The sequence below is a fragment of the Limanda limanda genome, chromosome 9 (assembly GCF_963576545.1).
Source record: "Limanda limanda chromosome 9, fLimLim1.1, whole genome shotgun sequence".
Lineage (NCBI taxonomy): Eukaryota > Metazoa > Chordata > Actinopteri > Pleuronectiformes > Pleuronectidae > Limanda > Limanda limanda.
Window position 1 is genome coordinate 25,440,442 of NC_083644.1, and position 144,179 is coordinate 25,584,620.

Consider the following 144,179-nt stretch of genomic DNA (forward strand, 5'->3'; position numbering starts at 1 on the left):
GCATTTGCCTCTCAATTATGGATAGTGATTGTAATTACTTCAGATGGCTCCCAAACACTGAACTTCTGTTCAGTCCCATTACAGTTTGGGTAAATGAAAAATGCATTAGGTGTGCGTACGTATATACACTTTTCAAAGCTCTCGCTCATGTTTAAAACACTTATGCCACGAAATCCCACAGAGCCTCTTAAAGAGTTTCTTTGCTTCACAGTTTTTCCAAAATGATCAGTGGGTATTTCGGAAACAATTACAGATTTGAGTAAATATTCTCCAGTGGTTGTAGACTCCAAGGCATGATTATAATGCTGACAACCTAGGGAGGGTTGATTGCTTTCCTAAATCAGGATTGGGATTTGGGATTCTGAATTCAGTGAAAGACAATTGTTACTGAGGAGATCCTTAATGAAAATGTAGCTGACTGGGTCGGGGTCAGCACTTCACTCTCGCTACTCAACAGCGGGGCTCCAGGGTGGAAGAATCTCGATGTGTCTAACACGCCTGTAAGTGCTGTTTGTTGTCAAAAATCTACTACCCAATGTCCTGGATTAAAAATGCAGCATCTCCTGTTTCTTTTTTCTATTTCCCCTGTTTCATCTCCTGTAAATGAGCTCAGTCAGGTTGAATAAGAGATGCAGATCGACTGTAATAGGAATGTGGGGGTAAATAGACATGTGCTCAGCTCAGTGTAATCAAATCTGTGGCCTGTGCCAGACAAGTCTGCTGTCATATTGACTTGTGTTACAAGGAAAGCTGTTTGAGGGCATATGTAATGTGCCTTTCTTTTACATCAGTGAATGTATCACAGCAGATTATTCCAATGGAGTTTATTTTTGGTGCCTTTAGAGCTTAAAAAATGTAGCATATCAGAGGAGGGCATGTGGACAGTCGTACAAAGTCTCACGTCCAACATTACATGATGAAATTGATCATCAAACAAACATCTCTCAAAACCTAGCAGACCCCTGCATACTTATCCGTTCTGTGGTTATGAGATGTTTGTTTTAAAGGTGATTGAAATAAAACATTTAGCTGAAGTGACAGTTACACTGTAAAACTAAATGCCTATATAGTATGACAGAACCAAAAGTAAAGAAGAGCTGTAAATTATCAACTATTAGCTGTATTCTCGGCCAAGTGACATTATAGCAGTGTAATGAACTGAGCGAAGAAGTGTTCTAGTGCTAACTCATCATGTCATTTGTAAGAGGAGATATGTGCTATCTGACATTATTGTATTCATGAAACAAGTCAATATATATCATTGTTAATGGTTGAAGTTGCACAGTTTTCGGGTTGATTTCTGTATCCTATTTATTCTTATGATGTTGAGATGATTAACTCAATGAACTTCAGTTGTCCTCATTTGAAAAGTGTTTATTGCAACATAACGCTTTCGACAGAGAAGATTCCTGTTCAACGTGCACGCAAACAGTCAAACAAAAAGCAAAAACAATAGAAACATCTGAGTATAGCGGCTTTCAGACATGCACTGATCTCCAGATAATCTCCTGACATTATCCAGAGGGGATGTATGTGTGAACACAAATATCAGCGTGAGATGTTCTGGAGTTTCTCCTGCCAGTCCCCTGGTAAACCTCTGGGTAATGTTCAAGTAAGCCCATGTGAGAACACAGCAGGAGATCCTCTGGAGGATTCATTACGAGCTAGTGGTCGTGCTACTTAGGTTTCAAGTGACAGATGTAAAACAGAAAAAGAATACAAATATCTCGGGAATGAAAAAGTGGAGCCGGAGACAAAGATGTCAGGAGAGCATTTGGTGTTAAGGTCCAACACCGGTATTTATGTAATGTGAACAGAAATATGTGATAACTGCAGAAGAACCTCTACATTATGTTGTGCCTCTGTTTGCTTCACCGCCCGTCACTTGAATGCTCGGGAGATCTCTGTGTTGTTGTGAACGAGTCTGAGCCGAGAATGCTCGCTGCCTTGTTCTTGTGAGAAAGACAAACTCCGCAGAAAGTCCAGACCCAATTGTGCGGACATTCTCCAGAGTTCATGTCGGATATAAGCTTATGATACAAAATGGGAGGAAGCAGATAACAGTTCAGGTCACTAGAAGTAGTGTCATGTATTGTTATTATTTTCTGTATATAGAGACTGTCTCTAAGTACATCTTATCCGATGCCAGAGACAGGATGGCCACTCCGAGCACATAATATAAAACATGTAACAATATATAAACATGTATACAATCTATAGGATTCCTGCAGAGGCCATAGGTAGACCATGTTTGGGACATCATTTGAATTAGACATGATATTTCCAGCACGTTCACTCCGCTCTGCTTCGGCTAATCGGCTCGTTGCTCCTTCACTGCGAGCTAAACACTCATCAAAATCACGACTGTTTGCTGTCCTAGCTCCTAAATGGTGGAATGACCTCCCACTCGACATCCGGACATCTGAAAGTTTACACATCTTCCGCAGAAAACTGAAAACACACCTCTTCCGACTGTACCTTGAATAAAAAAAAATATATATAAATAAAAAAAAACTAACCACTTTTGAAACTAAAACTTTGGTAGCACTAAAATGGCACTTACCAATAGCACTTTGTAATTTGCTTTATTACGAAGACATTGTACTGTCTTGATTCTTGTTGTTCTGGGTTTGTTCCCTCTGGGTTGAATGCACTTATTGTAAGTCGCTTTGGATAAAAGCGTCAGCTAAATGAAATGTAATGTAATGTAATGTAATGTAATATTTGTCATACACAAAATAAAGGTATTAAAATATGTATTGGTTGCAAATTCCTGGACTACTGTATTATAAATCGTGATAATTATGATGATTCTGACTTGTTTCCTCATCATTAAACAGCAGAGCTCGTGACACAGTGCAACGTGTCCACCGGTTGCCGTTCCCTCGCTGCTGCCATCCACTAGAAAGAGCAGCAGTAAACTGTGTTATCTCATCTGGGCCTTCTGTGCCATGTATGCAGTGAACAGAGACTTGGTGGGGAGGCTCTGTAAACACAGCGTTACAGGGAGCACACATGTCTACCTTCTGAAACATCAGTCTCACACTGAGGCTGTCAAAGAGCCGAGACTCGCAGCACAGCGCACACAATGGGAACGGACCTGTGGCATCACTTTCAAATGCAATCAGAGCTCAGCGAAACCAAACAATGAAATGAAAAGGCTGAGCGCATTTTAGCTGAAAGTGTCACATCTGAAAAGACACAAACGGAAAAGTTTGTTTAAAGGATAAATAAAACCATGACCTGCGTTTAAGGCAGGTGAACAGAAGCAAGTCATCATCTGGAACCCCGCAAACCGAGCAGCAGCTGCTGTGAAGGGGATGTTGAGGAAATGTAATGAAAATAGTTACTTTGTTCACGCTGACATGAGAGGAAAATGCAAAGTGTTCGACTTCACACTGCTGAGAAGTAGTATAATCGCTCCTAAACTTAGTTTTTACCAAAACTAGCAGGTTTCCTGTCATTTTTTTTCAACGACACCCACTCAGAAGCCAAAAAAAGCACAGCAAGAGAGTGAAAACGGAGCCATTTATGGGATGTCTTAGACACTGAGCACACATTCTGCCATCAATCTGAATGCTTTGAGCCTTTAGATGCTATAAAAGCACTGGATAATGATTGCCGGAGACTCCACCACTTCCTGTTGTTCTCACACAGGGCTCTTAGTGTCAGCCGTCACTCTTTGCCTTTAATTGAAACCATTTCCTCTGCTATGACTTGACGCCTTGTCGCAGTCTCCAATGAGCTTGGCAGAGGTGCTCTGAGGCAACCACGGCACTAAAAGGATCAGACCTCTGGGGTGATCCGCAGCCAGAGAAGACAGCGTTTATGCAGCTCTTCTAAAGTGGCGGTTTTCCTGGCTGTGTGACTGGCTTTGGTCCAGGCTTCCTGTGACTGGGACAGTCAGGGAGCCAGTGCAATGCAGCCGCTGTGATGTCCTCATTTAAAAAGTTCTCACTCCGAGTTGTGTGCTGTACTCCCTCGCCACTTAGGGAGAAAACAGCCGCTTGAGAGCGCTTTGATATGTAGAAATATGAAGGCATCATATTTATCCTCTATCCCCTTCATGGAGGATGCTTGGATGAAAGTAGCAGTGGGAGCGGGCTGAAGGCAGAGGATTAACAATGACATAACATGAAGAGGGGTCTGTCAGCGTAGTGACACCTCGTTTCGCCTGCCATTGTCTGATTACCCCAGCAGCAGCCCACCAATGACAGGGATGATCACAGGAAGGCGGGAAGAACACAACTGTCAGGCTTAGGCTGCAAAGCCAATTCCCACCATTTCTGCTCCTTCAAACCAGATTTCAGACAAGAAGGAACGAGAGAGCAGAGGAGAGTGAGGGAGAAGGGGTGGAGGAGTGAGAGAAAGAGTGAGGGAAAAGGACACATGGACAGCTTACAGGGGATACAAACCAAAAGATTATGGTAATCTTCCCTCCTTTGTCCCCTGCGAAATGTTTTCGTACTACGCCTTTTATCTGTGTAAGAAGGGATGTGAACCTCTTCAGTTAGTGACAGTGGGCACTTTCTGTGTGGTTTCTGGGTAATTAGCACCAGTAGCAGGCCTTTTCTTTTTCTCTGCTCAAGCTTATGGTCTTCTTAGGGACGGCAACAGGGGATTTTCCCCCTCCAACCCTCTGTCTGCTCTGAAGGAGCGATTCCCAGCCCAGGCCGAGCCACAACAACCATCTGTTAGCGCTGGAAGGATCAAAACCTTCAGAGACTCTGAGCACCACTGACAATAAAATGGACAGCTTAAGTTCAGACAGGTGACTGAATTAATTATTCTATTCAGACTGCAACAGAGATGTTTCAATAGAGTGGTCAATGGACTGCTCAGATGCTCCATACTGTGGAAAACAATTTGTTTATCATTCTTTTTTTAATTTAAAATAAATCGTCAAAATCTGAATATTATGACTCCTTTAACCTCCTGTTGAACACCAGCTAAGTGAATCAATTAGAAGCACAAAACTTTCCAACATGTTTTCTGTGACTTTCACTTGGTGGTCATTTCACAGGGAGGGGGTCGCTTACAACTAATCTTTTTTCCCATGCAGAGTGACAGAAGCCAAAGGATAAATTGGCTGCTGGCACCGCAAACACGCCTTTTCAATTTGGGATAGAACCAATACGAGATCTAAAAGAACACCCAAAGCTTACGCTCATCATATCAACTGGGGCTTTTCAACCGGGGGTCAAAGGTGGCCCTCAGATAAAGTGCTATACAAGAGATCAGTGGGCCGGGCCTTCGACACCTAATAAATGCACACACAGTGTTAATAGAGATACATTTGTTGATCAGAAGTGCGGGCACTCCTGTGTGAATTTGTCTTCTTTTATTTTTTTTACGCTTTGATGTTTTCTTCAACAACACCTCTTCTCTCCACTCCAATGGATGAACCCTCTTTTTGTTGTGGCTCAAGCTGCATCTTATTGTCTCTGTCACGGGTGCTTTGTCTTACCAAGGCCCACTGCACCCTCAGAGAAGCAAGGGGGGGTTTCATCAAAGCTCGGGCGAGATGGACTCAACAACAGTGGATTAAGGTCTTCTGCATGATAAAGTCCCTACCTAGGGGTGGAATTAACTTAATATGTGAAAGAATGTTATTGAGAGGGAATAAAGTGCCAAAAAGCTCTGTCATTCTCTTCGTAATGTCCTAATCCAGCGCCTGACACAGGGACCTTGGGCTGGAGTTTGTTAATCACAGAGATGCCCATCTGTATTGCCTGTCCTTTAAGCTATTTAAACTTCGCCTAAACTCAATTATTGTCCCTGGGAGACCAAAATGGCATATTAAGTTACGTGAAAGGGTATTCGACCAGGGAGAAAGAGGAATCCCGGCCTTAAAGCAAAGAGATGTCAACGAAGCCAAATTCAAAGTACAGCTAAACAGATTAGAGGCAGAATCTATAGACCTGAAAAACAACGTGACAATGAGTTAAAGAGAGGAGGAATCTCTCTTTCAAAGCATCCTCTAAAGTGTTAAGCAACCTAATCATGGAGGATCTAGGAGACTGTGCCCCGGCATATATTTCTCTATTTACAGCTCACACATGGCTGAGATCACTGCAGACCTTAGATATCACACTAGAGAGCATTTATTCCCACACCACACACAGTTACATGTTCAACTCACATTTCCTCGATGAATGTAAAACAAATATATTGTCATTTTTATTTATTTTAAAGGCTATTAAATAAAAAAATATATATATTTTACCACTAGCTTCTCTTGACCAAGAAAGTGCTGACATTAACATAGTTTTAAGATTTGCTCATGATAATGAGGGAAAACTGGTTTAATGTATGTAATAATCTCCCATAAAAGGATCTATCTAGAAGCTAAAGATGGGTCAATAATAATTATCATAATAATCAGCAGTGTCTTTTCAGGGAAGCAATCCCCAGAAGTGGGGAATGAACTGTGATAGAATAAGTATTTAAACAGCTTGCGCTTGCTCTTGCAAAACTACTGAAACAAAATGTATATCATATCATAAAAATACTCAAAGTGACAAATAGCTGTCGCTGGTAAATAAATGTAGTGATGAAATAAAACTAATAGCAGTAAGAGGTATAATATGAAGAAGTGAATAAGCAATATTTCTCTGTGATGTAGTGGACTCCATAACCTATTTAAAAAATCTGATTATTTTAATATGCTGGAATGAAGTGATTCGAACTACATGTGTAAAAAGGACTTTGTAGCATACAGTATGATTTTAAACTCTTCAGTGCCAAACAACTGCAAATAAACTGGATGCATCTTTACATCCAGCAGAGCACGTGAACAACCATTCTATGTGACAGCAGCTACGTTCCATATGTGGTCTAAATGTCCCTTCATTTCAGGCGCATGGTCAAGCGAGAGCTCAGCGGTCGAGGCAAATGGACTCACTTTGTGGCACACAATCATGCCACGTTTGCTTAGGCGCACCGAGAGCCTTGCGTCCTTAAAGTCGGGCGAATACTTAAATGGGAGTATTTGTGCAGCGAGAAGTGCTGGCCTTTGTCAAACCATCCGTCCAAAATAGCCAAATGCACTGGAGTCTAACTGGAGCCGTTGCTCCCTCCAGTAAGCAGGGTTTGCGTACTCTGTCATGCAGGGAGTAAATGACACAGCACTGTACAGAGCTGTGGGGAGGGTCCACTGCTCCCCATGTGCCCTGGATAGTGTGATACCACTCATCAAACTGTAAACAGGCAGATTAACAAGGTTTTCCACACCATGATTCACACGTTTGCTGTGAAGATGAGAAATGTGACTCATCAAGGCGATGCTGATGTGAATTTATCAAGGCCTGCATAAAGACAGGGGCGACACAATTAGCTGACCATGGACAGTTGGCGAGTATACCAAATGGCTTCGAAATAACCGCACTGTCAAAATAGGCCTTTGCATTCCATTTCCCTTTTGTTCTTGTACACACAAGACAAACAACACCCATTTTCTCGCCAGCACGTAGACTCACATAGCTCTGATTATGGCGTCACGATTAGAAACGCGCACATGTCCTGTAGTCTTGTTGTGGCGGGATACCTGGGCAAACTGTTCCGAGCCGCAGCCGTCACACCACTGTGCACATGTGCTGAAGAGGATGCTTCTGCTGACATGCTGTATGGAGACATTAACCTGGCCAACCGTCGAGCCAACGGTGAAAGCTCCTGAATAAAAAGGAGGACACGATTGTCACAGCGTGTTTGCTCTCTTTGCTTCTCTTGTCTGAGCCATAAGGCCGTCGCAGGGTGGAAGGGGAAGCCCACAAAGAGCGGCTCTCTAATGGAACAAGGGGCGGCCGCGACACTGAACACACATTAACATCAGCAACAGACGGGGATTCTGCGGCATCATCTTTGATGGAGGTGCTAGGAACCCCTAAACATGTATTGGCCACTGACAAGAACTAGAGGTTGAAGTTTTTTAATGGAAAACAGACAAACGCAGTACCAACACAGCTGTGTGAAAGTTGGCTACTTCTCCCTCTGGATAAACCTTTGAGCGAAAAGACCACAGGCTATAAGAGATGTGTGAGCCGAGCAAGTTTAATTACTGTGAATAAAGTGGTTATGCCGTGTGGCCTTAAGGGAATGCCACTGTTTCCACTTTGAGCCTAAATGCTTCTTTATAATTACAACTTCTACTGCTTTTTAAAACATCAGGATTAATGAACATTTTAATATATCTAATATAATACAAGCGCAGACAGCTTTGTTTGATCAAGTTCCACGTTAACGTTTGGCTTTTACGTTCACTCCGGCTGTGGTTATTATGTTTCGTCTTCATGATGGTAACACAGTTGGAAAATAGTTGCTCTAATTTGTCTCAGTGGTCATCTCTCCCTGGACACGCTATTGCCTCCCATCACGGAGAAGCCTGGCCCTCGGCATTCAATTTGCAGCACTTTCCAAAGTATAGATCTCCTTCTTGCCCTCCAGTCGTAAGGACGGCGAACATCAGAAGCAGATATTGCTCTGGCGTACATCGGGCCGATGTCAAAAGATTATGCAAAACTGCAGGCACGATTCTCCTGTTTACACCCAATTCTGTAACTTATGTGTGTTCTCGTGAGGAGCGTCATTAAAGAGATAAGACAGGGTTTGAGGGCTGCATCGAATGGAAAAGTGGAGCTGAGAGAATGAAAGAAATGACCTCAGGATAGTCAAGACAGAAAAGAAAGCACACATCTCTAACTGACCACTCATGCTCCATCAGAATCATATTTTTTCCACTTCATGCTTGGTTTGCCAATGAATCTTTCCTCCCTTCTGTAAACAAAACACATATTTGCACAGAAAATTACATATACAAGGAGATGTGCGCTTTACACTCAATGCTTTGGACAACACGGCTTCTCCAAATGGAGCAAAACAAGGGCCTTTATATCTTGTTACGGACAAAGTGCACTTCAGCATGGCTAAGTGGTTTTAGAGGGCGTAGGGACGGAGGTGGAGTCAAGATCCGTCTTGACATTTCTTGCACCACAGTTCTGTAGGAAAGAGAATTCAAAGACAGATGTGAATACGTACAGAGACAAGCTTTAAAGAGCATTAAACAAATACACTTTGGAATTCAAACCAAAGGGTGTCACAAATGCATTTCCTGAAACAGCCGCAGTGGGAGACTCAGTACAAAATTTTGATGTTTATAGGTTATAATGTGGCCTCCTTGTTGAGCAGTCTGGGATGTCGCTGGAACACATGGCACAACAACTGGAATGGAATCCCATCTGACATGTATATATTCCAACTACATTTTATAAATATCTTAATAAATGTTGTGCTCTGCCGCACCACAATACTATTACTCTGGAAATAAATGAAAGGAGACATTAGCCCTCTGTCTCCTCGGCACACAGAGAAAAGAGAGTTGTTAGTGGGTAGGTACGCTTGCATCTAATATAGAATGTGAAAGATGAAAGAAACCTGAACACACAGATAGGAGAAAGTTTGCTCATTAAACTCAAATCCTTAAAAAGCTAAGTAAAGAATCTAGACGTGTACTCGCTAAAACGTGAAACACACTCACTTTTCAACATTTCCTCTCAGCTTAAGACAGCCGAGAAAGAGTCGGTGATGGGAAAAAGGTCAATTAGCTTATTAGTGCCTGTTCAGGTAAAGGTGATTTCATGCTGTTGACATGTAATGCTCCTTCCCCATCCTCGATCTGACTCTGTGCTTACATTCAGTAACACTTGCAATTTACACTAAAGGTAGAGTGTGGAAGCTGCACTTCTGCTGTGGAAGCTGCTGAAGCTGTGATGACAATGAGTTGAGCTGACAAAGAGATGACTAACTTTGATTTCAGTCGGAAATCACTGGATTTCAGGGGCTTTCACAGCTACCTTCTTTGATCCGGACCAAAGAGGTGGTCTCGGACCAGATAATTTCCAGTGTGAAAAATGTGATATTTTAGACTATACCAATTAAACAATAGAAGAAGAAAAAGAAGCAGAAGTGGTTTGCCAGGATTGATTGTAGTCTTCCCCTCTGACGATTTAATGTTTGAACGACAAGGACATTCATTTTGCTTGTGGTAAAACTAAATTGATATTACAGTGGTAATTAAATCCACCAAGTGAACTGCTTCATTCATTTTGTCCATTGAAAAAGAACAACTACTTTTTTCTATGCATTTTAATTAAAAACTTTAGTGAATACGATAGCTGAAATGACAACATGCTGATACCAGATGCATTCCCTTCTTACAAACCAATCACTGTCAGGTACAGGAAGTCAGAGCCCACGAAGGTGATGATCAAAAAAGGCTTTAGTGTGCTCTCTAAATTGCGATACAAAAACTATCCAGATCAAATGAAAAAACTTGGTTCGGATCAAGGTCCAAACTTGTGGGTGTGAAAACGCTCTTAGTTGTAGTAAACAACAGTGGTTATGAATTTTTGACAGTGAATAATAAATGTGTTTCTGTTTCATATAACACCAAAGCTCCTTTTCCTCTGGTCGAAAAACCCACTAACACCAGCTAACATCTGGCTCTTGTCTGCAATCAAAATGGATACAAGCAGCATTCACTGTCGTGTCTAGTCACTCTACAGTCGAGGCTCTGGCAAGACAGATGTCAGTGTGTATGTGACATAATGTTGGTGTGAAAGAAGTACATTTAAATTTGGTAGATAGATAGATAGATAGACAGACAGACAGACAGACAGACAGACAGACAGACAGACAGACAGACAGACAGACAGACAGACAGACAGACAGACAGACAGACAGACAGACAGACAGACAGACAGACAGACAGACAGACAGACAGACAGACAGACAGACAGACAGACAGACAGACAGACAGACAGACAGACAGACAGACAGACAGACAGACAGACAGACAGACAGACAGACAGACAGACAGACAGACAGACAGACAGACAGACAGACAGACAGACAGACAGACAGACAGACAGACAGACAGACAGACAGACAGACAGACAGACAGACAGACAGACAGACAGACAGATAGATAGATAGATAGATAGATAGATAGATAGATAGATAGATAGATAGATAGATAGATAGATAGATAGATAGATAGATAGATAGATAGATAGATAGATAGATAGATAGATAGATAGATAGATAGATAGATAGATAGATAGATAGATAGATAGATAGATAGATAGATAGATAGATAGATAGATAGATAGATAGATAGATAGATAGATAGATAGATAGATAGATAGATAGATAAAATACACAGATTGATGCAGTGAGAGACAGACACATTACAGTTGATAAAATGTGCCATATACTGTATATATGTCAGTCTGAATGTAAAAGCATTATTTAACTGCTCACCAGCCTCAGCAGTTTTAGGACAACCGCTGAAATCCACAGTTCATACATCAACAGCCTTTAACACACCGGGAATAAATTGTGGCAGGGTGAGGAAAAGAAGAAAGAAAAACAAAATCGGAAAAATACCTGCTGGCATGGGCTGCAGAGAGGTCAGCTCATTGATAGCGCTGCCCTGTCAATTGTGTTCTTTTTGAAACAAGTCCAGTCTCAGGGGTCACTGCAGGGTGGCACTGCCGGCCAACATTTGTGTTACTTTTCAATGCCAGCCCCCGACTTGAGACGATTTTTTAGCTTTCCCGCTGCCAACTGAATCATTCCTTTTGTTCCTCTTGGTATTATTGCCATTACTGATTACAACTCTTCACATGGACGTGTAATTTGAACTGAAAAACATGTGCATTCTACATCGCGTATTGTTCTTTTGTTTTTATAATACAATATCATTTATTGTTTATTGTTTCTGTGGCACCTCAGTGTCCCATCGTGGAATAAAATGAAGTTAATCTTCTTACTGTAGATGTCCTTCTTCAGATTAGAATTTTAGCTGGAATTATTCTGCTTTATTTCACCAGAGGTATTTTGATTTCATGTGTTAAGACACTGGATTCAGTAAAAGCTCTGGTTTTACATTGCTAACCACTTCCATTTCTAACCAGCTTCTACGTTACAACCTCCACTATCATGTTATGATAGCACTTCCAAAAATAACACATAAATTCCTGCATGTTTCTGTTGCTCCAGTGTTCTAAGGCGAAAACGTGGTTTTAAGGGAGATGTCATCTTAATATAGACGTTGCAACGCTCTTGCTACGGGACTTAATGCTAACGCAGGCAGCCAGGCCCGCTCCATCACAACGTCTTCGCCTAATGAACAGTGAAACGCTCCATTGACCAGGAGAGGGGAGGGCGCTGGTTTGAGATCACAGCAGATCTGTCTACAACGCTAATGATCATTGCGGTTAAATTCAACTAATTAGCCACATGCATGCCCACCGAATCTGCTGCTGGTTTCAGATGCGCGACAAGAAACACTGAGCTGGTGGTTTCAAACGCAGAGACGTCTTGAAGTGCAAAAAAAGATTTCCCCCCAAAGGCTCCTGTGGCCGTGTTCATGGCACCCAATGTAAGTTAAAGACATTCTCATGCTTATGAGAGAGAGCAGGCAGGGTAATTTAAATTCTGTTGACATTTACTGTCAAGGAGTATTAATTCACAGGCATCCTCTGCTGCATGGGCTTACTCAGCACCACCGGCCGCGGGCTCTGGAGAAAGACATGCTCCCTTTACTGTACTCTTAGCAGATTCCCCCTCAGACTGTTGCTGTGATCGGAGGCACACAACCCCCAACCCATGGGTCACAACGGCAAAACGCAGGGATATAGCCCGGTGGAATGTCATTTATACAGGTTGTGTCCTCTAAGCACAGAGACACCTTCAGACCACATTTCAGGGGATGTGCCTCCCACATCATCCCATGTCACAACAGACAAGATCCCACATTTCTTTCGTGCTCCACTTAGAAGAGAACATCCACCCAGTTTGTTTTCGTGTGAGATCTATTTCTGGTCAAACTATGACTGTTATCTGGTTAAGCATCACAGCAGTTTCCAGAGGGTAAAAGAAACACAGAAACACATCTATTAAGACCCAACTGTTCATATCTGCTCTTTTGACTATTCCTGCGATTCATGTAGGTTCATCATATTTGTTCAAAGGAGGAGGGTGGGAGGGGGGGCGTTCAGGGAGATTTGACCTGATTTGATTTCTCAAAACACACCACAAGCCGATCAATTCCTTCAGCTCGTCTCGCTCCCATTTACCATTCCATTTTATTTCATCACACTTCTCTTACACTCGTGTTCATGTGCGGCTACGATACTAGCTCACACAAAATTTGCTCATATGCTCTGCAAAGCGCAATTTACCATGTGCGCATGTACATTTAACCGTTGAGATAAAGTCTATCGGACAAGGCTCGCGCATGGTTTAGCTTCTAGCAATGACACAACCTTGAGTGAATAATGCAGTCCTCATCAGCAGATGATCCGGGGCTAAAAACCTGAGGGGGAAATCAGAAGCCTTTAAATGTAACAGAGAACAATTACGTGTTCGCACAGGGCTAATGTATAATTTACTATATTTAAGGATAATACACGTTGTATAGTGTCTTCGGAAAAAAATTACATTTTGGAAAGAATCAAAGAGCATTTAGAAAAATGGAGCAGCTATATTAATATGTGCTCTAACAAAACAAAGTGCAACGGAGGGAAGCTTCTGCTCTTCAGCCATTACGTGATTACACATGTAAATATTTTTGGATGCAGGAATTAGCAAGAAACAGGGCAAAAACTGACAAATGCTCTTTTTTATAAATATCAATGACAAGAGTGTTAATTTTAATACTTAAATGAGGAGACCTCTGTAAATAAGCCATGTTTTTTACCAGTGAATTGTGACCTAAATGGAGGATTAAACTGTGTAAAACAGAGCCTTTAACTGCCTGAGCTGGAGCTGTGACAGGTCCTTGGGAGATACACAGAGACTGCTTGCAACACATGTCATATATCATAGCTTCAATCTGTACCCCAACCACTACCTGCGAGCTACAAATGTGCACTTCTCCTGTCATTTCTGCACAGGCAGATGAGGGGGGCGGGGTGGGGTAAAAGTGGGTGGGGGTCGCTCGCTAAAAAACACCAAATGGCTTCGCATTGTTTTGTTTTCGTCGAGCCGACCTTGTTTGAATCCGGGAGGAAAGAAAGGGGGGAATGCTGTGATTTGAAAACACAAACCTTCCATTTATGTTTTCTACCAGAACGATGCCCCCGGACTACATTTCCATCATGAATGCTTGGAAGTATTATGCAAACACGGTTGTGAGGATCGGCACTTAACATCCACGTTGAAGGGCTCGGGTGGTGTTTGAAATTTAGAGAAGCTGCCGGCCCTGACCTCTGTGCAGCACAAATTAGTTCAGATATGACCCAGGGACACGAGCACATCTTAGAGAAACAAAGCCACGCATGCTACAGTCATACTGATTTTCATTCTGAGACTCGTATTCTTAAAGACCAATTTTCTAGTTCATTTGCAAACAGTATTAGCATCTGCATTCACAGGGAAATGTAAATGTGTCGGTAAAAAATCCACGGAAGATTTGACATTTTGGTCAAAGATTTCTTCAAATCTATTCTTTTCAGCCTGTTCATTAGCCAGCACATGAATAATTCTGTTATCATCCTTATGTTGCAAAAACAACAGCACCTCGTGAAGTATAAACTATTTTGAAATGAAATTTGTTTCATAAATATCTCCATTAAAGCTCTAAAGGCAACTGTTGCCAGCGCTCCCTCAGACGTGGAGCTTCTGCATCATCTTCTCTATGTGCTGTTTGGCTCAAGGGAAAAGGTATACTTTTTTTTCTGATGTATATTCTTGTGCTTCTGTCTTAACTAATGTGATGCATGATAAACAAACACAAATGCTCATCAAAATAACACTTTTTACGCTAGTCTTTCAAGACTGTTACAATAGAACATTGTGAATTTGTAGCATTATATTCCATAATACTCCCAGTAACTTATAAACTACTCAGTTGCTTTATGTATTGCGTCTGTTTATGTCGCAAGAATGTTTATTGGTTTCTACATTTGGATTTGTACCTAATAGGGCGGGCCTACCCCGGAAGTTGTTCAAATATAAACATTTTGAATCCTGCCTGTGTTAAAGGTAGCGTTAAACACTTTTTATCTTATTCTTTTAAATCCTCCTTACATCCCGATATTAAATAATCAATAACATGAAAGAAGTCCAATGTCGGTGATCCTCACAGGACTGTAATAAACAACAGTATTTAATTTGGACCGTCTGTCACTAACCTAGCTGCCTGCCTGCGTGAACCCTGCATGAGACATACACCACTGATGCAGAGAAGTTCGACGTAAGTTCGCGAGCATGTCACGGAAATGTCAGCTGCTAGCAGTTCTCAGGTCGGTGCACGTTCATGTGGTTTGGCGATGTAGGTTTGACACGAGGCCCAATGGGAGGGAGTGGGATGTATTGGTTGTGAGCGTAGCCTGCTCTTGCTAACTTCTCCAGGATTTCCAACCCTAGCTTTAGATTGAGAGATAACATTGAAGTGTCAATAAAAGCTGTGTCATGGTCTGAGTGAACATGAATTGTGAAGATTCAGAAATAATTTGGAACAGTGGATAAACAGACATGCATGATTTTCTATGGCATAAAAATGAGAACAAAGCTGTTTGTGAAAAAGGAGTCACATTTGCCAAGCAATATCAGTATATAAAATGAGATTGTACAGGCACATTGATCTTGATTGACCATGAATAAAATGAGAACTATATATCAACCTTCAGATCATGAGGTGAGTACAACAAAAAAGTACATTTTGGAAAAGTAGTAAATCCATTACAGAGTCTGATACAACACCCCAGCCGTAAATCCTACAGTCATACATTTTATATTGTTCAATTGAACTGTGAACATGAATGCAGGAGGTGGTGCATTTGAACTGGATTGTGTTGTGCCAACAGGTGTTTCTGATATTTTGTGTACCCCACCTATATCAATAAGGCTAGACGACAAAAGATATTAAAGTAAAACAAATATATTGTTCGTACGTTTGCTGTTTAGAGTTTGTACCTGTCAATGTGTTCTGGGTTTGTCACACTTATATATTTACACTTATCTTCCTGACAATTACCCAAAAAGGTCTCAGGTCAGTTTGTGATATTGTCCAACAGTGTAATTTACCACTGCAAGGGAGATTGGACACCAACTGTGCCTGAAAATTAAATCATTCACCAACCAATCATACCACTCGAGCTCTGAGTGCAATATGAGCCACGGTGAAAATCTAAATAATTTTTTGGTAGTCCAAACTCCTGCCTGTTGACTTAACACGGTAGATAAACAATTTTTTTCTACAGTTTCCAATCATCACACGACGCTGCAGCAAATCAGATGAGGAAGGAGAGCAAACACACCTTATTTCTGTGGAGGAGCCTTGGCCGGGATGAACAGGTGTTAGGGATGAATACCAATGTAGCACGGAAATGCAGACAGGATGTGCAGCACGGCTAAATCCCACATTGCAGTGACTAATTTCATTTCAAATAAGTATTTAAGATCACTAAACTAAATCAGAACAGAAAGATGCATTGGAGGAAAATGATAATTTGTGAGAATAAGCAGCCATTCAATGTTTCAAATCAGTTTTTGCTGCTCTCTTGAATTATACAGAAATGAAGGATCCAGGTGGTGAATTTCATGCAGGTATTTTCACTCGGCTTTACTGTTTAAATTTTTATGGAATGCTTTTTAATTGACGTTTCTGTCTATTCGTCTGCATAGTTTGTTGCACTGCTTGCTCAGAGCACCTCGTATGATGATTTCTCCACAGTAATTAGATGATGATGTGTTTCCTTTTTTTTATTTTGACTGTTTGTGTTCACTTAAGTCAGGTGGAATGAGATAAACTGATGCTTACCATTCAGGTATCAGCCAACAGCAGTTTCATTCGTACGGTAGTACAGCACAGGGCTGCTGCACATTAAAGATTTAAAAAGGATTCTGACAGCAAAGTGTATGATGTTTCTATATTTTATTATTACGTTATTTCAAATTATATACAAAAAACATAGATTCAAATTAACAGTAAGAAATCCACATTAATAGTCGTTTTATCTACATCTGCAAAAATGGCCTGAATTGAAGTCACATGTGGAAAGGGAAAAAAAGGTGCTAATATCTTTATGCAGATGATACCATTTTATGAACATATAACTTATTATTAGAAAAAGGCATTGCACAACCGAAATTTATTCTCGTTAAATTGTGTTTGTTTTAAATGTACAAATGTAAGGACAAATATCCGTGTGGATAGGCTAAAAACACGATGACACCATTTCAGGTTGAATTTGAATGCATGGGCTTACAACAATCGGATGACACCACAGGACCAGTATGGAGGCACGTTGTGTTTTTTTCTGTTGTTTTTTCTGTTTGAAGAATTGTTCACTAGTTACTTCAATTCTATTGGATTTGGATTTTGGCTCTAACACTGTTTACCCCTGAAACTCTTCACCCACCCCTCCATCGACATAGTGAAAAATACAACATGGAGGTTTTAGTTGATCAGAAATCAATTCACTTCCCACTGCCTAGAGATAGCAATGCACCAACAATGCACCTGACTACACCTTGTTTTAAGACACACATGCCCATGGGTACTCAGATTGTCATTTACATGTCCCACTTGAACGACATGTCCAGGAAAATGAAAACTGTGTCAGTCTAAAACCAACCAAAGTCCCTTGTGTCGCACTTGTGCCGCTTAGCGCCCAGTTTAGTATGCGGCCCCTAAATATATAGAGATAACTACATTCCAGGTTTATGGGTTTGCATCCTATATGTTTATCACCAACATAAAGGTCAGCATTTGGCCGCAAAAATTTTGGCACATGGCTCCAGCCTGGTTGTATCACACTTCAGAGGGTAAATTGACAAAAAGTGAAAAAATCCTCTCTGACTGTGACACTTAACATCATATTATATGAAAAGACAATATGTTGGCTTGAAACATCTGGACTTCCGGGACTTTGTCAACATCCTTCAGACAGACAGAAAACATCACGATCATTTGTTTCCAAAATGTTTACATTGTCTAGGTTTCTGTGATGCAGGTTGCTCATTGTGCTCGCTCTTAAAAGGCTTCAATTATAGGTGAGACTGATGATAGCAGATGGGCTATGGGATGTCAAGTTGCATTACATTTAATTTTATAACTCTTATGTGTCTGTTTTTGAATGTTTGAAAGTTGGCTGTCATGATTGGGACTCTCTAACACACAGGACGTAACAAGTCCAGTCTTAGTAACCCCATTTTTTTCAGAGCACGTGTTCATATTCTGGTTTCAAACTTTGGTAGAGAATCATTAATACTTATTATTAGAGCGCCACACAATCATACCACTCCTAACAATGTCTAAGAACATGGAGATTGGTAAATCAATGGTGTTTCCTTTTCTGCAGAAAATCACACAGGGCCTCTGCAGGATATACTATTCTTTATTTTAATTAAAGGTTTGAGTGACACCACAATCATCTCGTGCCAGGAAACTTTTATTTCTTGAATTCTAATCTGATCTCTGCCTCGGAGAACGAGCGGACTCATGCTGGCTTCTTAACTGCTGACACCGCCGGTCAACGAGATTATTTTTTTTCCCCTCTCCACGGGTGTTTCTCAACTTGAAGTGGTGAGCATTGGCAGGATTTAAATTGGTGGCATTTTGTGGTCTTTAAAGGAAGGGGACTCATTATACTGACCCAGACAAGCCTTCAAGTTTCCTCCATCATTAGCCAACATAACAGCAGAAAAGAGAAGTATAATTATAGATCTGGGGTAACTTGTGTTGTCAATTTAAAAGTGATGGAGCTGCATAATCCCGGACCTTGTAATATGACCCTCCACCCTGCAGCGTCATGCCGGTTTTTAATGAGTGTTAGCCTGAGCAGACGTATACTTCCAGAGATGGTCACTGCTTATAGTACATATAATATTACTCCTGTTGTAAATCACCCGCTATGTCTCGCAAGCTGTAAGTCATTTGTTTAATATGACTTACATTATACTGTAAACGCATTCGAATGAGACGTGGTAACTGTGACGGTCTAATGGGCTCTAAATGAAAGTTTGTGTCTTTCCATGTATTAAGAGTTAATGTAAAGCGTGCACTCCCTCCTTTGCACAGTACACAAAATATATAACAAGAAAAGAAAAGAAAAATTCAAATTATTACGCTACCGAGGTGGAAACATGTTTTTACATAATGTATTTGCTTGATTGACAGGTCACTACTCTGGTGTTTATACATTTTGCCCCATTTTGTTGTATTTTGTAATTCCAGTGACTACTGGAGGGCAGAATTCACAATCTCCTGGAGAGCAGCTCCTGAAAACAAAATTTCCTTTTTAATTTAGATATTTAGGTAGGATTTTTCTTGGATATTTTAATTTTATATTTGTAATTTGTTCACTCCATTGGCATAACATTGGCTGTCTGCTAGAAATGACATTTATATATATTAAACTATTTTGCCAAATGGTCTTTCATTGTTGTGTGTACTTCATTTCATGCAATAAGACGACGTAAAACCACCACTACATCCTATGAAGAGTGAATAAACATTGGATGAAAAATTTTTATTTCAAATTCAGTGTTACTGTCAATGTGACTTAAAGCTGAAGCCAAGACGGACATATTGTTATTCCACAACACAGTATGATCGTAATGGATGATTGTACTTTTTATGTTTGGTCATTTGGTAGGTTGGAGAGACTTTGTTCCATTACAGAGATTTTGAGGTGGAAACTGTTTTTTAAAAAAGATTTGCTTGATCATCAACAAAAGCAAATATTGTGGTTTGAGTTAAATGCGAATGAAGTAACACATCGACTTTCACGCCTCAAGAGACTTCCCGCTTTTTAATTGTTTTACCAAGAATATAATCTTTCCCTGAACTTAACTATCTGTGTATAGTATATAAATATAAATAACACATTCTTTTGCAGAGGGAAAGACAGAAAAGCATTGTCAAAAAGCATTTTGCTAATTTAGGGCAGAGGGACACATGAAACTTTCTGAAACTCAGCAGTTAAGTTTACTTAAAGTTAATTTATTAAGTTAATTTCCTAATTTACGTTGATGATAACAAGTAAATCAGATGGCATCATTGTAGGATCCAGGGCTGGAGAGGGAAGCTACAACAGTGAGTTACATTTTATTAACTTAAGTTCGGAGATTCGGTCTAAGATGGTGGACTCGCTGGGTTTATTCATGTAGTGATTATATTCATACATTAAGTACTGAGGCAGATATTTCTTATCCCTCTTATGAAACCACAAAAATAGTAAATATACCTTTAAAGTCAATGTTCCATTTTCAGGAAGTTATAGAAAATTTAGATACTACAAATAATAACAAATAAAATACTGATCAGGATTTGTTGATGAAAATGAAAATCATTGTGCAACAAAGATAGAAATAAAAAACTTAATCATTTGGCCAATGAGTTGACCTGTGGTGGGGATAGAGATGAAATCATAATCTCTGCATCAGAAGATCCTTTAATTACACTTAATCTAAGTTATTTCATCACATAATTTGGGAAACACTAAGCGTGATTAAACATTAGAGGATACGGCTCAAGTAGGCGTTTTACCATAAAATTGCAGTCACCCCCCTGAAAACAGATCAAAAAGAGAGGAAAAAAGGGAGCGACACAGTAGAGCCACACATGTGGTCAAGGGTTTAAAAAATTAGCAATGCTCAACTGGAACGGAAGTAGCTTGCCGTGACTGCCACAGCAGAGTTCCTCTAATCATATGTAACATCTACCTTTGGAACGTAGCAGAGGGAGTTTACAATGAGCTTAACCCCTACTTTTATATTGCACTCAGCAGGTTTCCCCCTCCATGTTGGGCACTTTGAACACTATTTTGTTATTCTGACTTCACTTGGTTTAATAATCCGCAGTTTTTTTCCTCCTAAAACTCTACCTCAACAGGTCTTTGATGTTTTGTGGAATACACACCAACCTCTTTAGTCGGACGAGGTTTGACGTGTTAACTCTGAACAACATCGCATCACAAAACATTTAATAAAGAGTTTTCCTTCACTTCTAACCATGGCTGAAATAGAAGTAGGACACAGGCGTGAAAACTACGTTTTTTTGTAAGGTCATGGAAGGTAAAGTGTTGATGGTGTGAGAGTAGGGGAATTAGGAAAGCTCCCTCCCACTGACCCATTTGATACCACACAACGGAGGCTGTTTGAGAATTTGGCAGCCGTCGTGATGCGGCGCATTTAGCGGAGGTCGGACTTTAAGAAGGCCCGTGGAAACGTGGGAAGAGGGAGCTGGAAAGTGGATGTGAATTAATTGAACTCTGTTCATAATTCTGCGTCAATGGCCTCCTCTGTCCCCGCACCGAGGGCTGGAGAAGAGACAGAGTTTGATTGCTCAATATTCATCTACATTTTTTCCCCTGGATAGGCACAATATGGCGGGCTTAATTAACTTCTCTCAAAGGTGAAGCAGTGCGCACCATCTGCTGTGAGACAATCACATTTGTATGCCTCTCTGAATAATCCTGTTACTCTATTAAAGCAGAGCAGTATGCAAGTAAAGAGGAGTCTGGGTAGAAGAGACAAACATTATTAATTATATATCACTTAGAAAACCTAAACAGTATTTGCATTTGCTGAATGTGCGTTTTTTTTTTTTTTAGCTCAAACATTTATCAAAGAAGGAAAAAGTTTGTCCGTGTAGTCGTGCGTCTCAGCCTAGTCCATATTTCCCTGATAACCCATACATGTTATGGCAGGACTATTTAAATTCTTTAATATATCTGAAGGACCACACATCGCAATCAAGGGCCTGCTGAACTTGCCCTAAAGCCGGGTCATTATTTGATCTTTGTGCATCTTAATCTGATTATCTCATTGTGGAGGTAAACTTCAGACTCAATCTTGTTAGCAGCTGGCCAAGATGGATTACGACGGCCAGTGAGGTGGAAAATGAACTGAGCAGCTCAGCTTTGGCCTTGCTTTCTTTCAAGATGCTCGCCACCACTACTTCAACTCCCTCTGCTTTTCTTTCTGCTGGCCCTTCAAACGAGATATTATCCTCAGGAGAAGCATTGGCACCCCCCCACTCCTCCTTCTCCACACACCCCCTTTCTTTACCTCTGATGCTTTAACTAAGTGAGGACAATGGCCCAAAAAAAAAAAATCTCCTGACCTCTCTTATGCATTCAGATTTTCAGACACACCGTGTTATGAGAAGATGGTGAAGTGGCTAAAACCTTAACTCCACAAAAAGACGAATCTCGCCGCTGAAAGGCTTGAATTCGAAGACTTTGTGTCTCAGCTGTTGTTAGGCCACTTTGACCAAAACACGCAGTAACCCGATAGGTCGAGAGAAGTATGTGTTGCCTCGATTCTCATCTTAAATGAAGAGGGTTGGTTTTTTGCCTTTTCTCTTTTTCTCCCCTCCTTAAATTATGCAAATGCCTTAGATGTGTGGTCCCGCTTAAGACACTCAGTTTTGCTTGTGGTCTTATTGCGGTATTGAGTGCCTTTACAGTGAATGCACACCACAGTCCGCAGCACAAAAAGTCCCCCTAAAGGCTGAAAGGAGTTCAAAGCATTCAAAAGACAAAAAGGACTAAGCTGGGATTTTTTTATGTACACTGAAAAGAAGAATAAAATATAAGTTCCCTTTTTGTGCCTGTTATGGCAGTGGCACCCATATTAAAGCATTATGTTACGACATAAAAGCTGCCTGAAAAATTGTCTTGCGCACGATATGCAAAAAAAAAAGAAAGAAACGCGAATAACTTAGAAAGGCACGAACAGGATCCGCTGAATGCTCTTTTTGACACACTATAGAGGGAACAAGGGATTCAAAAGGGGTTATATTCGATCAGGTTTTCTGCCTCAATAGGTTATAATCACTCCTAAAGTATTGAGCACTACACAGAGAAGAGAGCTTCTAAGGAGGCTAATCAGCAGGTTTTCTCCCTATTATCGTTTCCCATCTGAGGGTAACAGCGCCCAGAAGTACCCCCTTCTATTGATTATCTGGACCGGAATTTAAATATTAATACACTGCCTGGCCCTGCTTGGCACTCTCTCTAGAGCTGGGCTGCATGGCAAAGCACTCATTCCCCAGATTAAAAACCCCCTCGTTTTTTTTTTCCCCCCGTTTTTTTTTAAAAAGCACAATCCTGCTCCCTTTTCAGCTATAAGAAAAAAAACTTCAAGGGGGAAGTTGAGAGGAGAAAAGGGCCAGAGTCTCTGTGTCTCTGCAGCAAATTCAAAGACGACACTTTTCCTCCAGGCCTGGGTCTGCTGAAGATGCAGGAATCACACGGCAGCCGTTTATCCACCGCTGTCTGCCATAGAGAAATGGAGACTGAGGAGCAGTCCTCCGGTTGGCTGGCCGTGTAGAAAAAGTAGAGGATTCATTTGGCACGTGACTAGAAAATAAGGGGAAGCATATTCCAAATCACGGATTCAGAGCAGAAGCTGGCGATGCAAACACCATCAATACGAGACAACAATCGAAGAAGAGGCCGAGGCAAATGTAAAGCGATGCATGTTCTGTACGTTGCATCCATGAACCAAAAGAGCGTTGTCCACTCGACCTTGTGAATGAGCACATTTGCCTCCAGGGCTTGGTTTTGCACAGAGGGGACAAAGCGTGTTGACATCAGAATGGTGGGGCAACGCAAACACACAAGTTACGGCCCCACTTGACACAAGAATAGTGAGCCGCTACAGAGAGAATAATGTGCAACACAGACTCAACAGGAGCAGTAAGGTTTTGTTGTCACTAAGATAAAAGGGATCAACTGGGTACGGATGCAAAATGTCACGGGGTGTTTTGGAAATCTTCATCTCAGGCAACTTTAAACATCACACAAATAGATCATGTGAGTTTGTGACTTGTGAAAAGTTATTTAACGTTGCTCCACCTCCCCATTTAATTTTACTTATATGCCACTTCAATATACACCTCTGTGTTGTTTTCACCGCCCGCCTTATAAGTCAGAGGAATCGCCCAAATCCTGGAGTAATCTTCCAAGAGCCTTATAATGAAGAGCTCAGTCCAGAGCACAAGACAAACAATTTAGCATTACGTTAAGACCCCGTCTCATACAGTGACAGAGATTGTCATTAATACACCTACCTTGATTTGCATTCACTCTCGCTGAGGTTCACTGAAAGCTAAAACAAAGTTGAGACCCAAAGTCAATCAGCTCCTTTCACTCAGAAATTGAGTCTGAAGATACATAAAGCTTTGCCTCTCTGTATGCGACGTATTGAGGCTGTTCTAAAAACCGTTGCTGAATATAGAATCACACACTCCTCCTCCACTAAAGCAGTGACCCTGTCATTTCTGGAGCTTACTTCTTTTTGCACGACACACATTCTTCATAAAAACTGTTCTTCTTTCGCAGGAAGCTTTGAATAACAGTTTGTGCATGTCCCACCAACATTGAAAAAGCTAAATTAATAGTTTGAGTATTGCCTTCATTTCCAAGAGTGAGATGCATATTCACCTCATTTCTGACAGTTAAGAATGGTTGTGGACACGGTTAGCTGTGGCTAGAGGTGACAACTGTTCAGGTTATATTGTACTGTTGGGCTGTTTCCTCAAAAAGCTAGGACCTAAATTCCGGCTACATCTGCCAAACTATGACTAACAAGCAGGATGAAGTGATGCGACATCCATACTATTACATTTTCACTTAAAAAACACATTAATTCTGCAGCGGATGCACCTGTCGTCCACATTGCTCCAGAGTTTTAGAGTCACTAAAACAGAGTATGGTAACAATTCCTGTTTTAGTTTCATTCACTTAGTTTGAAAACTTCTAACTAATGTTTTGGTTAAGAAACTATTAATTTTAAAATCAAAAACGAGCCTTTATTTGAGAAATCTGCTACAATTCCTGAGTCCTGTGCATGCCTTCCTGTTTACACTGCCACTCACATGCCCAGTGTAAGTGAGTGGTCATGTGATAAACCTTTTTAGTTGTGTTAGTATGGACGGGCATTCAAATTGATACAGAGCCAAAACACTTGTATGGACACAGCAATGAGCACTTTGCTACTTGCACAATTATAGCAAACATGGCAACAAGTGACTGCACAACATGTAACTCAACATACAAAATGTTATTTGAGTAAACTTTTTACTCTTACATTAGGGTTAATCATCTGGGATAAAAAATGCATAGGCTGCTTTTTTCTGTTACTTCAGTCTGCTTAAGTCTTGATGCTAAGCTAGGCTTAACCATACCTCAGCACCAGCTCTGTACTTAGCCCACACACAAAATATTAAAATTTTGATCTAACGCAAGATGTCAAATTAACATATTCCCCAAAAACATAAGATAGAGAGTAAAGTCTGTCAATTCCACATAGGATACAGGATATCATAAAGATAGATAGCCTCTGTAAACAACATCTTCAACCCTTTGACTTGTAGCTGAATACCGAAGTTTCCAACGGCACCACCACCAAAGTTCCTCATCCCTGCACGTCCTAAACGTCAAAGCGAGTATTAGTCGAGCCTTTTCTGATTAAACTGTCTCCACGAGGTGAGGACCTCTTCATACACCTCTGCCACATGATAATGTGACAGCATCTACATTTTTTAAGGCCATTAATGCAAGAGCACAGAGGTCATTAGCATCGCTCCATGGTGTAGCATAAAGTAATCACCTCCTGAGATCTGTCTTCTGTGACTGCTCCACTGTCTGTCCTCCCCCTGTGGTTATTCTCTACACGTGTAAGGTCAGTTAATGATGGTGGACAGAGATATCTGACCAGGGGAGCCGCTCTGGCAGCTGATTATGCTCCGCTCCCCACGCTTATTAATCAGCCAAGAGATGACAAGGCCGACACTGTTAAGGATTTTAAACCTTCCCCGCTGCTCGTGGAAGATTTTGCAATGAGCGCAGGCTGACCATAAATTGGGATTGAGCGGGTAGGTGTGAAAATCTGGTTCTCTTGCAACAGTTTTGCCTTCCAGAGGGCCTAATGACGCATGTCTCGGCATACCAGAACTTAAAAGCAACACTTCTCGATTAATTTTATGTCAAATTGTAGCCGTTCATTTTACCCCAGTTTATTAATCTGATGCTGGCCCTTTTTAATGACTCCATTTTATAACAGGGGAGTAAATACATGGGAATAAAGCAATCACACAGTAGCCTGATAAATTACATCTGTGTTAGAAGATTCCACGCTTCATCATTTATGTCCAGCATTCAGTGCACGGGAAGTAGAGGGCCGGACATGTAGCAAGCTGGTGTAGGAATTAGTGGTAGAGTATGTAGAAAATGTGCGAGTCCAATTTTCATGCAGAACAAATTTCCTCACACACAGATATGGCACACCTCTGCATTAACACTGATCGTTCCCTCAGAGAAGAGCAAGTATTTCCATGTTCAACCTTTTGAAACGCTCAAGGAAACCCCACAACTATTCTAGTCAGGTGGTTGAAGTCGTAAGGAAACAATAGAAAACTAATTTACTCAACATCGTTCAGCATCATTACTGAGACCAAGGGTTGTGTATCGTTTTTTTTTTCTAATATCTACAGTGGTTTTACTTCTTGATATAAAACTGCCAGAATACACGGAGCAGACCAAAAACGAAACACAACTCTGTCGTAACTACGTTTCACTGTCTGATTGATAACAGAAAATCCCTGCACTCATGCAAACGTGTAGCCGGAATTACTAAAAATAAATTAAAATGACATTTCAGAATTTATAAGTGAAAAAACTGGATCCGGCTCATCCGTGTTAGCGCTTGAAATGTGACTTGTGCTGATACGGCATAAGTGGCTTGTTGTGCAGACGGAACGGGCAGCTTTGGTGTCTTGTCATTCATATTTTCGAGTGTGTGGTCTGAGCATCAAGGGGTGTGATTGGATCAAAGCAGACGAATTCGCCAGATCTAAAACCAAAGTTCCTTTAAGCACCTTCAAGACACCGAGAGTGGCGTGTTAACATTTCTGTTGCTGTGAGGAGACCAAACAAAAGGAGACAGCAGTGACAGTTTAAGCACGGATGACAAACAAAGATACAAAAGAGAACATCAGACCAGAGCAATATATCACTGGAGCTGATGTTTCTCCTTCATACAAATGGCATCCTAGTCATTTTTCTTTGAGACGTGTGAATGATGCTTGCCACCATCCATCATAGCAGGACATAATGGAGGTTGGGGAAGTCGGAGAGACTTGGACACTCCAGGGAGCTCATTACTGGACCTATTAATCTGTTATTTGACCCCTGCGAGAGCACTCCCCAATCTAAAAAAGGACCTGTGCTTCCTTAATCCAAAGATAAAAACAAAACCTCCACTGCGTCTCAGGGATCAACACTCCAATTCAGACAACAAAACAGAGAAATAATGCCGATGCCTCAGATTGGTTTGTTCTCGTTGTTAGATAAAAGCGAGTTGATAAACTTTTTCTTCATCTGACAGAGTGCTTTGAAAAATGATCTCCAAGCAAAAACTAAATTATTGATATTTGAAAGAAATCTTAAGGTTGGAGTCGAAGCTGAGTGCAAATATAACACGAAGCGCGAGAAACTGACTGAAAATCAGCTTCCAGTGGACCTTTGTTACGACTGAGGAGCGAACCACAGGAGTATCAGACAGCGAGCGCTTACCACTTAGAAGAGTCCTCCTGCCATTCTCTGTATGCATCCTCCCTTCAGGGGTGATTGTCTCCTTGTTAGTGGTCTGCTGTTGAGCTCAGCACTTTGCCAAGTCAAAAACAATGTCATGCCTTCGAGGCCTGTGTGTCTCTCTCTGTCCTTTTGTAAGGCTTCTGCACTACTCAATTATATTTCCGACACACAGCAGACAATAGAAGCAGGTATTACCAGACGATTTCTAATCTCTCTCATCGTTTTTCCTCCAAAGAGACAGTTTTACATGGACCTTTGATCCCACTTTAATCGCATTATCTGTATATTAAGGTTTTCTCTTTGCCTGTTAACATGCAGGATTCAATCAAAGGTCAGCCTTTTTACATGCTGCAATGTACAACTTTATTGATTTTGTTCTGCATTTGACACAAATTCTAAGCCACAAAGCCAGTAACCCCAAAAAATAACAAAACAATGGATTTTTGCCAAGGACACCTCGTGTTATAAAACTTGTGTTAAGTTGAAAATGTAATCAACCCTCAATTTCTTATTATCATTATTATGAGTCCATAGCTCAGAGTATCACACATCTTTCAAGAATTAAATTGTGTTAATTTGTCCGTCGGACCAGTCATGGCAGGTTACTATGAGTTAAAGTGGTTCCCTATCTTAAGCCAGTTCAGTAGCATAGGGATCGGACTATTATCCTAATGCAGCTGCAGGAATGTTTCTGTGACAGTGGAAGAAAAAAAAAAAGCGCCAAAGAAAAATTATGCATCAATCAGGAATCAAAAGGTTTTATTCAGCTATGTGTGCCTCGCTTTCAATTTGGTTGAAAATGCTTGATGTTGCAGAATAACTTTTATGAGGCGAGTAACTTAGTCTGCCAAGGTAGCTGATGAAAAAAAAATAGATTTTTGTTTCAATTAAGATGAAAGTATGAACTGTAGTCTTGCAGTATTTAGGGTTGTAGCTTCATGACACACATGCATATGCTCTGTTGTTAATTTTTTGCAAGTTTCTAACGTCACTGTTGCTACGGTTGCAAGTTTACAATCATTTGTCAACTATGACTGACCCCACGGTAAAATGTTAGACTGACTGCATGAAGACTTTCATGGTGAGAATACTACATGGAACCCAGTGGAAGTCAAATGAGATGCTACCATGGATGTAAAAGGTTGTAATTAGCCTGCCATTGGTAATATAAGGAAGTGAACACAAGTGGCTTGTGTTTGGAATGTTTTAACTCCTTACTGGTGCTGAAAAATTGAAGACACACTCAAAACAGATTGGGGTCAAGAGGTCACACAGGCATTGAAATGTTTCTTTGTAAATGTTGGATGTTGAATGAAGAGATGTGTTGTTGCCTTTTCGTCGTTACTATGCTGCTTCAAAGGCTACCGGAAACTACCAGCAACTTTTCAGGTGGAATGTTTTTCCAACGCGCTGAAATTGGAAATCAATGAGGTGTTAACAGCAATCGCTCTCTAGCTGAGTACTTATTGCTTGCTGCCATAGCTCATTTAATCAATAAATTAAATTCAAGTTTATTTATTTTCTCCTGTCATGATTAACCAGGAAGGGTTCGATTCGGCCATGTGTTTAAATTAGGATTCAATATGTGAAGTTATATGTTTTTTGAGAGTTTGAAATTAATATTAAATTGAGGGCTGGGGTGGTGGAGAGCAAAACATTTGTCTGATTCAAAGCATTGACTCTTTTGCCAATTAATAGTGGTCAGTGCACACAACAACTTCATCTGACTTATATCTCTTTAATTTGACTTTACGCTTGTTGTAGTTTGCAATAAAAAAAAAAGTATGAACTTATAATTATATTTGGTAAAATTACTGTAATATTACTTCATTTGGGATGTGGCAGTTAATCAAGAAACACACATATGACTAATAATTGGTTGGTGCAGCAGATCTAAATGGAAATAAATGAACCATGTGCTTGACATAAATATAATATTCGCCAAAACCAGGATGTTAACACAAATAACATAACTAGCCTTCCTGCTTTAGCTGAAAACATCCACAAATCCCAATCTGAAAGATATGGTTATGTTTTTTGATATTATTGATATTTCCTCTGTGATCAGTGATGCAGTGGTGAAGCCTATGGTAGATGTTCATGTTGTGGAGGTCATGAAGGGCTCAGTGCTAGGAAGCAGGTTAAGAAATGATGACACCGTATGGACACTCCATTTCAAACTGATTCTCACTGAATCTCCTGGCTTTGATTTCCCCCCTCAGATGGCTGGAATGAAAAGGACAGTTATACATATTTCAAGGCCCAAGGATCCACAAAGGGACTTAGGAATAAAGAGGTATGAACCTTTGAACTAAACAAAGGTCCATCACCCATATTTCACATCAGATGTGCTGTGTAGCCCTTGTAAAGATGTGGATATGGAAGGATGGGAGAGAGGAACCAGCATGCCCTTGCAGACAGGTTGTCTGAGTGTTGTCTGCATGTCCCATGACCCCCATCTTATCTGAGCCTCCATCTCTAACCCACACAGCACTCGGCGGCCACAGAGGTCTGCAGAAAAAGCCTCCACAGTGTCGTCCATGTGTGGGTTTCTTTGAATCGGACCCGAGGCTCGTAACAACAGCCAGGATCAGTTGCATTAAGTTGATTAAAGTGGTCGGCAGACACAGGCACTTGTGCTCTCAAAATGCTAGATGAAAGAGCAGCACGGCAGCGGCCCCTCTCCTGGCTGTCAGAGAATCCGCCTGTGCTCTCAGCAGAGGTCAACAAAAGACCAAATAATACCAGAGTGAAAGCAATCGAAAGCTATTTTGCCAAATGATCTCTAATTGGCCCTTTCTTCCTGGCGGATCAGTCGTATGATTTTTGGTGGTCGACTTACCCACAATTCTACCTTTAAAATCTTCCATTGAGAGTGGCCTACTTGAAAGAAGTGACCATTACCCAAAGTACAACTGTGAATCAAAAAAAGCCTTAAACCTGAAGCCAAACAGAATCTTCTGGCTGAATTACATCTCTCAAAACGCAGCAGATAACCGAGTTGCATTTATCTAATAAGAATAATCATTGTTTTCAAAGGGAGCAGATGACATATAATTAAAAATAACAGGCTTCGGAGAATTTGGGTTGTATTTCTCAAAGAATTGTGCATTTAAAGGAAAAGAAAAACAGAATCTGATCAAGATCTGACAGCACTTTGGTTTCATTTATCAGTGCTCGGCGGTAATTTATTCAAATAATTATGATGCCAGATGCCATCCCCTCTTTAACCATCAAAACAAACTACAAGCTTTGTCCCTCCCGTGCAGCTGGAGAGGTGTCATGTGAGGCAAGCTTTCCTTTTCATTACAGATATGATTTGAAGAACACGCCATATTCCACTTTTGGAAAGAAGTCAAGACAGAAACTGACAGTATTGTTCTAGTATCAGTGTAGAGAAAAAAAACAGCAGGGAAAACAAACAAAAGCGCTGCTACTAAGGAGCTGTTCCAGGGATGATAACAATAAAAAAAGGCAAGGTGATCAGTGCTGTTGTGGATTTTGATAACACATTGCTCATGCCTGAGACAAATGATGGAAATTCTTAAGGAGAGAGGGCCTGCGATATGCCAAATATGCTCCAAATTAGCCTTCAAGAACAACTCACAGTGTGTATATGGAAGCTGCGCGAGTAAATAAAGGGCCGGCATAAATTACCTTTGGATGTCAATCGTGATAGCACACCCTGTTTTTCTTTTTGTTATCGTGTCGCCTATTCGTCTCGCTGGCGGATGACATGAAATGAAAGTATTCTCTCTCTAGCACCACCAACAGTACTCAGAGCGCTTTCTGACACTTGAAAACGCTACGGGTTCGTGAAACCACAGCTGGGCCCCGACTGATTGGCTCGCACACAGGCTGCCACTAAACTTTCGCTGCTTGAGGAGTTGTCTGTGCCGGGACAGGTGGTGTTTATGCAGATGAATGAACACATTACTGTGTGCTCTTCCTTTTGGTTTAAACATTAGCGTTTCAAATGTGACAAATCAGATGTTCATCTCCTGCTATATGCGGCATTGTGTATGCTACTTGGAGACCTTTGTATATGAAATCCAATAGGTGTTGATGTGCACATCCATAAAGTGCGGACAACGTATACAGCCTTAGATTGTGATATATTCAGGGGATTCTCTTTGAATGTCTGCATCCAGGCGTCATAGTAATATTTGAGTGCTTTTACTTTATATTTCATAGATACCTGAAATCATAGAGGCTGCATATCGTAATGGTAACCAGAGGCTGGCTTTGCAGTATATGGCTGCTTGAATGTTTTTTTCATAGAGCGGCTGAGCAGAGATTTAGCTACTGGCTCTTAAAATGGGCATTGTGAACACCCTGCAATTATCTACCTATTATCGCACATATGTTCTGTTATAATTGGGCCTCTGCCCCAGTCATTTCACAGGAGTGGATCACTGACAGCGAATGAATAGGCTCTAATGATATTACACTGACTATATGTGCGGAAAAAACATGAAGGTCATACGATAGAAACACTATTTATGTCTATGCATGTTAGAAAAGTCCTCTTTAGCCCAGAAACTAATCATCATTTTCATTGCCATCATTTAATGATTAATTTCTTCCTAAAAAATGTTTTTATTAAAATAGCTTCACTTGACCATCCAAGTTTTGTTCATATGTCTCTATAAGTCTTGTATTGTCCAAAACCACAAATATAGGAAATAGATCATTCTTGGTATCCTGACTTAACATTATTATTCGACTATCAAAATTGCTGGCAATTCCACAGATCGATTAATTGGCTTATAATTTCAGTTCTAATCCTCCTTGTATTCATGTTCAACATAGAGGAGTATCACAAGAATGTTTCCTACATTTATATTTAAAACTGAAATAACTTTATTTATTCAATTTAATTGCAATTTATAGTCTTTCATTTGGTCAAAATAATTTTATAAAGTAATATATTGTATGAGAAATAAAACAATAAAGCAGTATGGTGCATCCTATATTTATTTGTATACTTAAATATGTACTGGTAAATAACACTACAATAAGACCTAATGCTTTCTATATGTTTGTAAAATTGGCAGTAAAATAAACAGTATGAAAAATAAATTTTCTCCATCCATCAATGTACAATAAGAAATGTTCCATTAGGGAACAATATGGTTAAATATTTTGGCAAATATTGATTTTTTTTTCCTAAGAAAAGTCTAGAAATGAATGAAGGGTGTGCTTGATGAGAAATAACAGATTAGAGACGACATTTATAGACTGCGGCCACGACTTTATGAAATGTTTGCTCCACTTGCAGCGAGCTGCTTTGTTTCTGCAACACTCTGTGCTGTGGCTGAGACACTAAAGTCCCTATTGTCTGAGTCAACTTGACCTGACCTAGCTGGTTAAGCTGAGGCATTGTGAACAGCAAATTGCTTCTACTAGGGGGGTAGCTGCTTTGTGTGACTATGGGGAAAATAACCTTATAAAAAGCCCATTCCCATAGTTATTGCAGAGAAAGACCACTTTTGTCCCAGTAAAAAAGCTCAGTTTATTTTCAACTGCCAATGAAAAACACAACTATTGTTTCAATGACGCGCTCCGACTTCCATGCCCAGCTGATCCTTCCTTAACCATTTAGCAACACTTTTAGCAATTCTAACGGTTTCTCACCACTTTATGCACATGAGATGCAGACATATGTCTGCGTATGCATGTGTTAGAAACAGTCTGCCCGACTCTTGCAGGAGATGACGGTTGTGAAATATCAAGAAATGCGGCGCCAATCAACAACTTGCATTCTGGCTTGAAGCCTGCAGCGGTAAAGTGGTGAGAGGGCCAGACAGTGCTTAGCACAAGCTCCTAATCACATTTCACCACTCGGCAGGCCTGTGCTTGCACGTCGCAGGTACTTGTAAACTCCTATCAGTCCTTCTCTTCACACCCAGTGTTGCTCTCAATGTCACTCTCCACCGAGCTGATCTTGAGACTGGCTTGATTTAAAAATGTAATTAACTGTGCCATAACACAACCTCCAGCAAGTTCTCGCTGCTTATTCTTGCGATTCAAAACAAAAGCAAACAATCAGATGGGAATGAGGTTAGCGTCACCCTTGCTTTGCCATTTGTAAAAATCACATCCAGTCCGGTTTAGACAAAATTTCTTTTGCTACTTCTGTGTTTATTATTTATATTTCAACATGAAGTCGACTCCCTAAGATCATTGTGTAATGATTGTCTGTGGGGCAGTCACACTTTAATTGTAACTGCCATTACGTATAAAAAACAAACCAGATGTCTTGTTTTCATGAATAATGACAAATGACAACAAACTCTTGCTTTATAAATGATGAAATATTGACCAACAGCAGTCACAGCTGTGTGTCTTGCACACACGAGTACATGACGGATCAACCGTGAAAACGATAAAATCACAGATTACTGGTGGTTTAGTCCAGACCAGTCCAAACTTGTATGATTGTCTGAACTGGGCACAGCTCTTGTTTGTGGTCTCCCACTAACTACTCAGTGGGCACAGAAGGGGGACAGATTTTTCTCTCCCCATAGGCCCATTGCCACCTCCTCATTTCCTGCTGGACCTCACCACTACACACCTCCCTGACTCTAATTACCGCAGCGTTAGGTGCAGCTCGAGCAGCAGCAGCACCGCCACCTTATCCCCGCCATGAACCACGCGGCTAATTGTTCCATTACATCAACAATGATGCATCTTAAGAAGAACAAAAGATTTTAAAAAAGGAAAGGAAAGGAAAGAAACACAGAGGTAGGGACTGACTTGACGTGCTAATTTTCATTAACCCTGATCTTTCTGTTCTTTCATCATCCGCCCTCCTCCCCAACATCTTGCTCATACAGGGTGCGAGGCACTCAAATTATCCACAAGCATTCCAGCTATCACTAATTATCCAAAGAGTTGCTCATTAGGCTATTTCAAATCCAACCTTAGATCAACACTTACTCAGACCTCAGGGATTCTTGATTCCCAGCAGCAGTTAAACAAACAATCAGTTCAAAGGATCAGGTATTCTACTTTATAAGGAGGAAAAAAAAGCCAAGGGTAAACAACTGCTCATTTGAAAAGAAATGGCTCCAGCAGCTCTCTGGCATGGACGCCCCAATCTATAATTCATTTTATTCAAATACATTCGATTTCTCCCTTAAATTGGGTCATTAAGTTATAAAAAGGTCTAAATACAAGGGTGCTGGTTTAGCCCACACTTACAGCTGGAGCACACGGCTGCCTTGCTCACTGTTGTGTTAAGCTGCTGTAATCAATATTTTATTATCATTGCATCCAATAACACTACTAATATGTGAAAAGGGTTGTTTGTGGTGACAAACCCACAGAAGATTACCACAGTTGCCCTCATCTCTACGGTGTTTGTAACGTTTTTCAGCTTGTTGTTTTGATTGTTGGGCCCAAACTTCACTGTTTAGGTTCAATACAATGGCTCTTGGGGTGCTAAAGGCACAGAATATGGTAGCTACAAACCAGGAAATGAGGATGAGTAAATTACCACACACTGGTAGCTGGTGAAACTACTGGAGCAGTTCGCGTCTGAAGAGGCAGGTTTTGCCTTTAGGAGTTGGTAGAGACCAAAGACAGAAATAAAATGGGAGTGGATTTCGGACTTTAAAACAAAACAAATGAAAGTTCTCAATATAAGGGTGGTAGTTTAGCCCAGACTTGAAGCTCTCTGCTGCCTTCGCTCACAGTTGTCTTAAATCCTGCTATAATCAATATTTTAATATTATCAGTGGATCAGATAACTGTACTTATTTTGTGAAAAAGGTTGATTGTAGTGACGAACCCACAGACAGCAATAGAAAAACTAGAATGAATAAATGTGACGTTGCTCAACGTCGTCTTGGCATTTAAATAGCAACTGTGCGCTGATTGCTAGCCACATTAGGGAAATAGATAATAATATGTCAGTCTTGTGCTCGCAACTTGCAGGTGCATGTACAGGTGTGCTGCACATCAGGTGTACCCAACCTGTGGGTCAGGACCCCTACAGGTGGCCGTGAATTGAATCTAGTGGGATGCAAGAGGATTGATCAAATGAGAATATCTGCCTTTTTTTTTAAACGTTATCTACCATTGTTTGCTTCTTTCTTGTGAAATCCTGTAATTGAACCATTTCCGGCCTAAAAACATTGATATTAAATTAAATTAGAGCCATTCGATCTGTGGGTGGTTGCAGGCAGATATGGCCTCATTTTAAGGAGTAACAAGCAAAAACAGTTGGCTGTGTACAAAGCTCTTATATGCTGGAGAATGTGCTGAGAAGTTAAGATAGATGCAGAGTTTATTACTTTTCCATATTGGTTCAATGCTTTACAACCAAGAGGGCCAAGGAACAATCCAAAAATGGAGTAGTTGAAACGATGTTTACAAAGTGCGTGTTACAGTGTCCTTTGTTTCCCTTTCCCTTACACCGGTAGACCCTTACACCGGTGCCCATGTATGTTCCTTAAGAGAATTACTGCTACTCCAACCAATCACAATCCTAAAGTACAGTAATTTCAATTGCTCCTCAGCCCCCCATCCTCCCGAGCTCCTTCTCTTAATGTCAGCGCTGTGCTCTGTGAAACACCACCAGAATTTGAGCCTGTCACTTAAAATATAATGCCGTCAGATCTGTTACTTTAACCTTGAAGCAATTAGCTGTAGCTGAGCCATAATGAATCCTGACATCACTCCGCTGTGATGAAACCCCTAATTGCTCTGTAAAAATTGAAGCTTTTGACATCACTGCTGACAGACTTTTTTCTTCTTGGTTGTGCGGTCGCATGTGACGGCGCCTGGCTGAAACTTGAAAGGTAGCGGAGCTTCTCTGCCATCAGCTGTCCTGTCACTTGACAAAAAGAGAGAGGGGAAACTGGCTGGATTTGCTGAAATGATGAGGCCATTTAAACTATGATATGTCGTAGCTATGCGGCATCATTCAGCGGGACTGTTGCAGATGTCCGCGCTATAGTCTGGGCTCAGCCGTGAGGTGGGTGTTTATGAGCTGACAAGTGGATGGCAGAACAGCCTTCATGTCAACATGTCTGTTCACCGGTTACTCACTGCTCTTAACAACCAAACTTTCTGAGCATTTTTAGTTAGGAAAAGCCAAACGGATGCGTCCTAGCACTAATATGTTAGTCTACATCAGCACAGAGGGCCAAGAGGTCATGTTGCCAGGTCAGAGAGAATGACAACACATAGGTCAAACTCTCATGATCAGTCTCCGATAATCGTTTCAACATTTCAGCTGCGAAGAACCCTGACTTCTGTGCACCTTCAGCATCTTCAATTACAAAATAATATTTCTTTAAATACAATTTTATTAATAATGTGATGAATGACGAATGATACTTAAATTCAAGAATTTAAGAATGATAATCTAATTTTGGAGTACTTTATTACAATGTGGGCTAAATAAGCTGTAAGGTATGCTTTATAATTGAATGAGCTCTAATAAGTTCATTTTAAATAAGGTAAGAAGTAAAAAAAATTAACAGTTCAATATTTGATATGGGTAATATTCAAGGAGGCTAATCCTAAAAAATATAAATTCTTATGAACCATGATGCCTCTTGGAATAATATGTAAGTGTAATATTGCATCAAAGCTTTAAATGCTTTAGCATATACATGAATAGTAAAATAAAGGCTAATTGTTGTTAAAAGATTTTTGTAAAGTTAACTTTTATTCACGTTTGCACTCAAAAGATGTCCGAGCTACTGAGACAATGTGTTGTACATTTATCATTACATTTATGTAGAGCAGACTGCACCTCTTTGCATCATCTTGCAGCTGGAGGTTACTGTATATTTAGGGTTGGAAAATGGGAGATGTTTTTTTCAAGCAGTGCCGGTGATTAGAGGAAATAATACTGAGGGTAAAAAAATCATGGCTGAACCTCCAACTCTGGTTTGAGACTAACTCGGCGCATGTTTCTTGGTGCCAAACATAACGTGTCCAACTGTGAAAAATTCAAATGGTAGATGTAGATTTTGAAACAGTGATGTGGCTGCTGGTCAAACCCTCATTATGCAGAGCTGTAAATTCTCCTGCAGGCTCCTGATGTAAATCGCTGCTGCATCAACACACAGGCGGCCATGGGAAGGGTGCAGAGCAGCTGCTTGTTGATAACGGTGAAGGAAACATGATGTATAGAAGTTAGCGCCGAGACTGTTTTTTGGAAAAGGAGGTGGGGTTAAATCTTGTGTTTAGTGAGTGATGCAGGAGACGTGATAATGAGAGGCCAAGGAGAGCAAGTGTTACCTCATTATTGTAATGAAAAAGATATCCCACCATTACATCAGTTGGAGGAGGGAGGGGAAAAAAGTGGCAATTAAAGGGCCCAACAAGGTTCCTCGAGGCAAGAAGACGAAGAAGAAAACGACTCTCTAAAGCCCATCTGTTGTGGATAATGTGCGCCATGTAAAAGAAAGGCCTAATCCTCTTTATTCAAGTCTGCTGCCCTTTTTTCCACCAGTGATTGCGTTTTCTCGAGTATGGCTCATTTTCTCCAAAAACTCGGTTAGGCCAAAACAGCAAATTCACAGAGTTTCTGTCAGAATCACAATAAAATGAATAAGAATAATATGTTTATCCTTCTATGAGATTTTTTTTTTAATCAAAAAATATTGTTGAATTTGGACTTTTGGCGTGTTTGAATAATTTCATCAATTATAAATCAAAACGCATAATAATAATAATAATACAATTTCTACATTCATAATACCAGTGAGTGAGTCCCTGACAAATGCGGATGATGCCACATGGTGCCACTTCACCTCACACTCACTGTGGCCCACTTTAAACTCATTCCGTGCGCCTCGTTTGTGCCATAACTCTGCGGCTTTATACTGGAAAAATAATAACAAAGCAACCCTCAAAATTAGCAGGTAGCACGAGGTGGCAGCAGCCTATTAATTCAGCGCTGCCGTACAGCTCAGGCTATTATTAATGAATTGAAAAACAGCCCGCACAACCGCCCGACACCCCCACCCCTCCCACCCGCAGAGCGCAATAAATAAATAATGCCGCAGAAGTCATGCATATGAACAACACGCGTCGGCACTATACTGCTGTAATGGGCAGGAGCTGCAGGGTCAATATGGTAGACTAATATTTTCCAACATTGGTTATCTATGCCAGGGCTGTTTCTCTGCAATCATCTCCCACTGCTTGCAAGGCCGAGGAGGGAGCGATTTGTCCTCCAACCGCCGCCTCTCCAACCCGCGTCCTCTGCGCCGTTATGAACCCCGAGATCTAATGAGAATGGATACTGTATTTAGTGTAATTACTCTGAGCCGTGTAGCTACTGTATGAGGAGCGCGCAGTAATTATGCCGCGCACACTCGAGCCAGTAATAACTCTGCTGCTGTCCAAGCAATTTGGTTAAATGGCGGAGGGAGGACAAAAAAGGCGCGTTTTAATGGCTCTATGTGTCCTTAAAGGCTCCGTCCATGGAGCAGAATGTACGGTGCAGGGAGTGGAAGCAGCGGGGCTGTGTCTGCACCGAGTGTCCATGCAGTGAATGACAAGCAGGCGGCTTTAAACAGGCTACATTAACATGTGTTCAAAGTATTAAGAAGCAGCTAAACTTAAGCCTGTGTTTACTGCCTCCACTGGCACATGGCACCGCTGTCGCGAGTCTGCGGGCTTGTGCGCGGCCGTTCTGACTTTGCATTCAAATGCAACACTGTTGTATTTCATCTAATATGACCAGAGTACAAATGTCAATAACAAAAAAAATAGCAAAAGCAATGGCGCATGTAATATGCAGTATTCCAGACTGTGTTTACGCACAAAAAAATAAAAATGGACAGGGATAATTTAATATGCAGCGCTGCAGAGGGATTGTATGCAGTCCTCTTTTTTATACTTATATATAAACCAGCAGAGGTCAATTAAGCTCAAAGAAAAGAAACCAAAACAAACGAGCCCCGAGGCGCTAATTCACACGCAGCGTCTCCTCGGCGCTCTCTCCCCGGTGCGCTCTCAAATGAGGCTAAATAAAATCAAAGCTTCTATAACATTTAATTTCAGTCCCGGGCTGTGTTTGTTCACTCCTGCTCCTAAATCCAGCATCATGCCGCAGTGCACAAGCACCGAGGAGAAGCGCGTAAAGGAAATTAAGATTTGGCATTTACTGCGAAAATCATAAACATAAAAATTATGTTTAGAATGGTACAAAAATTAAGAGACACACTGAAGGAGAAAAAATGTGAATCTGCACAAGATCTTTTTAAAACTCCCTGAAAGAAGTTCACTAACAGCTACTGTTTAAAGAGAATGAGCAGATTATCAGCGCTTTTACTTTCTTTTCTTTTTTTTTTTCTTTCTTGAGGCTTCTTCTCCTGATCCTTGCGCCTGCTCGCTCACGCTGAGAAATTCAGGCTTATTGTCTGCTGTGCTCCCAGGGAACAGCTGCTAAGCCAAGGCCACATTCCCAGTGTAGACCCCGAGCCACCGAGACCACTCACCCCACCGCCACCAATCAGCTGCTGCGCATCCATATGTATATGCTGCACGTAAATATGAAGGCTGACCTCTGATCACCAGTTTCCAACTCAATTAAATATCCTTCTATTTACACACCATATGCTGCTATAACTGATGATTTACGTTGATCCATTTATGTCATAAAAATTATGTCACCCTAAAAAATAAACGAACCGAGATTATAATTATTAAAACTATTATTATTATTATTAGTAGTAGTAGTAGTATTATTGAGCTACACTAAAATCAGTTTAAGTTAAAATAAAACACATACGGCAGCCTACATGGTTGAATAAAATCATATAACTAAACTAATAGGCACTATAATTGTAAACTTTTCAAAATAATTGAAAATTAAGATTTAAATGATAGGCTCTATTTAGGTAATATCCAGTTTATAATGAATTATTGAGAATGTCATTGATAAATTGATGACTTGTTGAAATAGTTTCTTTTGAATATCCGTCCTGCTGCATGAAGTTTCATTTAGGAAATTTGGATTCACATTTCAATAGAAGCATCAGTAGAATTGGATTAGTATCATTACTTCTTTATTCATTCAGTTCTTCTCCATCTAATAAACTTTATAAGTTTATTTGCTAATGTAAGTGTATTTGTACAAAAGACAAACAAACAAACAATCAGACATGAGCAGTCCTGTGTGTCTCGGGCGGACAAAGTCTTCAGGCTTATCTGGGCCTATATTAAATACCTCCTTTACTTCTGTAAAATGTCTTTAAATGGGTCTTTCTTTATGGGACAGGGAGAGTAAAGTCCTGCAATGTGCTTCCGATGCAGTTACTCACATCACGTCTTCAACCAGGTTTCTGGCCATCGTCTTATATCGTCTCTCTTTTCTTGTCTTTTTTTTTTTTGTTTACCGCTGATGCGGTTGGCAGACCATGGGGTTAGACAGGGGGTTTAGTGCCGGTTGCCCCCCCGGCCCGAGGCCGTGAATAAGCACCCTGGGGACCAGAGGTCTCTGGAGGCCGGGGTGCGGTGCGGCAGGAGTCCGGTACATGCTGCTGTACATGGCCGCGGCCGCAGCGGCCGCCGTCGTGCTGTCCACGGTGCCCAGCAGGCTCGGGTGGTAGAAATAGGGCGACGGGAACATTCTCTGTAAGGCCGAGTAGTTTCCTGCTTCAGCCAGCAGCTCCAGGCCCACAGCCGTCTGCCTCTTCCACTTCGTCCTGAAACCAAATAACACAGATGAATTATTCAATCAGCGCGAGCTACACCTCAGTCCCACCAGGCCTTTAATTGGCACGAGGAGGTCTAATTATCACAGGCAGCAATTTAGAGTTCAGGTTTAATTAGGGAAAAAAAAGAATACAAGAACATTTCAAGACAGTGTAGTCTGAGGTCAACTTCATGAAGTGCTTTAGTTCAAACTGTCTGAACACATGTTTCTCACATTCATACAGGGCCTGTGTGCTCAATAATAAAGTATTCAAATAAACCTGTATTCGTCATTTTATCTATTTGTATCTTATATTTGAAAAGTGGTGCGTAAAGTGTTAAAGTTACAGCAGATTCAAATATGTTTCTACGTATAGATTTATGGCCTACATATTTTTTAACATTCCAGCAGTTACAGCGAGGAGGGAGAACAACACACACCAAGTGGTCCTTCCTTCCAACCATTGAAAATATACATTGGTGAGGTTAATGTTTAAATATAGTTTGAACAGCAGGCCTTAATGAAGCTGTGAACCAAAAGGTACAGCCAAGAAAAAAAAGGCTTAATTCAAATAGACATTTTACTACAATTTACAATTAAGAACTTTTTTTTTTTCTGAAAATAACCATCTTGTGGCAAATAACTTATTTAAGCCTTTCTCATAATATCAGCCTTAAATGTGTGTCAATTTATTCAGCAAATAAAACATTTTTTTATTGTAGATTATTTTTAACAACTTAAAAATGCTGAGAGTTAACACAGATCATGCGTCACAGAGAAATACAGATAAAGTTTATCCCACGTATTTCCTCTTCATACTTGTTCAGTGGGTTTTCATATATCGCAGCACAATGACCACGCAGTTCTAAAACACAGGCCTGACAAACGAGTGGCTGAAGAAAACATACTCAGCAACACGAATAACCTCAACTTTTAATTCCCTGATGAATGTTAATGTGTGTTAGAATTTTTTTTAACTTGAATTTGAAAATGAATAAATAAACTGGTGTGGTGAGTCTTATCATATTGACCGAGTTTACTTGTCTATTACTTGTATTCCAAGACAACACAGGTTCTGGTTGCTGGGTCCTGTTTTGGTTTGCTGTGTGTGCACATGATGATGCTGATGCTGCTCGGGATGAAGATGTCGGTGATGATGGCGGCTGCCTCCTTACCGTCTGTTTTGGTACCAGGTCTTGACTTGTGTGTCTGTCAGGTTGAGAGCCGCGGCCAGGTCCATGCGGTCCTGCACGCTGAGGTATTTCTGTCGCTCGAAGCTCCTCTCCAGCTGGTTGAGCTGGTGGTCGGTAAAGGCTGTCCGTGCTTTGCGAGGCTTTTTGGAGCGCACCAGCGGACTGTCTCTGCTGCTGGAGATTTCCCGGTCGTCCTCGTCTTTAGTCCACAAGCACAGGATGGTGGCGGAGGAGTTGGAGGTGGTGGAGGATGAGGAGGAGGGAGGGAGGCAGGTAAACATGAACACGGTTAGGCCTGCTTGGAAATTATCAATCTTACACATGAATGCATGAGCCAATTAAACTAAATTGGAGTCTCCAAACTTTCAGCAACTTGTTCAAAGTGCTGCACACACACTGAGCTGAAGCGATAAAAAGGAATTTGTCTGAATTTGTCACCTGGAGTTTTTTTAAATTTATTTATCCTTTCTCCTTCAGAAAGCAAGAAATCAATACGTCAATCCATCTCTATTTGTAGCTGCCTCTCGGTGCACCGTGATCCCCCCCCCCTCCAGGAAGAACAATAATCTCTCTAATTGACCCACTAGGGAGGGCCCGGCGCAAGGGGAACATCACGGGCTTACATCTGTTTCCACATCTATTAGACTAATAAAGCAGGATCAGAAACAGCGAGGCAGACTGAATAATAATATTATTAAAAAACCTTTTTGGAATTATTACGAGTGGTATAATGGTTGTTGGTACATCCCCGGTCTATATGTGTTTGCTTTGGCCACTTTCTGTAGCCCCTCATCTGATCTGAATTTACATCGGAAATACAAGTATAAGCACCCATAGAGACAATATTATAAAATCACATTTTCCTGCTCTTACCGTTGCATTTCATGTCACTGTGTATGTCGTCCCTTTTGTCCAACTTGCCCCCTCTCTCGTCCTGTTCCAGCTTGGGCCTGAAGCCGTCCGGAGCCGTGGCACTTTCTGGTTTTGGCGTGTGATGCGGTGAGGATACACTGGTGCTGTAAGGTGCGCAGGCGGCTAGCGGTTTGCTGTCGCCCAGAATGTCTTTGATTAGAAACGAGGAGGTGGCAGTCCTCGGGGCGCAGCCGGCCCCGGCGAGCGGCTGCTGCTGCTGGGGAGACAGCGGCTGGTTGTGGTGGTGGAGGTGGTGATGCTGGAGGCTGCCGTCCTGCACCAGATGCGCGTCGCCCGGCTCCATGGTGACCGAGATGGGGGATGAGGGGGCCGTCCCCACCGTGTCTATCTCCGAGCATGGCGAAGGGGTCGCCTGGCTCCTGAAATCCGCCGTCCTGCTGTCGCCGAGGCGGAAATCTCCGTTCATGAGCACGGGGTTACCAGAGTTAGAGGCGCTGGATAAAATAGTGTCTATTCCAAAACTCGACCCGCTGGATCCTTCCATGTTAGTAAAGCAGTGAAGGCGTCTTCATAACAACAGCGAGGGATGCTTCTCCTCCGGCGCGAAGAAAAAATTAAGTCGAGTTACAAATTAGGAAAAAAAGAGAGAAAATAGAGCCTGTGTTTTAGGTGGAAAAAATAAATAAACCCAGAATCCACGCTGTGGTCCAAGATGTTACATTCAGTGGATGTGCGTAAAAGCAAAGTGCGGCTCTGCGCAGCCTGGTCCACGTCCCTTTTAGTGTTTGGATATTGAACTTTGTGTTAAAAGTTGAGGCGTATAGAGAGATATACACAGGGCTGACTCCTCGACATCAGGCTCCCCCTTTTTGCTGCTAATCGCTCCAGTGTTGCTCTACAATGACTTCCTATACTGACGTCACGGCCCACGGCGAGGGGGAATTAATATTTTCTCCTTTATAATAAACACACGACGCCTTTTTCTCTCCCTCCTCTCCCCTCCCTCCCCCACCACCACCTTCCTCCTCCTGCCATTGGCTTGCATCCTGACCGGCTCCGGCACCTCACCAATCAGGGAGTTGTTTCTTTATCCAGACAGTTCAAGCCAACCATTGAATTGAGTTTAATTCTAGAATAGCTCTTTAAAAAATAGGAGTAAAAAAAAAACATGGATGTGCTTTAAGGCCATACAGGAAACAGATTATGTGAAATAATCTTAGCAGCGATGGCAAAAAGAGGGAATTAAGAAGGAAAGAAGACGAAGAAAGGGGTTTAAAAAGGTTTAAATAATTTGAGAAGTCTTTAACTAGAAGGCAAAAAGAAAATCCACAGTGGCAGCTCCAACTGTTCCAGCAATCTGGTAGGATGAATTATACACGTCTTTTTTTATTTTCTTCTCCACACATTACCGAGTTTTATTCATTTTCCCAGTTCAACTTTTGAAAGCCTGTAAACTGTGAGTGATAGTTCGAAAAGCTCAACTGTTGCTTAATTTTTTTCACTTCGTCAAATTCCAGAGCTGATTGTGGATTTATATAAAAAAAAAAAAAAAAATAATAATTAAGAGGAAGAATTATAAATAAAAAGCTGGCCCTGACGCTCGGCTGCGGTGTCACGCGTGGCATCCGTCGTTATGGATATGATGCGGGAGCCGCGAGGTCGACATATTTGGGAACGGGGAGGAGAGCTGGTGACTGTCATGACGCGCGTCTTCTTAATAACCGTGTCATCCTAATTAGTAAAGTCATTATGAGGCGCTAATGAGCGTTCAAAGCTAGTGGCTGGAATTTCAGCACTTTTTCCCCCGACGTGTGTTTTAGAGGATACGGAGGAAAATGTGCTCTGTGTGCGTGTGTGTTTGTGTACGTGTGCGTGCGTGTGTGTGTGTGTGTGTGTGTGTGTGTGTGTGTGTGTGTGTGTGTGTGTGTGTGTGTTGGATGATGCCTGCTCATGGGAAATGCCACTTCTCATAGGTGAGTGTGAGCTCGTGTGTCCCACATTTTTTTTATCGGACTCCTCTTCACGTGGATTCCTCAGTCTCCAAAGTCTTACTCACTTTCTGTGTTTCTGCAAAATTCAGGCATTCGTCATGGAGCGGGTTGAGATTTTATTTTTATTCAACAGCTATGATTTTACTTCTTCTTCTTCTTCTTCTCCAGCAGGTCTGTGATGAACGCGGTGCTGATGCTGATCAGTGGTGTGAGGGAGGCGGATGGAGATTTGAATGGTGCTCTTCACGATGTGCAGAAATCCCGATATGCAGGTTTGTTCATTTAATTGCTCTTTTATTTTGAAATGCATTCATTTTCTTTTGTGGATGACTATTTATCTTTTTTGATAATGCATCCTCATTAAACAAATTTTAAGTCGGGAAAAAAACGACATGACTTTATTTTAAAATAAATGATGTCTGGTTTTTAACTTCTACTTCTGCACCAGAAAGTAAAACCGTTAAATCGTATTAATAATCCTGATGTTCTTTTAATCCGACCTTTAAAACCGTTCAATTAAAATCGATTTAAATTTTACACATGTGCTAAAATATTTAGTGATCATTATTGTTTGGTTTTTCAAAGCAGAGTAATGAGTTAAAATAATAAAATAATAATTTGAGTAATTAATTTGATTTAAAAGATAAACAGTGTTTGTATCAGACATTAAGCATAAATAATTAAGGGATTTTATTGAAGTGTTTCATTATTATTATTATTATTATGAATGTTTTATGTGTGAGCAGCAGAGGATCCTCAGTGGATGTGGAACCTCCCGCCTGCAGATGCAGTCCCGGTTTGAACACAAGGCGGCGACACAGAGTGAAGCTCCGGAGCCAAGCGAGGCCTCGGCTGAACCTCCAGTGAGTCTCCTCACCCACTTCAACCACTGAGGCTGATATTCAGATTATAACTAATAGCCATCAGTGACAGTCGGTCCATAGCACAGTGCGGTCGGGTTAGAGCAGCATCATGATAAAAAGATGTCTATTAGAATGTCTGCTGATCGGGCCTCTCTGAACCGGATTCCCCACAAATGGCTCAGATGGGATCAGAGCGATGTTTAAACACGTCAGTCAACTCATCAGCGGCCGAACAGGGACAATCAATGGCTCTGTTGGCTTGAAGGCACCGCGGGAGCACATCGAACGCAACCAGTTAGACCATCGTCTTATTGCCTCGGCTGATGGTCGATGATGATGCTGCAGCCGTGGCTGGCACCGTATTGATTCCGCGGCGGCTTCGCGTGTAAGCTGTCACTTCACCGCTGGCGACCTCTGGGCTGCACAGGGAGGGAGGGAGAGAGGGGGAGAGGGACACCCACTCACTGCGGGAGGGAAGAGGGGGGGGGGGGGTCTGCAGCAGACTGGGTTGTTGTTAAAAAATAATACATCATAATAGGTTCAAATTAGTTCTTACACACCCCTCAAAGCAAATCAATGAGCGACGCATTCACTGACCTATGGCAACTTCTTACTTTCACTTATTTTTAAATGCGATTACACCGTGACCAGCGTCATGCAAAGCAGGATCCAATCAGGACAGATGAGAGGCCAGTAACCAGCGGAAAACATATTTATTGCCTTTTTTTATCTTTAGTTCAGTCATTCTCATAAATAAATAAAAATATATATTTTAATAAAAAGATTTGATTCAATTTGATGTATTTTTTGACACATGACAGATCTTAGTCTCTTCTGTTTTCAACTCAAAATAAAAGTTTTTTAAAACGTCACATATCAACCAAACAACTGAGTGTGACAGTTACCTAAAAAGCTCCCAGACATGATCTAATGATCCTATTGACTTTACTTTCAATTATCTTGTCACGACAGAGAACATGTGCATTAGATGCCCCATTGATTTCTGCTTTAACTGTCTGCAGTGCTGAAACATGACACGCTAAGAAATTATAGATTCAGCAGCTAATCTAAGAAAACATTTTTGAACTTGAACTTTACTTGCAAACCTCAACTTATACGACTGATCGAGCTGAATGAATCTCTCATGACAACATAGGGACGTGAACACCAAGAACAATGACTGCGATGAAAACTTTATAAATCCATTGTTTTAAAACTTGTTTAAATGGAGACTGATGCACAAACCTCCAACAGCTACAATGATGATTTCAGAGCAATTACAGCCAATTAAAGTACATTTTGGGAACAATATTTGATGCATTTTTTCATGATCAAACTTCACCTGTTATCATGACACAGATGAAACTGTAACTTATAGAGACAATCTTAATCTGTTATGCTTTTAACTAACAAGACAAATTTGAAAAAAATTCAGCTTAACACAAATTGAGTGTTGTTTTTTTTAAAACTCCCAAACACATGATCTTAAATGGACATGTGCATTAATTACTCAAACTGAAATTGCTTTGGGAAAAAATGTGTTCAATTATATTCATGGTCATAAATTTGAAGCAATACAATTGTTTTTATTTATTTATTTAACAGCATGAAAACATTGAAAGTAGAATACGTGAGACAGACTAAATCTGTAACATATTGTATGCATCACAGAGTGATAATGTGTAATTGTCCTGAACAATGGCATGTGCAGGCTGCTACTGTCCACCCAGTGCTGTCGCTGACAGATGGTCAGGGAATTATATCGATTAGAAGCTGCAACAGGACAAGCTGACTAACGGTATGTGTGATTTCTAGTTCAAAGTCCGAAGATCGTTGTGACCAATCAAACCCACGTCAGCCAGATGTCACTTCTGTCGATGGATAAAGTGGCAGAAACGTGTTTATTAAAGGTTAAACAGGCTAAATGCTTTATGTGCCCATGCAGGAGGAAAGCTGTAGGACGAGTGGCTGGAGCTGTCAAACCTCTAGCAGCCAACTTGCCCTGAAATGTACAGCCTGCTTCTTCACAGTACCAAATAAATCAAATCCTTTCAAATCCTACAGCCATGTTGGAGCAAATCAGCCTGTTGCAATGATGACTTACTCCTGGTAAGATGAGAGCAAATTTAGCTTAAATTTCTTTCCAGATTTCAAGACCAGTTTAACAGCCACCTGAGCACACAGACTGAAGTATCCAGAAAACAATATGTGTGTGTACAATTACTTCTATATTTGTGAGGACCATAGTTTCAGTTATAGACCATATGGTCTTACCTTTCTGACAAAACTTCAAAGGGCTTTGTGAGGGCTCAGGTTAGGGTTTAGCATTGAGCTGTTGAATAATCCTTTTAATAAATCTATTTTTCAAATTTGGTTCCTGAAATCCGATGCAGAACTTCAGACCTAACTCAGAAAATCATCTCTCTTTAGTCTCACACTGTCAAAGTGTTGATCAGGGTTTTAATTTCTCTGGACACAACCAAACAACAACTAATTTAACTGTTTACAATAATTCATCCAAATAAGTCGCAGGTCAATATGGAAAACACCCGACATAATTAACTTCATCTTATTAATACATTTCACACTCCTTTGACTTCCAGATTTTCAGTTCTTCCTATGTAGAAGTGTAAGTGTAAAGCTTTGGAAATGATTGGAACAGCAGCTAAGAAAATAACTTGAATGTTACTTGCAAACTGCTTTATGTTGGTACAACTCAACATTCTCAACTAAAGGCTGCTGCGCACTAGAAGATAATCCAGATGATTTCAGATCTGATTGGGCCCTTGTTACATCACGGAGAGGTTCCCAACCAGAAGTCACTATGTGCCGATCATCTGCCCAAATAATCCTGAAGTGTGAGGGGTTTACAAAACAATCTTAATGCTACCGAATTAGTCAGAGCTTCCCCGATCTCGAATCGGCTCCGACAGAAACTTGCAGGAGGAAGAGAGCTAGAGAGCGAGCACAGCTGTGACCATAACGAACAATACATTAACAACTCACCTCGACATGCATTGTTTGTCTTTTCGCACCGAAACAGAACACACAACTTCAGCCCTCCTCCATGTTTGCTTTTCCTCTGAAGTCACATTTAATCACGTGGGTGTTCCACACTCCAGTTCAGAAGGTGGCAGTAATGCCTAAAAGTTGTTTGCCTACGGCCATAAAAAACTGAAGAAGAAAAAGAAGATATTTCCCTTCCCTGGAATCTCAACTGTGAAATCTTTTCCTACAAACAGGCAAGTGTGTGGTTTTACGTTCTGGTCAAATCGTCCAGTGTGTGCGTTCTCAAGATTCTAAGATAAAAAATTGGTTAAATCTGCCGTTACGTCTTTGGTCTAATTTTTAACATCGGTCAAGAGTTGAAAATCCTCTGTGTGCAGCAGCGGCCTCAGGACCTCTGATGAAGTTGAATGAAGCTCTGAATGTGTCTGTCAATCAGGCCACAGTGACATGACAGTGACAACTAAAGAGTCATCCACACCAAGAACAATGTCAGAATTTCCTGGGCGGTCACGTTCAATGTCATGTTCAACATCATTGAAGTTAAAAAATTTGATTAAATTGAAATTGAAATCTAATTTAATTAACCAAGAATCATTTGACGTTATGGCTACCCGTTAGCTCCACTTTGAGCAGCATATAAACTCAATGGTTTGATTGTTATCTTGAATGTATTTATTAAGTTTTGAATGTTACAACGAAGTCAATGGTAACAGTTAACGATTGAATGAATACAAACAGTTGAACAGAGCTGTTATGATCAAAAAGAGTCATTTGACATTAAAAAACATAGCTTGAGACCCACTTAATGGATTTCTTCATTGACATGAAGCTCAGCTGTCATGGAGAGGGAAGAAATACAAACACATAAATTAATTTTATCATTTAATGCAGTAAATGACTGTATTTAGTTAATGTAGTAATATTGTAAATGATCAAGATGGATAAATATCGTTCATATAGTCATACGAATGAAGGCATGTAAAGACATTATCAGTTGTGTTATTCATCCATTATCAGTGGAGTTAAAGTTAAAGTTAAAACTTGAAAAGTGCATAATAAATCTTAAAAAGTGTTTATAACTGCTTCCGGTAATGTATTTGAGTACTGCTTGTTAATGCTTAAGACATTCAGACTTTCAAACAAATAAATAAATAAGGGTGTGAGCAGAGGACTGACACAGTTTAAAGTAAATTATAAACTTTATTAACACCACATCAGTCATAATTTTCATAAAAGAGCATGAAACTCTGTTACCACTTTGGGTTCTCCTGCACCGTCAGTGTGGTGGATTTTGTGATCGCTGGGGGAACATTCGCGCCAATTACTGTCTTTCACATGCACATTAGTGATCAGATTACACTTCTCCTCTGGCAAACGGATAACATTTCTAATTCCAGTGTGATGGAAAAAGGCTAAGATGGTGCGATGATGGGAATCAAACTCCAAACGCAAAATTACATCCCAGGAGCTTTGGAATGAAAGGTTGCAGCGTGAGAGCAATTTGACATTTAGGATGGACGTACTGTCGATTATTCCAACCTCGAAACGTCATTTCCACTCGTGCAGTAATGAAACATCTGGCATCCAAGTTCAATTTAAAGTGCAGGTTAGAATTATTCTATGCCACACAGTTCAAAATAGGATAAAACAGAAGGGAGAGTAAATCTACTTTATTCATCAAGGGTTAGCACACCGGGCATTAACATGTCTACTCTGTTATGAGAAGGAAATATCCTAAAAATCATGCACCACAGTATAAGTGTAGATGTTTTTTCAATGCTGCCATGACAAATATTCCAGGGAAGCAATGTCACTGCACAGGATTGTGTTTTTTCTCCTCATCTCTGAGTTACATGAAATGCTCAGGGAGCAGAGAACACATTGATTCAAGTGTGCTCCAAACGCAGACTGGCCCTGACAAGGTTGTTATAACAGTCGGAGGGGTCTATACAATCACTTAATTACCAAAGCTGTCAGTCAGAGAGGGTCGCTGCTGGCTCCGTCCATGGCTGCGAGCGGCGTTCCACTAGCAGCCTCCCTGAGTGATTGATCCATGCTGATGGCATCGCAGAAATAATTACAACTCCTCTCCTGATGTGTGATTCCGTACCATGTTCACGCTTCACGAAGGTAATCGGGTGGATCAGGAGGGGTCAGTGCCATTTCCTATTACCTGAAGTCCGAGCGAAAGGGTAAAACAATGCAAACAGAGCGAGGCGAGGGTGAAAAGACGGAAGGGGGGGAGGGGAGGGAGGGGAGGGAGGGGAGGGAGGGGAGGGAGGGGAGGAAGGGGAGGAAGGGGTCGCCCGATGGACATTACAAACAGCAGAGGAAGCTCGTGTGCACTTTGTCAAATTGTGCTGTGTGATTTTCTCTCTCTCTCTCTCTCTCTCTCTCTCTCTCTCTCTCTCTCTCTCTCTCTCTCTCTCTCTCTCTCTCTCTCTCTCTCTCTCTCTCTCTCTCTCTCTCTCTCTCTCTCTCTCTCTCTCTCTTCTCCCCAGAGCCATATATTCAGCTACACTGTAACAGATTGATGGTGTCCAACACGTGGTCATGGAAATCCAAGACAATCACCGGGTCATTAAGTTGATTGGCGTCACTTTTGTCAAGCTGTTGGAGGCCAAATTGGGGGGGCGGCAGCTCATTCACGAGAGTCCGCCTCCTTGCAGTCACACACTCAGAGGCAGAATTGTTCTAATTCATCAGTTGAAAAAATGCTGAATGTCTTCATCCCAAATAACTGTGTCGAGTATCAATAGTTATCTTCTTTTTTCGGTAAAAATACAGAAATAATTTTATATTCAAGCACTTCTTTCGTTATTATGTGACTCTTCCTTTTCACTTATATTTAAACTGTGTGAAATGTCAGTGGCTCCACAGAAAGTGGCAGGAAAAAGGAAAAGGAGATCAAATCACAAGTTGAATCTGCCATTAGGTTTGAGATGCACTTTGTGAATCATGGTGAAAGCTTTAACCGTCATTAACCGTCTCCCTGGTCTTGACACAGAACTGCAGCAGAGACATGGTGCGTTTGTGCCACGCATTATACCCGTCCTTCAATTCCTGAAGGCACGCTCACTCCCAGCACCATCAAAAAACACAAACAACACAGTGTAAATCGTGAGTCAAGCGAGTAAACAATGTACATATGGTAGCTGCACCTGAAGAGACCGTCCCCTTCTCCTCGTGTTATTGTGAGCTGGCAAAGTGGCGCCATGATGTCCCTAATGAACCCTGCAAAATGCGGCGGTGAATAATGAAACACAACACTGCATTTTGCAACAGAAAGAATAAAAGGTGAAATCATCAGCAAGCAGGGGAGGGAAGAGAGAAAGAAAGCAAGCAATGATTAAATGATCAAAAGCTGGCAGAGCGAGTCTCTGTGTCACTGCAAGGCACACTCATCTACCCACAAGTGAAAGTTAGGTTTCAAGCACAGTGTAATTATAGCTGGGGATGTCAGTTTGACATTAATGCAGCCAGCAGAAATTCCCTAATTGGCCTCAGAGGAGAAAGTGAACCAGAAAATATATTAACATTTTAAAAAAGCATATTTTGCCTAATCCTTTCACTTTCCAACAATATTTGAAGACCAAAATGCCCCAGGCATGAGAATTTAAATGAGCAATTTTGTTTTTGAAGGAAACGGCCAATGAGACAGAAAATAGACTAAAGGGAAATCATTAGTGTATGAGAGCTCCTGACAGGCTCGCCTTGCTGACTGGCTGGCCTGTCACTAGGAGTCTGTGTTCCTCAGCTCCACGCTATGAGCTAAGCTGATAACATGAAAAGACCCATAAACGTGCAGCCAGAAGTCAAAGCCTATTATCTAGAAATTCAAATGTGAGGGTTAGGATGAAAAAAAAAAACTGTGAGGGGGGAGGCCTAGCTCTCTGTGTCTCCTGTAGGGGAGAACTGGCCAGATGGAGAGATTTTGTAACAGGCCCTGTTATCCCACACAAACGTGTGGCAGCACCGCTGCCAGAAAATATTGCAACAAATCATAACATCACTCAAAAAGGGGAAGATTAAAGCAGAAAGACAATGGATGGCAACAAACTGCTTAAAGTTAGGAAGCGATGCAATGTCACATGTGCCTGTGCTGATGTGATATGACCGTATCAGAGAAACACAGCTAAGTGCAGTCAGGAGACGTTAGCCCAGTCCCCCGGTGATGAAGCAGCTGAGGCAAGCAGCGCCCCTGGCGTGGGACTGCAGGGCAAACGGCTCCGGCTCCAGAGCCTTGGCCTTTTGAAACAAAACAGAGAGGAATGGCCAGGGGAAGCCAGGCGGCCTCAGCAAAAGGGGCCAGGTTTATTTCCTCCAGCAATAAAGGGAAAAAAGAATGATTGAGAAGACAGAGGAAAGTGAGAACAACAACAGATCTCAGAGCTCGCGTCTCTTTTTGTGCGACAACAAAGGGCATATGATATTCCAGCCTCCTTTACAGCCGGCTGGTCAGAGGTTCCTTCCAGCAAGGCAGTGTATCCCCCTGCTTGGCTCTGCTCACCATCATACACGCACCACTTGCCAAGGTATAGGGATTTCAGTTTTTTTCTTCTATTAGACTGTTACCCTGAACACAGCAATTTAATCAGGCCCTTTGATAAACATTTGACACAAAGCAGTGGGCTTCTGTCTCGGCTGCCTACAGCCCAGGGCAAGAGATTGAGACTGACGAATTTCCATCCACAATTTTCTCTATTTTAACTCCACCTGTCAAACAGTATGCCAGTCAGTGTGACACAGAGATGGGGGAAATCAAAGCCTCTCTCATCTTGAAGGAACACAGGCGTGCAGAGGGCTACAAGTTCAGATCACAACGGCATGCAGACAATGAGCAGACACAGATAAATCTAATATTTCTGCATGGGTTTAAAAATTAAGATAAAACATCATCTCATCATGGTGATCACCAATCAACAACCAGCGCTGACCGAATTAAAGAGAGGCACTCCTGAAGATGGAGGCGCGATCATCTCCCTGTGCGAAATGTCAAAACCATCCCAGACCCCTCCCTGCCTGAGGTACCTAGTCTGCATCACCCCACCCCCCCACCACCACCACCAAACCCTTCCAGTTCTCAGCAGTCATTTGCAGCAACTGTCTAACTAGAGGAAACTACAAACTACAAACCATTTGACCCTGAAGCAGCAAGTATGGAGCAGCCATTCCTCACCCACTGGAAGCAGGCTCAGGTCACCAGGGTCAGCACCTTCCTCCTGCTGAGCCTCCAGCAGGATGGAAGCCTCGGACTGGTATAGGAAACATCTGAGGGGGGGGCTCAACACGGCCCTGGGAGCGGTGCGGACCCTCGGTGATGCTCCCCGGAGACCGTGCGGGGGGGGAAATGAGCATTACAATAACACCACACGAGCAGCAAGATCTAAATGCAAAATGTGATTATCTATTCATTAACTCCCATAATTGAGGTGAAGAGCAGTAGTTCCTCCACTGCCATGGAGGCGGCTCTTGTTTGCCCCTCTGGTCCCAGTCTGCTACACAACACAGAGAGCAACACACAGCACATACACTATTCCAGCGGCGTCGATGCTTGGAATAAATGATATGACCTCTGGCTATAGCATGGCCTTCAAATCTAAATCCCTACCTGACCAGCGAGAATCATCCTCCTTTATTCATTCTTCTTCCCCGCATATACAAAATGTATTCCGCCCCGGATCACATCTCCGTGAATCTTTTGATTCCTTTCAATCAGTTTCAAGGACTGTAAACAATGGGGCCATGCATGTGATCGGGAGGGAGAGATCTACCTCCGCTCAATTAAGGAGCCGCCCTGCAGCCTCCCGCGGCCCTGAGAGAGAGGAGCTATAATTAGAAGAGGGCAGTAAACTTGCAGACATTATTGATGATCCGCTGCTGACACCTCCCTCACGGTAGCATTAGCATTCTCCCTGAGCCGGGGCTCATGTCAGGAGAGGCTGGTCTCTGGGAGTCGGTGTCAGCGGGGGGGCTGTGTATGAGCTGCACAGCGAGGCCACATTACGGCTGCAGAGAGGGAGAGAGAGAGACCAGGCCCCTCTAGGTGCTCGTCCACCTGATGGGAACACGGAGACTCGGCTGTTCTCCCCGTCATCAATACAGCAACGGCTCTTTGTCAGTAATTTGCAATAAGTGTCCGCACCACATCTTCAGGGACCTGGAAATCATTACTGGCTGAGGCCCGACTCGGCTACTAATTGGATGCGTTGGGCCTTATCAACTGAGGATTTTCCGAGACCTTTGACAGATACCAATTCGAAAAAATCATTGTTCAGTTGTCAATTTAAGAGACCGTTAAAAGAGCTTATTTTAATTTTAATTGGGACTTCCTCCTGCCTTCACAGTGAGCTGTGAGGATTCAAAATGAGCTCAGGGCATGTGTGTATGCATGAGTGTGTGTGTGTGGGTGTGTGTGTGTGTGTGTGTGTATATGTGATCATACTCCCTGAGAAGAAGCGAGGGGGGGGGGGGGCGCTCTGCAGGTTAAATTGACGGGTAACAGTTCTGACCAGCGTACGAATGCAGACAGCACACATCCACATTTAGTTTACACGGATCTCACGGCTTCCCTGGGACTTCATCATCAACATCAGATCCGTTGGAATCTGAAGCTGCAAAGCTCCCAATTAAGCAAAAAACCGCATCCGCTTAAGATGTTTGTTGGACGAGTGCACTGGGACCACCATCGATCACCCCCCCAGTAAACTGACCGGCTGATGGTGCTACACCCGAACATATTTATGTGCTGCACTCTCCCAACGACCCTGAACCTCGGCGCTCTCTCCTGGCTTTAACAAGGCCTGGGAAGCCTCAGCGCCGACCGGGTCTGCAGCTGCGCAGGGGAGCGGCTGCGAATGCTGGCAGATGCGGCAAAGGAGCTAACATGCGTGAATGGGGGGGGGGGGGGGGGTAGGGCGCAGGGCCTCAACGCGCCGCTGACGGTGACGTGGCCCGCCCAGGAGCAGCGGGCACCGGGCTGCGGGCGGGCGGGGGGGACAAGGGCCTGGCAAGGAGAGGGAACTGAATTGTTTTGACACCACTGATAATTTAGGAAGCCAGCGAAGCCGTTTAGAAGCACATCGCTCTGAGTGACGCCGGGTATCGACCCAGCACACAGGCCACTGTAGGACAAGATACGGTGTTGTGTTTGACAAACCCCCCAAAAAAAGGAAAGCGTGTTTTTATATTATTCTATTTTTGAGTAAACAGAGCTGTCATTTGATAATAAACCAGGCATTAATGTTAATTCTACCTTCCAGTATTTGCAGTATTAGAGGCTTAGAGCAGCAAGAGCAATACTGTTCAGAGGGTAATAAGTGTCTAATTAAGGACTAGACAGGAGGGAAATTGCCAAGGTATAAGAGACTTTTTTTTTTTTCTTCTTCTTCTCTCTCTCCTGCTTTTTCACAACCATGTCTCTGGGAGCCGGCGTCGTGTTTGCCGGCTGTTTTACTCGCTGTCAGAAAGGATTTGAGGCGAGGAGCCATCTAAGCATGCGTACGAGGGGATTCATTTGACCTCATTATACATCAATAAAGAAGGAAGCCGGTTTACTAAATATCACCATGCTGCCCGCACTTCATGTCAGATCACGCAGGAGTGTGTTAAAAAGATGATTCCAGAAACGTCTGGTGAGCCGAGGAGGGAAGGGGCGGGAGGAAGAAGGGAGCGCGGAGGGGGGGAGGATGATGAGGGGAGGATGAGGGGAAGAGAGGAGGCAAGGGGGGGGGGGGGTTTGGGGAGGGGGGGGGACCTTGACTAGCCAGGAGGGATTCTGACAAGCACAGGGAAAAAAAAAGCAGAAACGCAAAGCCCTGTTTAAGAGCAGAGCAACTGAAGAAAAAAGATTTATGCTTTTAATTAATGGCAATTAAACCATGCCTGTCGGGCTGGCCTATGGCAATTGTTCTCAGTAAAAAGGAGGCCGAGCTGGTGACAAGCATTTGAATCCACTAAGTTCTACCAGGGGAGCTGACACTGCAGGCATCAAAACCTAAACTAAATCAATAAAAGAATTAAACTTTTATAAATTGCATTTTGACAAGTATCAGATAGCGCTAAGCTTTGATATTACCAATTCCCTCCGAGGTGATGCAAACAAGGAGAGGCACACTTAGAGATCCAAACAATCAAAGGGCCTCGTTAGCATGTGCTGTCAGATGCAGCAGTGCTATTAATTACTACAAATTAATGTGACTCTCTCCACCTCCGCTGATTGGAATGATAATCAAGTGCGGCTCTGCACAGGGAGCATATGCAACCCTGCCAAAAAGAATAAGGACAGAAACCAACAGACGCTCCTCTTTGGTTGTGTTTACAAGCCCAAAATGCTTGTTGCTTATTTTATCCTGCAGCCACACACACACACACACACAAGCGCACATGTGCAAACCAGTGCTGATTTGCTGATTTGCTATTGTATGTACATAAATGTGCATAATGTGTCTCTTCATTTGTTTTTTCAATGAAGCCCATATCTCCAGATAACCACATACAACAGACTTCAAGGTTGCTGATCATTTACTGCTCCTTCCCCCCCAAACACACACACACACACACACACACACACACACACACACACACACACACACACAAACACACACACACACACACACACACACACACACACGCGCACACACACACACACACACACACACACACACACACACACACACAAACACACACACACATTTGTAAGACGAAAAAGTAGCAGTTAAACTGAGCAATATGTGTTCAGACAAAAGTAGGCGTGACACTGTCTAGAAGCGGAGCAAGAAAAAAAAGGGTGGGGGGGGGGGTGGGAAGTGTTCAAAGCTGGCATGACAGCTCAAACGTCCTGTCACTTAAATCACTGTTCATATCTGCACATCACGAATCCGGAAACGCATCCAGCATTGTAGTGACATCATGCTCCCGAGCGCCAAACAAGCTTTTCTAAATGAGACTGAAAGCAGTAATTACTCCACCCCCCCCCCTCCCCACACACACACACACACTAAATTGTTTACCATGAGACTGATCCGGCTCGCTCGCGCTGCTTACTCACCCAATTTTTTTCATCTCCTAATATCGAGATCCTTAATGGCATTCTCGCTAACACTAACGCGCCGCAGCTCAGGCCCGTCTCATTTGCTCAGCAGTTATGTATTATTCATTATTATTCAATGCATTTTCAGAGTGATTTTGCAAATTCTATCAGTACACTTAAGTTTACACACATAATACAAAATGTAGGATTTTTATGTTTCCCTACAAGACACAATCGCTTTAAGGGGAATACATTTTACAGAAGTTGGAAATGTAAATTTAATGGCACGGATAAATGGATATTCTGCCTTGTGCACATTTTCTGTGTGGAAATTATTGTAATAAGTGCAGAGAGGAGATGCCCAGCGACGACTGTGAGAGGAGGAGGAGAAACACGAGACCCTGTGATGAACCGCGGTGGAAATATCTTCATCCTTTATTGGCAGGTGAGTGTTGTCAGCGCCACGGAGAGCACCAGCTGGCCTGCATGTGTTTGCCCTTGTTGACGCTACTTTTAAAGTGTATCCTACATGATCTCATTCCCTTGATAAATTTGTCCCAGACTCCACCTGGCTTTGGTGACCCCGTGACCCCTGGTGGATCCGCACAACCCCTGAGGACCCTAATCGTGACCTAATGGTGACTTAGAGCGTGTTATTAGCTGCTGTTTGTGTGTGTGTGTGTGTGTGTGTGTGTGTGTGTGTGTGTGTGTGTGTGTGTGTGTGTGTGTGTGTGTGTGTGTGTGTGTGTGTGTTTGCCTCTGCAGACCTGGGGGAGAAAGTGCAGCGATTTGACTGGATGGAAAGGAAAAGAAGGGAACCAGCTCCAGGTTCCAGCGGCCAAGCAGGATCACCTCTCCTCTCCCGTCTCTAACGAGGGAACTCGGAGGGATAGAGGCTCCAGCTGCAGACTCATTTCTATGCAACCCTCACCCTCTGATCTCAAGTTAAAAGACAACGTCGACACTCTTAAGAGCAACGCTCAACTCCTTTGTGCATAATACGCCTCAAATTCAGGTCATCTGTTGTATTTTTAATTCTTGACAGAGTACTCCACCTTTATGAAGGAATATGTAAAACAAAAGCAGGAGGGCACACACACACACACGCCCATACCTGCTCCCACTTTGTCATGGAGGTGATTTAGCGACAATGAAATGTGCCGCGACGCAAACGAATGCTGTGATTTGAAAGCGAGAAACCTCTATAGATGTGTGACTGTACAGAGATATTGTGTGATGTATAGTAAAGATAGTTTTAGATTATGTGTAACCTCCCTCTCTGCTTTTAATTCTTAGCATTTATATGCAGTTAGACCTCATTATGATAATTTGATATTTTGACTGAATGGCTAGAGGCAGGATTATAAGAGAAGTCTGTTTTAGAATGTTAATGTCCGCCTTTGAAACTAATGCATGTATTTATTGATTTTTCACTCCTAAATCTATCCTCCTTAAGTTGTCATGGTTTAGCTGGAGGAGGGGGGGCAGGGAGGGGAGCGGGAAGGGGTGTCTTCTTCTTCTTCTTCTCCTTTTTTTTTCTTCTTTAACAAAGTGGTCAGGGCCTGAACTGGGGAATGCAAGCGCTGCATAATCGTTAACACAGAATCCCCTACACCGGGCGCGCTACGCCTCGTCTCTTCTCTTCTCCGGTGTCACATTTCACAGATGTAGTATTATCATCCAGACTCGAGCGAAGGCATGAGCGAAGGGAGGAGAAGGGTGGAGGAAAACCTGGCGGAGGAGAATCTGAGAGACAGATTAATGCCTCACTGGTACTTCAGTGTATCAGGACAAGGATTACCGCGGTAACAGCTGTGCCCATGAGTCCCCTGACTGAGAAGAATTACAAGTATTATCACCTACATCATTAAAGTCGGGTTCATAGACGTGGAATGGCTTCAATCAATTCATCCCCAGATAACACCGGGCCAGCTGGACCCCCTGCGTGAGAACTTGACTTAATTGGCCAATAAGTGGTGGGGAAGGGTGCATGCTATTTGATCAAATTACAGCGCCCCGGCGAAGGGATTACAATTTTCGGATGAGTGCAGAGCGAGGCCGGCGGTGGAGGCGGACCCAGGTCAGGGCTACCGTTAGCGCGGGCCCCAATAAGCCTGTCCGTGGCTAAGTGTGAGGCCGGTGAAAAATGGTGGCCCACTTGGCACCGGGGAGGCAGAGGAGGGAGGCAGTATCCAGGTCAGCCTTTTGCTTGGGGAAATACACTCATTCATCATCCCCCCCTTGGCCTCATTTCTGGCTGGTGATACTTGTAAACTAATAAATTCCTTGTGCTATTTAGTTAGGATCATTACGCTACAAAATCTCCAACTTTTCCCCTAAATTCAGACAGTGTGAGGATGTGCAGAGAGAGGGGGGGGGGGCACAGGAATCAGTGAAATGATCTGTTCACTATAGAACAAACACGTCTTTGTGTTGGAAATCAGGGTTTATATGCTTAGTGAGGAACATTCCCCATGTTGAGACACTATTTCAGCTTTCAGCATTATTCAAATGTTTAATAAGCATTCAGACATATGGTGAGAATCTCATGACCATAATGCATACACAACTAAATCTGCTCCAGTAACCATGAAACCAGCCAAGAAAAAAAAAATTGGAGAGATAACAGGAATTTAAATTAGTTAAAATGCCAACGCCTCGCTGGAATTACCTCTCTGCAATATTCATGGGTGAAATGACTTGGCTGAAAGGCATTTTCATTATCATTATTCCTAAGTAGAGTACAATTTAGTCATCAGTGCCCGACTCGGTTCTTTTCCGAGGTGGGAAGGAATTCACCTCTACGGGACGTCAGGGTAAAGAGGCTCGAATTAGTACTGGGGCCCGGAAAGGCAATAGAATATCAAAACATGAGTTGGTCTGGACTCTTGTTTACAAAATGGGGATTCATGATGCAATTGTGTGTGTGTGTGTGTGTGGAGGGAAAACAGAGGGAGAGTGGTGCGTCTCTGCAGCCATTTCTCAAGATAATTCCTTGCCTGGAGAGCATGTTTGTCATCGCTGTTAAAGTGAGGTGCACATTAATTCTAGGTTTGCTGTAGTGTAATTCTGGCAAAGTGAGCGGCCCTCCAGGGGGCCCTGCGTGTAGACTAACTACTGGACAGAATTAGACTCCACACTCCCCGCTATTCATAATGCCATTAATATAAAGGCAATTAAATGAGTTTTTAACCTCCAACCTCTTATCGTTATTAATGAACGAGGGGACGGCACAAAAACCCACCCGAGATGAGGCTGGTAATTATCTTTGCATCGGGCCTTTGAAACAGGTTTGAAAATTAAAGCTTAGCGAATGAATTGTCTGGGATTTGTTTCCAGGCAAACCCACAGGGAGATGATGTGTTTTAATTTCATCACATGATGTCATAGCAGGAGGGTTAATTAGATGGGTTTTTACTGTCGCTGGGCTCGGCATCCTGAAGACGTCAAACTGTCAAACCAGTCGTTCTTGTACTCCTTCACTGTGAAAAACACTTATGAGAGAGAAAATAAATATTCAGTATGATCAGGGTAATAAAAAAATAAAGGACAGAGATAGATAGCCTGAAGGTCATGTGTTTCAATCTGCTCATTATGGCCTTTTTACAATAGTAATTATGTAAGTGAGCGTGCTGCTCAGCTCAGTGTTATCAAGCACCGCGGGTCAATTTCACACAGCGAGACAGAAGAGAAACGCTGCTCCCTCTCAGGACTGGAGGAGGCGCAGCAGGAGGAGGCGCAGCAGGATATGGCGGCGTCACAAAAACTCGTTTGACCAGGAGCAGGGAGTGAAGAGGCAGCACGGAGAGGGCAGGTTTCCCTTCTCCAATCGTAGCCGCTCTCCTCCAGACGGTGTGGGTGAAGGTCAGGGGTCACTGTCACTGTGTATCCAGTTCTGCAAACAGCTCATTAGTGAGTCGGCAGGCTCACCACAGACTGCACTCCTGGGAGCCAGGGTCGCGCTGGTACCTGCTCCACGCCCCGTTTGTTTAGAGGTCTCTTCAGGGACTGCTTCATGCTTCCCTCTCTTCTGCTTCATGTTTAATTAATAATTAACTCATGTCAACTGCTTGTTTACCCACATGGGGTAACATGAAATGAGATGAAAATGCTGCGATGCTATGACAACAATATTTCACATTTATTCTTCGTTCGGTCACCAAGTCCCTCTGGTTTTTGTAATTACTGCACTCTGGCTACTAGTTTAGTAGCAAAGCGTCTTAATTATGGAGCACACAGATAATACTTAAGTTTTTTTACTCAAAACAATAAATAGAAACAAAACACAAAAAACTTTTATTCAAGGTCACAATTCTTTATTATTGTGAGAAATATGACACTAACGCAGTGAGTGCTGCAGCTGGCGGTGAATCTCTCTTATTCTCACTATTTCCAGTCACACGTTCCCTACATGGCTCTCAAATTGGAAAAATAGTGAAGTGTGATATTTCACAAGTCCTTGGACCGCTAACTAAGCTGTCAAATGGGTAAACTGCGCTCCATCGGGCTGACAACAATCTGCAAATGAGCTACAAGTAATTAACTGTGATCATTCTGGCAAATCAGTCAAGTTTTTTTTCTTTTTCTTTTTTTGCAACCCGCCCATCTCTGACAAGAGGACAGAGAGGCCACCCATCAATGTCTCCGCCTCACCTCATTTGGTTAATGCACTTGTTTGAAACCCGAGTTTCATTCGCCGATCATGACAATTACCGGTGAAATGAAGAGTGACAGGGGTCAAAGCCTGTTGTCTTTATTACGGTTGTCTCCGATCACAGGAGGCACGGCTGTGGTGGGAGCGCACAGGCTCACAGCCAGACTTGACAGTGTATAAATCTGTCTGTCTGAGGGTCAACAGAAGTGAAGAGGTTCCGCGACCCCGTGACCCGCAGGTCCGATTTGACAACTCTATCTATAGCTGGTGTCCATGACAAAGGCCCTGCTGACAGATAGAGAGAGGAAAAGAGCAGGCTGCACGGCTGATGACCTGAGAGGTTTCTTTCTTCTGGGATAACTGCACGGTTAAATGTCACTTCTTCTGTTTCATTTTATATATGTTTATGATGTTTACATCATTTATGGAGTTCTGTCTTATTTAAAATATAATAAGGAAATCTTCATATAAAATTGGATATTAAACAAAGCAGTAACAGAAAGTAAATATTTACTATATGTACATTTGTATGCCTGTACATTTTTAGAGCTCTTTGATTGAATATTTCCATTTTTGTCTTAATTTACATTTGTACTTTTCTTTCTCAAGGGGAAATATTGAACAGGCACCACCTGGCATATTTACTAACTGATATACTTTACAGAGTGTGATTTTACACACAAAACTCACACAAAGTCACTTTACTAAACATGATGCAATAATAGGTTCAAATACTCAATATAATAAAACATCATTAAGATTTGTCTCCTTTTGACCAGCAACAAGATTACAATTTTAATAACATGTTAATAATAATAATACAGTGATCATAATCATAATGAAGATTATAAAATATAGGAGAAATTATGGAGCAGAGACATTTACTCTTGATACCTTAGTTTAAGTAAGATATCAACATTTTAACAAGATTTGTACGTGAACTGTACTTTGACCTTATATTATAAACGCAGGGTTCTATTTGTAATGGATTACTTTTGCACTTTACTTTTACTACATATTCAAATTCTATTTATCAACTGTTTGGACTCCACTTACAGAGTCTGTGGCTGGGTCAACTGCAGCCAGACTAAAAGTAGAAAGTGATCCTTTGATCTGTATTATTTGCCGGCACATGCTCCCGGCTCCGGCCCCCGTGGCTCTGATGGCTTTAATTGACTGTCTCACTGTGATTAATGGTCACATGTTAAACATGCACGTTGTGGACATTCTTACACAGATGTGGAAGGCAATTTGAGGGAGAGGGGCCATCTCTGGAGAAGCACTTATCTCTGACTGTGAGCTCAGCATTTGGGATGGGAGAGGGGAGCACCGCTCTGGTCTGCAGGCCCCAGAGCCGACCTGCACTCCACTGTGGTGACATTCAGGATATTTAAAGATATGGCCTCCTCCCACTGGGTCTCAGACAATGGGCTCTGGTAGCAAGGAAATACATGGGTGAGATATGATAAAAGGGTTAGGGTCTGTTTTCATATTTTTTTTGAATCTCAGCTACAAGGGGGGTTTTGGGGCAGAAATAAGATATTAACACTTGTAAAATAGTGTCAACAAGGGTTCCTGCAACCAATTCCCAAAATTTGCACAAGGAGATAAAATGGAGTTGATCAGTGACAATGATTTGTGGTCCTCTCACTTCTTTAAAAAAAAATAAAATCTTTGGGTCCATTCAATCCTGAGAGGCCATCATGGACAAGGAGATTTGTATATTCTGATAAAGGAGCTGCAACATTTTGGGGATGTCAGGGGTCCAATTTGTGATCCAAGTGATTCGCACCAGCTTAAACAACTCGCCTTTGATGAATGCAAACATTGCAGCAAATCCAACCAGTTCTGAAAACTTACATGACAGAAGTATCGGAATCAGTGAGCAAACGTGATTGTGTTTAATAAATTTATAAAGCAGAAAACATATGGATGAAAAATACCGACTTACTGTGCAAAGACCTTAAATCAATGTCAAAACTATAACTTGGTTGTAAGTATTTTAATTCCAAAGCTATTAGTGTGTTATGAAAATCCTGGAACGTTGTCAGGTAATGTCTGTGATCCCCTGACACACCTCCTATGGTCACCGCTGCAGATTACAAAGCTCACCACTGATCTGGGCTTTATGGAACTCAGGGATTCACTGCAGTGACAGTGTTTGCACAGTGGGCTCCACATGGCACGACTCTGTATGGAACCGCAGGCCAGCATCAATCAACCTAGCACCAGGCAGCCACCAGCCATCAGGACCAACCACTGCTCAGACTGATTATCAGGGCAGCTTTTACATCATTAGCCCAGCCCCCTGCCCCTTTACACCACCTCCTGATGACCAACCAGGCTTGGCAGGCTGGCTCTGCTGAAATGTCTTGGCCGGCACAACCACGGACCCACCATTACCAGGAGCCGCACAAACACCAAACAATTTGACCCCGGGGTGCCGAGGGGCGGTTGATGCAATGTGCGGAGAGGATAAAATGCAACTAAAGACAAAGCCCCTTGAATGGGAGAGGTCAGTATTGGAGCATGGGATTGAGCTAATTGAAATCAACATCCATGATTGGACACACAGACGAGGGCACTTGGCAGCGCAGCTCATGCCAACATCAGTCACCGTTAGACAGTGGCCTGCCGGCAGTGAGGGCAGCCTGCTGAGGAGTGGCAGGGGTCGCATGCCTGTCATGAGTTTACAGAGCGGAGGGATCACAGAGGAAGCTGCTGGAGCGTCGCTGCTGCTCTGTGTGCCTTCACAAGGACACTGAAGATATGGATCAGAGGGAGCTCCGAGGCCATCACCCCAAGTCGAGACCGGACTGGGTCTGGAGCACTTTCCCCTCCCAGCAGACCTCCTGTGGGCCAGTGGTAATGGTGGCTGCTCCACAGAGCCACGCCAGCCCCCACACCCCCCCCCAGCGACTCTGGCACCACACCAGCCCAGGGCTGCGCACATTAATGCTACGCTAATTAGCAAAGGAGCTGACCAACCAATTATGCACAGTTCAGTCGAGATTCACAAGTGAAAGGGTATTCTAATGCTGCATTAAACACTTTGAAACTATTTGGATGTACAGTACAAATGAGTCAGCTGTGGAGGTCACACAACGCTAGCATCCACACAAACACACTACGATCCTCAGACAAGGTGCAGTTTCACCTCACTAATCCCCGGTGTCCCTTACATCACAATATATAAATAAGTGGCTTGAGGAACAGAGGGAGCTCAGTCATTCAGATCAGGTTCCACAACAGTATGATGTGTGTCGGCTGAATTAATAGTGTGTATGCTCCATGAATTAAACAGAACACACCGGCAGCAGCCTCCTGACAGGAGAGTCTATGTGAAATATTAACGCACACTGTGATTGTTACACGCCAGATTAATTAGGCTATTGTCTGTTTCACACACAATACAAATTATTAACCTTAAACACACCAATATTAATCCAAACAAGAAATCCTATTAGTGAGATGTGATGATCACATTTCATTTCCCTTGTCTGAAGACAGAACGGATCAGCACTGCTGTGTGGTCGGGTTAAAAGGAACCTTCTCATTGGTCATTGCTTTGTTTAAGATACTAAAACACAGTGACCCATTTCTGCCACGTGCTTTTGTCAAGGCTTGTCATACACTAACACCGTGGACGCTTAATCACACAGGGGATATTCTACTGAATTGACTTTTGTTTGAATCTATATATTTTATATTCATATATACAAACATGCACATATTTTATAAATATAATGGGCTTTGATGTAGCGGACATTTTATGAATTAAGATATTCTGTAATAAAACTATAACAGGAGCATGTATGCCAAATTAAATTTAATTACATGCACTTGTCACCATGTATGAAGATAATTTGCTGGTTACAGAAGAGTGTTCTGTAACGCTGCGTCTGGCACTGGGAACCAGGGGGAAGCTGGTCTCCTGAACAATTTCTGAAATCTACCCACAGCCCAATTAGCAGGGATGTTTAAAAGACCAGACTTGTGACCAGAAGGTTGGAATCCCAGCTGGGACGCTGCTGTGTATCTAAGGTACTTAACCTGAATTGCCTCAGTAAATATCCAGCTGTATTAACAGATATAGGACATACAATGGGAACACACTTACCCTTCATATGGGATTTAATAGGCAACATGAGCACACTGTCAGTTTTGCAGCTTTCTACAAATAACTTCCATAACTTTGCACAAATGAAAAGTTTGCCGCCATAAAAGTGGCAACAGCAGAAGTCTATCTATTATCCCAGAGGCGGCCATTACTGTGCCTTTGTCCTAGCGGGATCCACAGTTGACTCCATTGGACTGCAGTCATTTGTATTCTGTTCACATGGCAGTGATCATCTGCCACCATCTGCATAGTTTTACTGCCTGTGATCATGGTGCTGTTCTGAGGGGCTGTCATAATGCTTTACAGCATTGTTAAAGCCTGCCTGGCTGCGGCGTCAGAAGAGACGGCTCATTCAAACATGCCCCCCCCCCCCGCTTCGCCCGGTATAAGTCTCGACCAAAGGTTACAACACACACCTCTTCTACACACAAGTGCCCGAAGACAAATCTGACCAGCACTTTGCGAAGTGATACACAGAACCACTGAGGCGTGACTCGATTTAAAAGGTCTACATTTTTCAGAGCTGTGAGCAACAGAGACTTCTGACTTTTTATTCTTCATCACACAGAAACAAAACTCACACACACTCAAAATATCCCCTTATATATACTTATGTATGTAATAAATTGCTTGGATGTGAAAGGCGACATGGTTATGATATGCAATACCACATTGCTTATTCAATGATAAATCATGTATTTTAGTATGGTAGGAAAACAAAAATATCTTTGAATAATGACTTTCCAGTGATTTAATGTTCAAGTCTACTTCCTTTTGAGAGTCCCAGGTGATGGTACTTTGCATATTGTTGTGAATAACATCCGTTTGTGTGATGGGGGAAACCTAGCATTGCCCCCATGGCAATGTAAAGCAGTCCTTTAGTGCGAATCACATAGCCGGAGGTTATTGCTTCATATTCTTAAAATCTGAGACAAATCAAAGGGAAATGTAATTATTCAAAAGACAGTCAACTACATTGTGTAAAGTGTGTGTTATTCTAGCTAAACATTTCAAATGAACCCATCTGCAGCAGTGCTTTTAATAGTTTCCTATTAGTATGTCATTAGTTGTGAAATGCTTATCGCTGATGTGCACGGTTCTAAAGACTAAGAAGTGCTGTGCAAGTGTTCTGTGTAAACAGGATGGATTTTCTTCATTAAAATGTACAGTGGCTGCTCCGTGTTCCAAGAAAAATACATGTTTAGTTCTCATATTAGCAGTTAAAGATTAAAAGCAATTTCAGACCACACTGGTCTTGTGGCTGTGCATGTTATTTAATAACCATCTGCTTATTAGGGCGCTACTTCTACTATTCCAGTTCAGAATTAGCCTGTTTTTGTCTAAGCTATAATAGATTAAGGAGAAAACTAGCTACATGACCAACATTTTAATAAATTAATAATTTGCTGATTTACATGTGTGACAAAACAACCTTTTCACTTCATAATTTAGTAATGAGAACTTAGCAGGCTGCACCTGCAGTGAATAAAGCAGGTTGTGGATTCCACTATTCTGTCACAATACAAGATTGTGTTTATCACCATTTCCTTCTCCGTTTGAGAATCCTTACAGCCCTGATTCTGGATTCAACTCTGTGGATGAAGGAAACACTGTTTGACAACCTATTAAAGTGCAACAGAATAATTAGCTTCACTCAAGTGAGTCAGCAGATGTTCCAGAGACCTCGTCAGGTCAATAGTGTAGTTTAATGGGGTTGTTATGGCATTTATTCTAATTAATATATACACCAACTTCCCAACCAGTCTCTGAGGTAAATTAATATACTTTGTGTATGTATCTACAGACAGAAGAAAAACAAAAACATTCTGTTGCTTATCAAAAGGTGAATTATTGGATAGATCCAAGTTTAATACAAAACAATTTTGCAGCCTTGCTTAGTTTATATTATTAAGATATTAAGACAGATATCATAGGATCATATAAATGGCACTGCTCAGGAATGTTAGATAAGAAGCGCTTTAATGTTGTGTATCAGTTTTTCCACCTAAACATGATATATAATCCAAGGATTCGCAACCTTTTCTAATCCATAATGTTGTTTTTTAAACCCAAGACTCTCATGACACGTGTCAGTCTTTCATCTGATTATGGCCTAACATGCTTATATGGAGAGTATTACAAATATTGTTATATAAATCAATATACAGTCTTCAAAGCATAACTTTTCATAAAAATTCACAACATTTCGGGCAACCACATCTGTATATATAACTGTTAAATATATTTCAACCGTGTGACCTTTAAATGACTGATATGGATTTTGAGGCAAAGAAGTAAAATGCAGTGAGACTGGGACAGGAATTTGTGACAAGCTCATAGAATGAAGAGCTAATACAAAGGAGGAGGTGGGCTCAGAGAGGCCTATTGATTTCGAGAATACATTCTAAAAGCTCCCTTGCTTGATTTTAGTGTGACAGCAGGATTTGTGAAGACTTTGAACAGCTTCGGGTCAAGGGTGCTGCGATAACTCCTAACTCCTAACAAGAGGACTATAAGGAGACAGTCAAGCAGCATGAAGGGCCCACCGTGGGCCACAAGCGTTAATGGTATGGGAGGATGCTGGAAAAACGCTTGGCCCAAATTTGCATGTAAGAAACGCCGGTGGCACATTCGGATAACAACACAACAGAGGAGGAGGAGGAGGAGGAGGAGGAAGAGGCAGGGTGGGAAGAGTCAGCAGCATCTTTAATAATATCAGGGAAAAGTCAGAAAATGAAAACTCTGCCTATAGGTATGGGGCTAATTAACAAAGTTTTGTCTGAGAGAGGAATCCAGGGCAAAAGAGAATGGTTAGATTCAATATTCCCCAAAGATTGTCTTCAAAGCTTAAACCGAGGATATTAAATGCATCAGAAATAATAATAATGCGAGCGTGTGTGTGTGTGTCACTGCTGGCGGCTTCCGTCTCTCTCTCCGAGAAGGCAAGATGTGTGTGTGTGTTGTGTTTGTGTGTGTGTTGATATCCACTGTGCGGAAAGGATGCACTAAACTTAAAAAATACTCCCAATCAGCAAACAACAGTTTGTGTAAAATGGATATTTTCATACATGGAGATATGTTAACAACACACACAAATTATCCCTCTCTACCATGAGATCCATCCCCCGGAGACCCAACATTATAATTAAAACGCTCGACAAACCGTCTGTCAGGCCAGGACGTGCAGGACGCTTATGTGTTGATGAGATGATGAACAACTCAGACAAGTAGAAGTTGTTGTTTTTTAACACATCCTCATACAGTCAGAAGACAGTTACATTTATCGCCTTAACAACTTAACCCACTCTCGTGCAATTCTTTCAACGTATCACGAGTCAGGACCACAAGTCTGTGAACGTGCTGGAGCAACTCGTCTGCTGCAAAGGCAACTCATGTAGTGCAGCTTTGTCTCTTTTTATACCCGGGTTATCTACAGTAACAATGACTATTGTAATAAATTGTCATCAATAGCAATATAACAAAAGTCCAATTAATATATTTCTCATGGATTTTGTAAGCAAAGTGAAAAAACACTAAATGGGTCTACCTCAGATTTGTACAATGTTTTGCATTCTCTGCTCATTAAGAAGAGTTTAAAACCACCACCTTCACTCAAGAGCAAAAATCTTTAAATTTAACACAAATAATATTGTGATATTTGTCATGACAAGTATCGATTCAGAGTAGAAGGAAGAGGATAGGACAACATTTTTGCCATATCGTCAGTCCCTACTACTTATATCTGCTGCTCTGTATTGTTTCATAGAGAGGAAAAAGATTCTATATATTTCATTCTATTTCATTTATTCATCTAATGTGACTCTGGACCATGATCACATGGTACGGAGCACAAACACAACATATTAAACTAAACAAAGGCACACGGCATGCCTGAGCAAGTGTTATTTTAAAGAAGAAAGGCCATCCTTCAAAAAAAGCAGTCAGTGTACAGAAAACTTTTGTCTTGTCTGATTGTGGTAAAATAATTAATTTTAAACATAGATGGGAGGTTTCCAGAAAACATTGGCAGACACTTTATTTATAATGCTGATGTCCTCACAGTCCAAAACAACTTTACAAAGGAAAAAAAAGTGAAATAGGGTCCAAAGTTCCTTTCAAAGCTAGTAAGTGATCCTGGAGTTAAGGGAAGTTGGTGATATTCTATGAGTCTCTTATTGTTAACCAATCATATAAAAACACCAAAGGCCAACAAAAAGTGGTTTGTGTAACCTGATGAATCTCTATCGTTGAAAGTGCATCAACGAGCCACACACTGTTGCACGAGCCACACATGTTCATTCCAAAACTTCAGTAGGAACCAATGGGCTCAGGGCTGATAGGGAATTTGTTACTGTTGCCAATAACTAATCCCAGAAGGTATCTGTCTCCACAATTGGAGGGGGGGGGGTGCTCACTGTGTTGTAATATTAGGAAGGAGACAGGAATCTCTCTAAGCGTGGGTTAAACAAATGATCGGTGTATCTGATGCTGCTAGAGGCAAATCAGAAAATATGTTTTTTTTTTAAATTTTGAGTGAACCAAACCTTTAAGATCTAAAGTTCATACCACTACATACACCACTACATAATTTCTGTGACTGTTGCAAAAAACGGTTACAAGATATCTTCCTATGAGGCAGCCCTCAAATATCTAAGGCCAATTCAGCGCGGCAAGGAGCGATGAATTACCACAGAAGTGCTCCTGATTCCAGCCCTTTAGGTTTCTCTCAGCAGCTTGTTTGCGGTCGGCCTCGCCAGAGGTTGATCCCGGCTCTTGTCAACCTTGAGCAGGTCTCTGACTCCAGGCCTGTCCCATCCGACGCCTCCAGTCCATGTGTGGATCTTGGAGGGCTGAGGGGTCAGCTCCGTTCTTGCACCATCAAGCCCCCTCGCCTGGATCCTCACTCTGCCAACACCACTTACCGTCTCCTGCCGCGGCTCCTGCTCGGATCTGCCGCTCTACCTCCGACCAACCCTGCTACAGAGCAGAGAGCACTACCAGACATGTTTCCCTCTCAGCCAGCAAGGAGGGTTATGTGTCGAGTTATCTTTCACTATCTCTGCCTTTCTCCAGTTTTTTTCCCCCTAACTGTCGACTCAGATTGCATTACAGCGGAGTGCTATAAGACTCCAAGCCATTGCAAGGGATCAGCTTCTATTAGGGCGCCTATTATCATCCCAAATCAGTCGCATTTTAGCATTTAAGTGTCGAAAGTTCACACTGAATTTTCCAGCACCGTGCCTCAAGGTATAGAAGGCACATCAGGCAGCCGCCGATAACATGCTCTCTGCCTTTTTTCTCCCCCCCCTATTCCTCTCACACACTGACTGTTTGTAAAATAACATGGGATTTCACAGGGCCAGAGTTGGGTGTGATGAAATGCTTGCTGTAAGTGCCTGGCACAGGCAATAAATGTTCACAATGTTCAGCCAGTGTTGCATTGTGCAACAAATATTAAGCTAATCATCAGTCACTTTTGTCTTCTAGGCAACACTGGAGCCATCTTTATAATCCTATTTACCATTGCCAGTGAAGCCACCCCCTCCCATACCCACTACCCACCCCCTGAATCCACAAACACTCCCCCCCACTGCCCCTCCCCCCACAACCCCCCCGCCCCCCCACCACCACCACCACCAATCCAACCCGAGGCTGTTCATCTCTAATGAAAGAGAAGATAACGCACAGACAGTCGGGATCACACACCAAGATGCCTGCCCTACATAGTGCCTTTTCTTTCCACCAAATACTTCACAAGATGTCACTGACATTATTTAAAGTGATTACATTTAGCAGAAGTGAATGTCATGGAGCGGCACAATTACTCTCATGGCAAATTTAGCCCTTTTGACAATCTCCCCTACAGGTTAGCCCCAACACATCCACAGCACACACACACACACACACACACACACACACACACACACACACACACACACACACACACACACACACACACACGCCTACCACCTTTCAACACACACACACAAATGTCCTGTCATCCATACTGTGAAAACTGTACATCAGAAAACAAAGAAAATGCTGGCTTATGTTTCAATCCAAGAGGAAACATTTGCTGTCAGGCGAGCTCATTTCAATAAACAACATGAGGCTGCTGGTGCTGGATCTGTTTACAGCACATTCTCACTTTCAGTAGCATTCATTAGAAAAACAAGGAAATAACACAAAGCAATACTAACTTAAATGTTTTTTAGTACATATAATTTAGTCATCATTTCTTATATAAGGCCTATTATAAGTTTGAAACACTGGCAATAAATTCAGTCTCAAGCACAAAATTTTAATTTGATCATTAATAGAGAAAATCTATCTGAAGCATGGGCAGACATGTACACACATACACCCTCATTCTGACTTACACACACCAATAATTGAGATTTTTTTTCACAAGGACATGCAGAGCCTGAAGCCAGTGCTTAATTGCACGAGCTATCATTACACGGAAAATCAACAATTTTAAAAATACACTGAACACCTTTCATCTTCACCCTCCTCTAATCGCACCAGTAAGAGCCGTCTGGAAGGGAGCTTGATGTAGTCAAACTATCTAAACAGCGCCAGCGGGTGCCTCACAATCAGCAGCATTGATGCAGATTCTTCTGGACACGGCGGAGTGCAGCCGTGCTGCCTCGCACTGCTGCCATCCTCTCACCATCTCGTCTCCAATGGGGAATCAGATGTGACCCGGGTGCCATGTTTGCCTGTTTCGCCCATGGTGAGCAGCAGACAAGTGAACCAGAATCGCAGACACCGACACAAATCTCTCCCCACTGCGCTGGTCTCTGTTCGCCTTTTTTGAAACGCCATTTGGAGATGGGTGCTGAACCCAAACTGTTCCTCGTTTGGTGTCTTTGTGGAGCGGCGAGGATGTGTCTGCCTCCTTCCCAAGTGAAGCGCTGCCCTCGGCCCTTGGGGAAATGATATAATGAGGATATCTATGCCTACACTCTGCCTCATTTCAATTGTAAACGCCGCACACCCTGCACTTTGGACCAGTGATAGTAGCATTATGGGCTGCTCTCAGAATATGACAGTCCATCATGTCGGCGTCACGTGTCACTTCACTCTCCACTGCTGTCTATGGCAATGTATTTTACACACTCCACTAAGGGGACGCTGCTTCATAAAGTTTTAAATGTATTCAATTGATTGCTATCAGTGATTTTTGATGGTAATCATACTTGAATAATAAATGCTTTGTAAACAATTATTATTATTATTATTATTATTATTATTATTATTATGAACAAAAGCTAACCGTTATTGCGCAGGCTTAATCGCACTTGAAACCTATATAGAAAACTCTCTGGATTTCTGATGTAATTGAATAATTGAACAGCACTGGTAAGGCTGAATGCAGCAATTAGCAGAAAAAAGGTTAGCGAGTGAGTGACATGCCAGGTTAGAGGTCAGAGCACATTTGAGGGGCGCAATGGCAGCAAACTCCCAATTTACACACACAAGACCAACCTCTTAGCCTTAATATTGACAAATGCATAACAGCAGTGTCAAGTGCTCAAGGGTGATCTACTTTTCTCCTGATGTGGGGCTCCCTGGAGTATGGTGCAGAAACATATTCTCTTCAAACAATCCCAATGACAGCCAAATAGCCTGCTTGTCGCTTGTAAAAAACCTTCTAATGATGCGTGTCGAGGGAGCGCCCTGCCTTCTTGTAGCAGACGACTCCCTTGTGTACGAGGCAAAGCAGAGGGAAAAAATAATCACGTTTCCCCCAAATCATTCCTCCTCGTGAAAACCCGACGACACCCGAGCATCCAAACAAACCTCTTCTTCTCGCAGGATCTCTCGCATTTCCTTCCTCCTGTTTTCTGATCCGCTAAGTCAACATTCATTACAATAACCATTAAATTTCCTTTTACAGACAGTATTTGCACATATGCGCCGACTGGAGTATCTTGTGGAAAAGAAATTGGACATGATAGGTACATGAGCAGAAGCACAGGGGTCTTCGTGTTGCTATTGCATCAATGGAACACAGAAGCAAATGTACCCTCCCCGTGCATACATTTCAGGTTCCCCCTTCAACCTTCATATTATAATTAGAGCAAAAATGATAGGAAGTTGGATGTTTGCTGTCTGGAGCTTAATGTTCCCTCGTGAAATATTGGGGAAGGAACATATAATCACATTTGTGTGCTTCTAATACAATTTCTCATTCAAGGTTGTAGTTGGTGCCACCGTTAGCCTGAAAAGTTTAGGTTTGAAATGTTAACTAATATTGGATACCATGTTATGTGACACAATTATTTTGTATCGACTATTAAGGATGCCTTTTCATAGCTAATTAAGCTGACTATTGTATTCTTGATTTAAATATTATTCTTATTTTGCCAGTCAAAATAATAGAAATCTGTTAAAAAGTGTCAATAGTCCCCAGTTCCTTGAATGAAATGTCTTGTTTAGTTCGAAATCTATATTTAGTTAACCATCACACAAGATCAAATGAGACCAGCATGAGATAATGTTTGGTGTTTTTGAATGGAAAACTTCTGGAATCAATAATAAATTATCAAATCAGTTACAGATACATTTTCTACTGATTGTTTAATGCTGTCAGTTCATAATTTACTCCATATCTCTTTGATCTTTGCCCAGTTTATGTCTTTATTGCATGGCAACAGGGGAAACAAGAAAGAAAATGTTGAGGAGAGAGAGAGTAGAGGAATCACATGCTGACTTTTTCATACACCTGTGCTGACCCCAATTAGACAATGTGTACTTATCATGATGGTAATTTCAGAGAAACTGCCTTAAATCTTCTGAAACAATCATTAACCAAGAAATTCAGCGGTTAATAAGATCATTAGAGAAGCAACTGAGTAGTATCTTGATCTTGAGGGAGCGGGCTGGTTCACTGTCAGATCACAGAGCCTCTATTAAAAACATATCTTTTTCATGTTCACTGAACAGATGACACAGTGGCCAATGAGAGAGCACGAGGCTCGGTGTCTTAATGCCAAGAAAGTGGGAGTGCTAACGGGCCCTGATTAGCTCCGTTTATCTCTAATTAATTACCTTTACCTAATTAGATGCTCTGTTTCAGCTAGACATGAAGTCAAGTAGACTAGATTATTAGTGTGCTCATCGGGCCTTTATAAAGGGCTGAAATTAATGTTACGTGCAAAAGAATCTGCTGCTTTAATTGCACAGGTGTTGCCTTATGGCAACACTTCATCATCCACCAGCTCCCCAAGATTATTAGCAGGGATTCATACAAAGGGACGATTCTGTGTACGGCAGCGTCGCAACAGCTCATTAGTTAGGCTTGTTATTGTATTATTTATTACATTTGGCCTTCCCCCATTGCCCATATTGATTCATAGTCCCTATTTTTTTTACCCTCTCTTCTCCTTGGCTGTCTGTTATTTCATGGCCAGTTAGTGAGCCTAATTTCAAAGCTTGTTTTCACAGAGCACCAGACACTATAAAGATGGGAAAAGTGTTTTCTCACTTATATCTCTTTTATGAAGAAAAGGCCCAATACGTTTTAGAATAGCTTTCCTTGGTAAATGATTAAAACAACTAAAACACAAAGACTTCAGAAGGGGTTTCAAAATGAATTTAATGATAGCAAACTTAAGATTCATAGAATGAATTCCCAAGTGTGTTTTAAGAAGGATATTTGGAGAATACACAGATTAATGCAGAGCTAGGTAAACAGATGGAAAAACAAGCTCTTTGTATTTCCTTCATTACGTCGTCCAAAAAGGAATTTGTGTTATCTACAGAATATAAACATTAGCGTACCATTAACTGCTATTAAATATGTTTCCATATTACTGTTTAAAGACACAATCCGCAATTAATACCCCTGTCAAAATAGTGTATTGGTCATGCTAAAACCTTATGCCTTACAAATCTGGGCTAGGAAGAAACACTAGCAATGACAAGAAACAAAAGGTTATGTAAAAACATCCAGCTTTAACAAGCATGCATTTTTTGAAATGTGCTAGCTGAATAAACAGACTTCGATGACACGTTCACCCTTGTTTGTCTGTTGGGCTACAAAAACTACAAGAGGAACAACATGACAGCTATCCTGAAAAGTTAAGCCAAAGCATCTGGATCGCCACCTGGTGGCTGGCGGCAGCATTGCTCATAAATCCCATATTAATACACGTCAAGAACATTTTTTTCAAAGATGGTTGCTTCCTTTTTAGGTACTTTTTCTTAGATCGATGTATGTTCAAGTTTTCATTCAGCTAGTAGTTTGGTATATTTAGTTATTTGAAATTATAAAAAAAATAGGCTGAAATATTATGATTAACAGCTGAGACAGACTCAGGATTTGTCAAGTGCCTGTATCAACAGGATCTTGCTAATTCAGCTCCATTACTTGATGGTGCATTTTTGCCATTTCTAGTTCTGTATGCTAAGCTAACAAGCCTTTGGCTCCAGTTCTGCATTTAACACAGACATGAGTTTAACTCAGTTCCATTTCCAATATCCTTTTCCCCACGAGAAAGTAAAAAATCATATTTCCTAAAATGTCATTCTACTGCTTTAACTAGCTGACCTGCTACACTTCAGTGGAATGAAGGTTATTCATAATAATGAGATATGCGTGACAATGGCATGCGACCTCCAGAACAAATCTAAACCTTCACACGAACATGTCCACAAAATTTGAAATCTCAAGCTACATTGTTGTGGGGTTAGAGCGAGTAATGGCCAGTTCACCGCAAATGTGAAAATACATCATGAAACTGTAAACAACCGGAGAATTATATCATAAGTGTGTCACGGTTTACTTTCACATCGTTAAAATTAGGCTGACAAGCAGTAAAAACATCCAACTGAAAATGACTCTAACAGTGTACAGGCAGTAGTGAAGGTAAAATAAGGTGTGTGACATATTGGTCCATGACAACCACGAAAAAAAAAGAAGCCTTTAATTGGCAGTGGCAGCGGTGGAAGCTATAAACAGATTGGACCTTTATTTTTTTCAACCTGATCGTGAGGATTTCTCCACTCATCGCTCTCCGGCTCCACTAGCTGTTTTTACTTACTCTCCTCCAATCTCACATCGTGTTGTCGAACGCAAGGCTGACAGCTTGAGGAAGTCTGATGTCCTGGCCCTTATAGCCCTGGCAAAGGAGTGGATAATGCAGTGAAGTGAAGGATGTGGCGAGAGAGAGAGCGAGAGGGAGAAAGAGAGCCCGAGGGTTGCAGTCTACTGGACATGCATATGGTCCTCTCTTGGTTAGCTTCTCCACCGCTTCCTCCTCGCCACTTATGGCCCCTCGCAACCCCCGTCTTATGGCACCTTTGCCAATAAGAATGGGCACGGCAGCTGTAACCAGGCATGCTCAAGGCCACTGACCTGGAAACGTGGCTCAACCTTGCAAGCCCACTCACTCGCCCCTACTGGAATTGTATGGCCGGGAGAATGGGTAGCCCCCTCCCACTTCATATCACACTGCCCATAACACTCTGCTTACTGGCACTGGCAGTGTTATTATTGTCCGAGAACACATGTGAAAATGCTCAGTCTAAATATGTATACGAGCATGACAAGGCAGATTAAAATGTCAATATCCTCCAACACGTTTTGTCATGTTAGCATCAAGCATAAGCGCAAAGTGAAGGCTTCAGAAGATTTAGCAAAGTCAAGAGTCTTTTTTTGAGGGTTTTCTTTAAAGTGCTCGACTATAATTGTCTGTAGTTGGCAGTGATGGATATATTAAGATAAATTTCTGACTGCACACCCACCCCTCTTTACTTTATTATTTCATCATGTCTCCGAAATATCACACGGTGTGACAATTTCTTAAGAAGGCCCACTTCACATTTATTCAACAACAGCCTATCACTTCAGAAATTTCTCTCAGAGAGAGAGAGACAGAGAGAGAGAGAGAGAGAGAGAGAGAGAGAGAGAGAGAGAGAGAGAGAGAGAGAGAGAGAGAGAGAGAGAGAGAGAGAGAAGAAAAAAAACGGGCACGCCATGTTTGTTCAATGGCTCGGAATGAGTGAAATTAACAAAGATGATGTGACACTATCTGTCATCAGCCATTACAAATCAATGGGCTCTCCACCGGCTCGGGCATATTCCCAGTGGTTTTACTTCCTTAAAAGTACAGCAGGTATTTTAATGTGTGATGAAAGGCGTGTTTCATAGGCGAGCATGAAATATGAGGGACATGTGACGACTGGGATGCAACCTCCTGTCTCAGAAGCCGCTCTCCGAGACGAGACAAAGAATCAATCGACACTTTTGAGATGTGACGACAGGCTTTAAACTGAAGTACCTTAACTTGTGTCACGTTTAGAAACAATTAGAGCCCATTGATGTTTGATGGCGGAGTGGGGGGACTGCTCATATTAGACGTTTAGCATTTCAAGTACGCTGACACATTCGACTTAAGACGAAAGGCTGCAATTCTACTGATAGTGTAATGACAGACATTGCTTTAGCTTGTCTTACACCTGCGTCGTAATCAACTTACTGCGGCATAAAACAAGTAATGGTGACCTAAATTTGCTCCATATCTCGCATTGATGTTACTTCTTTCATTCTATTATGATACATATATGTATGACAACATGGCACTGATTTGAAGTCGGATGCTCCGCTCCGTGTAGTCTGCTTGATCATTGTTTCTGAACTTCTTTAAAACCCCGTGAAAAGTTGGGTAGAGGCCCTCTGCCAGACAAAGGTCACTCAGCCAAGAGCACAGAGAACATTCTCCTACTTCCCATCCCATTTCTTTAGAGGAGTGGGTGGAGCGTGGGGGTGTCTCTCACATTCTCTCTCCCTGACACACTCCCGCCGCACTGCTGTCCTCAGCATCTCCGTGGGGCGGTGACTAATTGCCCCCGTAAATCACTGCGCGGGCCGAGCGATCCTCCGTTTATTTTTCCTGACAGTAATTTAGTGCTTGCTCTTTTACACACTTGTCATCGCGTGTTTTTCCTCACATTAGAGGCTGGTGGAAAAAGGACGGTAATTAACGGTGCGACGCGAGCTCGCCACGGCTCTTTCATCATAGTGTGATAATTGTGCTCCTTGTCTGTCACAGTAACCTCTCAGTTTCCCCTGGAACTTCCTCGGTGCTATTTGTCAACCCTGAGAAATAGGAAGGATTCTCGGGGCCTGGCTGCAACTCGGCTCGCCTCGCTACTGGTTTTCCTATTTGTATCACGGCTGGGTCATTTATATTTCACACAAAACTTGTCAAAAATATTAGCCTCATCCTGCACAGGAAGATAAAAGATGTATGGTAAACACATCTGAGTGCTTGATGGCTGAGGAGTTCCACACCCTCCTCCGCTTTTTATTCCCTTAGTCTTTTTTATTCCTGGAAGGAGGGGAGGTCGCAGAGGAGTTGGTAGGGACCGCCTAATAAACAGTCCTTCCATTCATAATGCTGAGACGCAAAAGCCAGGGCAGTGGGAATGTGCAGAACAGCTGAGACCGTAGAAAACCCATTCAATGAACTAATCTATTTGCAGGGAAGCTCAGTTCCCTCATCTTTTAAGAATTTACAGTGGAATAATGCAGTGTGTGCGCTGTACAACATGTCATATTCTATTTTTATCAGCTGTGGGGAAGTGATTCACTGTCTACCTTGTTATCCTCTGCTGTTCCATGCTTGGGATGCACAGTATCCATCACCCATAACCTGCACCCCAGAGGTTAAGTCATCAATAACTTTGCTGCTGAAAATATTGCAGAGGACTTGGAGGTTTGCGTAAGGTCCTTTGAGTGGTTGTCCACGTCCCGCTCCGCATCCCCCTGCACCCTCTCCTCCCGGATTTTTTAATATCTTTATTCTCCTGTCACAGACAGGGGCTAATGGGATGTGTGGTCAAGATTTCAGGATCCATCACTGGCTTGCTGAAGAATTAGCATGGGCCCCATGCATCACCTGCCAAAGCTGTCAGGCCTGCTGTCTACCGCGCTTCATTATAGCGCTGGCACTGTGCTGCCTGTCTCCCCTCTGCGCTCGCTTCTCCCCAGCCAGGAGCCACGGCCGGGGGAGAAAAAAGAAGGCTACCTACCACGCCCCTCAATGTCAGCCCTGGTCACCAGCGGCTAAATTAGGATACACTATCGCGCTTTTAGAAATTAGGAAGAGGAGCGGACAGAGCCTCTGTGTGTCGAGGATGCTCTCAGAGACAAGCGATTCTCCCTCCCTCCTCTTATCCTTTCACTCCTCCTTCTCTCTGTGACATAGGTTGTTTTTCTTTCCTTCTTTTTATCAGGAGTAAAAAGTCTTTAAAAACTATTAGGGTAATTAAGCAGCATTTGGCCCCTGTCGCGCTGAAGGCACTATTTGATTACTCATGTCCCTCTGGTTGGGGCGTCGGGGGTACGGCTCTCGTTTTTGGTGTCTATAACCCCCTTGTGTCTCATTCACAGCCTGGACCCAGAAAACCCCCTCGAGAGCCATTCTTTATGTCTCCTCTGCAGTGCAGATTAGACCAGCAGTGCTAAGAAGGTCACAGTGAAAATGAAGAGAGCAAAGCAGGACTACAGCTGGGGACCCTGCCCCGGTCCATTCCCTCTCCCTCTTATTAGCAAATCAAAGCTGCCTCCAGAAAGATTCACACTCCTCACCTGATTTTGTTCTTTTCCGCTAATCACATAGCCACTTTGCCTTGACTGACAGTTTTCTTTATAATTGGCCCATGATCTGGCAAGGATCTAATAACCAGAAAATCCCCTCTGAGGGTCCGCCGGGCTTGGGCGACCTGTCTACGCATACACACACACACACGCACATACACACACGCTGCCTCCACCATCCCCCTAACACCATCTGCAAAGGGCCGTTGCCATGCCACACTGTTTGTGCATGACAGCGGCGAGCTAATCTTATCGTTCAATAATGGTGTGAATATTCAATGAGCAGCCCAGGCAGAGGATCCACAGTAGCACACTCTAATTACTGTTCATTTGCCAGAGTATCAAAGCCTAATTACTGTTCATTTTAATGCTCCAGAGAAAAGGGAGGAGAGTCAAGGCAGGGTTAGAGGAAGATGCCCTCGAGAGATCAGTCAGTCTTTATCCGTCTCTTTCGCTGTCTATCCACTTACAGCCAGTTCATTGTCTTTGTGCATGCTGGCACTCGCGTCTGTGTACATCCTGCATGTATTTGTGCGTCTGTGTGTTTTATTGTGCAAGCAAACGTTCAGAATTTTCTTCAAACAAACACGTTAATCAATCACAGAGACAGCTTAGAGGAGAGAAAAAAGCGAGACGACACGAGAGCACGAGACGAAGGCAAGAGACAGGGTCCATAATCCCAAGCTTATTGTTTCTTTTCTCTTCTTTATCTGTTTAATGTGTTTTGGGTAAATATCAGACAAGGGAAGGGAGGGGACTGCCGTCATATTGTCTTCGCCTTCATCAGAAGAAAGCTCGCTTTTTTTTTCCTTCCTTCCCTCTCACCTAATCCTGACAGAAGCCACCACCATCACTATCTGCCACCCATTTGACAGTTTCTGTCACCAATTAGCAGCTAAATCAGCGTCTCCCCAAACAAGAAAACGAAGCAAATTATATGTCTATTATTTAGCACTTGTCTAAGTGGGTTTTCTTCTCTTTTCATTCACACTCTTTCTCCCTCACATTAGAAAACAGACAACTGCAATGCAGTCGGCGGCTCGCTTGTCCTCTCAGATCTGCGGGCTCCCTGCCTCGGCGCAGGAGGCCCTTATGGGCGGGGAATAAACCCTGTCTTCCCCTATCAGGAAGTTTGTCTTGTGAATTTTCTGCTCCTTGCTCCTCAAAATTTACACGGCATCGACAACCCCTTTAATGAGGCACACCAAGCTGTTCGCCGGCTTTCCCCATGATAGGATGTTAAATGAAAAGCTGTGTGCAACATGCGCGGTTTGTTATCATTCAATCTGCTTGAGACCGCAAACCGGTCATTATCCAGCCATTATTTCCCCTGATTTACAATCGCGGGTGGAGGAGCCGATTGCCGCGGCTTGTTCTCCCCTCGGTGGGACGGATGGGAACCAGCTTGAAAATTTGCATTTACATGATCCGGCTGAGCAGCTTATTAGATCTGGATATTTATTTTCCACTTAAACCGATGTTTGATTACACTTTAATAAAGAACAGGAAAACCACTGAGCCGACTGGGACTAAGTGATCCTGCCCAGTGGTTTCTGTGGGATTTTGTGTAATGAAATGAGAGGGACAAAAGATAAGAAAGCTTAGGTCTTTTACAACAGAGACGCAGAGGAGGAGGATGATTTGCAGGGCACGAGTATGGCGATGCAGGAGGAGGACCCTGTAAAAATCATATCAATTCCCTCAGTAGAGCTAAACTGTTATAGTCACAGATAACATAATCATAAGGGATAACAAAGAGATTGGAAAAAACAACTTTCAGATCAGAGAAAGGTTCTTCAGGCTGTTAGGAAAATAATACCAAACATCCCCCTTATAAAAAATGTCATGATCTACAACAAGGGCAGCAAATAACACTGCAAAGGTGATTCTGTGCAGCACAAAGTGTAACAACGGGCAGTCGAGGACTGAAGGAAGAGGAGCAGCTACAATACCACAGAATAGGTTTTCCTCTCACATTTCTGAACATTCCTCTGTAGTGCATTTGAATTAAATACATTTGCAGCACATGGAAAGAGATCATGATCTGTTCTATAGCCGCAACAGTACATTATTTTCAAGATAAATGTATCTGATTTTTTTTTTTTTTAATTTACGAGTTAATCGTTTACGCTTTAAAATGTACACATTTGTGAGAAACACCCATCACAATATCCTTAAGTCCAATTTCATGTCATCAAATTGTTTTACCCCAAAAACATTTTTATAACATATTCTTCCAAATGAAGATAGTTGTTGTTTATCACCTAAGACAAAGAAAAGCAGATCCTCACAAGAAGATGAAACCACATTTTTGGAATAGTCATAATATCATTAGAATAGTAATATTATATAATCAGAATAGTTGATTTTTGTGGGTTGGCCGACCTAATAATTAGTTATGTTGGAAAACCTTATTGTGTTTTACAAAACATTTATCAGCTGCTATGTTTTCTGTTTCATTATTGTTTAATACTGGAGTTTCAGGATTTTTTGCAGCAATGTGATGAAGTAGTACATTATGGAGATGTCCTGCATTTAAAGATCACAATATATTAAAACACATAAAATACTACTAAATCTGTGTTGAATAGTTTTTCCATAAACATTTATTTTTTATTGAAATATAAATATATGTATTGTTAATTTTAATAAATGTAACTACTGGACACCAGATGACTTCTTCACAGAAAGCTATTACATCAAATTCATAATTGTGTCTGATGTGTTTTTTCAAACCAAACTCATAAAAACAAGTTACCCTTCCAAATTAAAATATGAATATTATCAGAATATTTATCATTTCAAAAAAATCTCACTGCTGGATACAAGATGACTCATTCAAGCCTCCAGTTTCTACATCACATTTTTAAAAGGTGAATGCGCAAACACCTTTCAAGATTCAAACATCATTCAAGTGCAGTAGCAATAAGCAAAACATATTTTGAGCTCAGGGGGACTTCATTTCTCTGGATTGGTCAAAGTAGATACCCCCATTTTGTTATTTTGTTACTTTTCATTCAAATTTAAAGAAATTTTACAATTCAATGATATTGTAGCAAAAGTTAAATATTTTATCCATCATCCAACCTTAATGTATTTACATAAAATTACAATCCTTAAAAGTGGACCAGAGTCTGGAGTTTCACTAAAAGACTGTAAAATGAGTCTGTGTGACTGAAATGTTGTGCACTCGTCTGTAGGTTCAGAGGTACAAGCTTCAGGGTGCAGATTATTGAATAACTATTGACACTGACTGTACAAAAACTGAATTCCTGTCCCACTGGACAGGACATATGGGAATATGAAACAAATGAGGATGTCAGCCAAAGCAAAAATGGAAAATACTACGAGATCACAAGCCATAATTGCTTATGGACATTTGCTTTAAGCCAAGTGATGTTACACTTGACTCAATCAATATTTGCCTTAAGAAGCCATTTATAACCAAGTCACAGTTGATGAATAAGTCACATTAGCAGCTTGTATCTCTAGTGTAAAGCAAAAGGTCATGATCCGTGATGGGGGAGGTGTTTCATGGACTCACATGCTCCTCTTTGGACTTCAATATGATGTATGTGATCCAAACAATAGGCCAATTTACACCTCAGAGAGCAGAGGTGGCGGAAATTACCATTTTAGGATAACAGCAAACCTTATGTATCCAACAATTTCAAAAGTCATCTGCTTGAGTCAGAGGCTCATTACAATGGACACACACACACGGCTTTCCTACACATAAACACAAATACACCGATAATTCCAATCTCCCAGTTCCTGTAACTCCTGCTTGTTGTCCACCGAGCAGCACAGGCACACAGGGGGGAAATGCAGAGGTGAGCCCTTGGCCTGGAGTGCCCCTCATTTAAGACGATCGACAAAATCAATAAAGTGAAGTATGTTTCCTCGCTCTTTTGGCTCCGTTCCCGCTCCTGAAGCGTTCCCTCAAGTAACCTACTCCAGCTGAGTTCTATTACTGCAGCTCTTCCCCCACGTGTATACATCCTCAACCGGTCTGTCTTCCCCTCAGCAAATGAAAACTCCACCAGCACAAACTACACTGTATGTGGTCAACGCAGCAGTGAAAACAAGCCAATGCTCCACACAACTGCCAGAGAAGGATCTGAAAAGCTTCTATTTTAGACTGAAACACTGTTTCACTCGTACACACCAACAAGAACAGTGGGAGCTCTCGTATATTACACATCTGTAAATGGACCAAAAGCTAATTTTCGGGAGCAGATATTGTATTTAAGTCGTTTTTTTAAATATTAGTGATTACATTTCTATGAAGGTAAAAATGACCAGATATTGGACAATGACAAAATATTTTTTCAAAGATACTGTAACCAATAATCAACAATGATACAATTATTATTTGAAGGAAATTTCCATTCATTTTTGGGGAAAAACACAACCTTTGCTTTAGGAGAGTATGATAAAAATATGCATACCAATCCTTCTTTCTGTGTGCTAAATATAAAGCTCCAACCAGCAGATGATTAGCTTGGCATAAAGGCTACCCAGAGGTAACACAATCTGCCGACCTCACACTCACACAGTATCAGCAGAATGGAGAGGGCAAAAAAGGTAGTTTCACATTATTACAATATTCACCATCCTGGATGTACTGTCACAGTCTATATTAACTATGAATGTGTTTTAGCACAATCTTAATTAATTTCGATAAATGTATAGGTCAGTTAAAATGGGCTGAATTGATATAAGTGTTGATATCAAAGTTTATTTGGATGCAATGATCTGGCTGTGGTGGGTTTGCCACATTGCAAGTGGTAAACCCACAAGTTGATCTTTTTTTTACACTTCAGTTCCTTTGCTTATTAAACAAATGAGATATAACGTGTTAATTAGTCCGTTTTAGAGGTGCTGCTGGATGGAGTTGTTTTTCCTCCTATGCAAACCAAAAACACCATGAACTGAAAAGCAAAGACGCCTTGAAAATAATCTTTTAAAACAGATGAAACGGATGATACTTCACTAAAAAGCTCTTCTCGCACGCCCCAGAAGAAAGCTTTGTTGTGAACCATCAGCAGTTTCAATAAATGTCAGATAAGAGAAAAAGGTTCAGCTTTTCCCCTTTTTTGTATTCTCAGTATACCCAATTACCTAGCCCCTTGCTGGGTGTGCACTCCCTCCATTGGATACTGTACAAATGGGAGGGGGACCGAATAAATCCTAGGATTTTAAGTCTTTGATTGACACAGCGACATCCCCGGGCTGTTTACCCCTCAACATAAAAGTACATCACGTGTAAAATATACAAAACACTAAAAACTGCTTTTCAGTTTTGAAAGATTGGTGCCTGTGAAATACATTATTTAATTTATCACACTAGCTATAGCACAGTCATTCATCAAGAACTGGCTTTGTTTTTCTATTAACCATAAAATACATGGCATATTAATTGTTCAGTACAGAGGACTGAACAGGACTCAGTCATCTTCGGGAGCAGCATCTTTCATGAATGACTCCCACTGGTCAGCACAAACTGACAAAACAACAGCATGTGAGCTGGGATTTTATATGACGCTTAACAAATTGAGAAATGTGCTCATGAAGATGAGAAAAATTAATATCTACATCAGCTAGAATGAGCAGATGAGTGTCTTAGCTTAGCATACAGACACGATCTTAATTTATTGAAAAAGGCATAAACATTAAACAAATTGATCAACTTAAGCTCAAACAATCCAACCTAAACAACCATATATGTCATTTGTCACAACTTTCTGGTATGACCCATAGGTCGATCAAAACAGCGCCCCCGTGGTGGCACTTAAAGCCTGCAGGACCTTCATCATCATGGTTAACATAATAAATGTGCAGTTAAGGTTGGGGAATGGCTACAGAGGAAAGAAAGTTTCACAGCAGTAAAGAGCAGTGGTTAGCGTCAACACAAAGTAGGACCACAAAACAATAACAAACACCAAGTTCAGTGGCATCCTGAAAAAAGTTGGATCATGGGAGTTGTCTTCACCATTGTTGCAAAATGAAAATCTACTGAAATTGACTCAAGCACAAATCGTAAATATTATAATATTTGATTCATGCTACACCACAAATGACAATGAATCTTCATGATCCATAACGAGTGAAGAAATACAAACCTTGGAAGGAAAAAACAGTCGACTAGCTTACTGGCAACTTTGCCTGTGAAGTTATAACAAAGTCACAGATAAAGCTAATACGATGCAATTAAAATTTGACCAAAATGAAATGTCTCGTTACTTTGAATATAATTGGGGATTTATTGTGTGAAATATTTTGGATTATACAAGTACCCAAGCCAACAAAATATATAACATAGGTCTAGTTGTCTTGAGACATTTTAATGAGCAATCGTTACACATTATATCGTTAAATTATAATAAAGACTAGAAAACACCCTGTTCTCTAAAAAGACATTTGGCTAACAGAACCTCTAAATCTCACTAATTAACACATTATATCAATTTTTTTTATTCACGCAGAAACAGAGGTGTGAGAATTTAAACTTGTGGTTTAATAAATTAAACAAACAAGATGTAAATTAAAGAAGTTAAATATATCTTATATGGACAGAGGCTTGAAGCTAGGCTAACCAGCTGTTGGCAGTGTCTTTATATTTATCGAGAAGACATGTGTGGCATCAGTCTTCTGATTTAAATTGCTGCATATAATCTAAAAGTATTTCCTATAATGTTGACATACTCCTTTGAGCTCCTAATGATTTTCACTGAAGCAAAACAGTTTACAGTACAAATAATTGAACTGCACAACATATATAAATATATATATAATGTTTTTTATATATATAAAATAATAGCAGTGCCTCGTTCTGCTCCATGTCAAAACTGATCTAAGTGGAAATTTCGGTTTCATTGAACAAATGAATCCCTGTGGTTCTGGCCATAGAAACAGAACTTCAAAACATCTTTCCTCTGCATTCTAATAAGTATTCTTTGAGGTGTGAGAGATGAGGGGGAAACAAAGCTCAAGTCTGCAAGGTCAAATCTTTGGGTTCATAGACCCGGAGGAGGTAAATTGATTGTTGAGTGTTAGGGGAGGAGTAGGAGGTAAGCATTTAACTGCTGACAGACAAACTCTGGCCCTGCAGGGGAGAGCAGGCAGCACATTGCTTGACATCGTTTCCACAGGCCTGTGTTCGAACAATCCTCTTCTGTTCAACGGGGCAGGACCCTGTGCTTTTGTTACAATTAACCTATTAGGAGAAGTCTTTTATTCGCAGGTGATTCCCTACTCCCGAGCGTGCCTCAATAACACTATTTTGATCTGCTGGACTATGGCCTACAGACATTTGCAGGATGAATTCTGTTAAAAAGTGGAAGATGTTTCATCAAAAGCGATGGGTCAGCACTCACTGTGCTCCATCAAGACTTACCCACATTTTGTTGAAATAAATAACATTAACCACACTTTATATCCCTTGTTTCGGAATAAATTTGTGGGTTTTGCAGTGTCCATGTGGTATATGGGCTACAATAAAAACAAATGACTCTTACCCTCGGTGAAAAACATAAAAGTATTTAAAAATTGACCCCAAGGGTCTGCTTTGTCCGTGGCTGGAGGCATTATTATACCCTGGTTGTCACAAAGTACCCCCTCAGGTCATTACTCCCGGGCAGCTACGGACCCTTTGGCAGACAGAAGCTCAGCTCCATTATCTGGGACGCAGAGAGGGGCAGAGCAGAGCACACAGGAGAGGGGAACAAGGGGGACGCACTGGCCATGGATCTGAGGAAAAGGAGGCGTAGCGGGAGACGGCACCATTTTGATGTGACGTTTTCTGGGGCCTCACCCAGGCCTGGAAGCCTCCCATTTGGGGCAGGTTCTAGTGGTAGCTGGCATGTGCTGGCAGAGAAATACTTAACCCAATCAGGAACATAATTGCATATTTTTTCATCTGCTTTTCATTTGATGCATATATTCTCTTTAGTTAAATTGTTTCTTTCCTGCCAGTTCCAGCCCATTGGAGTGCAGATGAGAGCGATATGCTTTTTGGTGTTTTAAATCAAAGCAAAAGCCCATTGTGAAATACGTCAGCTTTACCATTCTGAGGCCAAACAAAGAAATGTGTGTCAAGCCACACAGCATTCACAATGCTCAGTGCATAATGTATACTAAAACAATGCATTAAGTCCTTACAATCAAAGACTGGGTATTCATGAAAGTGCTGCCCATATATGGACAGTGACATGTTATTGTGTTGGCATCATATCCAAGTGCAATGCCAAGGCGCTGAATCAAAGCAGCGACTGAGTGTTAACTTTCAGTTTAAAGGGCTCTATTTGAGGGATCTTCGCACATCTAAAAGTCTATAGCGCACAGTGCTAATGCATTTGGGGCGTGTCCAAAATTCACCTGAAACCTAATGAATCATTAGTGTGTTTTGTGCACAACATGCAATAAACCAATCAGAGTGCAGCAGAATGTTTCTCTGCAGGTAAAACGGTTCTGCTCTTGTGCGAAGGATGAAATGCTATAAGCGGACCAAGGTTGAGCAGTGACCTGTGACCTACCCAACAACAACCCATTTGAAATGGGTTAGTATCAATAAATGCAACATGTATGTGAGCATTGTGTTTGGTGTCCATGATTATGAAGAATCACGGACTGAATGATCACGCCTCCAGTTTAACTATGGTAGAACAACAACTTAATCTGCTTGATATTACAGTGCACGTAGCATTAGCAGTTATGATAAGCAACACAACGTTTAATTGGCAGACCCAAAATGGATCCAAACAGTTGATAGGGTGATACTTTTGAAAAAACAAACTAATGCTGCTCTGTTTAATGTAATTATATGTTGAACATGTTGAGTGATGTTAAAATGTGTATTACTATGATGAGAATTAAAGCCAATAATGTGGATCCACTCTTGTTCAGTGTCAGCTGTCAGGAGCTTATGCAAACCTCACTGTGAGAAATTCCAATCGAGGAAATAAAGACGTAGTTTTGGTGTAATTACTCATTCATTACATCTTTGGTTTAAAGACAGCAGAGCCGTCGTGTTCTGTGTTCCCACTCTGTCTTCGCCTCATGCAGAGCATCGCATGTGCACGTCAGAGCGTCAATCAAACATGACAGGTATTTACACTCGCTGGGTGAGTTGAAAGGTTCTGGCTCTATCACTCAGGCCCCGCTCGCCTAAGAGAATGGAATAGAAGACAGACAAAGCAGGAAAAAGGCCTGTAAATTTTTATATATTCCGGGATGTCTCGGATGGCTTGCTGCGGCTGACGTGCACGCAAACCCCCAGCATCCACGCGGATGTGTGTGAGCCTGTGCAGATTTACAGCAGACACACACACACACACACACACACAGTGTTTCTAATACTGCAGCGCAGGTCTTTGATGTTCAAGGTGTTGTATCTGTTGTGCATGTCTGTCCTCTCAAATCATTTCCAGCACTGAGAGTAAAAACATGGAAACAAAGGCAAACAACATATTCAAAAGTATCAAACGACACATCTGGTGTTTCATGTTAGCTGGATGACGGTGACATGGAAGCAGCTTCAGTGAGTTAAGATGCAGGACAGGCTAATTGACACTGGCTGCTGCAGGAGGTGAGAGCCGATAGAGGCACGGAGTATCCATCTCTGTCATGAACCGTCCTGCAGCAAAACTAACTCTAATTAGACTGTGGATAAATAGTTAAAGGCTTCAAACTTACTATTATAAAGGAGGATAAAGAGGTAAACATTTATAACATTGTTAATGGGGCATTCATAATGCTATTTTTTTGACCACTCAGATACTCAAACAACACAGACATTAACGCCTTGTAATGTTGGCATGGCAATTAAGGAATAATTTACATATCCAACAGCATCCAACATTTTTGGCCCCATTATATCTTAACAACATTACATATTTTTATCTGTGTTTATTTGTGGTGTTACGTACAGAAATGCTAATGGTATGTTTGACTTTTTTTTAACATTAGGACCAACAGAGTTTGGCCACCAATGAGTTTATGGGTCAGAAAATATCTTGCTTGTTTACATGCATCAACATCAATGTTTTCATTAATGATTGTCAAATGGCTAATATCTACGAACAGGTGAAATTCAGGACAGATCCACAAAATGATCCAGATGTATCTGATCTCAATGCATGTGTGCTATATGGTGAAAAAGTGGCCATTCTGTCTCGGAAGAGGTATGAGTGCACTGAGTGGCCTTTAAGTTGATGATATAAGATAACAGATATATAACTAAGTATCTATTATTATCGGTCTCACTAGAAAGTGACTCTTTTTTCAAAAACTTTATTGTCTGTTGGTTTAAAGGATGTGATGACGGCTGGGACGAGAGGTTGAAATTACTTGCGTTTTTTATACAAACAGTGTTAACGAGCGCTGCTGAAAAATGTGACGACATTTCATCCAACAACTTGGCCAGAGCTTTTTTTTCGTAGTGATTCTGTGCAGCTCCACGGCCCTTATGTGGTGATGACATCGAGATGACATTACTAATCAGCACTTAATCCGCAGGTAATGGCCGCTCTCTGACATATGGCACCTTCATCTCTTCAGTGGAGAATTCCTTAAAGGGCAGTGCTGGAGTTTTGCATGTTTTAGCCAATTAACTACAAATCATAGCAGTGGAAGGTAAAGCACATGCATGCATTACCACAGAATAATAATCTAACTCTAATGTAACCAGAATATAAGAAGACAGTCACTAACAATCCATTTTCAAGTCTCCTTTTCATGCTGTACAGGTATAAATGGAAAGAAACAGTATGTGTGATTTGTAGAAAATGGCTAAAAACGCCAGTCCTTTAATGTTACATCACTTATATGTTACTAGCTTAAATCACAAGTATAGAGCTTGACAGTGGGATTTCGGAAGTAAAAATCCCCTTTGTTTCCTGCATAGAGATTTCAATTATCAGCTTTATTATTTTAACCATCCAATGTAGACTTACAAGCGATGAGATCATAAAACAATGTTATGTGCTCCTGTAGAAGCCACAAAACCTATATTGTCTACTGGGTTTTACGAAAAACGTGCTTTATTCACAATTTCACAGAGAAGTTCTTCACTACCCACAATCCTCCGATGTACTAGTGATGTCTGTAATTTGTGTAGCTCATGGTCATATCATGAACATATTTACCTCTATGATTGGATGGTTCATGGTTCAATTACATTTACCACAGAAGAAAGGTTATTTCACTTCTAACTCTTTTAAGAGATGAGGTAAGAAGACAGAATTCAATTGAAGACCAAGGACACAGGAAGTTGTAGGAAAAGGCTGATTTGCAGTTGTTTATGGGATGCATGTTTCTTCACTCTGCTATTATGTACACAATCTTCATCAAATGTGTTATGGTCATGATAAATCTAGCAGCAGGTCAGTCTCGTTCCAGGATTTAAACCCTTTTCACATGGATTTTCTGAAACGTCAATGGAGAAAAAGTTTAAGATATTCTTTTTCATCTTCATCTTCTCTTCTTCTAAAAGTAGGCTATATAACCACTGGTCAGCACGGTCAAAACTGAGCACACTGTAAAAATCTTGTCATCTTTAATTCTACACATGCAATAGACTTTATTAAAGGAGGCTTTTCTCCATCATAATATATATTGTGATTTTGTCTTATTTAATGTTATCTGAAAGGATTTCCAATCATTTGTTGGGTTTCTCTCAGCACAAATATTCTGATTGGAACACTGACTGACATATATGGGGCCTGGCCCACTCTTTGAAAATGTCCTGTTTATATCCTGACAAGATGTCATTGTTAAATTTGTGCATTATTTGGCTTTGGGGTGGGTTTTTTTAAGATCTTTCTGATATCTGAAGCGCTGCCAACCTGCATGATTTCATGGATCATCCACTAGGGTGTTTCCTTCTCTTCAATTACTGTTGGTTTAAATGAAATTAAAAATTTGTGATGGGAAAACCAGACCAATGACTCCATCAGTGCATGTAAGTCATAGGGGATAGGGTTGATCATTGAGTCCTTTCTACATGACAGCTGCGACTTTAAGCTCCAGTAATAAATGTTCAATTCTGTGTGAAACAACACAAAGGCATCCATCTCGTGCCACGTGCCAACACTGGCCTCAGAAATGATAATGAAATGACTGTGAAAGGTGTGGAGCAAAACAACTCTGTGTGTGTTCCATAAATCATTTCAGAGAATAATAATAATAATAGATGCTGGAATAAATTGACAATTATTGGCTGAGGGGGAAACTTGTCAAATAAACAGGTTTATGGTAAGTCATATCACTTGGCAGTTGATCATCGTGATCACTCCTGGATTGTCCCAGAAGGTGGCATATTTATTTGTATGCAACAGATGGGGGAGCATGCGTTTTCTTTGCTAAGGCTTGTGAAATTGGTCTTTTGGTAGCAGTATAAATATGATGAACTGGAGCCTATAACAGGCGCCGAATCCCACACAAGGACAAAACGTCCAAATGAGCAGCAAAAAGTCGTGCTGCGGCTGCTTTACAGCGGTGCCATCAATGATTGATCTACATCCCGCTGAGCCACTACAGGAAACAAACTATAGAGCCAATAATTTAGCAGCAAAACAATGCATGAGCACCGTCAGCTTGTGCATCCATTTCAGCACAAGCATTCCCTGGTGCAGATAGATCATTAAACTACCAGGCGCTTTGCAATATGGTGCAGTCAATGTCACTGAAAAGATGGGACAATAAAGTGAGGCAGGGGGTTGCAACAGCAGGGAGAGAGCATGGAGATGTATTAATGTCACATAGGCTTTAGCCTGCCTCCTTAAGCCCTGCAAAGAGTCACCAAGCCAATTTCCATTATCATATTGATTGAAATAGTTCATCATAGTGTAATTTTAGGTTTATCGCCACCCGGTTGGGAATAAGACCAAAGCATTATCCGACAAAAGCTATTGTTCCAGGGGACGTTTCGCTGTTCCAGTTCATTGATGGAGTTGATTAAGTTTAAATGAAGCAGACACTGGATAAAAGTGAGGGTATTGACCAGCGAGCGGTGTGCCGCGCTTGAAAAAGCCTGATACATGCGGAAAAGCAAGATTTGCTAAATGCTCTAATCTTCAATCAAATCTAACATCAATACAGACAAAGTTTGGTAATGAGAGATTCAATGAAGCATGCAGTAGAGAGAATTAATCCCCCCTCGCCTAAACTGAGTTCAACTTTGAAGCTTGCTCCTCAGGATAGATAGTTATCTAAATGCTAAATAAGAAACGTATTGTACTTTTCACAGCATACTTATCATTTGTTCATTTTGTCTCCATTATTTGTTCTCTCACACATCGCGGTTGTTGATCTGGCGATTAAGATCAACCTTGGATAGTGGAGGAGAATGGAATAATGAGGCTTGCCGGGGCGAATTGAGGAACAGCCGCCCGTAATGCTCAGGCCTGCGGGGACGCCGTCACCGTGGCGTGTTACAGTTCACAGAGCAGGAAATTGGGCACAAAAAATAAGGAGCATTTAAAGTGTAATATAAAGATAATTATTTCACACTAGCCCACAGGTTTTCTGAATATTCAGCGAGCTTCATTAGTAGTTTACTAGGATGCAGGGGAGAAAAAAAAAATCTTAATTCAGAGAAGCTCACTCATTCTTACTTTTGGAAAATCAACAATTATAAGCTTGTTCTTTATTTATAATTATGTGCAACAGATCATTCTCACACAGCACAACTTGGCTTGTATATACTGAAAGGTCCCCACAGACATGTATTTACTAATCTCTCAATATTATTTCTGTCCTACAAAGGGCAGTTACTATAAAGAAGCACTGTTGAGGGAAAGTTAAGTTTCTAGACAGGACAACAAACTGTAAAAGCACATAGGCAGGTTTTAATGCATTCCCTTTATCATCGTATAGGCTGGTTATTTAACCCAGAGGAATCTCTGAATCAAACAACATAAAACAATGCAAATTCACTTTATTTTTTTGATTATTATTTACAGTCCACATCAAAGGAATGAAGTATTCCTGTGTTTGGCTATGTGTTATTAATATTTATATTGAAATCAAAACAATGTCTAAATTTACAATTTATTCCACTAAACATGTGATTTAAAGGAAAACTTAGTAGGCCTGCCACAAATCACAAAAATATTATCCTGCAAAAAATGGAGATGCAGCCACTGATTCATAAGCAAAATGTTGTTTCAACAACAACAACAAACAATTTTTTTCCAGAAAACTACTGGGGGGAAATCAATAAGTAAACTTTTGTTTTCACTTGATGTAGCACTCTTACTTGAACTGTCTGCACTGGACATGTCTGTCTGTCTCTCTGTGGTCCACAGGGCAACCAAGCAGTTTTTACATCAGCATCATAATCAGCTACTTTGGGATAATAACAACTATCTACAGCATAATAATGTCTATTTAGTGAAACAGATATCAGGAAGCCAGATATTGGTTACAAGTGAATTTGTTTTTTTTTTTCATTCGTGGCCATAGTTGGCTGAGAGGAGTTGTGACGTCACAAGATGAACAGAGAGAAACTTTCCTCCTTCAGCAGATGAACATGAAAACAGACATTACACATCATCCTGCAGTCACATCCAAGTGCAATGACAATAAGCAAAGCACAGTTTTCAAAAGAAGGGGCTTTAACATGACAATTGTCACAGGCTCTATACTGTAGCATGTGTATATGACCTATTGGTAGTTTAACTCAAGAGGAGTCAGATTACCAAGGCAGACACCCCCCCATGTTTGAATCCCCATGATCAGAGAGCCATGATGGAGGCTCTGGTCCTCGGACATGAAGGATCCATCTAACAGTGTGTGTGTGTGTGTGTGTGTGTGTGTGTGTGTGTGTGTGTGTGTGTGTGTGTGTGTGTGTGTGTGTGTGTGTGTGTGTGTGTGTGTGTGTGTGTGTGTGTGTGTGTGTGTGTGTGTGCGTGCGTGTGTGTGTGTGTGTGTGTGTGTGTGTGTGTGTGTGTGTGTGTGTGTGTGTGTGTTTCATGGTGTTTTCATCACAGGTGTACAGTCAGAAGGTTGAGCTGCTTTACTTTCCACAGATCACGTAAAGCTCCTCCTCAACCCTCATGGGTAAAATAATAATACTCCATCAGAACGTCCACACGATCGCAGCGGCCATAATACTATGTTCAAGCTTTCATTAACTGAGAGGCACTAACTTTACTCAAGGTATTAGCGGATTAAGCCGCATGAGCCGGTTTACACACTCGCAAATGATCTGATTGCTTGCGTGTTTCCGCGTTTTTATTTTTTTAACAAGTGACACAAGAACAACGCGCTACTTACCTGCGTGTCCGGGATTTACTTCCGGGATTTTTTTTTAAAAATTGTACAAATAATCACAGAATTTAAAACAAGCATTACTTTCAAAAATCAGAAGATATTTATTTATTTATGTCCAATGGATTTATTGGATATGATGGTGCACGTGAGCCCTACACCTGTGCACCACGTGTCCAAAGTGGTGAAAGTGATTTAAATAAATCAATGGTGATCACACACAGCGGACAACAACAGTAAAGTTATGGGATGTGTTCAAAACCACGTGGAATCCTCAGCTTCCTTCATTAACACCTGACACGTCTTAATTTAGACGACAGCTATATGTGGGTGTGTGTGGGTGTGGGTGTGTGGTTGTGTATAACCTATAATGTATATTAAATAGGCCTGTACAGAGTAAATGATAAAATGCAATTACTTATGCATCTCTAATTACATAAATACAATGTTGTTATTAGAAGATGCAGTGTTTCCTGAAATATAAACGTGTAAATGAAAAAAAAGAACCGGGGATTCCACCTGACATATGAATGAACATATATTGAACATCACACAACTTTATTGTTATTGTTGACTCTGTGTGTTTGTGTGTGTGTGTGTGTGTGTGTGTGTGTGTGTGTGTGTGTGTGTGTGTGTGTGTGTGTGTGTGAGTGTGTGTGCTTTGTGTGTCTGTAGCATCACTCCAGTTTCAGTGTGTGAAACGTCTAAACAAAGATTGTCGGTGCCATCCTTCAGTGACCAGAGTTGTTCTCAGTCTGTCTCCAGCTCGCTCTGTTTATTTCCTGATGCCTCCTCATTATTTGCATTTACTGTTTTATTTTGTGCGCAGCGACGGTTTAAGTGTTGTCACCCGCGCTGAGTGGATTTTTCAACCCCGTGTTTTCGTGCGCGTCTCCCTTCATTGTTGAGATATGAGCTGTGGGACATGAAGCCTGCGCCGCGTGTTGTCAGAATCCCATCTAATCTGCATGTTTGTTTCTTAAACAGGGCATGTTCGCTTATCCCCCCTTCTCCTCTCCTGCAAATCGACAGGAGATGAACCCGGGAGAAGAGCAATAAAACAAACTCCTGCTCTCAAAGGTGCGCGCGGCTTTGTACGGGCGCGTTTCGCCTGTTAGCTGCACATCCTCCATCTTTTCATCTGTCAGTTATTCCCCCTCATGTTTTGTCATTTGCTCTGTGTATTCATTTGTCGCCTGGTATCTTTTATTTTCTTTCTTTCTTTTTTTTTTTTTTTTTCGTCAATGCCTGCACACACCCGCGGTTGTAATTAAATTTCTTCCTCAAATGCGACAAAGAAGATTCTCTCTGTGTGTGTTTCTCTTCTTTTTGTTGTGAGATGTGTTAGATTGCTGCAGATGTGATGTTGCTCCTGCAGACCCCTGAGAGAGAGAGAGAGAGAGAGAGAGAGAGAGAGAGAGAGAGAGAGAGAGAGAGAGAGAGAGAGAGAGAGAGCAAGGTGGGGAGGAGAGCTTTCAGTAGCCACAGCTGATTGATTTTTAATAAAATAAAATAAAACAAATGAGGTGGAATCACATTCAAAAGGAAATTGGCCTTCCAGCAGAGGAGTTGCTGCATCCGTGTTTAGAGCTCTTCATGTTGAACATGCAGGCTGCAACAGGCCTGTGTAAAACCTCATTCTATCAGAAATATCTAAACAACAATAAACTGCAATAAACTGTACAGGAATGGTTTACTAAATAAAATAAAAAATCAAGATGCAATATTCTGCAGTGTTTGCTGACATCATGGCTGTTATTTTTCTAATTCAACACCTTATTTTCCTTTATTCACCTGACTTAGTTTCTTGTATTTTCTCATCGTGTAGGTGTGTGTGTGGATCTGTGTGTTATCACTTTCACCCGCGTTTCTACTTCCAGGACGAAATGAGCAGCGGCCCCTACCGTCCGTCCGTGAGAACTGCAGCGTGGCACCAGCTCATGGGCCCCAGACGCTTTCTGTTTTAGTCCCATGAAGCCGTTTCACACCCACATAAGTGATTACTGACACAATCACACACGCAGGCACGTCGTCTCTTTCCGTGTGAATGATTGTGGGATTTCAGATCACATGCTCATCTCTCTCTCTCTCTCTCTTTGTGTTTTCGTTGAATGGGGCACGTGGACAGAATCTGACTGGATCAGTGTGGATGGAGGCAGAGCGAGTGGAATATGATGGATCACTGCAGACACTTCAGCCCCAAACACACACGTTATGAGATCTGCATCTCTCTCTCTCTCTCTCTCTCTCTCTCTCTCTCTCTCTCTCTCTCTCTCTCTCTCTCTCTCTCCACACTATTTATGATTTGGCGAAATCATGTCTGACTCGTCATTCCTGGCTCATATTCTACATTTCTCCCCTCATCCAAACCAAAAACCTCTCAGCTCGGATATATATATATGTATACATACACATTGCCTGTCAAGTATACGTGTATTTATATATATTGAGTTTAGTGATGGTGAAATCAAAAGCAGGTCAGGCTGAGCCCGGCGGGTTCCAGGGCAGCTGCTCCCTGACCAGTCACCAATCACACCTCCATGCGGCCCCGCGTCTCAAGGCATCTTGCTCGGTGGACTAATTAATAGGAAATAATGGTGTTTTTCCAAAGTGCGACCATTAGTGTGCATTATTGATGTCCTCACTGTACATGACACGATGATGATGATTGTTTATTTATTTACTTTTTATTAATTAATGTATCTGATGCAATACGTTCGCGCCATAACTGTACCTGGTGATGATTGTTTATTTGGTGGTCTATTTATTCTCTTTAATTCGTTTATTTATCATGATGCATTGTTTTTTATATTATTTAGTTGGTTAAGATCCTGCAGAGACACCTTCACAAGTCAAAGTGCTAAAAAGTGATTAAAATAAATCAATGATGACACACACACACACACACACATACACACAGTCAATTATAACAATAAAGGTATGCGATGTGCTCGAAGCCATGTGGAATCCTCGGTGCTTTCCTTTATTAACACGTTCATATTTCAGGAACACTGCTTATTCTCATAACAACACTTTAAAGCTGCAGGAACTCGAGGCTGATTTTCAGACTGAAATAACAAATAACATGTTACATGTTTGAATCAGATGCCTAGACTGTTTATATTTATACAGTACAGCATCTGTGGTCTCAGATGCATTATATAACTGACTGATTTTTATTTTTTTTTGACAAATGAATTAAGGAAAACGTAACAAAACTGTGCATTTATATGGTTTCTTTTGGCATTAAAAAGCCCACATATATTATTAACACGTATGTAGGGTTTGTTTATTTGTTTTTATTTGGCACACAGTGACATAAATACAAAGAAATAGAAACCAGCATGTTGCCGCATCATCACCACCTCTGTCACTGCAGACGCTCTATAACCCCCCCCCCCCCCCCCCCCCCCCCCCCTCTGCAGAGTCAGGTACATGCAGCACGTACAGTACAACAGCACCGTGCACTTGTCTGCCCAATTAGCTGCAACAATTACTGCAACTTTGACTGTAATTACGCCTCAACGTGGAGCCGTGGCGCTGCTCTATGATTCAGTGATTAAAAGCCTCTTTGCCCCCGGTGCCTGGAGGGCAGCGCATGATTAGGACCTGTCAGCTGCCGCAGTGAGCGGAGGCAGTCATGCGTGTGTTGCGCAACATGACCCGCTGTTGTTAGACCTTGTCAACATATTAACCTGAATTCCCCAGTCATTATGGGCCGGATTGTCTACATTACAAGTTTAAAAGAATTTACACACAGGCAGGTGTAATTGATAAAAAAAAAAAAAGAAAAAAAAAAGTAATGTTTATTATCTATACAAACTTGCAGGTATGTACTGGACACAGAAATAATAATATTATAGAAAACAATCAGCTTAAGTGGCAGCACAGTTGTAGACACATATAATAAATATTAGATAGAAAAAATAAAATCTTACATACATTATGTCAAAATATATATACAAAGAAAAGAAAAGAAAAGGGGGAAACTGTTTCTTATTGTACATTGAAAAGTTCATTGTGGACAGTATTGTTGCTTTTTAAATGGTAGAGATTTGATATGAAATATATAATGTATATGTATTCATATTTATATATATATAATGTAGAAATCCTGTGAAATTGTAATTAATTGTAGTTATTGTTTGGCATGTTGTGGCATGTTGTGACATATTGCGATATTATGTATGGTAAATACATAATATCCCAACATTTTCACATAAGATTAGATTTATATATATATATATCGAGACCAAAATGTAATTGTAATTCAATGGTTTCTTTCTTAACAATGGTTAAGAAAGTGGTAAAGATTCTGGTTCTTTATTGCAAAATGTGTATTTGTTTTCACTATCTCAAGATTAAATGTAGGGTTTTTCTTAGGTGCATTAACAAGGCGTGACGTCACTGTATCCTAAGGCCCAACACGGTTGAAAAGCTTGAATGAAAACAATTAGATGCAAGCTGCAGACTTGACAGGTTGAAATGTGTTATTCTTAACATGCCAAACGGAGATCCTGCTATTTTAAAAGTGTTAAATAGTAAATTGTGTTGCTCAAAATCCAGGAGTCATGGGATATCTGGTGGTTACATGTAGACAAACAAAAATAAAGAGGTTTGACATGAGGGGGAAGATTGTTTTGAGAGTGCCAAAAGGTTCATCTGAAGCACATTTGATCCTTGTCAAAATATATTGATTCGTGCTCTTTCAAGAGACAGTTGATGTCTTCCTTAATTTCTGACCGGCCATCTGGACTGACTGATGAGGGGAGACTCTTGTTTTCTTTTCAGGGAGAAGAGCTCAATGACCCGATAAAGTCAGTAGATGACCCCAAAGTGACCATTTCCCATTATAACTGACACATGAATATCCCAAACATGATAATACAGAAAACAAAAAATATCAGTGATGTCACATTAATATATATATGATCCAATGTGCATGCTAGACATTCATTAAAACAAGCTCAGATTGGGACTTGCATGAGTTTTTGCATGAGTGGCCAAACGGGCCCGGCCATAGGTTTTATGAATTTCCCCTCAGCCACAATCAGTGCAAGCCAGTTTCCTTTGGTGTATCCAGAGGTGAATAATTTATAGGAGGATAAAAGCATTTGTGGTAGAGAGCTAGACAGTCAGACAGTAGAAGAAGGTTGGCTGGGAATCCCCCCCACACCCCCTTCCACACACACACACAGACACACTCAACCCCTCCACCTCCACCCCAGCCGAGCTCGCCCCTTGCCGCGTGGTGGCCTTGCACGATACCTCCTCGGACGGCTGCTTGAAGTGCAAATCTGTGTTCCAACTTGTTCCCGGTGCCTGTCAGCATGTTTTCCTCTTGTCAGCGGCGGCTGAGTGTGGGCCCGTGTCACCCTTGTACCATCGCTGTAACAGGATCATTGACAGGCCAGTGACACCGCCCAACCAGATAATGGAAACCTATTGATTTTTCTTCTTCTCCCTCCCCACCCCCCTCTTTTTTCTGTTTCACAGAGGCAGTCTGTGGGACTTCTGAATAACTGGCCAAAGGACAGGTCATGATCAATGGTCCTGATCTCTGGATCACTGCTGCCACAGACAATGAATGTGGGGAAAAAACAAGACTATAACTGACAAAAAAGTCCTATTAGTCGGTGCACTTTCTCAGGATGCTGCCACACATGTCATGAAAACAAAAAAGTGACCATACCGTCTTTGAATAACTCAGTTAAGATTATACTTTACACAGGCTATTAAACAAAAGGAGAAAATAATTCAAAGCTTTCCTAATGTTCTCCCGAATTTTAATTTCCTGAATCAATAGCAAGTGTTACTTGTGAATGAAATGCAGGATTTCTGTTTCGTGCGTGCAGGGGATTTGGCGTTTGCAGTTTTAATGGAGCAATCTCCAGAGAGGAGGCCCCTTTGATACCCATGGCAATGATAAGCATGCATTGGCTGCCTACCATTGGACCCCCGTGGCAGATGGCGAGTGTGGGTCCTGCAACAACACATTTCTTTATGTCAGCCTTGTCCCTCTCCCTCTCGCTCTCTCCCTCTCCAGCCAGTGGAATAATGAAAAGCCCAATCCTGGTCATGGCTAACTCAATCTCATTATAATCTCTCCTTTTTTATTCATTCGGCCCCTTGGGATGCTGTCTGCCAGCGATGTGGCTTTCAACCTCCAGAGAGAACATCTTTTGAAACAGCCAGGAGACCTAATGAAGTCACAGAGTGGCACAATTATTTCCCAAAGAAGGAGCATTAATGTACTTCAAAATTCCCTCCGGAGACGCATGATGACAATTGGTTTGTACAGCTTTGATCGCTGCTTTAAATACTGCCCAAGATAAACTGCAGGGTTAGCCCCCTTTGCCACTGGTAAGTAGAGAACCCAGAAATGGCTATCAAGCACTGGATACATCAAACACTCAGGCTGCACTGCTGCCGACTGCAGTTTTAAAATAGCACACAGCCCTGGAATTACTTTCACAGTAGAACACTGGTGCAAAAGTGACACTGAATTTGTGTCTTTCACCCAAAAGGTTTGCAACAAGTTTTGTTGAATAAAATTTGATTTTGTTTCGTGGGCCAGGGAATAGTTCATTATGAAGTAACACACCTTTAAACAAATGAAAGAGGGGGAAACTCCTGCTGCTGCAAAAAAAACATGTCTCTGCTCTTTAATTAGAGGTTTAGAATTATGAGTTTTTACTTAAAAAATTACTCTGTGTCCTCTGTTTGCTCGCTATGGCTAACACAGTGATCATCAGCAAAGTCTTTGTGTTTTTATTACTGCAGCGCACCTCCCACACATCACTTGTTACACAAATGTTCAGATCGGAAGTCACATTTCCCTGATTTATGCAGATATAGCAGGTCCCAACATTGATACATTGAAATGTAATTTAATGATAAACCCAGGAAATACAATTTTAGTCCATAGAAATTCTTTCTTGTTTCGTTGAAGAGCCATGTTTGGCCCTTCCTATATGTTTTTTCCTCTGTTTGTCTGCACTGATCAATCACCAGAACGTCATTCGAAGTTTCCAACTGAACAATCCAGCTGTTGGCCCCGGCCCTTTCATCACCCCATTGACACCGGTTTCTTTTAAATTAAGTCTTCTGTTCAGTCTCAGACAGCTAAATGAATTGTTCACATGCTCATCAAACCTTCTGTCAACTTTACTAAAACTGCTGGTGTAAATAAACACACGACAGATGTGACTGCTGTACTTTATCTTTACGTAGTACAGGAGAAGTTACCAGGAGCAACAACTAAAGTCAACATCTCAGTGGTGCTTTATTTAACTCAGCCAACACAATCAGGTGATTTTACACATTTGGTTGAAGTATATTACACTAACAAAAAACAAATAAATCTACACCATGTGTCAAAATGATCAGAAGTGCATAGAGAATCAAGATGAACTGTTTATTGTCGTACAAACAAATATAGTCTAACTTGTAAAGATAAAAATAATAATACTGACTAAGAATTTTAGGGAAAAGCTACTTAAGTACACATTTTAAATCTCAGGCATAACAAACTGAACATTTCATGGAAGAACAGTTAGATAGATAAATACCTTTTCTGACTTCTGGTCATAAAAGCAGATCAAATATTTAATTCATTAAATTTCATTTCATTCGAGTTCTTATATTATATAAACGCTTGCTATGTTCTATGGTGCTACTCTATAAACTCAGCTTATTAAGAACAGTGAGCTAAAACTAAGTCTTAAAAAACAGTTCTTAAATAAACACTCCTACATGAAGGCTGTAATGTTCAGTTTGTGTTGAAACTGTTAAAGAGAATTCAAGTGGATGCTCATTTTGTAAGACTTAGTTTGTGGTCTTTAAAAACTATTTTTGCCATATTCTACTGTGAGATGTGTTGGCCTACGCTCATTCAAATGTGATGGACACCTGTCAATAAAACAAAAACTCAGTTAAGCAGAACCACAAATTGCATCCTCCAAAACAATCACTCAGTTGAATCAGTAGCCAAAAAGGAAACATTATAACCTATTTATTAGACATGCCTAAAATGAAAGTATTTTTATATAGTTTTTTGGCAGACTAGAGGTCAGAATGTGCTAAGGAGAAACTGTAGCTATGCTTTCAGTGTACGATGTGCACATATGCAATGAAACAAAATTAAAGTAAATATCAAAGACAAAGTGCTTTCTTCACTGTAGAATTGTGCAGTGGAACAGTTGAAATGTAGAAAACAGGTCCATACTTTCCAACTGAAAGTATGGACATTTGTTCAGGGCCAGAGGTGTTACGATTGCTCATTATGAGTATTTTTTTCAAGTATAAGGAATTACTTTCATAATTTCAACATCAAAGCCTTCAGAAAAACAGAGCTTCCACTAAAATATCAATAAGTACATACAATTATAATGTCTATATAATTGAAAAGTTTTCCTATCAATAGTTTTTGTTAGCTAAGATGAAAGCCAGGTTACAGAAATTACACTGATGGTTGAAGGTTAAGCAGAAGAACAAACAATGTCAGAATATGCTGTCTCAACATAATGCAGCATCTTCAATGTCACTTTGATTAAGAGAGATTCTCTCTGATACCGGCTCAGAGCATCAGCACACTAACACAGCCCGTGTACACTGCTTAAAAACGTTTTATGTTAATGTTGGGCCTATAAGAAAAGGAGATATTAACTGCATTAAAAAGCTTCAGTGTATATATCCAATATAACAGTGGCAATGCTCCTTTCAACTTTTGTCCTAATGGCAAAAAATCGATACAAATTGAAATATTTAATAAGAAAAAGATTTCTAAGATTTCTAATTTCCTTAACAAAATGGTTTGTCATAGTATCACATAACACTTTAACTGCGACATATATATACATATATACAGTATATAAACAATGGCCCTCCCAGACCAGCTTGTTATTGCTCATATTGACATGCTGTGGCTTTTGCCACTGTTGTAGAAGTGTATAAGGCAAAATACTGCATTAAAATATCCTATAATAAAGTTTTACAAATATATTCAGTATCAATAATATATACCATTATTAAGTAGTCCAGATAAATAATTTATGATTATATATTTCAATAAGGATTTGCAGATTAATCTATAAGAATGAGTAGTATAAATAATGTGCAAACCTTTGGACATTCCATACAATCCTACCCCAAAATGTGGGTACTCATGAGACATGCTTATTTGTTTTTTGTGACCCGTACCCCAAAACCTCCACCATCCCAATCCCTGAGCAGGGCACACTGTTCTGCAGGAGGTGCCTCTGTAGATGCTTGATCCAATCCTCCTGGACAGACAGGGGGCCCTGGAAGACGAGGTCACAGAATCTGCAAATGTAAAGTAAGAGAAATAGAAAAAAATGTTCCTTAATGCACAACTATTTTCTTCCAGAGCTAAATGTATGTGTTCATCTGTTGTGGCAACATCTCTGCAATTACGTATTTCAGATGTACAACCTGGGTCATGAGATATGCACTGCAACCTATTCAGTTAAAGCCAGAGTATTAGTCAGAAAATTGGTTAACTGGCATCTGAGCACCACAATATAACCTGAAGAAGAGGAGCTGTTGTCTAAAGATCATACTGTCTTTCACTGTCAAGCCAATTGAGTGGTCTTTAAAGTGGCTTTAGACTTGAGTAGTAGCAGTGCACTTGAGTATTTGCTCTATAGAACACTGACAACACTGCACTGTGTAAGGAGTTGTTGCTTCTGGGACATACAGATATTCCATGTGACCACAATGTGTCAACACAGTGGCTGTGTCCCAGGTTGAAATGCCATACATTTTAGCGAAGGCCTACCTTTCATCGTGTATGAGAAGACAAGTTGGTATGTCCTTCAGAGAAAGTCTGTCAAGCCAGTAGGATGGGGCCATAACTTAAGCAAATCTTCTAATAGTAAGGCCAGGATGAGACAGTGAATGTGGTGGGGTAGTGATTTTGGTTCACTCAGGGTGACCTGAGCCATTTGTGGCTGATCAGGCGAAGAGGAAATAATTCATTGACAGAGGCCACAGGGGTATTTGCTCCTGCCCCTTATGTGAGATGTGGCTGGGTTAATACAAAAGGACCTGGGGGCCTGTTGCAGGTGGTGGTGGTGAAAGACAGGTCAAAGACCAAGAAAGGTTTTAGTTAGGGCAATTTAGGGCCTGCCTATAAGCAACCAAGCACAAGTAGGAAGGGCAAGCAGAAGAGGGGGTGTGGTTCTGTTCACATCTGGCTTGTCAACACATGCAACATGGAAATCAATTTCCGAAACCCCGAATCCTAGGACATCTGACTACAGACCAATCTCTTAGTCGCCAATGATCGTGCTCGTGACTAACTCAGAGATCGGAGCTTCAGCGTTTAGCACGTCGTAGTAAAAATCTTGAATAACAACTTAGACAATAACCGTTTGTGCATGGTCAGACCTGTAGCAATAATGTCCAAATCCTAAATGAGCAAAGGGAGGGTCCTTCTTAGCGACCACATTTCTTGGAGTTTGTTGATCCCAAACTGTGCTTTGTCGCTTCAGACTACTTTTCAGATTTCATGTTGTGTGTCATATTTACTGTTCAGTTTACTAGTCACATAACTGCCTCATATGGGCAACCATAGGAAATGGAAGAGCTACTCCTACAACCACGTCTCTCTACTTACACAGGTAGAGCTTTTTGTTTAAGTGGGGGCTTTGGTTTCAGTGTAACCCTGGAAGTGGTTGCCAAGGACCCATATAAACCTGTTTTGGTGGACCCGAGGCTGTCAACAAGGTGATGGATGCCAGAAGGTGGCAGTCCTGTGACAGACTTGTCCTGAAAGGTCCATACTGACATTCAGCTAATTGGACTTCCTCTATTCCATACACAAGTTGTTTGTTTAAGTCCAAGCTTGTGGGCCTTCCCCTATCCAAGGCATGGCTTTCCTACTTGATTAAGTATAGTTTGTCATTGGAGGCAAGACAGATGGCTCACTGTAACCATTATGGGTATTGTGTCATATTGGTTGCAAGGTGCTTGTGTTGCTTGTCAGTGCAGGTTCTGTTATACCTTAACTGTTTTTGACTAGTGGGCTGTTGTAAGCCTTGATCATACTTCACTGTGGACACAGACGTAGGCAAACGTACATTCAGATATGCACACACATATTGGGGGTCTGCATAAACAGACACCTTCCATGCATGCACACTACACAATTATACACGCTGCTGACTTCATGACAGTAAGAAGAGCTTCTTTGTTCGTTGGATTTCACTGGAAGGCTTTTCTAGCATAAGCACTGTCTTTACTTGCAGTGCATATATTCCACAATGTCAAAGCATTTTAGGCTGCAAATGGAAAAACTGCAAAGAGGTCCATATGGACTTTTCCAGATCTGGGCAGGTGATGAAGTTAACATCCTGTGGACCCTTGCCACCATGCAGAAACAGAAACGATATATTTTATGCTCTTCCAGTTCAACCCCCGTGTCCCCGGAGGCTGGTGAGATACTAGTCCTGTAACTCTTTATGAAATCGATATCTCGGTAGATTTTCCTCACTTTACTCTCCACTCAGAGAAGCTTCTTTACATATGTAACCTTCCACTCTATGTACCTGCAGGTGAGTGTGTATATCTGAGCATTCAAGGAGGGTAAAATCTTCTTCTTTAACCCAGGCCTTGGTCTGGGCTTCTTCTGTTTATAATCATAGCCTAAAATACAAAACATGACACTTTGTTATTCACATATTATGTTATTACTGACAAAATATAAATACAAATCCCAAATCCAATATTATTTTCAGGTCAACATAAAATTTTCAATGCACATTCATTAACTACCAATACAGCATTCTTTGCAAACATTCATTCACACATCCATGATCATCTTTTATACACATAAACCAAAATGTTTGATTACAGAGGACAGGAAACACATAACACCACATTTTGCCTTCATCAGAAATCTACCTGGTTCTTCAAAAACAGCAATCCTCTTCCTGCATGTAAAGGCTTGAAGATGACCAGACACACTGACAGCAGTGGGGAGGCTGCTGTTCCACTGACTACACATCTTATTTGAATCACATTCTCCTGAAAGACAGAACAATGAAAAGCTACATTTATCTCAGATAAAACAAGACAAATAAAACGTCTATTTTTCCATTTGCTCAATTTTGTATTGTAATGGAACTCTTGATAGGATGACGTTCTTCTTCGAAACAGTTTATTTTACACTTGTGCCTAATGGTTAAGGATGATCAAAATTTAGATCGCATTTAAGGAGAACAGCACTGTGGGGTAGTGTTTGAGTTAATGCAGTAATTTTATTATCAACCAAAACTGTTACTCCCACTGTGATCTAGTCTTCTTTCACCTGGTTTCATTCCCAACATCTGCTTTGCACTTTCCTGTTTGAAAAGTAACTTTAACACAATCTTGTGTCTTCAGGGATGCTAGTGTTACATACAGCACCTCATGAGAGTCACAAACCACACACACACGCACACACACGACAGGCCTGGTATTCCTATATGACAGAATATTGATGCTGCTGTAATAAATCAGAACTGTGATTTTTAAGTAGTTATCCCAAAAGATCCAAATTAAACAAGAACCTGATTTTGCTTTACAGTCACGATACAGTGTGAACAACTCCATAATGAAAATGTGTTTCATTATCAGCCTAATGTTTGACTAATGTTGCATTCAAAAATCAGTTTTCTCTCCCAGTGCCTGACTGAAAGTTTGATTTGGATATAGATTAATCGAAATTGTGCAAACATGGATGATGAGCTTCCAACTCAACATCAAGAGCATCCTCATGATTTTTTAATATCAACTTCAAAACCACGGTGGTGACAATTAATCTAAAATATGTGTGTTTTTCCACCACAAATCAAATAATTATGAACTATTGTTTAAGCTGCTTCTTCCTGCAGTGCAAAGGTTTCCAGACTGAGATACTGTAAATAAATAGATATAAAATATTGATTAAACAAACGCTATTCCCTTTGCAATACATAGTGCGCTCTCCAATCAAACAAACCTCAAAATGTTTCCTTACTGTTAATAAGGGGAAAATATGTTTTATTCTACCTGCCCTGTATTTTTGCATCGTCAACTTTTGAAACTGCCAAATTTGTGAGCTCAGTTTTCTTTGACTGATGAAGCCAGGGACTCATGTCCCAAAAATAGTGTTGTTGACTTAAACGCAAAACATATACTGGACCTGCTATAATTAAGCATCAGAGATGAGAAAAGAATAGCATTAGCCGTTAAATAACTCTAATATAACTGCTGAAATTAAAGTTAAAACGTCCCATCAAGAAATGCAGATATTAAGAACTGTTGTGATCATATCCTGAGGGCTCACATGCACTTTCCTTTTAATTAGATTAACCTGTATTATAATGGTAATGGATATTTGTTTGTTTTAAACACCCAAAATATGCAGCTTTAAAAATATGACTACAATGAGAGAAAAGGATTAAATACAAATGTTAAGGAGCATATTATACATAAGCGGTGCCAGTGGTACAATATTTTAGTAATATTCCAAATAAAGCAAATAAAAAGTGCAAGTACCCAGAACCAAAGACTCATATTATTTGAGAGGTATGGGTTAATTTGCTAAGAATTGAAAGTGATGCCTTACACATTGTACAGGGAGATAAGGCCAAAATCATGTTTCGCATATTTCTATAGAAATAACCAATAATGCAAGTGTATTGAGTAATAATGCTAAAATATACCACTCATCATATTCCAATTTGCTACTTCACTTCCTAAACAGTAAAAGTCAGGGACTTGGAACTGGCCTAAGATGTTTTGGACGTATGGAAGTTACTGTATATGTATAGTACTACTGATATACTAAGTAAAACCTGCTCGGCCATAAAATTGCTATAATGCTCAAAGAATCGGACTACATACCGTGAGTCCAGCTCGTCTCCTCCTTGTAATCTTTGGTCATACCACAGAGCTTCCTGGCACCACAGACCTCCTGGTTTATTGCTGTAAGTTCCATACTTCCCTGATTTGTCTTGAGTAGTTCAACTAAAGTGCTTGAGGAGGCCTGGATGCCTCTTTGGGAATCTGCCTGGAGCTTCTCCCCCTCTTGAAAGGCTTCTGCTTCTTGTTTTGGTACAAATCTATCTCCTTTGGCATCTGGACTCCTTATCTCATACTTGATCTTCACTGGTAGTGCAGTATGCATCAGGACCAGGCTGCTGCTGCTGATGAACTTCGGAGAAGCTGAGGGTTGCCGGGGGATCTGGCCCTTGTTGAGGACCCGGAGTATATTCTGATGTTCCTTTTTGTCCTGTAGCAGATCATTCAGGATGCACAGTGGGGACTTACTGGTGCTGGTAACACATCGGTCTATTCTTTTAAGGTGTCCCCTCACGTGGTTGGAGAGGCCAGTCTTACTGTCAAACCAACTCCAGCACAGTGGACATGTGTGCTCTCCTTGGGTTTCTGCCTTAACAGCTGCAATAGAGAATAAAGTTGGTCACAGTGACTGAAATGAAACACCACAACTCCAAGCTAGTGTGTAAAGCAATATTAACTTTTTGGGGATTTTGTTTCAATGCAGAAGCTCATGCAATAAAGTCTGCCCCAAACAGGCAGTACAGAGCTGCACAAATGTGACCAAGACTTTGGTCTTATGTATCATTGAAATACGACAAAGAAGATGAGCTAGTTGTGAATGGGCCTTTTTAATACCAAAAAATAATCCCATGTCCAATGCTCCTTAACCATGGATGTTACACTGGGATATGTTCGTTAATGTTTTAATATCCTGCCCTGGTACCATGCCATTTTTCGAATTTTAAACCACCAAGTGGTTGTTTCATTCGTTAGTCTGTCAGGATTACACAAACACTGCTTAAACAATCGTTCTTGAATCTTCCTGAAACTTGGTGGTGGGATATGGGACAATGTACACAGAATTTTGGAGCAGGATCGATTACAGAGGTGGATCCGGGATTATTATTTTTCAGTTTCTTAAACAGAACGAAATATTATATATTTTTTAATTTCTCAAAACATAATGCAAGATCAGGGGGGAAAAAACATAGTCAAAGTCATTTGCAGAGTGTTACTATCTATGAACAGGGGTAATTTAGTGTGTGGATCCAGATAATGATCTGGATGCATCTTATCTCAATACATGTATATGCAAAATTGTGATTAAGTGGCGAATCAGCCTTGGCAGGTATGACTTATGCATACTCTCTGAGTGCCCCTCTACCTGGGCTACTCTTCAGATGTAGGGTATTACTTTTCCTACACTTTGGTGCAGTGACAGGTCAAAGGTTTCAAGGCCTGTAGTATCAATACTTTGGTTGTAAAGATATCAGTGAACAGTTGCTGTTTGGGGATAACAGGCCATTTGCTTCTCCATTGTTTAACAAAAGAAAAAGGAAAACGTTTGTTCGGCGAGTCTGAAACTGATATTCATACCTTTTCTCATTTTCCTCGTGCCAGTACGGATCCTCCTGCGAGTTTGTGGCTGATGGTCCCGCAGCGCCACTTGCTCCGGTGAAACCATGTGCCGAGCATTATAGCTCAAGCCAACTCGATGAAGATGCCCCCGCACATGATTAGACAGACCCACTCCAGACTCAAACATAGCGGGGCAGTATGGACAGGGCTTGTGTTCTACCACTTGCGAGGGGAAAACATCAAACCCATCACTCTCAGACGTACGAGCTGATCCTGGGGAATCATCACCCACTGTAGTTTCGATATACTCCTCCTTTATTATGAGCTGCTCTATGTCACTGCAGTCTTCATCTCCATCACCTTCCTCCTTGAGGATATGGGGGCTTTGGTCTTTGGCTGAAAACCTCTGCCTCTTTTTGAAATACTTCCGAGCATACGGGTTCCTTTCATTCTCAGAGCTTTCCAAGAAGCTGCCTGTAGCTCTTCTGGTGTCATCACAGAAGTTATGGCCGCCCTCACAGCCCTTTTCCAACTCCCTAACTGCAGAATGTTTCTTATGCCTCTGGCTAAGCCTTGGCAATATACTACCATTCATTTTGTCAATACTGTTATGCTTAGGTGTTGACATTTTTCTCATTGATGGAGAGTTTTGGTTTGCTTGCTTGCTTGGTAAGCTCCTGCTTTCCGGGTCGCTCTTGCTACCCTCAAAGAACATCTGGTCTAATTTAAGATTTCTAGCTGACAGTAAAAAATCTGCAGTTGCAGGACAGTTTGCCTGCTTTGAGCTGCCAAATGCCCTGTGGCCATTCTGTTCAGCGTCTTCTTCCACACAGGTGAGATCAGTTGCCACATGTAATTTTCCTGCTGGTTCTAGGAGTAATTTTCCATGTTTGCTGATCCTCCACAAAGACGGTGACAGTGTGTTTTCCCTGCAGCCAACATGCCCCTTGAACTGAGGAGACCTTTTGTCAGTAGATTTCTGAATGTAAATGTCACTTTCTCTAGTGGAACAATGGGAAAAATGGGCAGTTTTTCCAAAAGCAGATTTTAACAGATTTGCTTTACACAGAACAATTTTGGCCTGGTCATCCAGAATTTTACAGCGAGAGCGCAGATTCTCCATCTTAGAATGTCTTTCTGAATCTCCTTTGTCACTGCTGGTGAAAAACCCCATTTTACACTCAAACTGAACATGGTCTGCTCCCCCTGCATCATTAGTATGAGTCATTTTCCGGCACTGAGGCTGGTGTGTGTTAAGATGTGCGACATGTAAGTGCAGTTCGAGGGCCTGCTGTGTGAGTGTAATGTAGTTACACTGCTCACAAAAGTAGTAGTGCTTCAGATTATCGCCTGCTTTGGCGTGCTGGACAAAGATTTCTGGGCAATTACAACCAAATACATATTGAGAGCACTGCACTGTGGTGCCTCTGTCTTCCAATTCTGGATTTTTGAGACCTTTGATTTCCCCCATAAGTTTTTCCAGCCTGTCTTGGTGAATAATGATGTGCTTCATGAGGGAGTTCCTATCACAGAACAAACGCCCACACTCCCTGCATATAAAGGCCTGTGAAACATTCTCACTCTTCACCTGATTATGCTTGCCTAAATGATACATCATATGTCTATGGAAATGTCTTTTCTCCATGAAATTAACATTGCATATTGTGCATGAAAAGAAGAATGGATCTTGTTCAAGTTGCTCTGCCTTCAACTGTTCCACTTTTTGATGAAAACCTTCTTCATCTTCAGGGTCATTTTCCTCATTAGAGTCTTCCTGTGCTACACCAGAAATAAGCTGCTCAGAGTCTAACACTATGCTCCTTGACAGATCTCTGAAAGGTATGACAGAATATTTAATACCTGATTGTGTATCCAAAGAATCATCTTTGTTTGCAATGTCAACATTTTCAACATCATTACCAGGAAGAGAAAGTCTGTAGGAGTGATTTAAACTGTTGTTGACCTTTTCTAGGGAGCCTGCCATGGTTTCTCCATGTGTATTGTGCTGCTTTTCTTTTTGGTGCGTCACTCTGGTCTTCAGCCTTCTGCCACTGTGCAAGAAGCACTCTCTTGTTGAATCCCATCTGATTACTTCAAAATCACCATTATCATCAGAGGAGCTTTGTGACCATTCAGCACCGTGTCGAGATCCCGCTTCTATTGTCTGTTTTATCCGAGGTTTGCTAATGTGCATTTGCTCTGCACCGTCACCTGACAGTGTGGAATAGGCCAGTTTAGACTCATTCTCCTCCAAGTGAGACAGTGGCGTGTTGACACCTGGCAGTGTGGCCAGTGTTTTTGCAGCGGGCCCCGCTGTGTTCTTCCAAGCGTCTGATCGAAGCTCACTAGGTGGTGGTAACACCTCGGGGCGTGTGTCCTTCTCCACTTGCCACGCGGCATCCAGGACATTGTTGGATAAAACAGTGCCTTTGTTCAGGACACAGTGTACCTCTGAGGTGGGGTGTGAACCAGGTCCATTAACAAGTGCTCCTGAAGGCAATGAATTGCCTGCATGGGGAACAGCGGGGACACTGCTGTATACAAATGGATTCGGCTGGGTTCCATTTAAAGGGTTTTCGTGTTCCTCTGAGGACAGACCTGCAGCATTGTTTTTCAGACAGAATGTGTGACTCTGCAATGGCTCCTGAGTATGACCCAGGCTGTCAGACACTATTTCCACCTCTTTGTCCTCTTGTGCATTTGGCTTCATATCAGACATAGTGGCATTAATTTCTGAAATACAAAAGAATATCATAAAATTATTACAAGCTCTCTATTTTTGTAATAATTTCAAGCAGGATAAGCATATTTTCCTTCATTGAATGCAGATTTTCAATCATCCGAGGACAATTTTGAAAACGGAAAAGTGTAGAAAATAAAACAGTGATGCACAACAGGTAAAATCTAGTACTTTTTTTTTTATTCACACTGACAATCTGGTTATGTTAAAAATGTGTGTTTTTTTGGGGATATTCCCACTGCTCTGTAAAATGAGAGCGGTATTATTCTGTGCCGCATTATGATTTTCCAACACCCTCTTTTGTCACCACTATTCACAACAAACCCTGCTGTTAGCCCTGAATACCCTGGTGAGGATGCTTAATTATGTGAACGCACCTCCGGGATGCAACCTTCCTGCCTCTCCACCTAAAGTTCTCAGTCGTCTGCTAAAATTGACCAATTTCCATGGGAACAAAGTACACCTCCAATGAGATCACATTGCTTCTTATCACTCTGGGATGGTGCCAACACAGATCCCAGCATGAGACTGTTGTTACTTGAATCCTGACAAATTGGCAGGCACACAATCTGTCTAAAACACAAACACAGACCTACACAAAGAAAACATGCACCTTGGCACACACACAAAGGCAGACTAATTATTTTTTATTGGTTTAATTTCATATCTATTTGGACAAACATATAAATAAATGTTTTTCAGTGTTTAAATAGGATCACATTCATCATACAGTTCAGCGTGTGTATAATAAATCTTGATTGCACTGCTGTCCAAAGCTCTTCCCATTTAAAATGTATGCTCAGTGGATTTGACATCCAGGGCGGGTCGCTCTCTGCAGGAAGTTGCGTTGCTAACGAAGTGTTAAATTCAGTGCTAATGAGTGGCTTCAGTGTTACCACCTCTGAGGTAAAGCCTTCCAAGCTCCATATTCTCTCCATCTGTTGTGGTGTTAAAGGTTGGAAGGGGGAACAGACGCTCTATATTTAAAGCGAACTTCCCTGTTACCCAAAAAAACGGCAGGGTGTCAAAACCATCAAAATATCTTGGTTGAAAATGTGCAAGCCTCGTTAGCAGCCAACTCACACAACTTGCCTCTATATATAATCAGCAGAGACATTTTTTAAGAATGCATTTGCTTGTATATACTGAATAAGTCCATGCTAAAGGGCGGATTTTACTTCACCTGAAGATGTTTACTGGGATTATGAGCTTTCATACAGTTAAGCTGTAAACATGGATCAATCTGCGGTGTGTTTTTGCTAACCTCGTCTCGTTTTGTGCCCAAGACGCTAGCCTTGTTTTTCAATGAGATTTAGTTGGAGCATCATCATTGATGTGTTCTGTTAGAAAAAACTTTTTTTTGTTCTTTTGTACATTTATGTTCTGAGCACTTTTCCCCAAAGAAATCTGTAGGGCAATTGTAATATTGTGCATGCTATGGATAAACCTCTGATATCAGCGTAAAGCTAATAATGTGCCCTGGTTGAACATAACATAAAGAAAACAACCAGCATCACTATGTGGCCACTTTATTAGGACTTGTGACAATAATCATAAAATATGTTTTCTTAACACTAGCAAAGAAAGATTGAATTTAAATAATGAATTAAATATTAATAAAAACAAGGTTAGTGGTTATGTTTTAATGAATTGCATTGTATAGAGAACTGTTTCTAATATTTTGACAACCATGACCCCAGTATGTAATCTTGTTGGAACAAAAACTAATAAATAAATATCGAGCAATGAAGCCCAGTGCCATATAGTGCCAACAAAAATAATAAGCCTGAACTAGACAGAAGTTATTGCAAGGCTGTTGTATTGAATTGCATTATATTGTAGAGGTGTATCTTATAAACTGGAAACTCTACAGGCATATCAATAACAGCTCTGATTTGTGCTTCTCTAACAGCAGAAAATGAAATCCACTCGTATCGAGGAGTTAAAAATGATCTCTTGCAGCTCCGATAGGTGGTGGTGGGTTGGGAAGCATGCCATGTACTCACATCAGTATGGCTCTAAGACTGAATCCCAACCACAGCACATGTCATGCCCTATTCTCTTTCATCTTCCTGTTATTCTGCACTGTGAAAAATCGAATTCATGAAAACGCCATGACATTGCCAGAGTTAATTTATTTCAATAGGTAACTGTGCGTGCTGTCAATTAAATATGACTTTCTTTAAGGCAATTTTACTATGAAAGCAGGTGAGTCCATAACCTGCTTCCATCACAAGGACACTGACTGAGTGCAAAGGTCAAGCATTATTCTGAGACCTGTCAATATCATTTTCTGATTAACATTTAAAGAATCATCTACGCTACAAGACTTTGTAAACAGATAATCTTTTGATTTTGGACTATTGGACAAAACAAGAACTTCAACTTGAGCCCTGGGGCACTTTCCCCTGATTTCTGACATTTTTACATAATATTATTAGAGCCTGGCCGATTTATCAGTTGGCCAATAAAATCTGTGAATATGGGTATTCCGAGACATATAGAAATCGATGTGCATTTAATTTAACGTTTTAAAAGTATGTTTATTTTCTTACTTTAAGTTTTATATATCTGGCTGTATTTGTGCTTCACAGACACAGTATATAGGCATTATAGCATATATATACGATATCTTGGTATATCGATATTGGGGGATTATATGTCGTTGCTAATATTGCATCAGCCCCTGAAACATCATATTAGTCTGGCTCTTAATATTATATATTGAGAATAATCTACACAGTGATCTCTGCTGTAAATAAAATCCTGTTGCCCATTAAATAAACAGTTTATTCCTGTGACTCGTTTAATCTTATTTAATGTCACAAACTGAAATCCAAAAACTTTTCTTGTTGCACGACAACCAACTGATTGAGCAGGAAGAGTTTGGTGCTGTAGGCTGGTAAGGCTGTGACTGTCTAAGCAAATTCATTCTTCCTGTTCAACTGAAGACCCGGGCTGGCAGCACAGTGGAGACGGCGCTAAAGACCAACTGGGACCAGTCAGCCAAACCATTTCAACTGCTGGAGCTGTCTGTATGGATCAGCAGCCAACCTCGTATTCCTCTGCCATCGCCTTTGCTGGAGAAATGTCTAAACAAGGGGGGGGGGGCGTCGGGGTCCCTCAAGTACTGCACTACACAACTTCCTCAGCTAATGGGATCTATTGATTTATTTGACACAATGTGAATTTATGAAGCTGCCTCTTTAGTGTGAGAGTATCAAAGCATGGCTCAAAACAAACAGACAGAGATTCAGCTTGACACTCCAGTAATCCCAAGGTGAGTATGTTCTCTCAGCAAAGGTGCCACAGTGAAAAACACACACACACACACACACACACACACACACACACACACACACACACACACACACAGTTCTTCTCGTGCTATCTTAGCCCTGCAGTTACCCACAGTATCAAAAAGAAAGAAAAGCAGGAAGAACTGAATTGTGATTTCCTCAAATCTCGAATTACAAAACTCACTTTCCTACTTGCTAATAAAGAAAGGGAAACTTAAAAAAACAACACTCCTTCATAAAACAAACTAAATTTCTCTAATTTCCACAGGAGAAAATAAAGAGAAAGGCTTCACACTGTGTCTTTGTCTGGCTTACATAGTCTTTTATCCCACTGAATTCTTGTCACCCAAAGGTCATTTCCATAATAATGGTCTCCATTCTCCCAAATGGGATTTTGGCTGTGATTATGTATGCCAGCGTCTTGTGCAGACACTATCAGCCCTGTCATCCTGAATTGCACAAATGTAATTACACAAAGCCTTTGATAACTAAACAATGTAATTTCATGCCTGAGTGAAAATTTATGCTGGAGTCGTATGACTCAAATTAGACACTAAAGGAAAATATATGAGTGCCAGAGGTGGCATGTTGCAAAGATGTAATACTCCTTATACTGAGAACAAATTAAACACTATCAACAAGAATATCAGTGTGCATTCAAGTGATTCACAGGTAGGATATGGCTTTGAAGTGGGAACATAAAGGAAGAGTTTGACATTTTTGGGAAATACTCAGATGTAAATAACGCTGCCTCTCTCACGTCTACCAATAAAATCTAAATCTAGTTTTGCTTAACATAAGGATGGAAACAGCCAACCTGCCTCTGTTCTGCAAAAAACAACTCTTACATTTAAAATTGTGGTTTAACTACATAAATGTTAAAATGGAAAACAAAAATATATTAAAAACTCTGTTAAGGGTCTCTGCACTTGCACTTAATTGCTAAACTATAGGTAAACCTCATTCAAAATCCCTTTGAAATTTATAATTTCCCCTAATACCAAAACTCCAAACACGGCACAAACCCTGCTCAACGGTATGTTGTGTGGTTCACTCCATATGTCCGAAAATATTGTTTTATTTAGAATAAATACTCAACCTGCAGACAGCAGAGTTAAAAACCAGGAACTTCAGTATTTTATTTAAAAAGTATTTATATTTAAACTTCACCCAAACTTAGTTGAAACATGTGTGATTATTTTTTTAAGAAGGTCACTATTTATTATTTATATGAACTCACTTAATACTCACTATTCACAGCTGTAAGTAAAACTTACAATACAAAAAGCTAGTGGAGCAGTCATGACTTTAAGACCTCTCTAACTTTTAGGAAGCAGTTGTCAAGCTCACAATAGCTTCATAGAAGGACTGGATGCAGGGGTAAACAGCTAACATAGCTATGTCCAAACACAATCCACCTACCAGCAGCTGGGGAGGAGGATGTTTTGGTTCTTGTTTCCTATCAAAACAAAGTGTGGGCTATACTAGTTGAGGAAGGTGTATTTCGTTACCTTGCGGTAAAGCCAGCCCAGTGTTTTTCTTGGTGCTTATCTAACCAGCTGCTGACTCAAGTTCATATTTATGGACTGATATGAGACTGGTATCAATCAACATCATCCTCAAATGTCAATCTTAACTTCACCATAGAAAATAATGTAACAGACAGGACAAGGCTGACATAGTCTGCATCTCACAAACCCCAAAAAATCCTGTTCTTTGGCCAAGGTACAACACAAGGAAAGATAAGAAGAAAAAATTGGCCACAACAAACTTCTCCTTGCCCCCCTCTGCTGAAAAAGGGGAATGAGTGAAATGGCTGTGAAGGTAGATTTACTGATGAAAAAAGGTGAAGCGAGAACATTCGGAGTGATAAAAGGGGACAGGGAGCGAGTGACAGTTGGGTTAAGACAGAAGTCATGTTCAATAGCAGGTAGAAACATCAAACAGCGAGTTCACAGGAAACCCATGCAGCCATGTCTTGAAGGAGGATTTTCTGTTGTGTGGAGTAGATTATATCTGTTCAAGCTGCTGACACGGCCTCATTTGCTGCCCGTGGTGTTGGAGGGGGATTAAACGATATAAACTTTAAAGCTTTAAACAATACCTTTCAAAATTAAATGGATTAAGGGAGGGATGTCTGATAGGGATTTCCCAAGGCTTTGTTAGTTTTAAACTCTACTCCTTTTAAAAGGAGGGAAGGGGAGAAAAAAAACAGCAGTTAGAAATTTCTCAGGCATGTGACCGTTTTAATGAGGCTGCTCTCACATTGAGGAGGGCAGTGGGCACAAGAGGGCTGCCAAGCAGATGGCTCTCATAAACATCATATCTGCTCTGTTTAGATACATGACTTCTCATCCCCCAACACTGAGAGGAAAACAAACCCGACCATCACCACAAGCACTACCCACTTGCCCGCTTTTGGCAAGCTGTGCCGGCTCGTTGAAATGGCACATTTCCATTTCCCCCATTTCTCCTTCATAACAATATGCATGAGCTGCGCAATTGATATACATAACCTCTAATCTGTTATAAGTATGCAGAGAAGATGCAGTGATTGCGGTGGTGGGTATTTTTGTTTAGCGGCAGTTAGGATGTTGACTTTTATTAAATGTTATTATTACCATATAATTGAGAGTATATAAATATTAAGCAGGACAGAAGTAGTTGCTATGATTAGGCAGATGCTTTCCACTTCAGTTGAGACGGGGGGGGGGGGGAATATCAAATATATAAATAAATAACAAACTTTGCCGCAGACATGTGACCATTCACATGAAAGCAGTCGGTGTCAAACTGCTCTCCAAATTGAGGACAGGCTCCACATTGCCGAGAAGACATCAGTGAGTTTAAGATACAGAGGCATGTCAAGCATTGCAGGTATTAGGATGAAATCTCTCATTATCTTTCTTTAGAACATAATGTGAGTGCACCACGGCAGGAACGAGAGGGGGAGAACGCAGGGAACAGGGGCCTCATAGTCACTGATGGCAGCCAAAGTGAGTCCTCGCTAGTCACCTTGAATTCTATAATTAGACCAGGACAAACAACTCCAAGCAGAAACTGGATCAAGTGTCGTCGGCAGCATCTGATTGGGTTAGAAGACCAAGAAGTGGCTAAAATAAGCGCTGCTACGATCACATGGGGTCAAAGAGATGAGATGAACCGCAGAGCCCGAAGTGAACGAGGAAACAAGCCTCTGAAGAGACAATGCCGAAACTGGCTGTCAAGAAGTCACGAGGACTTCTGAGGCCAACAAAAGCCTATTTATTTAAGTCTATGAGAAGAAAGTGGACAGCTGGAGCGCAGTAGCCTTGACAGCAGTGGGAATCCCTTGTCATTTCCCAAGGTCCACACACACACACGCACGCACACACACACACAGGCCCATGTAAGACGATTATTCAGTACTGCTTGTCAATTGTACCTTTTCAACCTGGATCAATGAGTCATCTTGCACCAGGGGCCTGTAACAGCGGCAGTCATTAACATGCGAGTGCCACTCTATCAGCTCCAGCTCCAAATAAATCAAAGGGTCGGCCACAGAAGAAAAGGGGCTAATATTTCCTCAATAACCCCAGAGAGACACCATGGAGGGATGCAAATTGCCTCCCAGGAGAGCCCGGGGAATGTGAAGGAGAAACTCGCTGGGAGGCAACGGGAAGCTAATGAGTATAATGGTAAATGTATACAAGGAGAGGGAGGAAAACCCTCTCTATTCATACCAATTAATACAATCTTATCAATGGAGGTGTACTGTAAAAAGGAGGACCCGTTTCTAACCCCCTGCCCTCCTCCCCGTTTCCACCTTGCGAGCATCTGTATTATTCAACACGGGCCCGGCTACGGTCATTAGGCCTGTGGGAGGCTGGGCCAAGCCTGGGGAGTTAAGGAGATTTTAAAAACCACTCACTCCTCACATCAAAACAAATTGGGCCAAATCAAAGGGGCTCAAAAATGTCCTTTCTTTGAGGGGCGAGGGAGGGAACTGCCAGCCCTGAAAAAAGCCCCCTTTCTGCAGCGTCAATGTACAAACACGTGTACAAATAAAAGATAGCAGTACATGTCAAAGAAATTTGGTCATGTAGTGCTGCGTTTGTGGAAAAAGGATTACTGATAATTGGAATGAGGTGATAAGTTATATATATATATATATATATATATATATACCGGCCTAATTACCTATAACACGACGACATTGATACCTTGAATTACAGTGCTTAGCAACTAACCTTTGAGATCTTTTCCTATAATTTTATTTTATTAGCCAATTAACAGGATTGTTTTCTCGTGTTAGAAAGGAATAGTCAATTCACTGACAATTGAGAACATAAATTGACCTCTCTTCCAACGGGACAATAAAGAGATTTTATGTTTGTTTCTACTTTTTTTTAGCCTACCCTAAAATCGCAAACTTTGGAGTGTCAAAACAGGACAAAAATCTTAAATATATACAGAATATTAACCTTTTTCACGGGTAGTTGTTTTAGGAGAATAAGAAATAAAACGTACAAAAATTAACCCTTAAATGACCCCAGTGGAATTTTCTCGTAAACAAACAAAGTTTTTCTTGCATACAATGTATACAACAAAAAACAAAATGGGACCCACACATTAAAACACTGCTCCACAGCGCTACTAGTGGTCACAATCTCCACAGTGTTCCTTTAAGTTACCTCTGACTCGATAAGGCCTTACCACTGAAGAAAAACTGAGCAGAATGTAGTTTAGGGAAGCATTTGCACTATCTGAAAGGGCTGTTCAGATCTGAAAGGTAGTTCAAATGCTATTTCTTCTTTATATGTTTCAAAAGCACAAGAAATAGACAGAATGCCTCAAAGTATCATTTTGAAGGTCAGTTATTAGGGTGGAGAAATATACCTGACAGCAGCTGACTGGAGGAGGATTTGCCTCTTAGAGATCACCAGGGGGACTGAAATGAAGGTTAATCACCATATAACTTTCTACATGTATAATCCTATACTCCAGATTTCGTTGAGCATGTCTGTAAAAGCCCTCTGTCAGCATAATTGCGCCTAACCTGTGCCCCGTGTGCTCAAATCTCTAAAATATCACATCCAACTCTGAGAATAAATGGGAAATTAATGAGGAAAGTGCTGAGCTCAACCTTAGACAGGTATCACAGAGAGGGTTCGTTGTCTCACAGCTCATGAACAATAGAAGCTCACTAATCCGAACCCCTCAAAGACAGAGATTGTTTGGACTTGTGAAATGTTCAGGGGGATAAATACAAGATGATATAAATTTGACATTCTTGCAGACTTGGGCACATCTACCTCAGACCTGAAGTACAACAGAAAGGTACAGATTGCTTTGGCTTGCCTGGTAATTGGGATTTATATTTAAATATGCTGTTTGACAAATAAAACCACATTTACCTTAAAATCTAATTGTAAACTAGATTATGTGATGAAAATAAGCACTGAATAACTTGTAATATAATACTGTTAATAGACATCTTTATATTATCAACTCCCTATATGTGTGGACTTATTTTTTACCTTTGTACATCATTTAGTAGGTTTCAATCCTGTTTATAAATGTTTGATAAATGGTTATGGAGTTATTCTTTGTTTCCTTCATTCATCCCTTCTTTTATCATCTATTCGTGGCAATGTGATTACACAGGCCACATTATCCGGTGTTTCTCAATGTACAATCCACAGAGTAAGGAGCTTGCGTATCAGTGATCATATTCTGCCCCTTAGTGGCGGAAATGGTCCATAGCCTGAGTGAAATGGGATAACAAGAGGCTTGATGTGCAGAGGGGGAGCAGCAGGCTGGATTGTGAACATCTGCAGCTTCATCTCGTGCTTTATCCAGCCTTTGATGGACCAAAGATTTAAGTCGTCTGAGCCGGTTCCTGCAATGAAACAATCTCTTTGCCGGGCATTAATGGGCTGCCATTTAATTCACATGTTATCCCTTAACCAGAGGAAATTCATGTCTGTGAACATGAACGTTATCCAGACACGATACTAAATGGAGGGTTCCTGTTCAAACAGTACCATGTACTTTAAAGATGATTTTATCTAGCTTTTCAAATAATCCGGTTGTATCACGTGTCACAGAAGCAGAACTGGAGAATCTCTAGATATACATCCAAAATATCAGTTTCTGAAGATCCTCCTCAGCAGTGCTGCCCCCACAAATTAAGAGAGCAGCAGCTTTGTCGTGTCTGTTTGTTGCAGGAGCAGCAGGGAATGTTTGCTTATGTGAACTCAAATTAGAACAAATACAAATAGAGTGAATGAATGATGAATGCACCTACACAGTGAATGTGTTGAATCTAATTTTGAAAGATATCTAAATTAACTGCAAACAAGCCTATTAGAATCTTTTTTTATCCTCCCGCGTAGAAAAATACGGATTAAAAGTATGGGAACTTTGTGAGATGTAACAAATAAGATAGCAAGTTAGTAAGTAATTTCATCCATTCCATGCTGTGTAAAACTAAATGGCATATGGCAAATAATTAACTGATTATCAAAACACAAAGTGGTTATTAATGCTCTGTAACATTTGTAAAGCAGTGAAGGGCAGGTCCTTGTTAATTTAGGCAGAATATCCTACAGTACCAATTAAAAACTAAAATAGGAAATTTACTTCTAGAGATTGACAGCTTCTTTTGCAAGCAAAGTATTAATTCTGGTCAGTTATTTAGAGAGAAGGACCAGTATGGGGTTGTTAATGAAGTTGAGACAATAAAGCAGAATAGCTGTTTGGTGGGTATTTCACTATAAACAAGACAGAAGAACCTCCTGAATGGAAAAAAAACACACAGATGAACTCTGAGCAACACCTGAGCCACTCATTTAATAATCCTACAATGATGCTACGGCTCCAACAATAACATTCTTAAGATTTTAAGGAAATTAGACAAAGACAGTCGCGGCGTAAACACACTGCGTGTCAGTGACTCTGTTTCACACTGGAAAATAATCAACAGCCAGCTTGTCACTCCCTACAACCTGCCAAGCGTAAGAGTGGAGGCACTGACACATGTAACTGACATCTCAGATTTAATTTGACTGGTAATCACACCCAGCTATAGTTTCAGAGCATTTCACACATCTGAGCTACAGTTTCAGGTGTTAAGTCGGTAAGGAGACATACAACTGTGCCTCTGAACGATAACACCTCATCAGAGACGGTCACATTTTGGGTTTATGCTCTGCCATTATGATTAGAATAATGATTATATGACAGGATTATTTCTTAATTTTCAATAATAACAAAACCAACACTCATTTTGAGCTCAGACAGTTTCATTTATGTGTAATGGATATTTAAATCAAGTTATAAATGTGCATCAGTTCACTGCTTGTCACCTCCTTGGGATTGTGACTGAGTCATGAAGAATGAGCTGATAATATCACTTCTAACAAGACAATATTCTACTGACACCTATTTGACAAAGTGGATGAGAATATGATGTGGTATGCTTCACAAGATAAAACAAGAAAAATAAACACTACCTGGCTAACAGTCCAGTTGCAGTTCACATTCACGTCTACCCACATGCACTGCTTTTATCTGATATAATTTGATGTGACTCTGTTAAGCTTCGTTGTTCTTTTTCTTCTGTATGTTTACTGTAATCGTAAGTAAGATTGTTCAAAGAGACGAAGAGAAAGAGTCAAATGCCTCTGGATTGTGTTTACATGTTTGACCAATAAAGCTGATTATGATAGAACACAGAGTTGTGGCCATGAGGTGAGATCTGCTTTAAATATGGATGTTGCTGCAATAAGGCTACAAATTCTAGGACTTAAGATATGTTGTCAACCCGGCAGTAAAAGAGATCTATTCAATCATCACATCTTCAATGCCAGCACCCAAGATTAGTTTTAATATTTTAGTATTTGGTATTAACATGGTCACAATCTCTCTTTCTGTTCTTGGGTTATTGATGAATAATGGCCAGAAAGGGATTTTGCAGAGTTTTAATGTTATAGTGAGACTGACCTTTGACCTTTTGAATTTTAAATGCCAGCAATTTATACTGTTTTCCTATTTATTGAGGTTGCAGTGACCTTTGAACATCAAATTAATTCTAAATCAGCTCATCCTTGAGTCCAAGTGGAAGTTTTAATTAATTTTGGAAAAAAATCCCTTCAGGCGTTTCTGACATATCAGGTTCACAAGAATGGCCCAGACAGAGGGACAGATAACCCCAAAACATAATACCTGGCCACGTACAAAGAGTCACTCAACGTGTGGGCCTACGTACCAGTGTGTGTTGAAGCACAGATTCCAGCACATGACTCTTCAAAAAGACACCTGAAACAGAGACAAATATTGAGTTCATGTTCTGAAACCTTGTTAATAAAGCTGATAAGCAGCACACTAGATGGGAGACAACTCAAGTGAGATTTCAGTAAGATTCTACGGCTCCATCCGACACAACCTGCCCCAGGGAATCTGTCCCTCTGACGTCAACCTTTGCTTTCTGATTCATAACTGAAAGCCGTTGACATTATTTCCCTGAACAACACACAAGGACTCAAGGAAATGCGGTTCTATCAGGGTCGGATTAAGTGCTGGAATGATTGACAAGACTGTATCCCTCGTGCTCTGTTGGCATTGGCTTTACTTCTTAATTGTTTGGAGTCCCACAGATACCACTGCTGCATGTGTACAAATAATAATGATAGTAAAAAGTGCAAAAATCACATAAATTCTTGTAAGGCTTATAAAACCACAGATTAGAAGCCTTTTCAAATTAAAGCAAGTGACAAAATGAAATATTACCATATAACATTGTTATTGTATCAAACAAACTGTTATGTTTTCCTACATGGTATAGTTACTTAGTTACAAGATATGCCAAACTTCCTGTTAGCACTCATACAAACAGTTATATAAAATGTTCTGTTGTGAAGACTGGAAACATATAAGTTTGAAAAATAAAATTTGCAACCATCATGAAGTATGAAGGCTATTTACAAATTGTAAGTATGTCTTCAAATGCAACTGGTTTCTCAAAGATACCAGACAATAAGGGTAACTAAGCAACAATTTGGATAATCACTTAATCGTTGAGAAAAAAATAAACGTGAGAAATATGCTGTTATGAACAAAAAAAACCAGAACATTTGAGTATTGGAAAGATGTATGTATTTAATATGTAAATAAATCAGTAAATAGACAGGAAGTTCATTTTATTAATCGTTTAAGTCGTATTTGAGGTAAAACTGTCCCAAATTCTGGGTTTGCCGTTTTTCTCTCTCCTATGCAACTGTAACCTGGGTTTTGGACAAATCAAGCATTTACCATCTTGGCCTCCATGAAATTGTACAACCGACTGTTTTCAGACAGTTTCACACAATAATGAAAAAAAATGTTTAGTTGCTGCCCTAGAGGGACTGTTGTTTTTCATGTTGTGATGGAGAACAGAAAACTGAACAGCTTCATACTTTAATCACCAAGAGAAATAACTGTGATAGTTATTAATTTCGTGTTGATGCGAATCTATGAAAACACGCCGCCCTTATTTCCTCACCTCTGATATATGTGTGCAGACCTCGATGTTCTTGGTAGATCCACCTGATTACTAAAATATCTCATCTCTGCAGCTGTTCCTCAGCTGAGTTGCTAATTCAGGCCAGTACTCCCATTTAAGTAGTCCCAGGTGCCTCCATTTATAGCTGTGTAAGCAGCTAGCCAGGCCAAAAGAGAACACATAACTGTTTGCTATGCTGAGCATTCAGGGACTTCAGGCATCGTGGTTAAAATATTTGACCTTGTCAAGTGACATATAATCAATTTGTGGATAACATGCCTCAACCATCTGATTTATTTACTCGAGCAGTTGACTCCTTTACTCCAGGTGGTATACTAATGCAGTAAAACCTACTTGGCTGTTAAGATGACACTGACTTCTTCCTATGGCCATCTAAGCTTGTCCTTACATACCTGCAGGGAGTGATGGGCTTACTGATGAAGGTCTCCACTTTGATTTTACTATACCTCAACCCCTGAGCTGATAACAACAAGGATATCATCCATACTCCCTGCTCTGCAGTGGAAGCACTGCAGCATCCTAATTTGACCACATACACTATGTTTGTTTTCTCTGCTCTCAATTCTTTTGTTAAATGATTGATAGTTGTCTCAGGAAATCACATATTCCAAAGAGTATAGAGGGGAGCAGCCTTGTGTTTTACTGGATGTTGATATAATAGTTCTAAAGGACAGTTATATCATGGATGATGGATAGATAAAGCAACTTAGCCTCAGTGAAAATTTGTCATCACCAGTTCAGTATTGTTTACCACAAGTAATTATGTGAAACTTAACCAGTTCGTAATGAATACTGCTCACAGGGCATAGCCACAGTCACATGTATCTAATGGAGTACAATGGAGTCATTATTATGATTTTAATTTGTGTTCATTTTTGATTCAAATTTAGTTTTACATATTTTTTTCGTACATCACAAATATATACGGTAACCTGAATTCATTCACCGTGGCAAAGATCCAGGCTCACGCAGCTTGTGAGCATTTAGATACCACATGCAATCATTTGTCGGCAAACAGGACTTACAACAATTTGTCACTGTAATGTTTGCTTTCAGTTTTGTTCAGTATTTATTATGTATTCCATATTATATATAATGCAGTATTTTAAGGTGGTTAGCCATAGTGCTAACCTTAGAGTCAAATCAAAGAAAAACCTAAAACCTACATTAGATAATTTTGATGTTTTATGTTGTAGCATATGAAACCAGACACAGTGTATAGCTCCCTTAGGATTAGCTAAATTGATTAGCCTTCAAGGTCCAATGTGTAGGATATCATGGGATTTATTGGCAGATATGAAATTTAATATCCACAATTTTACTTTCATTGGTGTATTTGATTATGGTTTCATTAGCTTAGAATGAGCCCTTTCTATCTACAGAGGGGTTCCTGACACAGAATGGAAAAACAGTGAGAGAGAATTTTGTCTATTTATGTTACCTGAAGGCTGTCAGAGTTTCTCCTGCACACTTGGAAGTGGAGGGTGAGGTGAGCAGGGGTATTAAGTCGGTTGTGATATGCAACCTCACAGTTACATGTCACTAAATGCTACACACTGAACCTTTAATAATAGATTTCATTAAAATGTCACAGCCAGCAATTTGCAGCTTTTCTGCCAACAGTATGGCAATGTGTGTACGTTAAATCATAAATAGAATATTATACACACAAAAATTTAAATTTAAATTTCCTACATTACTACTATATTATAGCCAACTAAATTAATTTGTATGTGTGTATGCAGGCATTGAAATAAAATGTCAAATGTATTATTAACAGGGAGTAGAGCAGAGACACAGCTTAATTCAGTAGGAAGGAGAACTATCTGATGTTGCAGATTGTTTGAACTAATAAGAACAATAATAAAGTTGTTCATCTGAACAGGTACAGGTTATACTCACCCAAGCAGTGCTGGGAGCAGGTCTCACCAGGCAACCCATGTGTAAACACATGCATGGGTGGAGCGTAGACGTACAGTTCTACAAACGTTACAGATAAAAAAAGAGTCAGAATTATAACTTCACTCCTAACTTTTGTCTGAAGTGCCTCTCAGTGGAAATTCAAAAACTGCCATTGGAACCCATTGCCGGGAGCTGGAGCTAACACACACCTATCACCACTCTAAGCACAGGTGTGAACAGCATCCCATCACGCCAGACCTCAACTGGTCTGGGCGACATGGGTCCCTATTCTTTGAGCAGTGTGAAAAGGAATGTGTCCAGTGTTGAGGAATTTTTGATCATCCTCACTCATTACTGTATATGCCACAATATATTACAGTATGTATATTGTATATTACATACATCTGTACAGGATAATGGTGCCTGTCTAAAATCCACAGACACTCCATTTCTCTTTAAGCAGTACCCAAGGTCAGGTTATAGATAAAGGACCGACCAACAGCACATAGTGTGATAACACTTAGGGACTTTAGTATCTAACTCAGATGCCCCAGATAGAGACGCACCAACTTCAACCCTTTTGAGTATTATACCAGTGGCAAGACGTTAGGACTCAATGTGATTTAGGAATGCATATTTTAGGCTTAACTGTCCAATAGGATGCAAACACCTACATGTAACATAGAGGGTGACAGCAATTCTAGGCTTTCATGGATGTGCTGTTGGAATGGGTGACACAAGTAGAGGAAGATATGGTGATGCTGTGGGAGTCATCTTCAGACTTGGGGGTTACAATGGCTCATGTTACTCAGTTAGCGTTTGAATATTGTTGCAACTTCTGGTCTCCTTGATGTATCAAGTTGACATTAAAACCTTCTGAATGAGACATCAGCTGCTGCCTGAGTTCTCCTTTCACCAGCTTCCAGAAAACGTCCATAACCAGGACCACATTTAAGGACCGCCTACTCAAATAACGTCCTCTGTGTAAGCGGACATACACATACCGGCATCATTTAAACTGCAGCAACAGGCACAAACAACAGAAGCCATTTGCTCCGCCTTGAACGCGTCGTCTATGTTGTGCTATTTTCTTTTTACTCAACTTGCTGCTTTCTGCCACACATCACGTCTTTGCAAACGATCACGAGACCCCATGTGGGGTCACATTTTAATGCCAGGTGTGAACACACACACACTCAGACTTCCACTTGCGATCAGATCACAAAAGCCACATGTTAATACCAGGTGTTTACAGCATGATCGATTTGAATATGACTAAAGCTTTACAGATTCCCACTTACATGAGCTTACTGGTTGGTGAGGGTACACCCACCTGCGACATCTCCATCTAGGGACATCCCACTCTACTTTAGCACTGGTCCCTGCAAGGTCCAGGACAGTTCGTAACACTAGGTGGCATTATGAGCCACGTTCAGCCCCCAGCATGTAGATTTCTTATAAATTTGGTCAAATGGGATATTAAAACCAGCATTAATGTATATAGCCATGGAACAGTCATATGATTAAATCCACTGCTCATGAAACACATGTAAGTGAGCAGTATCTCTTTAAAATGGGTTTAGATGCTCGTCATGGTTTACTGTGGTTGCTCTATGCTCCTCAGTCCAGCTGGTTTGGGCTTTTACCAACTTCCCAACAACGTGGGTGTAATGATGTCATCACACACTGCAGTCACCTCCCCATCACAACCACAGACTGTCCCTCCCTAGACACCAGCTCTGTGCTACTGAGAGCAGGCTGCTCACAGAGGGGAGAAGTTCACTGAGCATCCCCCCCCCCCATACAGTCTATGGGCATCAGACCCATTCCCTGCGAGCTGCAGCAGAGAACTTCCCGTTGCATCACTGACTCACTCTGAGGGAAAGTTAATGGAGGTGCACCTCTGACGTCACTGCAGTGTTTTCACCACATCGCCAGCGACGCTTCCCCGGCTAATGACCGGGCCTGACTGCGATGTATCCCTGCGCACACCGAACTGTACCGTACCACCTACCTCGGGACGAAGGAGGACAGCCATGTTGTGAAGTTTGTCTTTTCTCCCCGCGCAGCCTCCTCTCTGTGTCAGCCTGACGCCATCTTGCTCGAAAGCCGGGGCAGGTTGCATCCTGGTCCGGGGGAGAGGGATGTCCACGGCGGAGGGAGACACATGAGCATCACCGGGAGTGCACCGCCCTTCTTTCCCTGCCTCACACACGGAGCAGCTCAGTACAGGAGCCACACTACACTATTATTAAATATGTCAACAAATGTGAAAACAGTGACTAAAACTGCTACTTCTGAAGTTTGTATTCGAGGCACTTGGCTTTTAACTACATGCTGCATTGCATTAGTTTAGTGAGGAACAGATCTAATCCAGTATAAAGTAGGTTAAACAAAATGCAGATATCCAGTGGCACTCAGCTCATACCTCCACTAGGGCTGCAAAACTCCGGGAATATTCAAAGTTGGAAACTTTCCATGGGAATTAACGGGAATATACGGGAATTAACGGGAAATGTTGTGGGTAATTTACTATGTTTACCTTGTCATATACAGACATAAATATAAACATTTTGTTTTGTCATAGGTTAATTTGAGCCCTGAAGAAACTTTAGGCACTTGACTATACGCTTCTGCATCGTTGTGTCATTCTTAACATAGGTCTTTGCACAGTATTTGCAAATGTACACAGCCTTTCCTTCTACATTGGATGGGGTGAAATGTCTCCACACATGAGATAGTGCATGTGGCATTGTTCTGTAGAATAAGATGAGAAAAAAGTTTGTAAAAAAACACTAATGCAATGCCAGAGATATAAATAGTTAGCCAAACAATTGGAATCGTCTGTACTCATATTTTACAATTGATGGATAAATGAATGGAAATAGGCTAGATGAACAGATGAACAATTCTCACTCAGCATGCTAATATATTTTCCCCAGTAATATCATCGAAACTTACCTGAATAGTCCTGCACACTACAGCAGGACTCAAAAGTGCTGTAGTGTGCAGGATGCTGGGAATAATCCCAGCAGTTATTATGATGGAAGAATGCACAGTGGAGGGTTGAAATTCAACGTGCAGCGTGTGCTGCATTCCATACACCTTTAAAATAGAGTTTTGAATGATGTTTTTATTGCTCAGCGTCTAATTTGCTTTTTTTTTTTTTTTTTTCAAAATTCCCCAAATTCCCGAGCTTAACTTCTCATTGAAAGTTCCCGGAAAGTTTTAGGAAATTTACCGAAAAATTTCCGCCCCTTTGCAACCCTAACCTCCACTATCAGTCCCCTTTCATTCAATCAAGCTGCACACATGGTTTTATCAAGATCTCTAAATATTGCTTTAGAAATCCACAAAAAATGTCCTGCAGTGTTTAAGAAAGAGGATCCTCCCCTGACCTGGAACAGCGCCACATGATTGGATTTGTGGTGTAGATTTCTGTGGAATAAATAGACTGAAGTGAACGTTGGTTTCTCTAAGATTTAATTCAACGCCTTCAGAAAGACTCAACATGTTGTCGTACACGAGATGTGACAATGAGCAGCATATTGAAGAGGTAACATCAGTGAATTATACTTTGAACACTTTGAAAAACAATATTTCGGTGGTGGTCATCTTATCTCCTCTTCTTGGATGTGCAGTGAAGTGTTTCATGCAAAGATTGTTAAGAATACTGTGTCAGATAACATGAGGATTTACTGTTTAAAATAAGGAATAAGAAATAAATGAATAATACAGGTTCCTCTGTGACCGCAATCCTTTCAACAAGTTTCATTATAATCTGTCCTGTAGTTTTTGCATAATCCTGACAAACAAATGCAGACAAATATATATTGACTCAAGTCTAGGGAAGAATATCTAGTGTTTTCTGACAGTACGGTTTCTCTTTTACTTCTTCAGGAAGTTGGACCGAGGACAGAGAGGACTGGATTTTGTCTGACGTGACCATTAACTGAATTTCAATGTGGTTCCAATGTGAGAACCGCTAGCAAGAAAATATGCCGACTGTTGTATATTTAATGTTGAATTGCTCTTGTACAAGTAAAGCAGTGAGCTTTAACCCCCATTTAAATTGTAGAATAATGATGCAGCATGCATGTTGAAAATGCATTATTAATACTGTTGCATGGTTTTTCTTGCCCTAGTGTGATTTCCATGTTTCCACATGAAAACCTCACAAGTCAGGGGGGAGAAGAATCATGCCCTCATCATCAGTGTCTTTAGAAACAGGTGCTAAATTTATCACAGTGTTTATTACTTTTGATGTTGTTTCAGTATCTTGTAATTTTAAGCAGTTAAATTTGATGATGAATTAAGATATGATTAATTTACCTCCTGTCTCTTCAATAGTATACTATTAAATTACATACAAGATGCTGTTTGGATACATTTTTATTTGAAGTTAAACTAAACTAAAATCATTCAGACCCCTTCACTTTTAGCATAATCTATTGTTCTATAGATATACATTGATATGAGTTATAGATTGATTTATATTAAGATGAAACTGTCATTTTTTTTAAACTTTTCAATCCACACTGACATCAACATATAGTGACAGTAAAACACGTTTTTAAACATCTTTACCAATTCATTGAAAATAAGTGGGCTATTCACCCCACTGATTCAGTACTTAGTCCCCCTTATCCTTCTGATTGTGACTGATGATTCTAAAATGAAATGTAATGATTGGTTCTCATGTCTCTGCGGATGAATTCCAAAGCTCTGATGGTGTGATCGTTGGCTTCTTGCTTACCTTCCTGTCCAAGGCCTTTCTTCGGCGGAAAGCTTGTGTTTCATGTAACATCAGTAAGTCTTTGACCAGTGCAGTAGGAAAACAGTCTGTGTGTGGTGTCTGCAGAGTGTGATTAGAGTGGTAATTCTCACATTCAAAAACATATGAAATATTGATTGGATTAAGCAAACAACTAAGGAATTCTTGAATATACATTGGTATTATAAACAGAAAACTGTCTGCAGACAACTAAAATTTCACCAAACCTGTTTAATATTAATAGAGTGGGCAAAATATGACTTATTTATTTTTGCTAAATTATTTAATATGTGGAATGCAGATCATTAATCATTAATATTGATATATTGAGAAACTGTAAGACATAAATATTTGTGCATAAATATTTATCTACTCCACGCCAGTGTGCATTAGCACTTGGTTTAGCTGCTTATTCAACGGAGATATGTTTCTTTTAAAGTGATTTCCAAGTCACTTACTGTATTTGTGCTTGGCTTGCTGTGATCTGAGCTTTATCGTCTTACCCACCTAGAAAACACAAAGCGATTCCGAGGAGTGTGTTGTCTCTTTGTGTGAGATATAGGGATTGACACAAGCCCTCTGTTTTCAGAGCATGAAGTAATTCTTTTAATGGCCTGCCAACTGTGCCCTCCAAAGTTTGATTTTGCTCTGCAAAATGAGAGCAAAAATCTCAAACAATTTATTATGCTGTTTGTGCCTCGCTGCGCTAGTTATCGTCTGCAATTTATTTCCTACCTTGGGGTACTGCGAGCCATTTTTCTCCATTTTCAGTGGCTCACTTCTTTTTTTTTATTCCTTGCTCCTGCATGCTGCTGACTAAACTCGTGCCTCCAGCCATGGTGTTGGAACATCACAGAAAACTACATCATTATACTGAAGCTAGTTAACAAAGAGAGGCAGAGAACCAGTTTAAATCACAGGGCACAAGGCGCTATGTGAATTACTGAGTTCACTCACTCAGATGCAACATTTCACAGCCTGTCTCTCTGCGGTTATACAGGTGAACTCCCTCACTAATAAAGGCGGCTTCAGGAATTCAAGGTCAGCGCCCGACCACTCTTCAGTATTTTAAATTCATTTTTTTATATTATAGATTAAGCTTTAGAGTTCAATGCGAGTTCCATGTCTGCATCAGATGAGCACCAGTAATGACCTTTTTCAACCAGACATCAATACTTTATTTACATCTGTGCTCTTCCTACTGTGACGTGCCATTATGTCTTTCCTGGACGAGGTCTGATCATCTCGGCAAAAATAGTAGTGATTTTACCTTTGATTTAAAAGACGAGACTAGTTTTAATTTCAAAGTAGATAATGTTAAAGTATGGTCTCCTGTGGTTACAAACTTAGGAGTCAGCAGGGGATCTGCCCAGTGCTGCACTACAGAACACATGATGCTGCTGTGGAAGATAAACGAAAACTAAATCAAAATTATTATAGGTGCACCAACAACCAAATCGAGCGAGATGTCCTTTATTCAATGTATTGAACAAATTACATTGGTGAAATTAGTATTTTTAGTGTAGTCAAAGTGGCTACACCACAATTTAAAAGTCTTCTACAGGTAAAAATACTGCATTAAAAATTGTGCTTTAATAGAAGTACATAGCGAAATATAAATAAAGCCTCTAAAGGGAATGTGTTCATTATGCAGCACTTATTATTTAATAATTAATCTCCGTTTTATGCATGAATATAAGCAGTATTTTAATATTGTAGCAGGTCGAGAGGGAACTCATTTAGAAAAGAGATCCCATATACGTTTGCTTAATATTATCTTAAAATTGCATCATATTGTATAAACTGGTTAAAGGTTTTGTATGTGAATGTACCCTCATAGTAAGTATACTAACATTTCATCATTGACAAAGTGGCTGCACAATATAATTGGCAAATATAAGTGGCTTATTGTTGAACCTTCACTCCTGTTAATTGTGAAGTTGCACTCCTGTTAATTATTGTCCGTTCCAGAGACCTGATTCTGTTCAGATACAGATATTTGGTTTTCCACACCCAGTGCATAGGTTTCTTTTCTAAATGTATAGAGTGAAGTAACCTGAGGAACTATCTCAGCGTTTTTCTCAGTACCCAACACAAAGCTCCTCTTGAACCACAGAGAAGAACATACACAAGAAGCAATACTTATCATAAAAAACATTGTGTGTGACATCTGTGACTTGCACCTTTACCTTTCACCTTTACAACTACACATCACATGTGAACAAAGATATGGACACTAGAACACCGTTATAAGCGCCCCTTCATCCCTGCAGTAGGATTGTCTGACCACAGGGTGGCAGAGGGAATCCTGCTGTGACTGTTCCCAGTATGTCTTTTGAAATTAGTCTTAATAAGTACCATTAAATCACTGCTCACAAATTGTATTTTGATATGCAAAACGATTTTTAAATGCATATAATATGCTGTTTTAATCCTTAATATCAGTAAATATGGCATATTAGGCCTTTTAATATTCTTAAGAGATTATCAGGCACTCATTGCCTGTGTGCTTATGCAGGGTTTCAGCGTTATCAAATATTAATTCTTCTAAACTTGCTCTTATAAGAGGACTTCTTTGATGTTGATGTAATTTTTCATCGGCTAAGCAGATCTCACACAGTGGTATCTTTTTAGAAAGCAGTGGGCCATAATTCATTGATGAGCCATGTGGAGCGCAGATATTCACGTCCTAATGCCGATATGAGATCTTAAATAGATCTGGGCTGTGGAATGGATATAACAGAGAACTGCGCAGCAGCCGGCCTTAACTGGGCCTCAGACTGATTTAAAGGGCTAAGTAGAGGGCATGGAAAACTAATCTGTGTGAACTTTGAATGCTTTTAAAATGCCTTAAATTCAGCTGGCAAAGTCATTTAAAAACTACGCAGACATTAGGAGAGATTAGAAGACATCAGGACATCACAGACAAAGGCTTTGCAAGCCTCTTTTTCAAATCTGTGAACAAGCGAAGGTCAAAGCCATTAAAAAACATTTTTTGCCCCTGCTATATGAAATAAACAAGCAGCACCACTTTGATTCCAGTCATGTCTGTTTGGCACGGGAAAAAAGCAGGAAGAATATTACAGAGGCAATTATGGGAAAACAGAAAGTTTAAGGTTATCATTATTAAATTATTCATTTTTGACAATGTTGGCCCTCGGAGTTTGGGAATTGATCTCTCTGTAAACACGCTAAAGCAAGTGAGATTGACACAAATTGCAAAGACGGAGCCATCTTTTGAGCGGTCTGCCTTCTCTTTCATGTTGCCTCACTTCGGGGGCTGAAACATTGCTAATAAAAAATGGGAAGACCTTGGGCGAGCAACACAGGCTTTGGAGTCTGCCGATGATATTTGTTTTTTTTCCCCACCGCATATCTGAGGAAGAGAAATAAAGGGAATGCTTAAAGTTTCACTGATGTGTTTGTTCTCTTCAAAGTGCAGAGAAATCTTGTGAGTCCGTGTCAGATGTTATATGTGCATGCTCATTATTTCAATAAGCCCATTTTGCCTCTTGTGATTGCCATAGAAAGAGAATAGAGGATGACCCTGGCTCTGTTGTTAAGTTAATGCTTTTGCACAAAAGAATAACAGATGCTGGTTTGGGTAGCAGCGAGGTCACGGCGGGACCCCCTCGCCGCCCGCCTCCCCAATCGCCTTGTTATCAGGGCCACTGCCTCAAATGGACTCGATGAGTCTGCCTCAGAATGTGGCCCCTTGGAACATGCCAGTCTGCTGGAGTTTATAATCACACAAGACAAACAAGAGCCTGTTTGGACACTTTCTGTAAAGTTTTTCACTAATGGGATAACTGATTGACAGTCTTTGAGCTTTCATGCAGTTGTATTATTTACTGTTGCACTTGCATGCTGCAACGCTTTCAATTTAATTGAGAAACAATTGGGTATGAGGGCAACGCTGCCATAGGGGAAATCAAGCAATGGGACTGCTTTAATGATTCCCCGCCAGAAAAAGTTAGATCCACAGTGAACTGAGCCTCCCTGCACTCTGATCTCTCAACGACAGTACACTGCAAGCCATTTTATTGTTCCCAGTCATCATCTTTTCTGTGAAATCACATCCCAGTTGAATATGGATGGTGGCGTGCAGCTGCCCGCGTCGTGTCAACTTCAATATCATAGATTCATTCTTTTGTTTTCCAGACAGCAGTGGGGCGATTTCACTTGTTTTCATTTTATTTCAGTGGGAGTGTGGCAGCAAGTGATGTACAGTTTATAACTCAGCAGCCGCCGCCAGTTATCCTCCACACTTTGGCGTGATGCACAGCCTCGACCAGCCAAGCACCTTCCTGTACATCCAGCTGCTGTAATAAATGTACTGTACTGCTGTGGAATGCAGACTTTGGCTAGTGGGTCGCAGTCTGTACTCCTCTACACACTCTGTCTCTTTCTGTGCTGGAGGTTCAGTCAAGTTCAGATGCATCTCAAAGTATACTGCACCACACATTTCTGAGAGAGAGAGGGCTCGGTACACTGTGTGCATGAATTCAAATAGCGTAAACCCTTTAAGAGAAGTTCAGCCCCTTTGGCTTTGTTGTGAGACAGAGAGGAAAAATAATAGTCACATTCATACTGAACCCAAGTGCTTACGTGGGCTGCAGGTCTGTACTCCGCTAATGGTCAAACAAAGGTCCAACGTTTTGGAGACACTAGATTTCCTGAAAATCCCTGCAGATGCTTTACATTATTATGATGAAATCAGCTGGACAGGTCTGCATGTAAACAAACGGGTCTGCAGGTTTTTAATTCTAAGATGAACTCTGGGCTCCAGAGCATTTGAGTTCAGTAAGAGTTTAAACGTGTTGAACTAGGACAGATTTGAGTGAATGCATCTGTATTTATGAAGTGTTGTGTTGGAAAAAAAAGTAATGTAGCAATGTTTTCTTTTTCATCCAAGCCTTGAATTCAACAGTGTCCAACAGCTTTTCTTTTATGTGATTGTGTGTATATGTTTTTAATGTTCTAACTTTACACCCTTTGTTTTGTACATTCCTTATTTATATTCAGAACTGTATTTTTTATTTTTTATAAATAACTGTAGTTACACAGAAAAAATATATAAAAAGCAGCACAGACTCCAGCTGCACAGAGACCAAGGACATGATAGTATATCTTGAACGTTTGTTCTTGGCCAGGTCACCAAGTCTGTACATGAACAGGACTCTTGAGAAACTGCCAACTGCAGGAGAGGAGATCAGTGGAGATATAGACTCATCAAATGTCATATGGTTACTAACTTATTTCCTCTTATTTTTATTTTTATCTTTTACATATGATTATATACATGCATTATATATATACATATTTACATATGTTACTTATCATATTCTTTGCTGCCCCCCCTCCATTAATAACCTTTAAAGTAGAGCTTGTTATTTCCCTTCCCAAATTACTCTTCAAGCTGCTGCAACACACATTTATAATTGACTATAACTAACTAGAAAAGCAGAACTACACTGATTCATATAAACACCAATACAAATATACACACACCCAACATTTCCCTCCTCTACTTTTAGCAGTAAATTCAGTCCTTAGTATAATAATGACTGTGCTTTTACTCCTCTGATGAAAATAGATAAATTATGATAAGTAAAACAACCACACTGATAATAACAATGATTCCCATGATGGTGTCTTTGTTGTTTATTATTGACCACTGAATTAAGCAGCTGCAGAGGCTTTTCCCATTATTCTCCATTGGGCTTTAATGGCAATTTATTTCCAGCAGAGGGTGGTAGAGCTGAGCAAATTCATTTTAGTGGCTTCACCCTAAATGCAGCAGTTAACCGCACAAAGACAATTGTTATTTCTGTATTTACTGGTGCTGCATTCAATTCGTACAACATACATCATATGATGAATAATAATATGCAAGACAAATCTCTAAAATCATCTGTGTGTATGTGTGCAAACTTGTATCGTGCCCATACTGTGGGCAAGTGTGTTTGTTTAAAGCAACCTAGTGTATACATTATGTGTACTCTATGTGCATCTGGAAAGCATGTGCGTGTGCAACTCAAAAGAACAGGGTTGCTGCTGGAATGTGTGTGTGTGTGTGTGTGTGTGTGTGTGTGTGTGTGTTTGTGTGTGTGTGTGTGTGTGTGTGTTTGTGTGTGTGTGTGTGTGTGTGTGTGTTTGCCAACACCTGAATTTTGTGCCGATGACGCAGCTGCACAGTGTATCTACACTGACCTCAAAGAGAAATATGATGTGTGTGTGTTATCTCATCGTACAGTTTGTCCTAACTGTGCAGAAAATGAGCTCATTGTTTTCACCTCCTGACCATAGCTCTTCTCCTCTCCTACTCACTGACTCATGTACACACACTCGGGGTCCCGGTTTAAGCTCAATCTGACAAAGTCTGAGTTACGCTCCACTCATCACCTTTTATTGGAGGAGGACTAGTTGTCCTCTTGGACGACTTGCCCCCCCGACGCTTCCCTTCCTCCATGAGTCTCGACCCCATGGCTTGTCTTCGGCCTCTGTCCCTCCCTATCCCAGATATTACGCAAAAAGGGCTCAGCTAAATGTTGCGCAACCCTCTCTGCTGGTTCTCATCCAACACAAACCTTCTCTGCCTCCAGAGTGTGTTAGCGTGGCCTTCTTCGGTGCCAATGAACACATCTCAGGCAGCGACAGAGACGGCTCTCTGTGCCATCTGTGATGCCGCATACGTTTCTCTGAGCAAGCAAGAACACACAATGGCCGTGCCGCCCCCCCCACAGAGTTAAATGATCAAGAATCAGGGCTAATTGTTTCTGTTGGGACCTGAGCCACGCTCCTCCTTGACCTTTCCCTCTGCTGTTGAATAGCGGACGTCAGCTGTAGTCTTATTAAGACTTATGAGCTCATTTGAGGTGTTGAATGATGCCACGCCTCTTCTTGGAAGTGTACACAACTGACTGGAAAGCATGTTGCAGGGCCAAGACTCAGTGTGTGTGAGGACTACATTTCCCAGCTGGCCTCAGGAAGAGCTGGAGGAAGCAGCAGGAAAAAATACTGTAAGTGTCTGAGCTGCTCTTTTTGCCACTGTGACCCTGGTCTGACCCACTGGATATAGAGTTTTGGTATAAGCCTTTCATTGGCCATGTATTTCAGGCCGCATTCTCCTCCTCTTCTGCTTCAGGCCTAGTACTGTTTCTAAAAAAACGTTGCTACGGAAAACAACATGAGTAAACAAGCTAGAAACCTACAAGCAGATATGGATCATGCATCACACAGTCAACATATTCAACTTCTTTTTGGGACGCCTTTCTGCAGAGAATGAGCCAATTTAATGATGTGCAACTGTTGGTTATTGCATCCTCTGTTAGTGCCCCCTACGGTATTTGTAATCGGTTATATAAAAACAGGTCATTTTGTTTCTTCCCCCTCTACAACAGAATGATACAGTGCTGTTGAGTTCTGGCTGTGTAAGACTGCTGGAACCGTGACCTGGGTATAAGTACGTCGGCTACAAATAAAAGTGTTGGTGTTGTTTCATCCCAAGAATCCATGATAGTTTCAGTATCATTCAAAACTTAAACAAGTCCTTCCTTGTTTACTGTTAGTTCCATAGGAATTCTTAACAAGTTTTTCACATCTTTTTAACTTTTGAAACAGGTGGTTGTTGATTTAGTTCAAAAGTAGAAAGAGGCAGAATTCTAATTTACGACCACCAACCGTTGAGTTTGCCCGTTAGCTCATTAAGCTTCTTAGCTCCACGGGTTAGCTGAAAACAGTGTCTCCAGCAAACTCATTATGTATTACTAAGTTTATAAAAGAGATATTGAATATATGCCTTATACATAATACTGTTTTAAAACTGTTGGTTGGTTTCTGACAGGCCTGTTAGTCCTTGGTGGAGGTATGCGCTCTATGAGTGACATCCCATTTCCCCTTAAAATACAATAATTCTGGAGTTGTTTTATTATTTGTTTTTTGACACTGGTAACTATGACAGGTCCTTATGGTTGATGAATGGGAAATATCAATTTTCTTTGGCTCTTTTTACACATCATTTAGCTGACGCTTTTATCCAAACCGACTTCCAGTAACTATTAGGGGCAATTCAAGGTTCAGTATCTTGCCCAAGGATACTTCGGCATGCAGATGGGAAAGACTGGGATCAAACTGCCATCCATCTGGTTGGAGAACGATCACTCTATCCCTCAGCCACAGCCCAACTCTTTGCCTTTGATATATTTTTTGCTTCTTAGCTGAGGTTTAGAGGTTTTGCCCATTTATCTCTGAATTGTACTGACCAATTGAATGATTGCATTTGTGATTGCCGGTAGATGAGTTTCACCTGAAGTGGTTGAAATAGACAACCTCACCCGCCACCACTGTGCCGACCAGCCTATTGGTGTGCCCTATAATTATGGGTGGTTCTCTTCTTACCACAAACGGACCTGACAAGGATCCCAGTCTGACTCGAACATTTTCTGTGGCACTGAGTGGCATAAGTGTGCAGGCTCTTCTTTGTTTTTGTTAAATATTAATGGATTCACTTTATTGAATCCTTGTGTTCTTGTTTGTTCAGGTGTATCCTTTAAGTTGTCACCATCTTTTTGGATGGGTGACAGTGGGCAGGTGGAGGAGACAGTGAGGTTTATTCTGATCACCAGACATCGACAGCGAGTCTGGAGCGTCCATGTAAGGATGAATTATTCCTCTCTCCTCTCTGGAAGAGACACCAGTCCTCTGCCAGGAGTATCCCCACTGGGAGTCGCTTCCTCCACACATCTGGATCACAGACTTTTTTTCTCCCTGTCCTTCTGCGGATCATTAGCATTAATCTGCAATACAACATCTGCAAGTCTCTCTTTCTTTATTTCTGCATATTTATTTTCTGTCCCCTCATATGATTTGGTGTCCGCTCACTTGGCTCCCACTCGCCAGCCAGCTCTCCAGGTTGCAGATGTTTTTGCCGCTCTGTGGGCAGGAGCAGGTGGCTGTCTGACAGCAGGTACACGCCGCCGCAGCTTCCAGAACAGGAGCACTCTGGGAAAATGTTATGCGCTGCTTCCAAGCCATTAAAGACCTCAACAGGTCACAGACGCCTCATTCACAAATGTAATATTATACCTAGAAATTCTTTTACAGTGATTTTCTCTGGACAATTTTGTCAAACAATGAATCTTTCCCAGTTAGCGGTGGAAGAACAAAACCTTTGTTTTGTTTTCTGGAGCTCATGGAGCTGATTTAAATGATTTGTGGCTCTCTTTAGCAATTTCCTGTTTGTTGTTTTGAATGTGAGGTTACATCTGCAGTAGTCTGTCAGATGTAAACTGTAAAATCAGGCCCAAGTAAGATGGAATTCACATGCACATGCAAATCAAAGCACACAAAGAAACAGATCCACCCTGAATCAACACTTTCAACAGCTATGAAAACTCTGAGCGTTTGATAAGGACGCCCCTTCCCTGCTCCGTGCAAAGAGTTTAATATTCGAACCACGTTTGGGAAAATGTGTGTCAGAGAGAGGCAGCCAAAAACCTAATCGTCGGCTGTGGCTAATCTAATGGTCTAAATATGCTTTATAAGAGTGGGGGGAGCTTTTTGTGTGCACACCGCAGTTTTGATCACAACAGAGCCTGAATTTTAATGCTTGC

The 144,179-nt window shown here is 41.1% G+C and overlaps 2 protein-coding genes across 2 annotated transcripts; both read right to left on the minus strand.

The window, feature by feature from the left end:
- Positions 1–40,980: 40,980 nt before the first annotated feature.
- On the minus strand, positions 40,981–43,893 carry barhl2 (BarH-like homeobox 2). The gene is made up of 3 exons (XM_061078922.1): positions 43,350–43,893; positions 42,459–42,675; positions 40,981–41,293 (listed from the first exon to the last, which is right to left on the minus strand). The coding sequence occupies exons 1-3, from the start codon at positions 43,891–43,893 to the stop codon at positions 40,981–40,983; spliced, it is 1,074 nt and encodes a 357-aa protein (XP_060934905.1).
- Positions 43,894–53,367: 9,474 nt separating this feature from the next.
- On the minus strand, positions 53,368–115,025 carry znf644b (zinc finger protein 644b). Its single transcript, XM_061078923.1, has 7 exons — positions 112,325–115,025; positions 110,792–111,346; positions 108,827–108,949; positions 108,459–108,568; positions 106,097–106,235; positions 104,044–104,066; positions 53,368–53,460 (listed from the first exon to the last, which is right to left on the minus strand). The coding sequence occupies exons 1-7, from the start codon at positions 115,023–115,025 to the stop codon at positions 53,368–53,370; spliced, it is 3,744 nt and encodes a 1,247-aa protein (XP_060934906.1).
- Positions 115,026–144,179: the final 29,154 nt, after the last annotated feature.

Excerpts from the sequence above, each read along its gene's own strand:
- znf644b (XM_061078923.1), bottom strand. The coding sequence starts at position 115,025 with ATGTCTGATATGAAGCCAAATGCACAAGAGGACAAAGAGGTGGAAATA. Across the intron at positions 106,236-108,458 it reads CCTGCAGGTACATAGAGTGG|ACATTTGCAGATTCTGTGAC; the intron begins AAGGTTACATAT and ends TTCTCTTACTTT. Across the intron at positions 53,461-104,043 it reads ACAGAAGGTTTGATGAGCAT|GCCAAGGCTCTGGAGCCGGA; the intron begins GTGAACAATTCA and ends TTGTTTCAAAAG.
- barhl2 (XM_061078922.1), bottom strand. The coding sequence starts at position 43,893 with ATGGAAGGATCCAGCGGGTCGAGTTTTGGAATAGACACTATTTTATCC. Across the intron at positions 42,676-43,349 it reads CAGTGACATGAAATGCAACG|ACGAGGACGACCGGGAAATC; the intron begins GTAAGAGCAGGA and ends TGTGGACTAAAG. Across the intron at positions 41,294-42,458 it reads ACCTGGTACCAAAACAGACG|GACGAAGTGGAAGAGGCAGA; the intron begins GTAAGGAGGCAG and ends ATTTGGTTTCAG.